Genomic DNA, 139,306 nt, shown 5'->3' on the forward strand with positions numbered 1-139,306 from the left:
AAAAGAGTCAAATTTACCCCTTTACTATGCATAAGGGGCAATATATTTTCCATGATAATGTGTAGATATTGAACCCATTCCCTTCTGACTTGCAGTTCGAATGCTTTTCATCTGTAATGGACCTTAGTTTTTTGCTCTTTTCGCCTTTGATAACAGCTGTAGTTGAGCTGGAAAAGATATTGGTGCTTTGGCACTTCTACCCAGCTTCTGGTGACAATAGGTGCTTGTTTCTTTCATCTTTTGTTATTCTTTCTTTTTGTCTTTGCCGTTTTAACTATGGTTTTGTATGCTTCTTTACACCAGTGGCATCAAAATACAAATCATTCAATGATATGCATGCTTTCCCAGCGAACTTTGGCTTAGAAGGAGAGGCTCTGAGCTACGTTTCTTTGTTGATTTTGTTTCTAAAACTCATGTGAGGCGACATGGATATCGTAAGGTATGGCGGTAAAGCTCTTTTGAGATTTAGTTGGTGGTATCTATTAGGATAGTTATAAACCAACTAACTTGGTCTTTGCTCTTAGCACACTGTAAACAGAACGACAAGTGTTTGTACCTTGGAATTGATGATTGTAAACTAATGCATGTACAATGGGAAATTCTGTATAAGCCTACCTGATACATGATACATGAGTTGACTGATGTTTGCTAATAAGTAAATTTCTTGGGATTTTTCTTTTGCAGTCATTGTTCGGTGATGTATTTTACCACCAACCATTTCGAATGAACCAAATGCACTCCAAGTACTTCTAGTTTTCTCACAATTCAAACAAATAAAAAAAATTGGTTTACATACTTTACTTCTAAAGTTGTAAGTCTGTCGATTGATCTTTTGGTTTGCATATATAATCTGTGGAAGCCCAAGGAGGGTCTTGCATTTTCTGAAAGGGTCTGCTAAGAATCGCCCTTGTGCATGCCAGTGTCTCCTTCAAAATTGTTGATATTGAAAAGTCCGTCTTTGTTATACCAGCTAACTTAATGATATTTCCTATCTGGTTTATTAGATTATGTTCATTATCATGCAATGAGGATGATCTGCTTTGCACACGTGCTTCTCCTTCTCCCTTGCCGCTATTGTCCAGTGGATTTGGGGCATATCTGAGTTCCCTTAACAAATTGAATGCAAACGATGGTTCATTCAAGCTCTTAGGATATATCTCAGGTCCGGATGTTTACATTGTGAAGGTATATAGGTCAAATTGATGGATAAGAGATGTTATAAGTTATCATTTCTACACTTTGTTTCCCTAACAATCACTTTGTTCCAAAATTTACGTCAATTTTTCATAGATCTAGATATTTGTTACATCAATCTTCTTGGAGCCTTCCTATCTTTAGGAGATGGTGACATCCAGATGTATATTAAATTCTTTATTTCAGAATTCAGACCAAGTACTTTTTGAAATGATATGATTCTTTGTTGTTTCTCTCTGATTTCTTGAAATTCCCAATAGAAATCTATCGCATACATCTGTAATGCTTGTTAATAAGTTTGTGATGGAGAATGAGTCAAACAATTGTAGCTGGCAGATCAATAGTAGATGCCTCATTTAGGTAGTCTCTTGATCTGATGACAGTTCGCATGTGATGCATGAGAGAAGGAAACCACTTACCTGGAGCTGTTCTTTGCGCAGAAGCCTGATATATGATGGATCATTTTGATAGTGATTACGTAGCTGATAATCTCAACCAGGTCTTAAATCAAAGGTATCGTAGAGGCAAGAAATATATTTTGAGAACTTCTCTAGGTGCAAAACTCAGAGCAAGGCATTGCAAAGGTCAATTTTTTTGTCGGGAGATTCAGAAAAATCTTCATTAACCAAGGACATTCTGGATGAAGACTGCATCTTGTTGGATAACGTCAAACAGACTGAAAAGTTTTGTTCTGGCCTGCTACCTTTTAGTCCAAAACCGACTCCTCTGCCACCAGATACTTTGCTCGGGCCCTGGTTTCAAGATGCTAATCTTTGCATCGCTGAAAATGGTATCAAAACTTCTGTTAAGCATGAAGTTGTTACTACAGTTTTGGAAAAAGAGGACTGCTTGTTCCCAAATCCTGCAAAGTTTGGCCTCAATTTTTATGCTCTTTCTAGAGAGAATATGGCCAGTATAGGGGGACCTGATCCATGGGATGTTTGTAATTCAGGTCCTTCTGAATACCACAAGCTATGCTGCCTGCTAGGGTCGATGGGAACTCGCATAAATAGATTAATGCTGGGAGTCAGAGGTAAAACGGATGAGTTTATAAGGAATAGTAGAGGAAGTCATTCAGCTCCTCCATTATACCAAAGCAAGAAGTTCTTTGCCACGAGCGAGTCTTCAAGAACGGCAGCAGGAAAAGGAAATAACAATATTAAGACTATCCGCTCTACCCTCAACTCTCTGCCCAATCATATTATGCAAGTTGTTAAGCTCCCGTCTTCAGTTGTTCAGGCCATGGAGTGCTATGAACGCAACTTTCTTTGGGGAACAACTCCCATAAAGAAAAGGCTTCATCTGGTTTGTTGGTCCACTGTCACAAACCCTAAGGACCAAGGGGGTTTAGGCATCCAGGACCTTAGAACAAAAAATAATGCTCTTCTTGCATCTACTGCCTGGCGACTCCACAACTCACAAAAAAAATTGTGGGCCATGATCTTGCGGAATAAATACTCTCGCTACTTACCTAATTCAACTGCTGCCTTACGAACTTGGAAAACTTTGCAGCGAGGTTGGAAATATTGCGAATCTGGGATTCTTTGGAGACCTAGTACAGTCACCACATCCACTTCTGGAACCAGCCCTGTATTAAGCCTGGCTTGGCTCTCCGTACACTCATCCGAGGTCCGCTTCTTCGCCATGAACTGGCCAATACAATTAGCCAATATCGATCGGGCAATAGTTGGAATTTCTCAACTCTATCCTTTGACCTGCCTCACCATGTCCTTAGGCTACTTTAGTCGGTCTACTTTCCTCAATATACTACTGCCTCTGATCGATTCTCTTGGGGCCTAACATCTTCTGGCAAGTTTACTGTGCGTTCTTGCTATAACCCTCTCGCTCAGACCTCAGTCAACTCATACCACTCAGCCCTCAACTCTTGCTTATGCTTGGATTTTGAAGTTGTCATTACCTCCTAAAATCAGGCATTTTCTCTGGTTATTACACCATGGGCGACTGCCAACCTCTTGCTGCCTTCACCACATCTCTTGCATCCCCTTGCCAGTCTGTCAGCTTTGTAATTCAGTTGATGTGGAATATATAACCCACCTTTTTCTTACATGCTCTAAGATTGCTTCTTTCTGGGAAGAACTGGGCATTCTGCCTCAAATTTTGTCCTAAGCTGACCCTCAGTGATCCTTACTCTTGGCTGGAATCTTTCCTTTCCTCACATAGCAAGAGTTACATTGGGATGACCCCTAGATCGATTTTTCTAGCCTTCTGCCTATGGTATATTTGGACCCAACGAAACAAATATATCTTTGAGGGCAAGCATTTCATGCCTCCCCCCCCCCCCCCCCCCCCGTCTCTCACCTTGCCATTGAGTATTGGTTTTTGGCAGGAAAAACGCAGCACTCGACTGTAAAATCTCCTTTATACGTTAAATGGAATCCTCCAGCCAGTAACCATTTTATGTTAAATATTGATGGTGCTTTTATACCTGCTTCTTTTGCTTTAGGTGGTATAGGAGGGGTGTTTAGAAATCATTATGGTGATTGGATCTTGGGTTTTTCAGGCCTTTTGGTCACTGCGGATGCCTTAGACACCGAATTACATGCTTTACACAAGGGCTTACAATTAGCATTGGATCATTATCTTTTGCCTCTGGAAATAAATGTGGATGCTCAGCTGCTAGTCGATCTGTTATACACTGATTTTACTAACATTTCACCTCTTTTGCTCGACTGCAGGTGCCTCCGAATGATCCTACTGTCCGCCATGTGTACAGAGAGCAGAACAAACTAGCGGATAGCCTAGCAGTTTTAGCAGCACAGGAAGCACCCCTGCTGTTTTGACTACCACGTTTTCGAGCCCTCGTCCATCAACTTTGGTTGATTTGTGTGCAGACAAGTAAGGAGAAGAGTTCCTTAGAAGACTGAACACAAATTCAGCTCTTTCAGCCCACTCTTCATCTATGTATATACATGGAAGTACCACTACACCTTCTAGTGCTCCAGTGATGTATGTAAATATTGTTGTTCCTGCTAGTTCAGTGGCAGTGCCACAAGTCTCTGTAGATAATTTTTGACATAATAATATATTTCCTTGTTCAGCCAAAAAAAAATATATGAAGAATCTCATGATGTGCCACTCACGCCAGGTAATTCGTCCTTGAGTGCTCGTCTGTTTTAATAATCAATGATGATAGAAAATCTGTTCAACTAATTAAATGTTCTTGTCCATCGTGCAGAAACTAGAGCTGTACATATATGAAAGCTTCAAACAGATCTAGAAAAGCACATTGAAAAAAAAGTGGCACCAACAGAAACAGGGTGGAAATTCATTAGAAAAGACCAGCTTATAATGTTGATTATTCAAAGACATATCCCTCTTTTACATTCTCAAGGACTAAAAATCATAAATTACAACAGTTTTTTATCGGTACATTCTCAGGAGAAGAATCGCTGTTTAGTTCTTCAACACCTCCATGTTCATTTACAATGCCAGAAATCACTATAAGAAACTCTGTCCATCATATATTTATAGGCATCTGGTGGAACAGTATGATACAACTCAATGCTCCTGTATTCCATCAGATGTTTTTCTGCCCCTAATCCAGTCTTCTCAGAAGATACTCAACTTGAACATCCTTTGTCAATGGCATGATCCAGTCCCCATACAATTCAGCAACTAGGGATGGTTTGATTTTGTACACGGGATCTCCTACATGTTCGGGTCCATTGTTCAGTTCCTGTCCATAAGTTTTCGTTTTCATTTCTACTCTATTTTTTATAGCCTCTTCAACTGTAGGGTAGGTTAGTAAATCCATCAAACCGTCTCGGTCCTGCGGAATGATAGCCATCACAAAATATCAATTATAAGTGCTCTTGCCTATCTTTAACACGAATTCACAAAGCACAGAAATTAAGCAATAAAATTGGACTTATCAGGAAATGGATTACCTGTGCTTTTATAGCAGCCTTATAGACATCTGGTGAAGCTCGAAATTTTGCTTCGGCAACAAATTTTCCGTAATGAATTCTCTTTGACAAGGCCTGCGTATAATTTGAATGTCAATTTCAGCATATTAGATATGTCGCTACATGACAGCTCCTAAATTCACTAGCGTTGATGTAATTTGAATGTCAGTTTCAGACTAATGAAGGCAAAAGCAGTCTAGAGGGCACAAATCAGAGAAACAAAAATTTCCAAAATCATTTAATTAGCTGTTATCCTTCCCAACAATAGATCGTACGAAATCCTATACATATCTAATTACCTCAGTTATCATATAATACCAGCTGATACTCCTGCACAGTAGGCACGCTGTTCGTCAATGATTCTTCTTGTTCAAATTAATTTTCTCCCCAGCTCAAACATTTTGCAGTGTTCGGTCTGGACCAGCTTTCGTGCACCTCAACTAATTTCATGGAATACCTACCATCTCCCACCACTAGTATCTGCCTGAGCTTTGATGCATAGAGTCACCCATATAGATACTAGTGGGATGCAAGAAGCAAATGAAATAGTCAAGGTACGCACATACTGGCCATGAGGACAGGGCAAACGTATATCTAGGCTTCTAAGTTCAAACTATGTAAATGCACAGATTTCTCAGAGAAAATAGCTGTGGCAGTTCACTAGTAACAAGAATTGTCGAATAAAATAGGAACTCAAGTGAAACACAGTGTCAAGGGGAGGAAAGATAAGCTGGTCCTCAGGAAAACTATAATCAAATGTGACATGATTTTGAGAAGTTGTTACAAAGGGATGGATTAGATTCTTCTTAAGGTATCACCACAGACACACATTTTCAAAGCCTTGAGTTCATTTTCTTCACAAAATGGTTCCCAGTGTCGTAATGATGTTGGCAGTCCAGAGAGAAGATTCGACAGAGCCTTAAAAGGCAACTTCAAGGAGCCAACTAACAAATAACAAGAGTTGTGTTAATGTTTTTGTTCTAAAGAAAGGACTTGAAAAGGCAAAATTTTTGACACTGCGTAAGGGACAGCATGGAATTGCAAATCTATAATATGCCAATAAGAAGAGCTACGAAAAAGCAATATAAGTTCTAGTGCCTAATCTCAAGCTAATTCTGGACAGATAGAACTTAAAGAAACAAATACCTGCAAGCAAATGGTATCACATACTGCTGTAGATCCAGAATTACCATCATTGCCTTCCTTCACTAATCTTGGGAGAAGTTTCTTGAAGTACATTTCCCATATTGTGACATTGATATTTATTGAATCAGCAGCTGAGTGCAGAACCTTTACAGATAAATTAAAAGGTTTACTCATGAGTGGATGACCTAAATAAGACTGGATATTTTGATAAATTATAGGGAAATACTACACAACTCATCATCCTATGACTGAAGCAGAAAATCCAAGCTCAATGTATACATCCTTTCAATGGACAGGACCCAACACCAAACTTACATAGAGGACAGATAAATCATTCATTTCTTGGTCTGTACACTTTGGACACAGTTAGGGAAGAAATTTCCCTAGCTTATCGCAGCATATATTTAGCATCCAGCGCATCATTCTAGAAAATCAATGTCTGATGATTATGATTACAATATCGAAAATAGAGACGTGTATATGAGTTATTAAATTTCTTAGGTTATTCAGGGTCTAAATGGATTATCAAGGTATTGACCAATGCATGTTAATATTCAAAACGAGAGCAAATCACAATGCAATCGATATTTCACCTTTGGATACTGCATGGGTGGCAACATTGGCTCAGGTAATGTTTTTGGGAAGAACGGGTGCTCATCAGGGCTTGTATATCTTCCAACCTGTAAAGCTATCCATCAGAAAAATATGCAAAGAAAAGATATATTTTATCCACACAAGCTTAGGATGAAAGTACCTTCGCATGAAGCTTTTCAGTTTCTTTGACAATATACTCAACCAAAGAGCCATGGAACCCGTCCATCACAAAAACATTAGGATCATATGTCTCCGCATTGAAACAGTACTGAGCTCTCTCCACAAGGCTGAATATTATGCTATCTTCTTGTCGAATTAAAGAGTTCCTTATACCATCGAGAGTGTAACTTTCTGTCTCATCTATTCTCTTCATTTCCCTAGGAAAAGAGCAAGACACATCAGAATACATGTTTTCCGAGTTGTAATTACGGCACTAAAGTATTTTAATATGAAGTTAGGTAATGCCCATCTTGTCCATCTCTTTAATATGAAGGTAAGTAATGCCTCCACACTGCAAATAGACACCTTTTAAAGATGTGCAAGACACAGTATGGTAGTCTCACTACACCTACTATTTAGTCTCTTTGTCCCAATTTATGAGACACCCCTTCTTTTCCTTTTCAATTTGTCTTAAAAAGAATGACATATGTCCGTACTTTTAAAACAATTTACTTTTAAACTTCTCAGCTTAGTAGATGATTTTTAGTAACATAAATATCTATGGAAATGTTACATATGCCAAAAGTTTCAACAATCTTTCTTTCTTAAATTTCATACAGAGTCCAACACCATCATATAATTGAGAATGAGGGAATAATACACTTTTTGTCACATTAGATTCCAACTCTATTTCTTGGACATTCCATAATTCAAAAGAACTTAGGGATCAGAAAGTTGAACTCCATTTAGATGTCCAATAAATTTAAGTTCCCCAACATGTGCACAAAGGACCCCAAAACTTAGACATACAAGTTTAGACTATGTCTACAGAGTACCATGTACCTTCCAAATTAACACACACAATAAAAAAGGAAGATTAGGTGAAGGGTAAACTGGATTCAAAAGTTTGACCTTTTTTTCTTGCATTGCTAATTGTTAATGCCATTCAATTTAATAGGAACTGACACACAGACACAAGAATAACAGTGCAACTCTAACTTAAATTGGGGAAAAGGAAGTCAAAGTCCCAATTCAGTAGCATTAAAGTATTATCCTGATCCAACATAGCCATACAACATAGTTTTTTTTAGAGCAAAGATAGTCTCACAGTAACTTCGTAAAAAAAAAAAAAACAGAACTCAAAACTGGAAAATCCAGCAAAAAATCAAAAGCCATTAACTAAAAATAAAAAATTCATTGTGCCATTAACCCAAACGCATGCAGAGCCTTATAAAGATTGAATTTTTCAAGAAACATAGTCCTTCATAAAAAAAATTTAAATTTGAAGAGTAAAGATTGTATCTTTTTTACCCAAGAGAAGCTGAAAAGGCTTGAATGGGTCGAATGCCATGCTTAATGGTACCTGAATTTGATAAGTGAAACTTAAGAAACTTTTGATGGGGTAAAAGGGTATTGTTTCTTTTATAGTTCGTAATAAGAGGGGTTGTTATGGGAGTAGATGAAAGTCTTAACAATTGAGCTTCCATTAGAAACAGAGAAAGAGAAGAAGAAGAAGAAGAAGAAATGGAGAATCTTTGGGTGCGTAACAAAAATGCATTTGAATAGATGGGTTTTGGAGTTAGGTGAGTTTTCTCCGCCCCGTGTAGTCCACTTGGTGGGTGGGGTGTTAGGTATCTGATGCGATATCCTCCTACTACCTAGTCTTTCTCTATATATATATATTTGAATTTTAATTTTACAAATAAAATATATTTTTTTAAAAGAATATTTGATAAAATATTATATTTGTCTTTAATTTATGTGATTAATTTCATTTGTCAGTTGTCATCTACGATAAATAATTGATCTCTAAATTATTAAAGCATTTTATTAAAGGCCAAATAAGTATTCTAAAATTATATTATTTACTATTAAATATAAAAGTATGTCCTTTTTTTTTTCTGGAGAACTTACTAATTAAAAGTGAATCATATAAATAAAAATAGAAAGAAATAGAAAGAGTAATGAGGATTCTGTGTATTAAGAAATTAACTAATTTTATATCTATTCATTTTTATTTAATGTTTTCTTGAGTTAATTTCTCAATAAATAATGAATATGTTAGATTTCAAAAATTAAAATATATTTAGATGACTATTTAAATTTTTGAGTTTATTTTCGGAGCTATTTTTTTTCACCAATTAATCTGAAATTTTAAAAATAAATTATTAAAGCTCTAACTTTCGAGATTAATTTTTTTTTCTCCATATATTATTTTTAATTTGTTTGTTAAAATTTCTTTTTGAAAATAAGCTTTTATAGAATAAGGAATGGAGAGTTAAAATATATATATTATTAAAACTAATTAATTAGTCTATTAAAAATATATTAGGAAGAATATAATAATTTATTCATTAATTTTATTAAATGATAAAGTATTGTGAATCAACTATTTGTAGAAGAGAATGTCATATAAATAGGAATGGATGGACTACTATATTATTCTTTGATTTTATAAATTTAATGTTTTGACTTTATAAAATTTAAAGTTTTTGAAAAATGTGTGAGATGATAAATAATACTTTCTTCGATTCATTTTATATGTTATCTCTTTCTATAAATAGTTAGTCCATAATATTTATCATTTCATAAAATCAATGTATAAATTTTACGATATTGTTTCTTTTTTATTCTTGTGAGTTATTATTCTTGAAAATATATATTTGACCAACTTAGAAAAGTTAAGTAAATCATTGATGTTTATTGGTTAAATGAATTTATATTCATTAATTGAAAGCTTGAGTTCCAGAAAAAGTAAATAAGGGTAGAAAGATAAAATTACATTATTTTTTAGTGCAAGTGTAAAGTAAAAAGATGACATATAAAATGGGACAAAAAGAGTATTTAATAACAAAGATAAAATAGATAGAAATAATAAATTATCTCTTAATTTTATAAATTAAACAACTATTTTTCATATAATTAACAACTATTAATGAGCAAAAAATAATAATTAATAGGTATTTGTGTGACTATTTGAACCATTAAATTTGTCACTTATACTATGTAATAAACTGGAACAGAGGAGTAATATTTCACTACGTTGAGTCATTAAGTTTGTCACTTATACTATATTTCTAATTTGCTTAACAAGTTGAAATTTTAAAAAATTATTTCCGATCTTAGATGGAAGAATTAGAAAACATAAATTGAAAAATCTTTTGATTTCTGAGATCAAAATTTTAATTATATAGATATTTTTATGAAAAATTTCTGATTATTGAGATCAGAATCTTAATGATATATATTGCTTTTATGAAGAATTTTTTATTATTGAGATCAGAATTTCAATTATATAGATTATTTTTATAAAAAAAAAACTTCTGATTACTGAGATCAAAATTTTAATTAGATAGATTTCTTTCATAAAGAACTTTTAATTATTGAGATCAGAATTTTAACTATAAAGATATTGCTTTTATGAAAAAATTTTATTATTAAGATAATTTTTTTAATTATATAGATTCCTTTTATGAAGATCAACTTGCAACCTTTGGGAGTGGTGCTTTTGGTTCTCAGTGCGCGTATTCTTTTTTTTTTTTTTTTTTGTAATCTAATCAAAATTAGTAATAAATAACCTCACCTTTTTTTATTTTTCAGAAAAAGAAGTGAAGACTTATTTAAATAAATAAAAAGGATTCTTTTTATGTTTTCCCCCTCTGAAAATAATGTGACGCTTTTTATATATAAATAAAATAAAAAGATGTTAATGCAAACTTTTCAGTTGGCAATTCGTAATTGGCCAATCCAATCTTTAAATAGGTCAATGGTGGGTTTCTCAGTGGAAAAGACTTTAAAAATAAAAAATAAAAAAATTGAACATTTTGAATTCAAATATTTCCAAAGGAAATTTCAATGGCTCAATTAATAGACCACTTAATAAAATTCTTAACAAAAATTAAAAAAAATAAAGGGACTACATATATTTTTACTTTATCGGTGAGGCAGTCGATTTCTCATTTGGCATCTGCCCCAAATTTGATAGTGTATAAAAATAATGTAAAATGTAGTGTATTAATAATGTTTATATTAGTTATAATGATTTTTTTATGTAACATTTGATTTGATGTACTAAAAATATTATGCATTACATAATTTTTTTAGTTTACAGAAAATGATGTAAAACAAGTTTTTGAGGGCAATAGTACTTTTAATAATATTAATACATGTATTAGTGATCATTGCATTAATAATGCATAAAAATAAATGATATTAATAATATACTTTTTAATACACGATAGAGTTGTATTATTAATACAGACATCAATTATGAATATATTAAAAAGATATACCAAACAAAATATTAAAAATATATTAAATTAGTACAATATTGTTTTTTTAGTATACTTTATCACAAGAACCCTTAATTTTTTCCAATTTGATATAGATATTCAAAAGCTGGCATAGTCAAATTTAACTTTTGTCCAGTTTGTACGTTGTAGCCTAATATTCAAATGCTGACATTAAATTGAGATATTTAAATCTTTTTAGTCAAAGTTAGTAGCCTATAAATATATTTCATTTTCCTCCTAAAATGTATACATATCTTATTCTAATATATGTTACACGTGAAGTTGATGATAAATGTTAATTTAATTAAATGAGTTCTTTTTTTTTAATTATTTTTTTCTAGGAAATTTTCTTTTATAAACTAGTAGATGATAAATATTTTATATTTTAAAATTTTTACTACGATTTATTTATTTATATATTCTTTTGGCTTTGAAATGTATGGTTCTTTTTATATGATAGGATTATTATATCAACAATTTTTTTAAATGTTAGAATATATACTTTTAAAAATTAGAGAAGTTTGTAATTGACAATTAGATTTAAAAAAAATGTAAGCTCAGACCTTAATTGATTATGAATTAGGTGATATGCAAAGTTTTGAACTAATTTGAAAAATTATTTAAATTTGTAAGCATTAATACATAAAGTTTTCGTCTATTAATCCAGTATATCTTGGCTAAACTTGTAACGAGGTTATATCATATTTCTATTATTATTTAATTTCTCACTTTTTTCTTAGATATTTTTGTCTCTTTCTAATATCGTCTCTTTTTAAGAGTCAAGTGATATGAATTTCGATCAAAATAAAATTAATTATATTTTCTGCTCATATATTGATAAATGATACATGAGTAAAATTGTAATTTATAATTATTTTCATATAACTTTTGAATATTTAAATTTTAATTTTAAAATATCAAATTAATTAATCTTATTTAATTTTGAAAAATAGACAAATTGACTTTCGAGAGGTATCACTACTTCATACTCTCTCTGTCCCTAATTACTTGTCCACTTTTCCTTTAATAGTTATCTCTAATTACTTGTTCATTTTGATAAATTAAAAAATATATAATTTTTTTAACCTATTATATCTTCAATTAGATAACTAATTACTTTGAAAAAAATGTAGAACTTTTCATCCATTTCATAATTAGTAAGGTCAAAATGATAAATTTTGTGTCATTAACTATTTTTTAATAGATGTGTTAATTTAAAAATGAACAAGTAATTAAAAACATAAGGATAAGGAGTAATAAATTGCTAATAATTGAATAAAGAAAAAAAAAAGCTATCCCAAAAATTTGATCTTGTAATAAATTTTTTTGTAGTAGATAACCTTTTAAGTTTTACTTGTCCATTTCCACTTATATTTCTTGGTTCTTTTATATATTTAGTTTCTTTTCTTTTCATTATTTTATTCTTAATAACGGAAAGTTTAGGAAAACAAATATTTCATACTATCCTAATGAAAGAAACAAACCTACTAGGCTACTACTATTGGAATCACATACAAAAATATTGTGTTTTAAAATGATTTTTTTTATATTTTTATCTTTAAAGAAGATATAATAATAAAAAAAATATGTTTATGTAACTCTAATTTTATCATCAAAATTATATAATAAAGTTTCATGAATATTTTTAATTATCTTTTATGCATAAACATGAAAATTTTTATCATCTTTGTTTGAAAAAAATATGTATTTTTTTTAAACAAAATAACTAATTCACATTGCGTAGCTCAAATATATTTTTTAGTTGTGTATAACTAAACAAACTTTTTTGGATATACAAATGACTGTATACATTATATTTACATGACAGAGATAATTTACATATTATGAGAATGTTGGTTAAATAAGATTGCTACTCGGATAGTTTAGTAATAATCCTTGTAGACACGTTAAGATAATTGTACTCAAGCTTCTAATTGTACGTGCTAAATATGCTTTTAACATTCAATGATCACTAGAAAAATCATGTTATTTTTTTTTCCGAGGAATTTTCATAAATAAACATTGTAATAAATTTAATTATGATTCATAATTATAGTTTGCATATTTATGAATTATAATCATAATTTAAATTATTTTATTTATATAATTTACAAATAAATTTGTTAATTTAATTATTTTTTGTATAAATTTAAAATAACAAATTTATACAAACACAATAATCAGAACTTTAAACTGTTATACAAATCATATTATATAAATTTTGAATTATATAAAGTAACTTTAATAAGAGTCATAGTATTATTACATGATTACGGAATAACTTGTTCGTGATAAGTTTCTCCTTAGATATTTATCGCAAATAAAACCTTATCCCCGACAGTTTCTGATGAACATTCGTTTAGAGTTGAGCTAAAATCTTTACTCATTCGACTATTTTTCTTCAAAAATTGCCATTTGTAAGATGCAGATGCCAACACCAATCCGAGCTCCTACATGGGTTTCAAGGCGAAGATACTTCGAGCAGAAACTATGGGACTTAGATAAATGCAGAGACATTAACCAGCTGAAGCAAATGCAGGCATTGGTATACAAATCCAATCTTGAACAAGACCCTTTCATTGCTCCAAAGTTAATTGCTGCTTTCTCTAATTGTAGACAAATGGGTTCTGTTTTGAAGATTTTTGATCAAGTGCGTGACCCTAATGTGCATTTGTATAATGCGTTGATAAGAGCTCATATCTACAACTTTCAACCATCTCAAGCTTTTGATACTTTCTTTGATATGCAGTCTTCTGGTATTTTTCCTGATAATTTTACCTTTTCGTTTCTTCTAAAGGGTTGTTCGGGGAAGTGTTGGTTGAGTGTTGTGAGTATGATTCATACCCATGTTGTGAAATGGGGTTTCGAGGATGATATATATGTGCCCAATTCGTTGATTGATGCTTATTCCAAGTGTGGGTTAGTTGGTGTACGAATTGCAGGTCAGTTGTTTTGGGGAATGAAGGAGAGAGATGTTGTTTCTTGGAATTCCATGATTAGTGCGTTGCTCAAAGTGGGGGATTTGAGTGAAGCGCGGAAGCTGTTCGATGAAATGCCTCAAAGAGATAGGGTTAGTTGGAATACTATGTTAGATGGATATACCAAGGCTGAGCAAATGAGTGTGGCATTTGAGTTGTTTAAAACTATGCCACAGAGGGATGTCGTCTCTTGGTCCACCATGGTCTCGGGTTATTGCAAAGCTGGGGATTTGGAGATGGCTCGGATGTTATTTGATAAGATGCCTTCCAAGAATTTGGTTTCTTGGACAATAATGATATCAGGGTATGCTGAAAAGGGTCTTATAAATGAGGCAATTCTGTTGTTCATGCAAATGGAGGAGACAGGTTTGAGACTTGATGTTGCGGCTTTTGTTAGCATTCTAGCTGCCTGTGCAGAGTCGGGAATGCTTAGTTTGGGTAAAAAAGTGCATGATTCCGTTGAAAGGAGTATGTACAAGTGTAATACTTTGGTTTGTAATGCGTTGATTGATATGTATGCCAAGTGTGGATGTTTGCATAAGGCTTATAAAGTCTTTAACGGGCTGAAAAAAAGAGACTTGGTATCTTGGAATGCTATGATACATGGGTTGGCTATGCATGGACGTGGAAAGAAGGCACTTGAGCTCTTCATTAGGATGAAGCAAGAAGGATTTGTGCCTGATAAAGTGACATTAGTTGGTATATTGTGTGCGTGCAATCATACTGGTTTGGTGGACGAGGGAATACTTTTTTTCTATTCCATGGAGAAAGATTATGGGGTAAAACCTGAAGTAGAACATTATGGCTGTCTTATTGATCTTTTAGGCCGTGGTGGCTATGTTAGAGAAGCTTTTGAACTTGCACGAAAGATGCCGCTTGAACCTAACATTAAAATTTGGGGCTCCCTTTTAGGGGCTTGCAGGATGCATAAAGATGTTGAACTTGCAGATGACGTGCGTAGCCTCCTAGTTAAATTAGAGCCTAAAAATGCTGGAAAACTTTCTGCATTGTCGAACATTTATGCTTCAGCAGGAGACTGGGATAATGTTGCCAACATAAGGTTGATGATGAAGAACATTGGCAGGCCAAATCAATCTGGTGGTAGCTTGTTACTATTGAATGATGAATACCGTGAATTCACCGTGATGGATAAATCTCACGTCAAATCAGACAAGATTTATCAGATGATTGACAGATTAGGTCAGCATCTTAAATTGCTTTCTCCTGTTCCAGCAGGTCTTTGCGATGAATGATAAGTTTCATGAACTGAGATATGTCTCTTACATCAGACCAGATATAATAGATTTATGCAGTTAATCAACACTTTCTTGTAAATAGTATTCCCAGATAAGTTAACTATTATGTAATGATACAAAGCTGCAATGATAAGTATGATTCCTGGGATCAATTTCTCTCGAAGCAGCAATGACACTTGAAATAAAGGCGAAATTTGTTGTACGTCCTTCTCTCCTACTACACATTCCTGCTCAAATCAAGACACTAGTGAAGAACACTTCTCATGGTCCATGTTTGTACATATCCATAACTCAGAGGAACATGCATTTTACATAATGATAAGTTGGAAACAAGCAACTGTTATATCTCTAAGTTATTTAGGCCTCAACTTCTTAAAGTGCCTCTCTATCATCTCAAAGTAGTGGTAAAGTACACTCTACCTTCTCCAGAACCAATGTAGAGCGATTTTACTGGGTACGTCGTTGTTGTTGTTTTACCTTCTTGATAGTTAAATCTGTTGGATGTCTTCTCTACGTTCTAGATGTGCAATACCAGGGAAAATTTACAGTGGTGAAAAGGATTAAATTTCCTATTGAAGCAGTGACAATTATGGTTGACATATATGGTTCAGAAATGGAACACGATACACTTCCCCAGCATTAATCCTCTCATTTAACTATTTTCTCATAGAAACTATGCTATTAGCTCCTGGCTAAAATAGACTTTAGAACTGAGCGCCTACCAAATGGAGATTGGAGCTTTTTCTTTGAGCAGACTTTCCAGTACCAGGTGTATATGGTCGGGTTGGTTCGGCTTTTTCAAATATCAAATCAAGTCATTTGTATCGGATTTTTAAATCTATAAGCCAAAACAAATCAATAAAAATCAGGTTTTTCAACCTCGGGTTGTTTCAGATTTTTTCGAAGTTTTCGAGTTTTTCTGCTTAAGTATTCATACAAATATATAATTTACTTGTACTTGAAACAAATATTTTTTCAGTACTATCAAAATACAATTATCTAAGATGTTCTTAAGAATATAACACAAACAATGATGTGACCAATGACACTAAAATATCCAAATATAGTCGGGTTTGTTTTTCCAACACGGAATCAAGTTAAATCAACCACTACTCGAATTTTTTTCTCGATTTGACTCAATTTACGGTTTGATTTGATTTTCGGTTTGATTTTGTCAGTACGAGGAGTGTTGGGCTCTGGGAATAAATTTTTGGGCTCAAGGGCCCTAAAATTCAATGCTGATTTTGCAAATATTCCCTCTTAGGTCACCATTTAGATTTAGTACATAATCTTAAACATGTGCAAGTGTAGCCGTTGAGTAATTATCCTTTCGAACAACGTTACATTAGATCTACTTTTTGCTTATGTATTACTTAACCTTTCAGATAAAATATTAGACTTTTATCGTCTAATGCTTACACAATTTTATAATGAATCTGCTCATCGATCATGATTTTAATTTTTGAAACCTATATTATATCAAAGAAAAAACATAATATCTTGTCTTTTAAGTTTTCCTTTTAGAATGAAAATGTTAAAAGAGAAAACAAGAGTATGTAAAAGGAAACTATCAAAACAAGATTAAGCATAGCCTCATAGGTGGGGTGGTGGGTGTGTGAGCATGTTACTCATTGATTACTCAAAAGTGAAAATATAAATTAATTGAAAGAGTTTGATCAATTAGTAGTTGGTTCATTATTCATTCTTCTTAGGTTTCTACAGTTTGTTGGCCCATCACTATCTGAAAATGACTTCCCTCATCTTCCCCCATTTATCCTAACAAAACAAAAATTCAAGATCAATAAATATTTCTTTTTTCGTGGTCTAAAAACGTATCGTTGATATTTTTGTGACATGAAATCATATCTAGCAAAAAGAAAAGAGTATAACATAAACTGAAATACACGGAGTATTAGACACCAACAACTTTTCATTTAATGACAGTTGGCCATGTATATAATTATAGAGTAAATTCCCCCCAACAACTGTTTAATGAGGGGACCTTTGTCATTAGCAAATATTTTAGTTTAACATTTTTTGCTTCTTTTTTTTTTTTTTTTTTTTAATATAGGGATAAAGTTGGAAGTGGCTTGTGATCTTTAAGAATTAATTATTGATTTCATGTGCAAATTATTACCAAAAAGAGACTTGATTTAGCATAAAAGTTGGAATTTTGTGTTTGGCAAAGTAGAATCATATGTCAAACAAGCAGACATGGATCATGTTAACATACAGACAAATATATGAAGTTTCACTTGTTTTATATGTTGGAGTGAATATACATTACATTACATCACAATAATTGATAGGAGATCTGTATGAGAACTTAGTTAAATTATGGAGTAAAAGACAATGCATTTCAACAAACTCCGTTAAGGCCCTTTGGCTCAAAGACATTTGAATTATGTGATTGACGTTGGTTCAGAATTTAAAATTTATGAATTTTCAACACGTAGTAGAGTTTATCAAGTTTCTAGTTTATCACTAGATCAAAACAACACACTTTGTTTATGAATTTCTAACTCGTGTATATTTACTAGATTTCTCATTTATTATATACTCCATTACACATACATATTTTTAACAAAAAGAAGTTATATTCTAAACCTTCACCTTAGGTGTGGGTTCAGATTCATATCATCATTAAATAATACTTTTTTGATAAAAATGACGAGAAGATTTGATATATATATTTTTAAATAGATGGTCATAAAATTTAATAAATATCTAAATTACGTGAAAATTTAAATGACTTAGCGTTTCTATTCATCTACTTGTTTTTCACTTACCAAGTGGCTTACTATTATTTTCTGGATGAACTAATTTAAATGGACAAAATAGACTTAAAGTTTCAACACAAGAAAAACTTTTGAAATCTTTAAAATGTTTGAATAATCAGCAAAAATGTAATTTTAATGGAGAAAAACGAAACAAACTACGTGTAGGGACCGTATTATACCATAAATAAATCAACTTTACCAATTTTCTAAAAATATAAAATCCTAATTAACAGCGTGGACTTTTTCTTTGCTTACTTTTAAGTTCCAACTAAAATTTATTTTTTATTACAACTTTTTTCTCTATGCTATTTTAACAAACTAAAATAATACCATGCTGAAAATGATATATATTCTCCACTAATGGACCATCTATAATATTTAATTCATCGTTGGTAGGTTAATTTATCCATTAGATCGCCTTTATATATATATATATATATATATATATATATATATATATATATATATATATATATGAATGTACGGTGGCGTAGTTAAAATTTTTATTAGGGATGTCCAGAAATTATACACAGATATATTTTTTTTGGCTGAATGAGTGCATAGAAATTTTAAAAATTAAACTACGTAATATAAAAGAATTTTTTTTGAAAAAAATATATGTTATATACATGAAAAATTTGAACAAAAAGAGGAAAAAGATGAAAGGCGCTTAATTTGAAAAATTTAACTACATAATATCCATGAATTTTTGAATGCTTACGTAATATACATGAAAAAATTTGAAAAAAAAAAAGAGAAAATAATTTGAACTAAAATTTTTAAAAATTAAACTATCCAATATACAAGCTCTTTTTTTTTTTTTGAAAAAAAAAAGTATGTTAATACATGAAAAGTTTGAAAAAAAAGGAAAAAGATGAAGCTAGCGTTTGACCATAGATTTCCAAATATTCTTGGCAAATATTATTTGAGTGAAAATTTGGGTGGAATTTCACCATGTGTTTGGCCATAAAATTTGGGAAATATATTTCACCTTTTTAGAAAAATATGATTTATACACACAAGTTTTAAAAACTATCAAAACTAACTAAAAGTTTGTATTACAAGTCAATTGAATGTTAGTTACAACAATAACAAATAATGTCCATGACACTGAAGTAATGTGGTAATTTGGAGTGAGTGCAACAAGAATTATTCCATACGTCGTGAAGTAGATAAAGTACATGACTTTGTCACCTAAAGCCAATTTTTAATAATTTTCATCAACAATCATATCATTATTTAATATTCACTAAATATTTCATCACTATTTTGGTGTTCATGTAAAAAATGATGTAATACAACGCAAGCAAATACTAGAGAGAGTGTTTTTGTAAAAGATAAAAGATTGGGGTAAAATTTTAATTTTTAAAATATCCCAAATAATGATATTTGGCCCAAATACTAGAAAAAACTAGTATTTGGAAATTTGGGATATTTGCCAAAAATATTTGCCAAATAATGACAAATTGTATGGACAAACATTATTTGCCAAATTTTTCCCAAATATTATTTGGAAAATTTATGGCCAAACGGGCCCGAAAGGTGTCCTAGAAATTTTAAAAATCTAACTACTTAATATACATGAAAGTTTTTGAAAAAAAAAACGTTACATACATGAAAAATTTTGGAAAAAAAAAAAGAGGCTTAAAGTTGTTGTTAGCAGATTTGAAATCACAAACTCGTAAAAGTTTGGCTCTTTTAAGACACCTTAAACCATTAAGCTACAACACCTTATTATGTTAAGCGTGTCCAAAATACATTATTTAACCATTTTATATAATATTTTACTTGTATATACGATATAATTTTCCAACGAAGAGTGTCCAACGTAACTACCCCATGAACGTATTATTTTAACTTTTTCAAAGAAGCAGAGAGAAATTATAATTTTACTTAAATTTTGATTTAAATTTTTTATATTTATAATTAACTTAATATAACTAATTAAAATATCTGTTATTTTCAAAAGTTAATAAACTCAGAATTTCGTATTTTTTTCCCAGATAACCTTACGTGAGAAATTACTCATATGTTTTGGTGAAAAAGACGTATATTATCATAATGAATTTTAAATCATTTTATTCACTTGGTATTTGACTAAGTTTATTAAAATTCACAACTACTTCGTCCATTCAATTTATATCTCTGTCAAGTTTAATAAATAGATAAATTAATTTACGCAACAATAATTAAAGTAAGCAAATACTCCTCAACACTAGAATGGTAAAGAAAGCAGCATACCAACATATAAATATGACACAAGCACAAACAAAAATAGAATTGAGTCAAATATATTAAAAACTAAATTAGTATTATTTTATTAAATATAAAATAGTTTTTGCAGTATGTAGCACTTGTGCTCAACAGAATGAGTTTGAGAAATATGAGGTCTTATATTTAAAATTCTAACAGAATTTTTTTTTTCTCTATTCTAATTATGATGAATAATAAATATCAAATTTAATCTGAATATGTATAAATGGACTAGAATATCAAGATTATTCTTTTAAAAAATGAGACAAGGAGTGCATTTTTAAAATTTGAATTGGTCAAGATTTTGTTCAATTTTTAGTAAATTTTTGGAAAAAATATTATTAATTGAGATGAGACTCACGCTTAGGAATTGAGAATGCAGATTGCGCAAAAATTATGTATTTATTGTAATTTGAAAAATTTTGTGAGATAATAAGATATTCTTAAAGTTAAGATGTTTTTTTTGAAAATTGAGATAAATAATTTAAATTATAATAACGTAATTATCGTTATTTAGAGATAAAAATAAATATAAATATTTTCAATCCACTCTCTAGGTAAGTATTAGTTAAAATTTTAACAATTGCGGTCATAAAAGTTATATCTAGTATTAGCTAGCGTTTGGTCATAAATTTTCAAATATTCTTGGTAAATATTATTTGGGTGAAATTTCACCATCTGTTTGACCATAGTATTTGAGAAATATATTTCACTTTTCTAAAAAAATATGATTTATATCCATAATAGTGTCCATGACATTAAAGCAATGTGATAATTTTGAGTGAGTGCAACAAGCATCATTTCGTAGATCGTGAAGTAGACAAAACACATGACTTTATTATCTTGAGCCGATTATTCATCATTTTCATCAATAATCATATTATCATTTCACATTCACTGAATATTTCATCACAACTTTGAAATTAATGCAAAAAATTATGTAATATTATGTAACAATGTTTTTTAAAATTTGGGGTGAACTTTCAATTTTTAAAAGATCTCAAATACTGAGATTTGACCCAAATACTAAAAAAAATTAGCATTTAAAAATTTGAGATATTTACCAAAAATATTTGTTAAATAATGATAAAGTATATGGACAAACATTATTTGCCAAATTTTTTCCTAAATATTATTGGGGAAATCTACGACCAGACCGAACGGGCCCTAAGATAGGAGATTAGAGTTGAGATATTCTCTCACGCGCCAGAATAGGAGAGGTCAGCTAAACATTATCTTTCTAGTGAATGTTGACGTACATTTTGTACTTTCCCGTCAGAGAAAACACCATTCCTGCGCGTGATTATTAATTTTAGATACGATTTTTGTATTGTTTTCTTTTCGTTATCTAATTATTTATTTATTTTTGAATTAACATAATTATTGAAAAAAATAATAATTGACACAATAAATTTATTATTTATTTCTATTTATTATATAGTAGATAAATTAAATTTTTTTTAATTTTTTTATATTTTTCAAAATAATAAATTAAAAATATGATTATTAAAAAATTCTTTTTTCTTAATTTATTAAAATAAATAAATAATTAAAAACAACTAAAAATGAACAAAGTAATTTTAAGACAAAGGAAGAATAGAAAATGAGGTCACCAATTAGGAAGCTGTTGAGCATTTTAATACCCTCTCCCATTCTTCTAAACTTACAAACACCATCCTACTATTTTTTTTAAAGTTAGATTATCTAGCCATGTGACATATAAATCTATTTTTATTCCAGAAAAATAAATAAAATTACGTGAATCGAATCATGAAGGTATGCTTGACATCTGGTTAAAATCACTCGAGAAAAGTAAATCATAACAATAATAACATATTCAATATAATTTGATTGACAGAATTTAGGAAAACTAGAATACACATAAATAAAAGATAGATATGTTATTTTAAATAAATCCTCACATAAAATGTGATTTATATAACTATCGTCTCTCTACAATAATAGTTGTTAATTATCATCTCTGCTAACTTTTAAAATTGTCATTGTTTCGTTCTTAGAATCAAATTATAAAAACTTTGACTAACATTTTATATTATATTTGTTTATTACATCGATATGCAAAAAATTACAATTTATACAATATCAGTCAATTTGATAGAGATAATTTTACCATACCACCTTATTAAATATACATCATTTAAATATTAAAAATGAATATTACAATATAGTACTTATTAATTGTATAAATTGAACAAATATTATTATATTTTACAAAATAATAAATGGTAGACAAGTAAATAGGAAGGAAGGGTGTAGTTAATTTACTTTTATGTTGCATCAAATCATTTTAAATGATAATTATAGTTATGAGTACTGGTTTATTAATTAGTTGAAAAATAAAAGCAAATTACTTGAGATAAAAATAAATAAATAAAAAGTAGTTGTCAATAATAATAAAATTAAATTATGTGGTACCCAATAAGCAGGAGAGAAGGAAGAGAGAATCTAGAAAATGTGCTACAAATACCTATGTCTTTCAGTTCCTCAAAAGCCCAGAAAAATAAAATCTGTCAAATATTTTTATTTTATTCAATTAGATACTACTTTGTTGTTATATAACTATCAAAAGATAGCCAATTGGGTAAAAGAAATGATTGAAAGTATAAGAGAATAACAAAGAGACCACATGTTGACATTTTTGAAGTCATTGCTTTTTCCAAAGACTTCATTTTTTTTCTCTCTCTACACTAAGAGAGAGAAATAGAGAGATCTTAATCTTATCTGGGATCTCTCTAGCTTCTTTTGATTGATCACACCACAAGGTACTTTTTTTTTAAATTTTTTTTTAAAATTATATGGTTGAATTCTTGATTGTGGATATGATGTTTTTGTTTTTAAGGTTTTGTTAAGTGACAAAACAAAGGTTGTTGCTTTTCTTGTTTTGGGTTTGTGTGGTTTTATTATAAGGGAATTCTTATGCTTGTTTGTTCTTCTCAGACTCAAGATTGAATTTCAAGTTGTTAAGAGGAGGAGAGATATAAGAGATTTTTTTTTTTTTTTGAGGTAATTTATTAATTTCACTTTACTAATTTATTTTATGCTGTTTACTTGTTTTTCAAGTTTGTGTCTCTGTTTTGTTTTTGATCTTTATGTTTTGATTACTTGAAGGAAGATAATTGGAAATTGGACCAGAGGTTTTTTTACGGATATTTCATAGTACCTTTGTTGGGTAAAGTTGAAAGAAGGGATTTTTATTTTATTTTTCATGAAAAAATAAGGAATTAATTCATAGATTGCATTACATTAAATTCCAAAATTTGACTTGAAAATTGAGTAATTTTATTGTTATTTACTGTATTTTTTAGGTTGCTAAAGTAGAATAACTATAGACATTTGTTTAGAAGGTAATCATCTTGTTGCATTAGGTAGAAACAAGAGCAATATAATGCCAACAAAATCGACGAATTTGCTCACTTCTCTGTTTAGCCTTCCCATTTTTTTTTTGAACATGAGACGTTTGAAAACTATGATATACTTGTTAAGCCATCAAATGAAAGCAGGATTTGATATGTAGATGTTTGTTATAACTTCTGTGAATATTGAACCTCACTGGCAATTTGACAGGGCGTATCGTGCCTGGCCTCCATTACGATTGTATATTTGTATGTCCAAAAATGTTGTATTTGGTGTGCAAAGAGAATAAGAGATAGCAGTTACGCATGAATGCATTGGATTGGTATGCTTGAACTTGTTTTGTAAGACGAAAAAAGTTATGCCTGTGGCTCAAAAGTAGAAGTACAATGCAAGGTCAACGGAAGCACTTCCAGTGATCTGAAGACATATGTTTTAATATTGGAATTTCCTTTTCATTGGCATAGCCAGAAGATTTCTTAGCATCGTGGATCTTACTAGAATTTTCAAGCGATTACTCTGGCTTGTTGAGCTGAAGTAGAGTGGATTGACTGTCTTTTTTACTGAGCTTGCAACTGTTATAGTCCCTCTAAAAAATTTGCAAGATTGTAATAGTCTGATTTAGAGTCTGTTAAGTCTTATTCGTGGTGTTTGATCTTTTTGCTGTCTGGTTTGCAGTTTCTTAGTCTTTTTTTCTCTCTGTTTTATTGTTTTACTGGCTTAATCATTTCTACCCCTTGTATGATTGCAGGAATGGGTACTAAAGTACAATGTAAGACGTACTTGCCAGGATTTTGCTCCATGAGTGATCTAAATAACAACGGAACTAATACCCCATGGCTCTTAGATCATGAAAATAAATCAAGGAAAAGAAGTCAGTGCACTGATTCAATTTTGTCGTCCCAACCAATTGATGGATATTCGGGATGTGACAAGGAAAAAGTGAGGCAGACAATTTTGGGGCAGGAAACAATTTTTAGGCATCAGGTATAGTGACTTTTAACTATTTCCCACTCAAATAGTTGCATTTCTATGGAGGGCTAATATAAAGAGATCGTAGTTTTAACATTTATGTGCTTTTGCTGTGGTTTACACGTACAGATCCAAGAACTCCACCGGCTTTATAGAAGACAAAGAGATCTCATGAATGAACATCAAAGGAAAGAAATGCTGAACAGTCAAATGAAGATATTCCAGTCTAGTCCCTCATTGTCTCATTTTCCTTCATTGGATTCTATAGCTGGCCAGCTATCAACGAAAGATGCTTCCAAGTACAAATCATCCTTTGATTTTATGGAGAACGATAGTAGGTCCATTCATTTCTCCCCTCAAATCACAAACAATTCAAGGGAATGTGAACCTCACCAGCCTGGTAGCAGTTTGTTCCAGAGAAAAATGTTCAACTCTAGATATGTAGTTGAAGAGTGCACGAATAACGAAGAAGAACAAACTACTATGAAACAATTGGGATTAGCCGGCATTCAAGGGAACCCTGTTGAGGGAATTTATCCGATCCCCCGAAGAAGAGACGTGAAGACACCTAGAGCTTTAGAATTTCATTCTGATGCTGATCTCGACAGAACCAATTCCTCAAAAAGGACTGATGAATTGGCTGACTTGAATAAACCTTTACCACTTGAAGAAGATCCTCCTTTGGTTCCGGATATCAATATAAGCAACATTCCTTGCCTCGAGGATGGCAGCTCTGATGGGGTGAAGTTCTCTCCTAAGTCACTCAAGGAAAGGATTGGTGGAATTTGCCTCAACCACCCGCCTTGCAGGAATGAAGAAGAGCAGTTAACTTTTAAATTTAATGCTGGTAAGAATGTTTTCATGATGTAAACCTGTCTTGTTACTTTTAAACTGTATCGGTAGGCAGTTACTTTTCATATGTTTCATTAGAATGGAGGATAAGCCGATAAGGAAGAACTTTTAGCTAGTATCCGATGCCACTTCCAAATCGACTTTCTTGACTTAGAGTGGATTCCCATATGTCGTGTCCTTTCTATATAGGGATATTAAGGGAAGACTAAATATATGTCAGCAACCTTTCTGGTGCACCACTTTAGTTCTAGTTGTAACTTTTTATTGCTGAGTATTTGTTAAATGAGTTGCAGTACAAATGTTTAGATGGACTAACAGAAGTAGGAGCGGAAAAGGCCACCGTTATAGTCACAGAAAGATCTCTTGTTGTGTACCACCTCTTCATTTGATATACTGCATCCCGGTTTTCTTTCATGTGTAGACAGCCATTGAGGATAATGCATATTATTCTAGTAAGCAGGTCTCTATTATTGAAAAACTCTCAATTTTGCACAATACTCTCTACTGTTGTTTGGACCTACCTCCTTATTTATTCTTTCCAATTTTCATATTTTCCACTTTTATAAAGTAGAGGTCATGATGCAACAATTACACATGCCTTGCATGCTGTATTTTATATTAATGTTTTGCTACTAACTCTCGTTTTGATCTCATCTTCTGTTACAGAGCAAAAGCAACTAGATAACAGATCTTCTGGAAGACTTGAAACTGCTGAAAATTTACCTAAAGCCTTTCAGTCATCACAAGGTCATGAAATTTTCAAGCACTCTCTCATTAAGGAAACCAAGAATGAGCACCAGAAGAAAAGGACAATTTTTGGCGTTGAAATTCATGCAGAAAATCAAATACAATCTGCCGGCTTTTCCCATGTGCAAACGTCTACTCATAAATCTCAACCACCTCCTCAGAGTTATACTGAACTTCTACGAAACGTTGAGGTCTATCAAGGCAATATGCATATGGGAAGTGATGTCAGATCACATTCAAGTTCAAAGAATGTACTTCCAGACCAAAATGTACTTTGTAAAAGATCTCAGCCAAGTGCTAAAGATTGGACAAAAACTTTCAATTGTGTGAATGACATGGATTGTAAATCTGCTGGATTAAAGAATGCGAGAGATACTTCCGGTGTATCTCAAACTGAAGTGGCTGGAAAAACACATGTATCTGGAGATTCTCAAAGGAAGCAGGAAAACCCCAGGGAAACGTTGCCTTGGTTAGTCGGGAAATCACGGGAAAGTGTAGAGCAGACCAAAGGGAAGGGAAGTTGTTATCACTTAAATCTGGACTCCTTGCAGAATTACTCCCAGCAGTTTTTCAGAAGAGAAGACACAGCAGTCAACTCCTCTCAATTTATAGATCAGAGACGGGGAACCTTGTCATCGATATCCACCAAAGATTCTGAGTGCCAGAAAGTTGAAGTTAGTGACAGCACTAAAATAAGGACAATTTTTGGTGTTCCAATTTTCAGTGCCTCCAAGGACTTGCATGCAGCCCGTTCTCTCGCAAAGGCCACTTTTCCTGATATTGACGGTGTTACTGCTACAATCATTTCACGGGATGAGACTGTTTGTACAAAGAAGGTGAAAGCTAAGGATTTTGTTCAAGACAAAGGACTCAATTTTTGCACTTCTGGTTTAAGGTATCAGATTGATTTGAACTTGTCTTTAGATGAAGAAGAGGCACCCTCCGCTTCCCCTCTTCCTCAGGCTGTGGTGAGGATTGCAACCACTGAGATAGACTTAGAGGCTCCAGCAGTTCTTGAATCTGAAGAAGAATGTGGGAATTCTAAAATTACATTAGAAGAATCTGATAAGTTGAGTGAAGAAGCCATGAGGGTTGCTGCAGAGTCTATAATTTCCATCTCAGCATCTAGTCTTGTTAATGGAGATACGAATGATGTGTTGCAAACTGAACCTAGTGACTGCCTCAAATGGTTTGCTGATTTGGTCTCCTCCCACTCTAGTGGCCAAGAATGCATTACTAGAAAGATCAGCTCAGGTACAGTGTCCGAGTTTGATGAGGAATCCATTCCCGATGGCTTTGATCATTTCGAGTTTATGACACTCAAGCTGGAAGATTTGAAGGAAGAAGAGTATTCCTATAAAATGCCGACAATGGAGAGCCATGATGACGAAGAAACGGGGGCCACTACCTTACCCAAACGGCCTCGAAGAGGGCAAGCAAGAAGGGGCAGGCAACGGAGAGATTTCCAGAGGGACGTTCTTCCTGGTCTTATTTCCCTGTCGAGGTATGAGGTGAACAAGGATATTCTGGCATTTGAAGAGCTGTTTAAAGCTAGTGGATCCTCTTGGCAGTCTAGCTTATCACATAGGAAAACCGGTAAGAGTGGCAGGGGAAGGCGTCGTTTAACAAATGCTGATCCTTCCCCAACAATTCCTGCTGATTGCACACCTCCGGTAAACCAGCCTTGTTCTAGTGAGCTGGGGCTCGAGGAAAAAAGTCTAACCGGGTGGGGAAAGAGAACGAGACGCTTGCCAAGGCAGAGATATCTAAACCATAATCTTACTCTTCCTCTGAAGCAATGTTGATATGTAGGTTGTACTCACATCACGAGTTTGAACCTTGCTGCAGACGGAAAAAAAGACTTGGTAGAGGGGCGAGTCTATTATCCATCGGGGGTATAAGAGCACCAAGGTTTCTTGCAGCTTCTCTCTTAAGGGATCTCATGACCATTAGAGCTTATTTTGTACATTTCTGTGTAAAACTTAAAATGTCACACACACTCATTCGATACACTATTGTAAGAGTTTATTAATAATGCTATATTATTTTTCTACCTTAATAGAAATCAATCTAATTGGAAATGAAATGGCTGGTGTATTCATCCATGGAGTAAATTTACGACAAAAAGTATAACGAAATGAATATATTTGAATTGAAAATATAACATGAGATGGTATTCTCAAGTTATTCCTTTTCCGTTGTGAAAACGACTCAAATGGTCCCTATTTGTATTAATAATTTCTTAAACCTTCTCATCTGTCACCTCCTAAATAATTTAATCAGATATTTCTTTGAGACTATTATAAGTAACACACATGTGCTAATTGATTATATTACTGTTTTCTTTTGTCTTAAATGTTCTCTGCATGTTGAATACTATTACGTTTAAATTAATGATTTATTTAATATAGAAGATACTGTCTATATTTCGAGCATGAACGAAACTATCAACCTTGTCTACATCTTATAATTGCGTTTAAATCAATAACTTATTTAATATAGAAATAATTTATTTAAAGTTGAGTAAACTATATTTTCTTGCAAACTTGAAATTCTAATTTCATTTTTCTTTTTCTAAAAATAGGTCAACCTTCAAAATAAAATTTGCAAAACAAAAAAGAGGTCCTACCGGGAGTCGAACCCAGGTCGCTGGATTCAAAGTCCAGAGTGCTAACCACTACACCATAGAACCCTATTTGCTTACTTATTTCATTTTAACATTTTTTAAATGATTCTCAAAACCACGTGTTGGGGTTTGGGGAGACCGAATCACGAGGATCTCGCAGTTAATAATAAGGCACACATTTCTAGTGACCCTCACCTCTTCTCTTCGTCTCCAAAGTCCACTCTCTGATCACTCATCAGCTCCCGGAGATTAACGAAATCGGAAAACCAATCCAACTATTTTTTTTGATTTCCGATAGAAAAAAATGTCTCAGAGCCTTAATCCGAATCCAACTTACGACGTGATAATCTTAGGGGCTTCTGGTTTTACTGGGAAGTACGTCATTAGAGAAGCTCTCAAATTCCTCAATGTTCCCTCTTCCCCCTTGAAGAACTTAGCCATTGCTGGCCGTAACAATTCTAAGCTTTCCCAGGCTCTTCAATGGGCTTCCCGTCGAAACCCACCACCCGAAATTCCCATTCTCACTGCCGATACCACTGACCCATCTTCCCTCCGTGAACTTGCTTCACAGACTAAGATCATTCTTAACTGTGTCGGACCGTTTCGGATTTATGGTGAGCCTGTTGTTGAGGCCTGTGCTGATTCTGGATGCGATTACTTGGATATTTCTGGGGAGCCTGAGTTTATGGAGAGGATGGAGGTGAAGTATCATGATAAGGCTGTAGAAAATGGATCTTTGCTTGTTTCGGCATGTGGGTTTGATTCTATTCCTGCTGAATTGGGGTTGATGTTCAATTCGAGACAGTGGCTGCCGCCGGCTGTTCCTAACAGTGTTGAGGCCTACCTTAGTCTAGAATCGGATAAGAGAATTGTTGGAAACTTGGGGACGTATGAGTCAGCGGTGCTTGGTGTGGCTAATGTGGACAAATTACAGGAGCTGCGACGGAGCAGACCAAAGAGCCCTCGTCCTGTGGTAAGGCTTCATTTCATGTTGATACTGATGATCTTGGTCTCAATTCCATTACCCAACCATCCAATGTGAAGAGGTTTATAGTTCTGGTAATCCAGTTACACCTCGCAGGCACTCTCTGTTTTGCCACCCTTAAATTGCCGTCGTGGTAACATCTTAGTTTACTTAATGATAAGGAACTCCCAACAGAAGAATTGTTGTTCTACGACGTAGCATAACTCATATACTCATTTCAATCCATTGTGCATTAAAACATCATATTTCTTAATGAATTTGGATTGAATTGGATATAGCCAAAGACTATCAGAAACTTCTTTGAAAGCCATTAGACAGCTCATTTAGGATAAATTGACAAATATAACTCGACCCTCTCCTTCGTGTGCAGCCAAATGTTGAGGTTATGTAAACTTTAGGGGGGACTACGAGACACGCAAGCTGACCCATACAACATGGTTATCAACATAATATTAAAGCCTTACACAAATCATGGGAAAAAAAATATAACTTAATATTTCTGTTACTTGTAAATTTGTATCTGGCTTCTCTAGTTGAGGAGAAAATTTTGCATAAATTCAAATGGTCTACTACATAGCGATATCAGAAGAAATTGAAGTTGATAAAGTGGGAGTGTGCTTCTCAAGCAATATATTCTCCTCTGATTGAATAAGTTCTTGTGTCATGGGATATGGATAAATATATTCTGAACCAATTTGTGAGTGATATTAAAATGTGATTATATTAAAATGTGATTACTGCTGTGAGAACCTCCAGTTTTATGGTTCACCCTTTTCTTCCTCTATGAAGGCATTCACATATAAATATGTACACTCAGTTTCATGAATCCACCAGTCTACTTGCTACGGCCAACAACTATTTGATGCAGTCTGGTCCTGTGGTGTGTTAATTATGTGGCAGGGAATGATGCTAAATGAGAAGTGATTTTGTCTTTGAAAAGATTGCATCAGTATTGAGAAAGAGTAATTGATTTTTTTTGTTCTCTTGTTTCACTGGAAGAATACTGTAGGTTAAGAAGCAATTAATCGTTACAACTTAGAAATCAATTAATCAGTATGTCTTTGAAGGTGTAAACTGCAATCAAAGTTCATCATTTTAAGGTTGTTTTCCAGAATGTCGCCATCATTATAAAAAAGTATTTTACATGTGGAACTTTGAGAACCAGTTAACTCTTTCCCTAAAATGTGTGTCCTAGTCAATATGTGATGATGCTGATGAGTATATTGTAGAAATTCATAACCTTATGATGGATAAATCGAATCGGTGGATGACAGGGATCAACGCTTTTATTACATGCATACTTTTAATAGAGATTCGTTGTTAGAGATGTGCTAATTTGATACCTGCGACATTTGCTAGATTACTCATTGCACAAAGCCATACTATGTACCATGCTGCTGTGGTACAGTAATTTTCAGTGTTTCCTCTGTAAAATTACACATTATATCTGTGTAACATATTCACTCACTCTCTAATATTTTCCTGTTTGTTTTAGATTCCTGGTCCTCGTCCTCCTAAAGGTCCTTTGATGGACCACCTAAAGGAAGTTGGTGTTTGGGCCGTAAAGTTACCATCAGCAGATGCAATTGTGGTCCGAAGAACACTTTCATGTTTGGCTGAAAATCCTCATGGTTTACCTGGTGTTAATGAAAGCAGTGAACAAGTTGAGAGGAGGGAGGCATTTTGGTCAAGCATAAAGCCAGCTCACTTTGGTGTGAAGATAGCATCAAAATCTCCATTAGGAGTTGTTCGTTTCATTATAGTCGGGCTGTTCATTGGTCTCTTTGGTAAAATTGGTTTAGGGAGGTGGCTGCTATTGAAATTCCCTTCATTGTTCAGTCTTGGATGGTTCAGGAAAAAAGGTCCAACTGAAGATGAAGTGGCAAGTGCTACTTTTAAGATGTGGTTTGTTGGACACGGGTATAGCGATGGCAGTCTTGCATCACAAGGAAACAGGAAGCCTGATACAGAGATAATTACAAGAGTAATGGGACCTGAGATTGGTTATTTAACAACTCCAATCATTCTTGTCCAGTGTGCTCTCATTTTGCTCAAGGAACGAAACAATCTTCCAAAGGGAGGTGTTTTCCCACCTGGGATTGTGTTTGGCCCAACCGACCTCCAAGACAGGCTTCAACACAATGGGATATCTTTTGACGTTATTTCAAAGAAAACAATCTAACTAAATGGAAGTGTTCCCTTCTATTCACAGAGGAAATTTTGATTTTCTTCTGAAGGGAGAAAGATACTAGTTACTTATGCTTTCATTGTACGTTTTTCTGAATGTTTATATGCTTGTTTAATAACTTAAGGTGCTTCCTCAACATTTTTCTTTCCGTATTTAGATTACTGGATAAGCTCTACTTTGTTTAACAATTTGTTAGGTCTGTTAACTCCTGTGGATCTCTGATATCAGGAGCTTCCACTTTACACCTATAACCTTGCTATAATTTAGTGCATTTGATTCTTATTGTGCTTGAACTTCTTCGTGTGTTGTTGGCCTGCAATGTTTTGACTTTAACAGCATACTGCATACATACAGATTGCAGTTACAATTATTTTTACAAGCAAAGGATCAAGAGAAATGGTGTAGATACATCATTTTTGTTCTGCTGTTAATGTTTCGATGAATTTCCTCAGCCTCTTCTCTGAGCTCCCTCCGATTGCCTTAGCCTTCCAAGCTTGTTCCCTCACTTTCATAGCATTTACCTTCATATTAACATCTCCCATTAAGTTTTTCACCATCTCTGCAATCTCCCCACCATTCACTAGATTTTCCTCACCCCAACCCCATTCTTCTACCCACCTCCCCAATCCTGCCTTCTCTACAACTTCTGCATTCAACTTTTGATCACCATGCTGTGGCCATGCCATCATTGGCACTCCTGACCAAGCTGCATTCATCACTGAATCCCATTCGCACTGGTTCACGAAAAGTCCAATGGCTGGATGGTCCATAATAGCTGCCTCATAGTCCCCTGGTTTCATTATTTTCCCTTTCTTTTCCATCTCTACCAGGACTGTGTTCCCAAACAACTCTAGAAGCTCTTCTTTTAGCACCCATAGAAACTTATGTCCGCATATCTCTAGTCCTTTTCCTATTTCTCTTAGTTGTTGTGCAGAAATCGGCTCTCTAGTTCCAAAGTTAACATATACAACTGATTCAGCAGGTTGTTCATCTAACCATGAACACTGATTGTCTTCTCCTAGATTGTAATTTCCCACAGGACCAACAGGAAAAACAAGTGGAAGAGAACTGATTACTCTTCCATCATCGAGGGAAGCAATTGTTTCTGGTTCAAGCCAGTCAAAGGTGTTCAGAAAGACGCCGGTCACTTGAGGAAGAGCTCGAGCATTTGGCAGCAAGTAGTCTTTCAATACATAGTTTGATGGTGAATCGTCCAACCATGCACGAGGGATGCTTGATTTTGGAACTGATCCTATGCCTGGAATCTCAAGATTGCCCGAACAGTACTTAAATGCATCAGGATCTTCAGATAACAGTAGAGGAAGGTAGGCTACAGTAGAGTAAAATTTAGCTGATGTAGTGGAGATATTGTAAAGAGGAATGTTGAGATTATTAGCTATTTGTGAAAGACTAGATGCAAGAATAAAGTCTGAGACAATAGCAGAAACTGGTTCATCTAAAGAAGACACCAGAGGGTCGAGCTGGTGAAGCGAGTTACTAATAGCATCAATTTGCATGATGAATGGATCATTGATTGAAGAAGTAGAGGTATTCAAAGGAAGGATTTGAAAATCTATTCGATTGATCTGTGGGTGATTGGCGAAAAAGTTGTTGATCAAGATGGACTTTGTGGTAGATATATCAAGTAGCATAGTGATGAAGGTGATTCTACATCTGTGTGAAGCTAACATGGAAGCTAATCGAAAAAATGGAACCATTTGTCCCACTCCCAGACCACTTGGGAGAAATAATATGTGAACTGGCTTTGCATAGTTGACAATAGAATCAGACATCTCCATGGCTGAATTGAAGAATGATTTCTGCTGATTACTTAGATGCTTTTTTTAAAAGATTGAGAGTAGGTATTTGATCGCTTTCATATGCTTGTTTGCTAGTTTTGAGGAACAGTAAAGGAATCAACTTTGGCATCTGAAACTTGTAGTATATAATATTATACATGGTGATTGGCATTATGCGCAGCCAAAATTTACAACTGTTTAGCTTCAAATTAACTGGAAAAAAAATTGTATAACCCAAACACCTTGTTTGATATTACAAAATCATTTCATAATTTCTTTGAGCTTTTCTTAAAGTTGATTTTACGAACTTCAAATCAATTTGTAGCTACTTAGTTAATCATCTATTAATTATTTTTTTCACAACAAAATTTCAAATTTGAATATCAACAATAAAGTTTAACTTTCTTCTTGAACTCCTCATAATTTGAGAATAAATAATTTCTAACCATAATGATGGAGTCCGAAATTTCACTCTATTTTTCCATTTTTTATTTTTTATTAAAACTTTGAAAAATTTTATTTTGTGAAAGATATAAATATTATATGACAGACAGTACTTATATTACATCCTTTCAACTTTTGCCACGTGGAATTTGGATCCCACTGCTTAAAGCTACGTTTCTTTCTCTTTCTCCTTCTTCTCTCTTTTCTTTTTTCATTTCTTCATAAAATTTTACTTATTTTCCTTCAACGAACTTGGATACTTAATATTTTTTAATGATTTGATTTTTCAAATGTTAAAATTAAGTCAAATTAATTAAGTCGGTTTTTTATTACTTTATTTTTTTATATTTCTTTTTTGCTATTTATTTTTTGTGGACTTCTCGAAAATATATAATAATATAAAAATATGATAAGGTATATATAGGATTCTCCGGAAAAAAATTATGTATAATCGAAGAATTTTTAATCATTATTAGGAAATATGATAAATTATTTTCAACGATTTTACTATTTTCTTACAAAAATTAAAGATTTAATGTTGATATATTAAAAATGTCTTGTCAATATTTAATAATATACGAGTTATTTTGAAACATGAAAAGACACTTTCAGCATTATCAAAATAAAATACAAATTAATTACGACGTAAATGTGAAAAAAATAATTACTATAAGAGAAACACGTGAATACTAACAAAAGAGAAAAAAAATTATAATAAGTTTTTTAATTTAAAGAAAGTTATACATATAAACAAAATAATTACAAACCATTTATTAATAAAATAATAAAATGAAAAAGGTATCCTAATAAATCAACGTATGAACTAAATAATCAAACACATAAACTATTTCTTATTCAAAAATTACTTAATTACACTATATTCAATTTCTTTAATCTTACTAAAAAAAAAAACTATTTTCCTTAAATCAATAATATAAAAATAAAATAGTTAAACATTATTTTTTTAAAATATGTAAACCTACAAAGAGTTGGGAATCAAAATAAGCCACAAAAATATAAAAGTAACTAAAATAAGCCACTATTTTAGTGAGTAACTAAAATAAGCTTAGTGGAAGAAAAAGTTCCACTATATCTAATTTTCTAAACGTTTTCCGTTACTGTCATAACATTTATTTTTAATATATAACGGAACTTTTTCTTCCACTTTATAAAGTGAAACTTTTTATTCCACTTTATAAAGTGAAAGAAAATCTTCCACTTTATAAAAAGTTACCTTTTCATCTTCAGCTTCACCTTCTTTCCTTTTTCTTTTCGTGGCTTCCAAAAAAAAAATTCACTTTGAAGATGGTCATCTGCATAAAAAACTCACTTAAATAAATAAGTGTTAGACATAACGATAATCATTTGCATCAAAAGTAGGCGAGACATGAAAATTTGAGGATGTCCCAACATTTTCCGTCATTTCAAAGTGTAAGGACTAATCAAAATAATTATTTAGTCCATAACTTGGAGCAATATCCCTATTTTGCTGAGGTAAACCGCTACAAAATATATAATAATAAGAATAATAAATAATATAAATTAATAAATAATTGACTAAATCAACAAACAATAATTGAAATATAATAATTGAGCATTAACGATTGATAGTTTTGTTTAAATCAAATCATATCGGCCGGTAAGAGTATTTTGATAATGAGTCATTTTAGGAAAATCAGTAAATTGAGTTATCGGGAATCCATCAATGCTATTATGATTTTCTAATTAGGGATGAACATCGACTGATAAAGGAGAACGTTGTTGACTAATCTTAGGCTCCTTCCTAACATAGATTCCAAGTATTGTTGACTTGATTTGATCTATATAGTAATTTGGAACCCTTGAAAAATCGGTCAACGATTCGTCATTATATATAATTCACTCTCCAAAATTTACTTGTCCTTGTGATAAAAATGAAGTAGGGTATTTTCCGGCTATAATCAAATTATAATCGTACTGTTTATACCCATTCATTTATAAATTGATGAAATAAATTTATGATATCGGACATTTATTGGATATTTTGCATTGTGTTTGTGAGGACAATTATAATAAATGGTATTTCCGTCATGTATAATTTCGTCATCCCAATAAATTGAAACTTTAACTTTAGGTGTAGAAGATATTTTTTTTAGATTGAAATGAACAAATATAGAAGATTTATGTTGTAGGTGCTATCGACTATGTATAAACGTCCTTAAATAGATTTTTCAGAATAAAATAATAAAAATATATAATGAAATATTATTTTCCGCTTTAATGACATATCAAATCAATATAATTTATATGACAACACTGAAAAAACTTCTTCAAGACGTGAAAAATATTCTTCTTATAAAGTGTAATAAAAAGTTACACTTTATAAAGTGGAATAAAAAGTTTCACTTTATAAAATGGAATAAAAAGTTCCATTTTATAAAGTGAAAGTTCCATTTTATAAAGTGGAAGAAAAAACTCCACTTTATAACGTGTAATAAAAAGTTCCGTTATATATTAAAAATAAACGTTATGAAACTAACGGAAAACGTTTAAATTATTGGATATAGTAAAACTTTTTCTTTCACTAAGCTTATTTTAGTTACTTACTAAAATAGTGACTTATTTTGATTACTTTTATATTTTTGTGGTTTATTTTGATTTCCAACTCACCTACAAATGAGGAAAAGAATATAGAGAAATTAAAGATCCTACATTGTACACTTGTCAGCCAAAAAATCCTCATATAACTAATAAAAGGTGAGCCTCTCACAAAATAAAATTTTACGTAAAACTGTACTCATTCAACTGTAAAGTCAAAATCATATATTAATAGATGGCCAGCGGACGCCTGGTTTCTAAAGTTAGAATTTAGAATTTATGTGCAATAAATTTTAAGATAAGATAGTTATTGATTGTGATAAAGAATTTATACTCTCTTTATTTAATAATGAGGATATACTAATAATATTTATTTATTTTGTGAAATTAATGAGTAATTTTATATTTAATTTTTAATTTATTTTTATCATTAATTATAATTAATTTTTTTATTATGTTTTTCAAAATATCATATTTATTATATTTAGAAGATGATATATTAAAATTATCCTAGTTTTTCATTTAAGGAAATAACTAAACAGGAAATACATAATTTTTTGGCATAATACATAAATGTACCATTTAACTTGAAGTTAAATTACATTTATGTCCTTTAACTTTGGATATGCATAAATGTACACTTGAATTTGTATAAAATTGAACAAATAGACACACATGTCACATATGTCATCCTATATGTCCTTTTTTTTCCTACGTGTATTGTTTCATGTAGGATTCATATGTTTATTTATTTAAAAGTTGGATAGTTAAAGTATCTGTTTGTACATTATGAAAGTTAAAGGTCAAAGTTAAAATTTAAAACCAAATTTAAAATTTAATATATGTTTTAGGGATAATGTCCAAGTACCCTCTCAGCCTATACCCGAAATCTCACAGACACACTTATACTATACTAAGGTCCTATTACTCCCTGAACTTATTTTATTAATAGTTTTTTTACCCTTTTTCGACTTACGTGACACTATCTTGTGGGCTCAATGATTGTTGATTTTTTTTTAAACTAGTGTCACGTAGGCTAAAAAGGGGTAGATAATTACTTATAAAATAAGTTCAAAGGGTGATACGACTTTAGTATAGTATAAGTGTGTTTCTGGGATTTCGGGCATAGGTCGAGAGGTACTTGTGCATTATCCCTATGTTTTATGCCAAATTTCTTTTATACATTTGGCAGTCCCGATGACAAAGCTGGTCTATGCAAGCTGTAATAGGTGAAAATAGGGGAGCCTGCTGCTTCCAATTTTGGTTTTTTAAAATAGTAAAGAATTAAAGATAATATTTTATTGATATAATAACTCTGTAGTTATAATATAATTCTGTTTGATATGAAAATTGTAGAGTGTATTTCGCTTGTGGATATATAAATATGATAATTATATACAAATATTTATTTATTTATTTTTTATAAATCGTGAATAAATAGATAGGCTAAATATACATAAATTTTAGATATATATAACAAGAATTAAATTATATAAATTGTAAATTTAAACTATCAGAAATCGAATTATGTAAACTTTGAATTTTATACAATCAGTGGAAAAATTTCACGAAATTGTAGTCAAGGATCAAAAGTAATCGAAACTATAGTGATATTATGAAATATACTCTATATGTTTGTCATTTCACTAATTTTCTCATTTATGGTAGATAGTTAAGAAATAAATTATTTATATATGAATTAATATAATGTTTGATTGATAATTTAGAAACCACAAAATTAATACATGTACATGTTATAAGAAAATTAATTTATTATTTTATGCGGTATAAAAAATATAATAACTAATATCTGCATAAAATGACATATGAACTCATCCACAACTAATCTCAATATTATTAATACTCGCATAATTTCAATCAGCTACTAAACAACTCTGTGTAAATCCTCCCGCCTAGTTTTTTTTAAAAAAATTAGACTCACATAATCTTTTCATACATTTATTTATTCACTAATTAAACATCTCATTATTAGTATTATTTTTAAAGAAAGGGTACGTGAAGAGGCTGTATTGTGTGCTAAAGAGATGTTCGTACATGCAGAGAAATTGTTCTTATAGAGTACAATATCAAATTAAAAAAATATCATAAGATATGAATAAATCTAAATAAATAGTAAGAAAACATTCTAAATAATATTTTCCTATAAGAAAAGAAAAAGAAAAATATATATAATTTTGTAATTTTTTTAAAGTGTTCATATTGCTTAAAAAAATTTCAAAAGGTTTTTTTTAAGAAGTGAATTTAGTAAAATCATCTTTTTATTTATAATTTTTAAGCATTAAGTAAAATAAGTGATCAACAAATACAGAGAGAATATTTAATTGGTAAGAGCTCACAATTATCTAATCTCCAAAATCCCAACTAGGAAATATTTGAGTTTTTCTTATCCAAATTTGGCTATATTTATATCACACCCACTTCTCTTTTTTCCAAATACATCTGTCCTATTTTTTTTAGTAACAAATGTAAATATTATCATTATTATAATCAAATCACCTAACCCTATTGTTGCCTCTAGTTAAATGAATATGGGATGGGGTCATTTTCTTTCAGTACTAAGGGAGAATTGGCTCAAAAATGGAATGGGTCAAGACGATATTGAGCGTTAATTGACTGATTCTATATTCAATGCTAGATTTTTGTTGGATCAGAACTTTTAAGAACTTTTTGAACCTAGCGAAAAGAACTCTAAGCCTTCACGTAAATTGGGAAGTGGGAGGATTTTAATATTTAGATATTTGTAAAATTAGTGATATTAATTGACATTAAAATATTTAAGCGAGATACCTTTTTTATTAACAAAATTTTGAACGTTTTCTCAATATTTAATAATTATTTTGATTATGATTAAGATATTTATTAAATTATTTCAATATATACCTATAAAAAAATATATAGGACAAATTCGCGCGCATGACCCCTCCAGTCAAGAATAAGGGCCTTACAATCACTAGCCAATATGCTTTTCGCTTACCTTGACCCTTTAGATTTTTCAAGAAGTAGACACGGGCAGAGAAATTCCTAGCTAGATTCTTCGTCTCAGTGCTCTCTCGGCGGCCAGCTCGTCAAAGTACCAAACTACTCTACCTATTATGCACTTAAAAATATATATAAAAAAAGTGTAATGGAGATGAACGAAACCTTTTTATCCCTATTTAAAGCCCCAAGCTGAGCTTCCCAAAAAACAATCACTAAAAGAAGTGCTAAACTTTTGAAAAGGCTTGCTCTTCCTCAATTTCTCATTTACTAAGGTGCTTCTTCTTCCCTTCTCTATCTCTTATGTGTTTCGATTTATATAATATATGTTAAATTTTGAGAGTTAAACTTTTTTATTTTTATCTTGCACTTAGACTGCGCATACCAACTTTAACAATTTCGAAAAGTAATTTAAGAACATACAAATAAATCATGAATATAAATTTTCTTGTTTTACTCTTGAATCTGAACTATGTTAAATAAATTAAAATGAACTCGATTCATTTTATAGATCAAATTCATTTAGACAGTGAAATGAAATATGGTCATACTCCAATATGGCAGATAAAAATTAAGAAATATTCCATAAATTCTATGAATTGTTTGATAATGTTATTGTTTTTATGTGAAATATAAGAAAAGAATAGACAGTTAATCAACAAGATATACAACAAGTCTAGTGAATCTGTGCTCAACTTTTATACAGAACTTCTTATGTATTTCTCTCTGTCTCCAACCTGAAAGAGAGAATGAAGCATTGTCAAACATTTTTCCTTCTGGATTATAGCCAGAAAAACGACCTTCAGACTAAAAATAATGTCACATAAATTATGAAAAAAAATAATAATATATATTTGGATTTTAGGATCTATGTTTTAAAATTTAGCTAGGTGGGAAGAAGCTAATTAAGTAAATGGTATAGATCAATTATCGCCTATAATTATTATTATCATTTTGGATTAGGAGCATTATAATGTGGTGCCATAATTTAAGCATTTGCTTTAAAGTATTTTGTATAGGGAAAATTGTTAGTTGGTGCGTGTTCACATTTACAGCTAAATACAATGCCTAAGTTGGGATTAGGGTCATTATTCCCACTATAATAACTGAAGAAATTATAATAATGTATCAAGAATATCATAGATGTTTCTCTATCTCTTAATTGGAACTAGTTTATGTCTTTTCCTCTTCTTTTTATTACACTCCCAAGTGGAGTTTTGTGCCCTAATCTTGTCTAAGAACATTTTAAAACTTGCCTTCTTATGTTTAAGTATAGTATGTGACCATTTTTCCTCCCAACAAAATGACTATATGTAAAATAGATATTTTATAAATAGTTATGTAATATATAAATATCAAGTAACTATTATATAATTGTGTGTATTTGATGTATTATATAAAATTTATACCATCGCAATAGTACATCTTTCTCAACAAATACTTTGGATTGACTTTTGACTTATGACTTATAAGCGAAAAGTCACAAGTGAGGATTTCTAACTTGTGACTTTTCGATTATTTTAACTTTATCCAAACACTTCAAAATTGCTTAAAAGACTATTTTGACTTAAAAACACCTAAATAAGTTAATCTAAATAGACAGTAATAGTCAGAGTCAGGTAGTTTTCCTATGAAATCATCGAGTAGTATGCAGTTTATACGTCCTTTAATATCTTAATTTTTTGAAATTTGTTTTTTATAATTTACTTTCTTAAATCATTTCTAGACGGAAGAATAAAATAGAAAAAATATAACAAGATGTTAATTATTTGTCTTGTAAATTTGAAACGTATAAATACGTATTCCAATGGTATTCTACGTGGAAGAATTTCAGAATAATGTAACTGACAAACGGTAATCCAAATTAAATGATTTCTAAACCAAAATGGTCTATCAGAAGAAGCAGTACTGTTGTTGCAATAAAACAATTAGAGCTACAAAATAAGATCTTTCTATTAGGAGAGTCGATTGCTTTGGGAATTAAGATCTCTCGACCATTCGCGAAATAAATTTAGAAAATACTTTTTTCCAGATATCTTAATTATATGAATAAAATAACTTTTTTCTTTATTATAAAAAAGAAAAGTAAGATAAGCAGCCTATAAAATAAAATAAAATAAAGAGAACCTCTTTAGGTCTAACCGTAAGAGGTAGATGGGTAACAGATTAAAATTATGTATGTATTAGTAAAATGTGGCTTAATTATAAATAAATTTATATATTATTATTTTATATAAATTTTAGTTATTCTATCTGTTATTTTGTATATAATAATATATAGATTCCATCGTAACTTATAAATATATTTATATGAGTTTTTTTAGTCATTATATTAATTTTATACTTAAATATAATTATTTTATAGTTACCCATCAACATCACTTAAGTTATATAAAAAAAGGATATATTATGAAAAATTATTTTCTGTCAAACGATGTAACAATTATGTGATTTGGTCATTTACCTTAAATGCACTGCAAATCTGCAATACAGGAGGAGGAGCATTGATATTGAAGTTTGGCGGGAAAGAAAAGAATCACGTGAGGTGTACGTGGAATTTTTCTCTCCGTTAAAAGTAACTGACGGAATCTGGGTCATAAGTGCATCATTTTGCCAAAAGATGTGGACCATTGTTACTGCATACAAAAGAAATAGGACCATTCTGCCAAAAATATTAGACTATCCAACATATTTTACAATTTCCAATCGGGCCATCTCACAAAAGCCCAGCCCGAACCCAAGCCCAACTTACGATATGATAATTTTAGGTGCTTCAGGTTTTACAGGCAAACACGTAATTGGAGAGGCTCTCAAATTCCTTAACCTTCCTTCTTCACCATTGAAGAACTTCGCCATTGCAGGCCGTAATACTTCGAAACTTTCACAGGCTTTGCAATGGGCCTCCGGTCCAAACCCGCCACCCGAAATTCCGATCCTCACCGCCGACACCACCGACTCGGCTTCACTTCGTCACCTCGCTTCCCGGACTAAGATCATCCTCAACTGTGTCGGACCATTTCGTCTTTATGGAGAACCGGTTGTTGAGGCATGTGTTGATTCCGGGTGCGATTACTTGGATATATGTGGAGAACCGGAGTTTATGGAGAGGATGGAGGTGAAGCACCATGATAAGGCTGTGGAGAATGGATCGTTAGTTGTTTCGGCTTGTGGATTTGATTCTATTCCTGCTGAATTAGGCTGGATGTTCAATTCGAGACAGTGGATGCCGCCGGCAATATTTAGTACGGTTGAGGCCTACATTAGTCTAGAATCAGACAAGAGAATTGTTGGAAATTTGGGGACGTACGAGTCAGCGGTGCTTAGTGTGGCAAACGCAGACATATTGCAGGAATTGAGACGCTCCAGACCCAAGAAGCCTCGTCCTGAGGTAAGTTCCTATCACCTTCTCTCTATTGCTCATTACTTTCTATTTTATGGCTCTACGGTAAAATGGAAATATTTATTTTGATACTAGTATATGATTTATATACTCGTGAGTCGTGTCTATCAATGCTGTATGAAAATATAGTCAAACTTTTAACTTAGTTAGATTGGAAAGAATTCGAATATCCGACAACTACATACGAAGTGAAATCTCACTCCCACAAGTGAGAGGTTAGAGTGTATGCAGATCTAACCACTACCTTAGAGAGTTTGTTTCCGGATGACCCAGCTCAATTGCAACAATTTCAGGTTCAAAGAAGTAGAAAACAATGACAAAACATAACAACTAATAAGAGAGATAATATAAAGCCTGAAGAAAAATTACAAACAACAAGAAGATAGTGCAGTAGCCAAAACCTAGTAAACAAATGATGATAGATATTGGAAGGCTCAGTTCAATCACATATGTTAAATGCTTGCGTAACTATTTTAGCTTCACTACTTTTTTCTTTTACTGGTGAAATGTTGTATGTTAACAAGCAATTGGTCTTTAAAGCTTAGAGGTCGATTAGTCATTATGTTTTTGAAGGTGCAACTTTTAGTCAATGTCCACAGTGAATTATGTTAAAGCCATTTTCTCATTTTGTAGAATGTTTACACTTTTACAATCTTACATTTGGACTTTGAGAACTCACTGTTGACATCGATGAGTATATGGTAGGGATTCATGAATAAACCTTGTGATGGATATCATGAATGCATGTATCATAGGGACGCATAAACCGTATGGTTGATTTCTGGTGGAATGAATGAGTAAATGATGGGGATTTATCATACCAAATGATAGAGATTCATTTTTAGATAGACTCTTTACACTTGATTACCTGCAATATGTGCTAGCTTTTACATTCCTCAAAGCCATACATATGTAGCATGCAGGTGTGGGGACAAGCGGACGGACAGCATTCATGTTTTCTTGAATAACACATCGATCTGTGAAACATAGTATTTTCTTGTTTGTTTCAGATTCCTGGTACTTTTCCTAAAGGTCCATTGGTAAATCACCTAAAGAGAGTTGGGCTTTGGGCGGTAAAGTTGCCATCAGCAGATGCAACTGTGGTACGGAGAACACTTTCATGTTTGGCTGAAGATTCTCATGGTTTACCTGGTGTTAATGAAAGCACCGAACAGATTGAGAGGAGAGAGGCATATTGGTCTGCAATAAAGCCAGCTCACTTTGGTATGAAGATAGCTTCGAAATCTCTGTTAGGTGTTGTTCGTTTCATTACAGTTGGCAAGTTCATTGCTCTATTTGGTAAAAGCGATATAGGGAGGTGGCTGCTCTTGAACTTCCCTTCAGTGTTCAGTCTTGGATTTTTCAGGAAAAAAGGTCCAACTGAGGATGAAGTGGCAAGTGCTTCCTTTAAGATGTGGTTTGTCGGACAGGGTTTTAGTGATGGCAGCCTTGCTTCACAAAGAAACAGGAAACCTGATATGGAGATAATTACAAGAGTAATGGGACCTGAGATTGGTTATTCGACAACTCCAATCATTCTAGTCCAGTGTGCCCTAATGTTGCTCAAGGAACGAGGCAATCTTCCAAAAGGCGGTGTTTTCCCTCCTGGGATTGTGTTTGGCCCGACTGACCTCCAAGATAGGCTTCAAGAGAATGGAATATCTTTTGATGTTATTTCAAAGAAAATTGTCTAACGAAATCATAGTTCCCTGCTGTTAGTCGTATGAAATGGTTGTTTGACATTATATAATTAGGTCTGTCAAGTCCTGTGTATCTTGATTTCTTGCTAAAGTAGCGAAGGCAAGCCTCAATGCCTCAATCCTCCAAAATTTCAACCCTCTCCAATAGACAGATTTTGAATTTTAAGTTTGTGTTTTGGATTCTAAGAGGGGTGACATTGGCCGATTCAGATTGGAATAGATAAGAAATTAACGGGAGCTTTAACATCACATGCAAGAAATGTGACAAAATATAATATGGAAGTTAAAGAGATGTAGTTTAGATGTGCTCCTCCAAACTTCCATACCCATAGATGAAGAGGCTATCACATAACCTGAAGTAAATCGTAAAAGCTTCATGCAATATAAAAGTGGAATTGGAGACATTGAAACTGAAGATAAATTTGATTTGATTTTTCGATTCGAAAAAAACAAAAATCGAATAACAAAGTTCACTGCTGTTTTGATTTATTTTTATTTTTTTATCTTTAATTTGGTTCGGTTTTACGTCGATTAGATTTTTAGGTTTGAAATTTTTATGTTGGGTATTTGGATGTGAAAATTACTTCTTTTTGTTTTAAAGAAAAGGACCTGTGATAATTACATTGAAAAGTTACTAAACTAAACAACTTTACTTTACCTATTCCAATATTTCCCATACTCTTTTATTAAAATTCAAAAATTCCTTTTTTATACCCAATGATACTTAACTGACTTTTTACGTTGGAACTCAAAACTAGACCTTTCTCATTCCTCAAATTTTAGCCCAAATTCCCCCCCCCCCCCTAAAATTTTAGGTTAACAATTAAAAATAAATTTGAATTTCTAAAAAGTTTTATCCCTATTCATTCAGATTAGAGTCCGAAACAGGTTTATCATCTTCTGCATTATGATTTCTTTCTTTTTTTTCCCTTCCTATCTAATAAATCTGTAGTTTTTTTCCAGAATATAAAGCTTCGAAGAATTGGATTCTAAATCGTCACATGACCCTATAGTCATGAAAAATTCAAGTTCTAGCAAGAGAACTTCTGCAAAGAACAAACATGCATCAATTTCGAAAGACCCAAAAACCCCAAAGAAAAGAAGTGGAAAGGAGGCACACGATTATTCGATCAACACTGCCAACGGTATGTACATTTATACCCCTATCCATCCGAATTTTCGTATTTTTTTCTTTAGTTTGGTTATTTCTTTTTCTCATTTAAGTATCGTTTATTTTAATTTTTCATTGCACTCATGGAACACTGATTTTTGTGATACTTTTATGACTAGCACATAAATATTAACGTATCGTAGATATTTTTCACTATTACCAAAATTTTCCTTTTTTATATTAATCCGGATACTTAATATTGAAGAACGATACTTAAATATTTTGTGATAAAAAATGTTTATTTCAACTTTTCATTTAAATAATTTTTGTGTTGCACATGAATTTAATGTATCTTATATACCTTTTTAAGTATCAGTTTGATCTGTTTATATAACGACTAATCAAATTTGTGTATTTCTGTACCTGTTATGTGTTGCACATGAAAATTAATGTATCTAAAATAGATGATTAAGTTTAATATTTTGTTGTTATTTAGTATCAAAGTGCATGAACATTAATGTTTTTAATATTATTGTTCAAGTATCATATTGACATGTAGGTTTTATTTAGTATCACTATTCATGAACATTAATGTATCTAAAAGTGAACAGAACTCATTAATGTGATGTTGTGTACCATTCTTCTTGTTATTTAGTATCAACTAAAGCAAAACATTATTATATGTCGGTAATAGTATATAAATTGTTTATATCTGTTAGAGATTGATAAAAATTATTTATTTAATCGCAGAATATGATTTATGTAATTAAACATATTCCTAGGAACGCTCTAAAGTTTGATCCAACCTACAACACCAATTATACTGAACATTTAGTATCATCAATGAAGGATCAAGTATTAAATTATTCAAAGAGACCATATTTGCCCTATACCTAAATATCCCCAGGCGCAACTATCAAGGTCAGATTACAAAGTGTTAATATTTGTTAAAGATTGAGCAGGGAAATTTAGATAACGAAATTCACATTCGTCATGCTAAAGGGAATGTGTTGAAATTTAATAATCGTGAGCTTGCTATTATTACTGGTTTGAAATGTAAAGGTAATGTCAAGGATTTTACTTATCCGGTTTCAAAAACCAGTAGGTTAGTGCAAAGTCATTCTCCTAATATCCTCAATTATATCGTTCGGAGTATGTTTCCTTTTATGATTCCCCAATTTTGGAGTTGTCACACCACTAACAAACCCAACAATAGCTTGTACCTTACTTAATACCCTATTCCTCAATGGACATGTATGTCCATTGAGATACTTTAATAGTGAACATGTATGTCGTTGACATACTTTAATAGTGAACATACATGTCCATTGAGGAATAGGGTATTATGTAAGGTACAAGTTACTGTTGGGTTTGGTAAATCACCTAAAGAAAGTTGGGCTTTGAGCTGTAAAGTTGCCATCAGCAGATGCAACTGTGGTACGGAGAACACAATCATGTTTGGCTGAAGATTCTCGTGGTTTACCTGGTGTTAGTGAAAGCACCGAACGGATTGAGAGGAGGGAGGCATTTTGGTCTACAATAAAGCCAGCTCGCTTTGGTATGAATATAACTTCGAATTCTCTGTTAGGTGTTGTTCGTTTCATTACATTTGGCAAGTTCATTGCTCTTTTTGGTAAAACTCGTATAGGGAGGTGGCTGCTCTTGAACTTCCCTTCAGTGTTCAATCTTGGATTTTTCAGGAAAAAGGGTCCTACTGAGGATGAAGTGGCAAGTGCTACCTTTAAGAAGTGGTTTGTTGGACAGGGGTTTAGTGATGGCAGCCTTGTGTCACAAGGAAACAGGAAACTTGATATGGAGATAATTACAAGAGTAATAGGACCTGAAATTGCTTATTTGACAACTCCAATCATTCTAGTCCAGAGTGCCCTTATTTTTGCTCAAGGAACGAGACAATCTTCCAAAAGGAGGTGTTTTCCCTCGTGGGATTGTGTTTGGCCCGACAGACCTCCAAGACAGGCTTCAAGAGAATGCAATATCTTTTGATGTTATTCCAAAGAAAACTGTCTACCGAAATGGTAGTTCCCTGCAGTTCCAGTCATATTGAAAATCTTTTGATGTTATTTAGCTTTCCAGGCTAACTCTAGAATCCTTGGCCAGCCGTTATTCTTCTTCTTCTTTAATGTTCTTAGCTGACTGGATCAGCTTTATTTTGTTTGAAATTTGTTAGGTTTGTCGAGTCCTGTGTATCTTGATTTCTGGCTGACCGGAGCAAAAGTTGGAGATAAAGCTCTACTTTGTAGTATAGATCTCAAGTAGCATGCCAATAAAGTTGATTCTAGATCTCTATGAAGCTAACATGGAATCTAGTTGAATAAATGGAACATTTCTCCCACTCCTACACCACTTGGGAGAAATAATATGTGAACTGGCTTTGCAGAGTTGATAATTGAATCAGACATCCTGATGAGTGATGACTGGTGCAAATCGATGAGCTGATGCTTTGTAAAGATTAAAGGCATGGTTCCAATTACGTTGCTGACATCTGCTGTGTCAAATTCAGAAGAAAAGATAAAAGGAATAGTTTTGTACAATTAGGTATTTAGACACTTGCATATGCTTGTTTGGTTGAGGAACAGTCGAGGAATTAATTTTAGTATCTGTATCATATCACAAAACTGATGTATTGAGTAATATAAGTTTTGATTATCTTGATTGGACTTGGCAGCCAATCTTATTAACTGTTAAGTTACTTCTTGTAAGAAGAGGAAAAACCCATTAGGTGAGATTAAACATTCCAAACTTTGAGCTTGAGCATTTCAATTAATTGTCCAACAACTTTTTCTGATGTACCACCAATTTCCCAAGCCCGTTTGGCCTCTTCGCCCACCTTCTGAGCCATGGACCTCAACTTGTGATCTTGCATTAGCTCTTCAATCTTCTCCTCAATCTCTTCCGACTTCACCAATCTCTCGCCCAGCCAACCCCAATGTTTTGGCCACAACCCCAACCCTGCCTTCTCCACCACCTCTGCGTTAAACCTTTGGTCCCCGTTAAGTGTCCATGCAAGCATTGGTACTCCTCTCTGAGCTGCTTCCATCGTTGAATTCCAACCACAGTGGCTAAAGAATCCTCCTATTGCATGATGTGTTAAAATTTCTTCCTGTTTCACCCACTCTTTAACAACTATCCCCTGTTTCTTCTCTTCAATTTTTTCAAGGAGTGAATGTCCTACCAATTCTTTCAGCTCTGTTTCCTCTGCTTTATCAACTTTGACGGACTTCAATACCCAAAGGAACTTTTGCTTGCTCTTTAACAATCCCTCTCCTATTTCTTTTATTTGGTCCTTTGACATAGCTGTTCTACTTCCAAAGCTAACATATACAACTGATTTGGCAGGTTGTTCATCTAACCAAGAAAGGGAAGAGCATTTTCCAGGGTCTTCGTAATGCTTGAAAGGTCCAATTGGCAGAAACTGAGGAAGAGTAATAGAGGTCTTGCCACTGTTGAGGGGTTCAATTGTCTCAGCCTCAAACCAATGGAACGTATTGGAAACAACACCTTTAACTCTGGAGATAGCTCGAGCGTTTGAGATCATTTGAGTTGTGAAGAGATTCTGTGGGTTGAAAATAGGAGGAGGGATGTTCGATATTGAAAATGAGGGTAGACCATGAAGCTTCAAGTTCACGCAACTGCTTTCAAGAGTCAAATGAGGTAGGTGGGTAATAAGAGAAAAAAATCTAGCAGAAGTTGTACTTAAGATGTAGTATGATATAGACAATGATGGATGATCAGCAAGCTGATCAACGCACGTTGCAGCAGCAATGTCAAGAAAAAGAGCGGAGATGGGTGGAGATAATGAAGATAGAAGAGGAGGAAGAAGATGAACAGAGCGAATGATAGCTTCAAACTGGAGAAAGAAGGGATCACCATGAGGATTGGACGATTGGAGGGGAACGACTTGAAAATCAAGGCGTTGAATGTGTGGATGCGCAGAAAAGAAGCTATTCAAATGTTTAGATTCAGCGGCAGAGACAGTAGGCTGGGCAGTGAGTAAAGTGACCTTACAATTACGAGAAGCTAACATGGCAGCAAGGCGAAGGAATGGCATCAAATGCCCCATTCCAGCACTTGGAAGTAGAGCGATATGAGGTTCCATCTTTCAAAATCTATCTACTGAACTTTGTTTAGTCTCGTTTAAGAACGGCGTTGATATAGTTTCTAAATTCCTGAAAATCTATCTGTTTGTTTGGAGAAAACTGGTCTCTTTACTTATTTGTTCTACATTCTACCTAACACAATTAACAACTACTGGTCATCTGGTCCAAGATTTGTGCGAGTTAGGTTTCATTTAAGTTGTCAACTATCAGTAGTAGTTGTTAGGTTTCATTTAAGTTACGTCAATTATCAGTAGTAGTTGTTTGGTTTCATTTAAGTTGTCAACTACCAGTGGTATTTATTTGAAAACTGCTGCTACATATGGTAACGTTGGATGATGAATGCACATATTTTTTCATACGCTTACTAAAAATGATATGTTGATTACATATCTTTTTTACAAATTTATGTAAATGCTAACTCAAATATTTACGTATAACATGCAATTAAATTAGGAAAACAGGAGTTATGATCAATATGGAATAGAGTGTCCACTATAAACGCGGCAATACTCATAATTTAAAGGTAACAAAATAATCGAATGAATACAAACACATTTCTATTTGTCATGTTTACTTTATTATATTGGACTTGGCACTCCTTTAAAAATAATCAATAAAATGGAGTAAGTTTTATCATATTCATATCACTCCGAATTATTACTCGTGTTAGGAAATGAATTGAGAATAAATACAAAGGTTAAATTGGTGTAAAATAATAAGTTATTAGTTGATTTTCAAACTGAACAAACAAATAGTTATCTATTTTCTTATTGGGAAAAATTACGCGGTTAAGTAAACATCATAGACTATTAACATTATACAATAATTATATGAGCTGATTTTGAGTTTGTATAATTCGTCATATTTGTATATGTATAATTCGGGAAAATATACAAACATATGTATAATATACAATTATCTAATCGATATATACATACAATTCACCTCTCTCACACCCTCTCGCTCTCCTCTCTCCTCCCTCTCTCCTCATTCTCTCAATCTCGCTTGCCATATATACAAATACATATGTATATAATTTAACCATATACATATACAATTATCTCTCTCCCACTTTTTGCCTTCTCTCAGCCCCTGCCGAAAACATGTAGCTACAAATTGTAATTATCATACTATAGTTGCTATAGAAAATAATTCGGCTGTATGCGAAAGTTTTCCCTTAGTCTAGTGGACGAAAGGGTTTAGTAATATACTAACAAGTTTCTCATGTTTTATCGCATCTAAATAAAGAAGAAGGATGTCCGAAATGTAGTTGGGCTTAAGATGGGATTGACCCAAATTGAACGCGGTCTTGACGGCGTCGTTCCGTTTTTCCTTGTCCAGTCCATTTCAATCCTCGGCTGAATTTCCATTTCCGCCTCCGAGTAGCAGTGAGGTAAGTGATAGAAGAATCACATGCAATGAGCGCCTGCAAAACCCTAGTTCGCTCTTCAATTTCCTTTTTTCAGTTTCAAACGCGAAACAGCTACCAGAGAAGTTTCTCTTCTCACATTTCATCGAATTTTTCTTTTTTCCGGCCGCTGCCTCTACTCTCTCGTAATCCAGGTACCTATTTTGTAATGTTTGCTTAATGATACAAGCAGGTAATTCAAAGTTTATACGCTTCTGTATTAACCTTGTTCTCTATCTCTATCGTGTCTCGTTTTGAAATTTGTGAGTAGCATTCAGAATCGAACCGTGTAGAGATCCTTCAAGACGATATGGCAGCACTCAAGGAGCAATTTCACTGGAAACGTCAGAGGAAATGGCAGTTCCCCGTGTTGCCGTTGAAAGTTCGGAGGAAAAATCCAAAGACACAGTAGAGGAGTTACTGTACAACAAAGATGATGTCTCAAAGCTGATGAAAATGGAACGCAGGCTTGATACCGAAGGCCTGGGTCATCAGGAGCGTTGGTTTCCATATTTGGATAAAGTTAAGGCGGGAAGTATGTATTTGAGTAGTTCGGAGATATTGGAAGCAGTGACCCCGTATATAATGGATTCGAGGAAAGAGAGGTTTCGCCATGCGGTAAAGAATCGGACATATTCAGTATGTTTGGTAGTTGAAGGTTTGAGTGATTTTGGCAATGTGTCAGCTACATTTCGCTCAGCTGATGCACTGGGCATTCAATCAGTCCATGTTGTAGCTTGTGATAGCTCAAAAAGGTGCTCAGCACTTTTAGGTGAAAATATCTTTTTGTTTCTCACCATGCTCATTGCTTGATATTGATTGATAATTGTCAGATTTAGTAGTATCTGTTTGTGTTACAAATCTACTTTTAACAAATACATGATGTACAATAATATGTTTGAGGCAACACGCTTGACTTAATCCAATAATTTCCCTTCATTTGGCAAGTTGAAAAAGGAGAATGTTTGATCCGGCTCACGGATATAATCAACGGGAGAAAAAAAGCATTTTGTGGTTTACTTAATCGTCATGTTGATTAAAGGTTTAGTGCAAAGATTTCCAGTTTTGGTTTACTGGCTTAACTACAAAAGAGAACCTGTCAGAGCTCCAACATTTTTGGTTGATTTTTTAGTTTTGCAGGAAGAGAATAGTATTTCTAGGCTAATTAGCTTTGTTGAGCATTGTTTGTGCAAGTGCCTTCATAGTTACTATCTGCCTACAGGTACAGGGAGAATCGACATGTCAGCATGGGAGCTGAGAAATGGTTGGATATCGAACTATGGGATTCTGTTCATGAGTGCTTCACAGTTTTGAAATCACGTGGTTATCGCATTGCGACAACACATCTTGGAATGGACACGGTATAGTGATGCTCTTTTTTTTCTGATACTGCATTGCCGGTGTGAAAATTGGTATGCTCATTTTTGTGTTTCTTTTTTAATTGCTTTCTCTAGATGTTTATTTAATGTTGTCTTTCTGTTGTAGGTTTCTGTGTATGATATGGACTGGTCATGCCCAACTGCAATTGTTGTGGGAAATGAACTTAGGTAGGTAATATATTCTCTACTGACCTGGTTCAAGAATAGTTATTCAGCTTTGACCCGATTCCTACCTACTGGCAGGGAACACTATATTTTGTCACATGTACGCTGTAATCATTAGAATATTCGGCCAGTCTTATGTTTAGATTTTTAAATCAGTTTCTTTCTTGTTTTCTTGGTTCTTTATTTTTATGATTTTCTCTGTGCCGAAGATCTTATTCTATTTCCTTGTTAAAGCAGAGATAATAGGAATTTTGCTTCTTTGCAAGTTTTTTTTGCATGGATGGACTATGATTTATTTTTCTGAGATGGACCACAACCAGATAAGATATTGTTGTTTGTAGGGGAATAAGTGACGAGGCTCTTGAATCATCAGACTTGCACTGCAGTATTCCAATGAAAGGCATGGTAGACTCGTTCAATGTTTCTGTTGCTGCTGGCCTTCTTATGCACCATGCCGTCTGTGACAGAACTTCTCGCTTGGTGCGTTCTCTGTTGTACTGCTGCACATTCACTTAGTTCTTATTTCATACTATTTCTGTCCCTTTCTAATTTTCTTCTCCTCTGATGGAGGGGAACATGGATCATAAGATTGCAGTACATCCAATGTAAAGGAGAAACTATAGGATATATGCGCTAGGATTACTTCTTATTTTGTGTGATGATACACGCATTGCTCTGTTTTCTCTATTGTCATAACAATTGAGTTCCCACACTTTTCCTATGGTGTTAAATCTTTTGAACCTGTTCCAAATTTGGTTGTTGACATCAACCTATTGTACTTAGGAAAATTCTGAACTTTGGTGGTGTGCCTTCTGTGGTCAATGAAGGGCACTGCGTAGTTGATCTTAGTTGCTTAAAATCTCTTTCCTGTACAAGCATCTAGCCATCTTCAATTCATGATCTCAAAGATTCAACTCACACGGTTGGTTTTCTCTGTTCTATTAAAAGGGATGCCATGGGGATCTAACTCGTGAGGAAAGCCGAATCTTGCTAGCAGAGTTTTCTTTGCGCCACAATGATAATGCAATTAGAATTGCTCAAGAATATGCAGAAAGAAAGATAGCTGAGCTTAAATCAAAGCTTTGAGTAAGCAATCAAACTAGTTTACAAGGAAGATGTGCCTATTTGCAAAGCACCAGGTACTTTCCAGCAAAAATAAATACTTGCAATCTTTTTCTTCTTTATTTTCAAATATGACTATTTTTGGTTTGTTGTGTTTAGATTTTGAATGACTTGATTTTCCCTTTTTATTATTCGTCAGGTCCTCCATGTATATGCCCAGACATTTCAACAACTGAAAAGCTGAGTGTTTGGGTTTCGTTCTGGTGCAGCTTATGTATAGTAAAATTTCACTCCTGTTCTTTGTTTTTCTTACATTGAACAGCCATATTTAGTTATCAATGGCTTCACGGTTTATTGTATTTGTTAATTTCATAGAGAATCGCTCATGTTTAGGGGTTAATGTGTGTGAACTATATCACCATTTTTGAAAGACTTAATAACATATTTGTTGCCTATTTTCTTTTTTTCGAAAATACTTTAGCTAACCTCTCGAATAAAATAAGCTAAACGATTGGTGAAGGAAAAAAAAAAAAAGCAAATCTTGGCTAAGGCAATTAAGAAAAGATAACTAACTCATTTTTGTTAGGAAACGGAATGCCTCTCTGAACAACATTCAAACCAGCCGTGTCTCCAGGGCTCCGTGGAACTAACGGTGATAGCATCCGCCTTGAAACAGCGGAACCCAGTGGGTACAGCTATCTCGGTTTGCAGAGCGATACCCACGGCAAGAAAAGAATGAAAATACGAGAACATAAATATAACATTTTTCAGAAGATTCCCTTTGTTTATAAAACATAAAATTCCTATAGTTATTGGGGACCCTGACAAGTAAAAAAGAAGAATTATCCATACAAAAAGGGAAAAAAAGAAAACAGGTTTTCTATGTTTTACCAACACAGGTTTTACCGTTGATCACATGGAACTCAAATATAATACAATGATCAGGGTTAAAAGCAGAAAAAAGAGAAATCCTACTCAATCAAATTTGAAGTATCAGTTGTTTGTATGGTTGTTTTTGTGTGTTGCAAATTCAAATCCTCCCCGGGCTTCTTCAGTTCATGGGACCGGATGAACTCTTCAATTTTAGCCTTCAACTCGGTGTCGGGAATCAACATGTCCGCAGTCAGATGAGACCGGTTAAATGGATCCGTCTGTAAACCAGTACAAACACGTGAAAAATTGCAATGTTTCTCATAAGTGGAAAGAAAGACACCAAGAAACAGAGGCTTACACTATCACTAAGAAGGTGCCGTTGAATGACAGGCCGGTCAACTGTTATCCTCGAAGAAGGAAGAATGACAGGATCCTTCATTAAAGTATACTGCAAATCGAACAAAGATAGGTCAAAATACAGATGCTATCTATCTCTTGTGAATTTAGGAGCTACTTGATTCGACTTTTGAGTTAAAAAGGCAATACTTACTTGGATTGGATCAAGGAATTCATCGGGAATGTCTCCAAGAGCAGCCTCAGCATCCATTGCTTCTGAAGCTGCAATCTTGGCCTTTGCACCAAGGTCGATGAACTCTTGTATGATCCTCATATCTTCACCGATTCTTCTAAGGACATCAGCTGCAGCACTAAATATCTGGTGCAAATCCAACTTGTTACACCAAGCTCAATCAGAGAAATGAATTTAAGGAAGCAATTAACTTGGAGAGTAAGAACCTGATCACTGTACGATCGGCCATCTCTTATAATTGCAGCTGGAAAGATTTTCTCCTTATCTCCTCTCGCTAAATGCACATATATTTTCACAATCTTCACATGCATTACAAAAGAAAATGTAAGACTTCTGCATAAGTATCTTCCTCTTGATTCTAGGAAGGATAATATGGAGAACACACTAACTAAAAAGAAAATGCTTGCGACTTCATGGAACAGAGAATTACCAAGACAAAGTGAAAACTTGAGACAAAAGAGCTAAATAATAAGGAAATGCATTTTTGTTTTTGTCAGAAAGAAAAGAACCACCGGACAGAGCTTTGACAATATTCAGAGCAGAGACCCCATCAACAATCATACTAGATTTTGTTAAAAACAATAATACTACAGGAAATACAACGGCTCAAACAACACTGTGAGCAAATGATATTTGGTGCTAAAATATGCAACAAATTACTTGCTTTAGATTCTTGAACAGATAACTGATGAGCCGTGAAATTACAGCTCATTTGGCATCAGATGCATAGACTATAGGTGTCCTCACTCCTCAATGCACATGATTAGCTACCATTTTTATGTTTGTTTTGTTTGATATCAGGGAAATGAGCCTAAGATGCCAAAAAGGAGCAAAAGATTGCAAAAAGGAGCAGAACACGGAAAAACCCTAATATGCAGCCTGTGGAACCAGACTGCAGGTACACATACAAATGAAATACTCCCCCCGTTTCAAAAAGATTGACCTCCTTTCTTTTCCTTTTTAGTCTATTTCAAAAAGAATGACCTCTTTCTTTTTTTGTAACATTTTAATTTCACCTTTCCACATGGCATGAAGAATAAAGTGCAATTTTATACAATTGACATAACTTTAATCTAGGACCACAAGATTCAAAAGTTTCTTTTATATTCTTAAACTCCCTGCCAAGTCAAACCGAGTCTTTCTTTGTGAAATGAAGGGAGTATAATAAATGCTTGACAAATGCAGCAACCCAAATCCGACTCGAAAATAAGTTGAGATTAGGAAAATAAATTGATGTCTTGAGCTTTAGAAAGGAAAGTCAACCTGTCTCTTATGGTGCAGTTAATTTCGCTAATTGGGTCGAAAGGATTTAGTGAAAATATTCAAATCACCATTTTGCATATTTAAGCATTAAAATGAGTTCAAATGAAGACCAGTGTCATCAACGCGCTTAAGCCCGAAGCGAGGCTCAAGACGTGTTGAGCGTTTCGCCTTGCTTTATGTGCGCTTCAGTGTTGTCATCAAGGTTCTAAGACAAACTTTTCCTTGATAATGAGTCTCTTATGAAGAATTGACACAAAGCAATTGATACTTCACTTCATAACGAAAGAAATTCAACTTCATTGGTCACATATTTGTCATAATGTTTATAATTACTCCATTCGTTTGAAAAAGAATAACATCCTTTCCTTTTTAATCTGTTTCAAAAACCTCTTTCCTTTTTTGGCAACATTTTAATTTCAACTTTCCATGTGGCATTTTAAATCCACAAGATTGAAGAGCAATTTAATACATTTTACATAACTTTAATTTAGGAGAACAAGATTCAAAAATCTTATTTTATTTTCTAAAACTCCGTGCCAAATCAGACCATGTCACTCTTTCTGTTTCTGAAATAGAGGGAGTTTAGTTTTGGACTATATGTTTGTATTTTTTTCTCCCTTCGCGTCTTCTCTAATTAAAGCCCACGCTATATTTGCGCTTTGCACTTAAAATCCACACGGACCTTAGAGTTTTTTTGCGCTTTCGCCCTTGATAACACTGATAAAGACAAAATTGCACTACTCCCTTTTTGGAAACACAAGCGTAGCCCCCTTTAACTATTGAATCAAATCCATATGTCAAACTTTTAATGTTCAAGTTATTTCCCCGTTTCCCTCGAGGAATTTAGACTTTGATTCGAGCATTACAATGAACAAGTATTTTGTCTTATTCTCTGTGAAAATTATGCAATGCATGTTATGGGTAGTGGCAAGGTCAGCATACACTATACCATCCCCGACCCCACTTAGTGAGATTCCACTAGGTATGTTGTTGTATGCAATACATGTCATTTTTAATACACCAAACCAAAGACAACATCAGAAATAATTACAACAATGCAAGCAATACTAATGCATCATATTTAGCATTTTTTTATAATGCTACCAAACGACACGTTAATGGTATGATTGGGTGTATCAACAACAACACCTATATTTTTGTTAGGCATAATACATAAATGTGCCCTTTAACTTTGCTTCATTTTACATTTATGTCCTCCAACTTTGGGTATGCACAAATACACATAGTTTAAAATTGAACAAGTAGACACATGAGTCCTATGTGGCATGATACATGTAGGAAATCACATAGGACTCAAATTGATATGTAGGATGCCGCGTGGTACGTGTGTTTTTTAAGTGCCCATTTTTGCACTTCCAAAGTTGGAGGGTATAAATGTGAAATGAATCCAAATTAAAGGGCATATTTATGTATTATGCCATTTTATTAATTGGATAATGACCCCGCCTCTCTACCCTTTCCACTAAAATACCAAACTTTTGTCTAGAGCAGGGTTCAAACTCTTCCAAACAGCTGACAATTGAAATTTAATATATGCTGGGAAGACCCAAAAGGAAATATGTCTGATTAAAATCAGAACAAAATAATTCAATTAATCTCAAACTCATTTTGACATCCCACAAATCAAGTGATCCTCTTTCCGTATCCAGTCTGATAAATTTTTTGTTGAAGTTAATATATCATGTTTCAAGCAAACTCAACATAATCTATTCACACTTTCTACGCTTAGTAATTGTGCAATTAAAAGTAGGTTCCCTCTATTGGGATGTGGGGATATTAAAAACAAGGACTGTTGGAGATGAGGCAATGAGGCCAATTTAGGTTAAAAGAAGAAGCAATCTAGCGAAGGACAGAGAAGTAGAACTAAGGGACATTTAATGTCATCTGGTCTTAGTTATCTGCCACAGGCAATATCAACATACATAAATAACTTCATTCACCTGTTTCAGCAACTCTTTCGGGCGGAATTCATACTTTTCAGGATCTTTCAAGCTAAGAGATTTTCTTTGTGGGCCCACCAGCTGTAGTAAGAAGTAATTTAACATGCTAGCAACTCTTTCCACCTGGAAAACCAATTTGAGAAAAATTAAGGGAAACGATTAAAACTCACAAGTTCAGACCATAATATTATAGAACAACAGTTGATATTGAATAGTGAACATACCATCTCAGGAAGAAGAAAAGGGACAGTAATTTGTTCTGAAGTAAATGCTAACAGGCTCACATCTTCATTTGCCAGCTTCATATCAATTCGAATTATCTAAAACAACCAGCATATTTCAAAAAAACTCTGAACATATTACATAACTTCAGTAAATATAAACACTTTATGATATAAAACTGACATTCTCTTGTGAATGGAACAGACGGGTTCTCTCCTGCCTTTCTTGAGCTGGTCTTTGCTCCCATTCCGCTGTGTTAGACATTTCAGCTTCCAGCTCTTTTAGTTCAAGAATTTTATTAAGACTTTCATCGAGAAGATAAATGCTATCATTAATTAAGAAGTTCAAGAAATTCAAATAAACACCCTTCTCCTCCTCCTTGGCAATCTGCAATATTGAAGTTACAGATGGAGTGTTATTGGAGAGTAGTTCAAGCATTGTGTTATAAAATGTTCAGAGCAAAATATCACCCAAAATGATAAAAACTCCAACCTGTCTCCATGCATTCCGGTGACTTGGAACTTGCCAAAGATATTCAAGTAGTTCAGCAATGTTGTGGCGGATATTAAATTTATCATAGAACTGCAGACACAGAGATGTTTCATTTAAAAAGCACACAGTGGAAATCTCTACCATCAAGTAGGATTCATTAGAAAAAATAATGCATGATTAGGCTTGTGTACTACTAATACTTTGTTAGGTACACTCTTCTTAAGAAAATTTTAAAGACACGGACCAGCATTGAACCTCTTAATGGTGAAACAAGTATCACCATATAACCAAGAAAACCCGAAACCTCAGACTTTCCCACCAAAAAATAGGAAAAAGAAAATCTGATGACATAACCCGGCATTCAGACCTCTTCATGCTGAAATAACACCAGAGAACCAATAAAAGTATTTGAGACCTCTGGAAAAAGAGTACTGTTCAACAGCCATACTTCAAAAGATATACCTTCTTTAACTTCGAAGTTCAAAATTCCTTCAAAAAAGCCCTTTTGAGGAATCATTGATAAGACTATCTACTAAGAACTGCGTTTGGTAAGCCCTTCTTTTACTAAAATTATAGGCTGATAAGTTGGTAAGCATATGTGAAGACTCATGGAGAAGCACACCTACAACATAGTTTCTTGGAGGATATCTACTTTGCAATAGACTCTTCCTAAAATGTCACACTAGTTGTTCTATGAAAAATATCTTATAAATTTTTATGAGAGGAAAATATTGATTACTTTTCAGAGACAACAGGGGGGAATTGGATTATTGGTTACACTAAAAATTGCGCTCATACTACCGCCAACTTGGCAGAACTTCTAGCAATCTTCTATGGGCTACAAATAGCAGGGGAGAAAAATCTCCAAGCTTTGGAGATCAACACTGACTCAGAAGAAGCTATTACCATGATAACTAATGGCCATTTAACATATAATAAAATGATATTTGGATGCAGGTTACATATGCAGCAGTGGGGGGCACCAGTTCTCAGAAATGTATGCAGGGAGCAGAAAAGGGTAGCCTATGTGCTGGCAAGAAATGCATTTTTTGAACCAAGGTTTTTGGCAGTTCCTCCAGTGTATGACACTTCAGGAACTACTTCAGCTAGAATATTTCTGTTTGTAATATTTACAATTATGGCAAGCTGTTGGCTCCACTATCATCAAATTATGCATCCCCGAACTAATCATGTTGCCAGTTATAACTTAATTCACATATCATGCATCCTTCTACATAAAGTTTAGGCTCTGACACATTACTGACAACCCTTGAGAACAAGTACATATATTTTGACACTCCAGCAGATCTGAAGAATCTCCACTTTGAGAAGGTAATGATGAGCAGGGGGACGATCAGAAAGCAAAAAACTAGCATCAGATATCACTTCTTCCTGAGCAGGGGGACTTTATAGGAAAAGTTTCACTTCTCAAAACACATATCATCTGATAAAGCACAAAAGCATTACCTGTGTGTGAGAACCTGTAAATTCAATGTCAACATAAAGCTTCAAAAGATTTTTCACAAGGTACTCCAGAGAGAGTCGATGCCCCTCAAACAAAGTAGACGTTGCAGTAGAGCCGCTGTATAAAAAGTTCACTTAGAGAGGCAACAGCAACTAGATCCCCAGCACACACAGACACAAATAATAGTAGACATAATTTTGAAAAATGCAATATCGCAAATGATCATATTTGAATCACCTTCTGCGGGGCATCCAACAGTTCAGGACTTCAACCATCTTCGCTCTAAGGTAAGGGTTTCTGATATATTCTGGACTTGCCATGAACATGATAATGAAATTCATGAAGTCATCCTGTCAAGCAACGCAAAAAGATGATTGCATATGAAAAAGGAACACATAAAGAACAAGAATATGAATGGACATAAAAAGATCACGACTAAACCTACCAGCAAGACACCATCCAAAGCTCTGGGAATTCGAGAAGCAAAAATTAGCAGCTCCATGGCATCTTCAACGAAGTGCTCAGGCATAGATGCAAACTCCATAGGGCAAGGGCAAGGTAAAGGCATCTTAAAACCACCAACAAGCCCGACCAACCAAACAACCATCAACCTGTAGAAGGATAATGCACGCTGTAGAAGCCCTCCATCCTGAAAACAAGGCAATTTAGCTTTGTACACTAACAACTAAAAGTAGGGGAATGCAAAATATAACTTACATCTACTCAAACCTAGGATGCTGTTGGTTTGCAAATTTTATATTTTACACCGAAAAAATCATGTATGCACAGAAAAAATAAAGACAACCCCTATGAGTTGACACCCACATTAAGGATCTAGTTTGCTTGAAAACAGCAAAGTGTAGCATTAAGAACAATCTAATAAAAGCAGCTATAAAAAGAGAATCCCTTCACATACTCAAGATTGCATAATCCTAAGAACTAGAAAAGGAGAAGTTTATATACCCTCAATATTTGGGCTTCATAGCATAATTTCTCCTGTGAATACGATTCAAGATCTTTTTCCAAGCGAGATATTTCCTGCTGCAACTGTGGCGAGGGTGTTTGTTCTAGCATGGTTTTCATGGTAGACAAATTATCTTCGGATCTTGAAATGTCCTAAAGTTGATAATTAAATAGTTAGTTTGATACAAACACCTTGACCATAACACATTAACCTTTCATCCACTGTTACATATGGTTCAAGACATCCTTCTTTCACCAAGTAAAATTTAGTATTTCCTTTCTTCATATCCCAATTCCTCACCTGAACAAGATGCTTAAAATCTGAAAATGCTTTTAGGAGGCCCAGGTTGAGCACCCGTGCAGTCATGAAGAAGCATTCACATATGAAGGGGTATTTAGCTTTCTCACTACTACTTGATATTGGGTTGTTATATTGGAGAATTGAAGGTCCACCAGAATCATTCCCAGAGCTTGTGGCTTCCTGAGATGCCAACAACCGATTTTCTCCATCGCTGCCTTCTTTAGCGACGTCAACTTTCCCAGGATTATTTTGATTTATCCAATCAGAGACTTCTTCTGATGATGCATGCATAGCAGTCAACCCCCTGGTATGAATAATAGGAAATGTTAAGCAACAAACACACATGCATCGATAATAGGAGGGATAAGGGGAAGAAGAAAAATTCACCTCAGTTCCAGACGGGTGCTAGAGAACACATATTGGGGATCAATCTTGTCCCGTTTTGTCAAATTGGCATCTAAGAAAGGTTCACAGAGCCGAAGCATAACGGCACTGAGATTGACAAACATTCCTGAACTAGCACAAGATAATGGATCAACCTGCAAAGCATAATATATTGAAGTTATGGTAGAGTACTAAACAAAATTACAATCCGCACATATCAGGGTGAGAAGGTACAAGTGCAAATGAAGTATCTAACGCAGAGCCAACAGATGCACACTTTACAGGTCTGTTTCACCTGCTACAGCTCCATAGCTTGATCTGGAGAAATCTTACCTGCAACTGTGCCCTTGAGGAATTTTTGTTTATAACTGCTGCAAGATATCCAAGGACATTTTCACGAATGGTTGAATTTTTCAGAAGAGACATAAGGACTTCTGCCAAGCCATCATACAAGTTATTCATAACAGTTTTGATTGTTGTGAAAGAAGACAAGAGATCAGCAGGACGACGTGTAGCCGATTCCGAGAAACACTGCTGGCTGTTGTCCAAAGACAAGTGAAACAATCTATCAGTCCTTTGTTAAAATAGAACTCCTCAGCAGAGAATACGTCAATCAAAAGAACTTAGACTATCTTCGTTCACCAAGGGCATAAATGGTCAACCCCCCACCTATCTGTTGGGTTAGAGAATGAGAGATATGCATATGCTAAGTCATCCGATACCAAAGAGAACCATAAGTTATTAGCTTGATGTCTGTTGATGATGTCTGAAGAATCAATATTTTCAAGGTAAGAAGCTAGGAAATATTTCTTCTATGCTCTTTGTACTTGAGAGAATGAACTTCAAACGTAAAATAGTAACGACTTGCTCTTTCACAAAGTAGAATGAAGAAAAAGCATGATAACAAAGATTGAACAAGTATGAAAGGCTGTCTTGTCTATTCTCTAATTGATATTAGAATGGCATATAACTTCTCTTCAATGTAATACACTTAAGGAAACAACATATAGTTCATAATTAAAGAGACGAGAGATAAATTTTAACCCACCCAACATCCGGCTGACTCTTGAAGATTGCATGATCAGGTAAAGCACTGACATGAAAGAAAGGACCCAAAATGCTTGTCATCTCGATAACTCTTCCATTCATATAAACACTATTTGGAATCCACCAAGGATGATTCACCAGACACTTGGCACCTACTGGATACTTAACCAAAAATAATAAAGCTCTAAGAGGCTGCTGAAAATTACCCAAAGCTGAAACCTTTAGCACGGTCCCTCTCAAATCCTCATACAACTGCTTCAGTATTGGGTCCATACTATCAAAATCCGCATCCTTTAATAACTCATCCAAAAACCCAGGTGGACTCGACACTCCTCCACTACCACTACTCCCACCAAACACATCTACAGAACTTGAAACCTCAGAAAACAACAAAGGAAGCAACGGAGATACATTTGCTGGTGCCGTATCCCAATTGGGAAACATATCAGGATTTCCTAAATGTATCCTACAGTATGATACAGCAAGTCTCTTTACTTGCTTAACCACCAATTCCATCTCAGACCTAACATTCTTATCCTTCATCGACGCAATTTTTTTCCCTTCTTCATGAGCCCGACGGTAACAGTTGACCAAATACTGAAAAGGTGGTTCCGCGGACACAAAATTACCAGAAAGCCGATCGATTAAAACCCTCTCCATCAAATCCCTAGACAACCTTAATCCTTTGCCCTCGCTCAAAATCTCGGCCGCCGTCATCTCTAAATACACAACGCGTGTATCATTTTCCATTGAATCAACTAGAGATACAAGTAAAATTTTCCGAAGAATTATATCCTCGATCTCCGCCGGCGTCCTCTGTGGTTTAGAAGTCGCCATGATTTCAACAACAATACAATAAATTAAACAAGAAAAATTGATGATATAGGAGAAGAAAGAGAGAAATTAACCAACTAAAATCATTGTTAAAATAAGTGTAACCGACTGCATAAGTGTATATACAAATAAACAAAAAAATTAACAGATGAAATTGGAAAAAGATTGAAGGGAGGGGTATCAGAGGTTTCCGACTCTACAGGTAAACCCTAATTACGGTGTCGTTTCTGGTGCCATTGTTTCGGTAGAATTATATATCCACGAGTAAACCAGTACATCTCGGATAGAGATAAGAGCGTAAGATTCTATTTGTATTGGATTAAAAAAAATATCTTTTAAAAAGTATTTTTGAAAATATTTAAATTTATTTTTAAAAAAATTGATTTGAATAAAAGTGTTGAAGTTAAAAAAAAATTATTAATATGTTTGTCAAATAAGTAATGGCAAACACCTTTTTCAATTAAAATGTCTGAAATACCCTTAAAAGTTGTTAACATAATAAAGTTAATTAATTTAATAATAATAATAATATATAATAATAAATACTAATAAAAAACATAAAATAAATAATAATAAAAATAATTAAATAGAAATAATAATAATAAATGATAATAATAATAATAATAATAAAGATAATGTATAATATAATAATAAATAAATAATAAAAAATAATAATATATAAAATATTAATAATAATAATATAATAATAATAATCTATAATATAATAATTATAATAATAATAGTATAAAATAATATATAATTTATAATAATAAAAAAAAAGGAAGAAAATAATAAAGTATTAAAAATATTAATAATACTTATAATAATAATAATAATAAAAATAAAAAAAATTAAGGGTAAAAAGAATGATATACACGGTCAACATAAAATGACTATACACCGGCTAGTGTTGTAACGACAACGTTAAAAAAATTATAATCATCGTTGGAGTTGGATTTGTTGGTGCTACTCTTGCTCATACTCTTGGCAAATTTTATTTTCAATTTCACTGTTTGTTGTTAACTTAACATTTTTCCATATTTTTATTAGCAAGTGTTTAAAAGTTAAATCTTAACAACCATGCTTGCTCTAATGACAACCAACAACTGCTTCAATGCCAATTACCGAAATTATTGTTGTTATATTAGGCTCAAAATCAACACATTTGATGACGAGTCGCCTGGAAAGCAAAAAAAAATGATAGCAAATAAAAAGGAAAGAGAAGAATGGAAGAAAGCTAGAAAAGGGTATGGCTTTGACCATAGTTTAGTGAGATTTCTAAGCAAGATTTGGTGGTCTCACGGCGGTTGATCTCTCGCAAGAGCTTTTAACGATAATGAATGAGGAACATAAGGGTTAGGGTAAAGTATGGCGATGAAAACTGAAAAACAAAGAGATGGTAAAACATTGTGAGAGGAATGCAGAGATGGTACTTTGCTGAAAGAAACAAAGTGGGATTCACTTATCTTTCCTTTTCATTTTATGCTATTTACACGCTTAGAAATTTTGTATTTGCTACATCAACCTTTAAAGTGATATTTAGTTCACTTGTAAGTTATTTAAGGGGTATTTAAGTACACCTAAAATTACAATATTAAAGTAAATTTTGGGGACAAATTAAAGAAAAATTTTATGTACTTTCCCAAAAAAAAATATTACTTTTAAAAAAGGAATTTCTATTGTTGTTAAAAATGTTAGGTCACATTTTTTGTTCCATTTATTTTTAAAAATATTACTTTTATTTGCTTATTTATATATGAAAAAGGAAGATATAATTATATATACTATCTATTTTATCATATGAAGAAAAAGATAAAAATATATTTTATTTTTTAACATTAAGTATTATCTATGCATTCTATATAATTCTCATTTTTAGTTATTTACTATATCAAAAAAAAGATAAATTATTTTATTATTATTACATTATATATTACTTATTATTCTAAAACATTTATCAAATCATTCATTCTTTTAAGTTCATTATAACCTACAAATTACAATATAGTAGAATATCTTTTGCAACTAGTGAAAGCAAAATGAACAAGAAAGTTCTAATATCCTAATATATATAGGATTCACACATTCAGATACTAATTACCTAGCTAATAAAGTTAAATTTCTTAATTATATAAGTTGCTTATTGATTTATCAAAGAAAAGTTGAAATTCATGTTAATTTTTTTTTGACACAAATATCTTTATTATCATCATAAAGAGTTTGTGAGAGCGTATCAATCAAAAGGATTGACAAATTTTAAGGTTAGCAAGCTGTAAGGATTGAGGTGTACATAAATAAACCTTCACATTGTAATGAAAAATAAAAATAAAAGAAGTTTTAAGTCATAGCTCTAGTTCACGTGATATACGGTTTTAAGGCTCAATATGCATAGTCCAAAACAAGCAAAATTCTTGCCGGCTTCGGCCCAAAATGAATAATACCTTGAACTTGGGATTCTGGGCTAGATGACACGTTACATGAATCTCATATTGAAATAGACAAATCTCATAATAAAATAAGAGAGTAAAATGAAAGAGTTTTGTAAATTGGTACTCGTTCTTTTGGAGCTTGATTTGGTGCAAGTGTAAGTTTGGTGACACCTAGTTGATCCATCATAACTGCGAACTTTACAACAACAAGATTTGATTCTGAGGTGAAAATGGGTGGCAAAATCCAATGAGATTCATTACAAAGACGGGGAAAATCATATAAAATTTATTTGAGCAAATAATTCCCGGGCCCTTCATATCAGATATTAAAGTTCAATGAATCAATGTCATTGTACACAAATCTGGCTTATTGTCGAAAAATATGCCAAACGAGGATATAGTATCAAAGGTATTATCACTATTCAAGATGATCATGTGGTCTGATTGACAAGAACATTGCAGCATACTTGCGAAGACGATGATCATTATCCCCATTTTCGATCACATGTATAGTGGGACGGCTAGTCCTCATCATGTAACGTCGCCAAGCTAACTGTATATTCACAGCAGCCCAGGTTCTCCAATTGGATGAATAATACCTTGCTGTTCTCTTCAGCCTCTCGTTTGCAAATTTGTATCTGAAGTGATCCGTGATAAATCGAAGGTGGTTTGCATCTAAGCCAAATGCTTCTGTAGATTCAATGCAAGTGAAGGTTGCGGAAGAAGCTGGAAGTCTGTCAATAAAGGGACGGCGTAAGCACCAGGAAAGAAGTTCATCTCCAAAGAAGCCTCCAGGCTCAAGTATGCTTGTGGCAATCACTCCTTTACTGAGGTTTTGGCTACTTTTTACACGTCCACGAACAATGAACACAACCCTGTGCACTGGATCTCCTTCTCTTATGATCTGTTTAGACAGAATAAAAAAAGGCAAGAGATTGTCATAGTTGCAGGCAGTTATAGTATCACTCTACAGAGTGTGCGAATTGGTAGTACCTTCTCATCTTTAGAGAACACAAGTGGCTTAACGCGATCACAAATGTTATCTAGAATCAGATCATCCAAACTTTCGAACAGAGGAACCTGAAGTGATGAAATCCAGACATCAATATATTTCCACTAGTTATATTTACCAATTTTGTGTTCTTAAAAGGGAAGTAAGAATTGGCTTTGTATTGTACCTTCTTAATAAGATCAAGGCAAAGAAAGCGTTTGATGTCCCTTCGTAGTCCTTCTGGCAGGTCTTTTACAAGTTCCATCTCATCTTCGCCACCCATCATAGCCCATCTCTGGTGTTCAAAGTGGCGAACTCTTTGTCTTAATTGTGATGGTAATTGTCTCCTCCTCATCCACCATTCCATATCCCTACATCTTAATTGCATTTTTCGCTTCTTTGCCATGACCGCGTGTAAAAACACCTTGAAACAGAAACAAAATCAGCTTCTAGGAATCATGTTACTTTTTAGAAGAAAAAAAACAGTACAACTTAATTGCTTACCTGAATGTTACCAATCAGCAAAGTGAAGAGCATCAATCCACTAAGCACAAGGCATATACTGAAAATAACTTCCAGCCAGTGACTTGTTGGTTCTAAGTCATTGCCAAATGTGCTACAGTCAAACACCAAAAGTTGTAAGTGAAGTAATACTTAACAAGTAGTCTTTAAAGCAAAAGTCATCAAGACAGTTTATTTCCTAATTCATATCCTTTCCTCTGGCCAAACACTTCGAATGGAATTAAAGATTTTCATGTTACACACCACAACAACATACCCAGTGTAGTGTGGGTTCTAGGGAGGGCAGAGTGTACGCAGACCTTACCCCTACCTAAGAGGAAGACAGTTTGTTTCTGATCTCGTTGATGCATTATACAAGTTATTCAAGTCATACTGTTAGTATGTACTATAAAGAAGGAAGTTATTTACCTAAGGGTCATCAATCCCCAAAAGATGGGGTAAAGAATCTTAACAGTGACGGATCTGCTAGAAACAACAGGAAGTGCCCATTGGTATATCCCATATGGAAATGGTCCATTGACATCCAAACACATTGGCTTCCTGGTCACTGTTGTTGAGTTCCCAGCACATGGATTTCCCACAGTTCCTGTTGGCAACAGAAACTGATAACACACCTCCTCTGAGCAAGACAAAGATAGATTACACGAAGGGTTGCGCTCACACTGCTGCCTTAGACATGAAGCCACTCTTTGTATTGCAAGAACATACCAGCATCCCCCAGCAACCTTCAAATAATAACTTTTACTCCATCAGGTTAAGTTAACTTACAACAGAGCGTAATTCTCTATATAGTATGCAGGGCAAAACTTACATGAGAAGCAATAAAATAAGCAATGAGATTAAGTCCAAATCCCCACCAGATGGTACCAAAAATATATCCTGTAACCTTTTGCATCCTTCTCATTAAGCTTATACAGTGATAAACTTTGGGAAGGAACTGGAACAAGAACATTAATAAAAGGATCGTCATTATAAGCTTTATCTGCTCTTCTCTTATTAGTTTTGGAACCACCAGCCAGAATACAGCCTGCAGAGGAAAATAAATAAAAATTGAGCAAATAAATAACAAATATAATTATATCCACTGTAATCTCATAAAGTCGAGTAGAGAAATGAAGACAAAAGACATACATTTATGGGTTAAAAGGTGTAAACTTTCGATTTTTGTTTATTTTTGAAAAATTAGAAAAATGTTGGATGAAACCATAGCATAGTAGTACTAATCCGTGACCTTCAGGTTCTTAAGAAGTTCTTGTCTATGACCACTTTTAACAATCAAACCATATCTCTATACAGTAATAATACCCAACAACTTTTTTACCACCTACATATTTTATATTCCTATATTGCAGGAGTATTATAATATTCTAAAAACCTTCCTACCATGACCTTCTAATATCCACCCTTCTATTTTATTCTCTTCTACGGCGATCAATTACTATTTTATTTCGATAAAAAGTGAATAATTTTTGTGAAAAAAGATCTAATCAAGTGGTTATCTATGTATTTGTAACCTGTGGAACGGGAAGGATGACAAAAGCATCGAACCAAAATCCTTTAAGGGACCTAACATAGTGAGAAGCAATCGCACGCGCATCCCACACGAGTTTCCCACAACCAACCACCAGCGATTCTCTCGACACGTAAGCCAAACGAAACTGCAACCACAAATGGAAGAGGTGCACGGCGTCGACGCTAGTCCGAATCACGGTGACGATAGCCGCCAGGCTGCCGTCCATGTACAAACACGGCGATCCACCGCGGCCGATGGATAAGGCGTAAAAGAATAGAGGATCAACGGCTAAAGCCATGCCACGTGCCAATAAAATCATTCGGTTCCATCTCTGCACGCGCTTGCTTCGAGGGTCTAATACACGCCCGAACGGCCCCGATGTGTGCCGGCTGCGACTGGACCGGGATTTTCCGGTTTTTGAATCCGTCCGGTTTTGAATTGGAACTAGAGAAGAACCGGCTGAAGCTTCCCACTCCGGTTGGTTAGCTCCATCGCAACTGGTGGAGTGGAAAACAGGGACGCCAACTTGAGTACATGCATAACATTCAATGGAATTTGAGATTGGATTGATGTCGTCATCGTTGTCGTCGCTGTTATCAGGTTGAACTGATCTTCGTCGGAATATGCCAAACCACCTGATTATACAATTCATGTAGGAAAAAATCCAAGTTAGCTCAGTTCAAATGGTTACGTGTAGCTAGTGAAAAAAGAATAAGTACATCGCGTTCATCGAAAAATTATATACTAAACTAATATTGAAAAAAATTATAGTACTAGTAGTTATTTAAATTCCTGGCTCCGCTACTGATCTACTCACTTTGAGAGGAAGAAGCGGACGTCTTGGTGAGAAGACATGATGTTGAGAGGAGGGCGGAACCATGGGAAAGAAAGAAGGACTGACTATAGGCAAAAAATTGAGTAATTGATAATATACTCAATTTAAGAGGAAGAAATCAAACAAGAGAATTATGTAGAAGCATGAAGAATGAGGCAAGATATATGCATGTGGGAGAAGAAGTGAAGGTTTTTGGATAGGAGGGAAAGTGGGGGCAAATGTATGTACTACTAATTTCGAAATAAAATTATAAACTAGGACTCATAAAATATTTTTACTAATTTCATTTGCGAGTAAATAAATATAGGTGCAATAATTTTGAAATGGTACGTCTGTGGAATGAGCACATGTAGAGATTGGCATGTTGCTGTAAGGACGAACAACCTCTTACGGAAACGTCATGGTTGTGGGGTCTTGTTCCAGTGCGGCCTAGGGTCCCGTTAATTTTGTTTCTATGACTCTATTTTCTTGTTTTGTAACTTTCCATGTGTACACTGAGCAAATCAACAAAGAATCAGCCAACTCTTTTATTTTTGTACATATTGTCATAAATTGTTCACAGGGGCTAGCTGGTTTGATTAGCTTGTATACTACAATTCAGAGTGAAAACTAGCTCTAGTTTTACATGTTAAGAGTATGATAAAATTATTTCTGTGTAATATTTTTACTGTAGTGAATAAGTAAGAATAAACAGAAAGTGTAAATCGCCAAAGGAAGCGACAAAGGAAAGCCGTGTAAGGAATGGAGCAAAGAAGAGTTTACTATAAAAAGAAAGAAAAAAGTGAGTGAAGGAAAAATCATGACGTTGAAGTTTGGCACTCAGATTTTGGGCATTTGGCCAATCGAACAAATTGGCGCACACAAAGCTAAAGCGGTGTACCAGCAAGATTTTTTCATCGCGCATACCACACACTTGTCCCTGGCCACAAAAATCCTTTTCTCTTTGGTCTCATTTTATACGTGAAAATTCTGATCAAACATAAAATTTATGAATGAAAGAAATGTATTGAAATTTATGGTAAAAATAAGATATATATTTCATTTATTTTATCATTTTACATCATAATTTATATAACTTACTTTTCTTTTTTGTTAATATTAAAATAAAGATACATTTTTTATATTAAATATAATTTAACTTTAAAATATCTATTTTATACTTATTAAAACGATTTATAGTCACACAAACATCTATTACTTATTTTAGATCACAACTTTTAGAAAAAAATCTTAAATTTTGTGTCAAGTCAAACTAAATCATATAAAATGAGTAAAGTAAGACCGAGGGAGTATCATTTAGCAAATATTTTTAGGGATGTATAAACATAATTAACTATATTTAAGAACTACTATTATTTTATGTAGTTATTTAAATATTAAGGATAGAAATAAAAAGTATAATAAAATTCTCTTAATTTTCTAAATCGACAAATAAAATTGAATATTTATTTTGACATACAATCCAGTAATATGTAATGGAGGAAATTTACATGACTGTAAATTATCTTATTAAGAATAAAATATGAAATTCAAAGTCAAAATTTATAACAAAATATCTTAAATAGGAAAATTAAAGTCAAACGAGCAATTTTTTTAATGAACTAAAAAAGTGTCAGCAAATCAGCATAAAGAGAGTATATATTTTGGAAAAACATAGAAATATTTCCATTTTAGACAATTAAAAAGTAACTTAATAATATAGTATTTGTCCCAAATCTACCCTTGTTGCCTCAATTATTAGTGCGTTATGAAACGTTTAAGAGTGAAATAATTTAGATTTTTAGACTAATATTTTCATGATTAATGATATTAAATGTTCTTTTTAAGGTCCAGAACCTATTTGTTTATGATATATATATCGTATATAGCTTCAAACTGAATATCATATTTATCTTTAAAAAATTTATTTAATAAGTACAAATTATAAATTTCTTTGTAATTCTAACGTTATAAAATCTATAAATCTTCCTATTTAAAAAAAAAACTACAGATATATGGAGTGCGAGAGTACTAACCGTACATTTTGCATTTCATCAAACGAAGAAATATCAATAATCATTATTAAGTTAAAATTCATAATATTTTATAGCTTTTGATTTATAATATCTCCACTTTTCGTACTCATATACACTTTTTGGCATTTTAAAAGCGCAATTATGCACTTAATTGCCCAATGAATAAAAACAGTATCAAACATATAAAACTGCAAACATGCTTTATATACTCCATCCGTTCAATAATAATTGTCTAATATACTAAAAATAATTATTCAATATTATTTGTTCAATTTGTAAAAATAAAGAGATAATTTGTCTTTTGTGTCTATTTTATCTTTGCTATTGAATATTACTTATTTAATATTTAGGGATAATGCCCAAGTACCCCCTCAATCTATGCCCGAAATCTCAGAGACACACTTATACTATACTAAAGTCCTATTACCCCCTTAACTTATTTTATTAATAATTTTTTACTCCTTTTTAGCTTACGTGACACTATCTTGTGGGCCCAACGATGGTTGACTTTTTTTTCGAACTAGTGCCACGTAGGCTAAAAAGGGGTAGAAAATTACATATAAAATAAGTTCAGGGGGTAATAGGACCTTAGTATAGTATAAGTGTATCTCTGAGAATTCGGGCATAGGTTGAGGGAGTACTTAGATATTTTCCCTAATATCTAACACATTTTTCAAAGCATTTAATTTAAAAAAGACAAAGGACAATATAATGATATTACCTCTGTTGTTTATTGTTTCTTAAGAGGTGTCTCAAGTCAATAGTGAACAACTATTATCTGATAAAAGACATATCTTTTTGTTTCACGCTTCCTCCTTTTAGTTGATCATCTTATTAAAAATAATTGTCTCATATTAACTGTCCACCTTATTAAATCAAGAAAACATTAATAAAATTTTTCCTATATTACCCTTGCAATTAATTCTCTTTGAAAATATTCACATTTATTTATAAGATTCTCAATAAATTTTTAAAGGTCAATTAGTATAAAATTATCTTCTCATTTATAATTTTTTAATACTTATATATATAAAAAGGAAAAGTGATCTACTAATATCAAGAGAATAAAATCGCAGTCTGTAACACTTTATTTTAAAATGTAAAATGTAGATCGTAAACGAGTAATGTTATGATTTCCTAGAAAAAGTTCAAAAATCAATTAATTATATATAGAGTACAGAAATAAGTGCAAGACGTACGGATAACCAATGATCTTACGCATGCAACTATATATATAATACCTACCTCAATCAACCTGACACCGATTTTTTTTTATTATGACTATAAATCATTTTATTAAAAATAAATAAATTTATTTTATAAATATGTTATATTATTATTTAAAAGAATTCAAAACTGCGATGACCCAATGAAGTAATTGAGTAACTAGGGTCTCGAGTAGCTAATATTGTAAAGAATATACGTTGTCTTTCAAAAAAAAAAAATATTAGAATAACCAAAGATCCAATTACATTTTTATTTTTATTTTTAAGTGAGAAATTCCAGTTGAAATGTTTATATAAATGAACATAACAAAACCAGTTTATGAAGCTTTTAAGTCGTCTCATAAAAAAAAATTCATAACAGAATATGACTAGCAAAAATAGGAATATGCTTATGAATATTCACTACAGAACTTACTGTTTAAAATAATTTTAGAAGTCTTATTTTGTATCATTATATGTAATTACGACTTATAATAATCATACTCAATCCGGTGTTGATCACAGTAATAAGTAATTACTTGGGAAGCAAATTAGTTAAGCCAAATCATATAATTAAAGATTTAAGGGACCAAAACACACTTACACTATCTGGCTTTATTGAGTTTATCTCAAAGAGCAAAGAGCATAAGTTTCCTACTTAAACTATTTATCATTGATGTAGCCGTTAATAAGTTACGCGAATTTTTATTATTATTATTATTTGTAAATCGATTCACAAGTTTAACTGATTAAATTAGATCCAATAAGTTATTGGAGTGCCATTTGATTATAAGCTCAATTGAGTTAAATATTTACAGTATGACACTAATTCATCCACAAACATAATTCAGATTTCAGAGAATATTTTTTATTTTTTGTATGATTATTTGAATGATCATCTGATAAATCAAATCAGCATATATACACATGCCACAATCTTTACAATTACACACTAATAAGGTATCAATGATCTTTGCTCATTCTAATCTTAAAAAATAAAACCCTAGGGATCTGTGACAAGGTTTCTTTGTAGGGTTTAATATATATTCATGGATAATTGCAGGTCTTATATACTTCCTATAATAAAAACTAAGCTTCATTTAGCTATTTTCTGGGTTGAAATATGGCAGAATATATATATATATATATATATATATATATATAAATATATGTATTATGGTTGCGAATAAATTCAAACAAATAGAAGAAAGGAAGAGAATGTTTTGAATTAAACCTGGAGTTTAAGAGAAAATGAGCCATGCATATAGCTCTACTTCATGCAGACCAATTGATCGAAGGTGCTCCAAGTCCGAAAAAGGACTAATTAACGTGCTTGGACTAGCAGAAAAAGATAATGGACGGAATATTGGAATTGCATAAGTTCCGGTCTTGATGGAATATATATTGAGAGAGGAAGTAGTAGTATCGTGTGGGAGAGAACTAATTAATTAAGGGAAGGACCAGAGTACAAGGGTATAAATACGTATATTTGGTAATATATATATATATATATATAACACATGATTGAGTTGAAAATCAATGAAGTGTGTGGTTATCATGAGTAGATTGAACATCAAGAACAATAATTATTCATGAAAGTATATAATAATATAGCTATTCATGAAACAACAATAAGGAACATTAATTTCCATATATGTATATAGTTTGGTGTTTGTGAGGTGTGTGGAAGCTTCCTCCCCTTAGCATTAGTCACCCTCATACACTCCAAACAAAAACTAATTTACACACAATCCATGCATTGAACAAACAACACCCTAGCTATATTCCATGTACTATATACTACTATTTTATGTATTGCTAAATAGTCAATGAGTAATCATAAATCTACTTATACACATTCGATTATATATATTTTCAAGTTCAAGGTTAACTATATATAGATCATTTTGAAGTTATATAGATCAATTGAGTAGCATTTTAAGTGACCTGATAATATATAAATTCGTTTTATGGATATGTAAAATTTTATACATGTCTCTAATTACTTGTCCACTGTTATTTTATAGCTGTTCCTATTTACTTGTCCATTTTGACAAATTAAGGAACGAACTTTTTGAAAATTTTAAATTTTAATTCATCTACTTCATAATTAATTGGGGTAAAATGATAAACTCACTATATCAATAATTATTGAGAAAAGGATTAAAAATATCCCTGTACTATTTGAAATGATTTAAAAATATCCCTTATCCATTTATTGGGTTAAAAATACCCCTCAGTTGGTAACCTTTTTGGTTCAATATTACTCTTCAAACTATCAACCTTATATTTTTTTTAATTATTATATTTAACAATTATTACATGGCGTCTTTCTATTGAATAAAGTTAAATTCCAACTCATCAAATTTTTTCCTACCCACCCCACCCATATTGACGTTTCCTTGACCCAAACCCGATTAAAAGATCCATCACAAATAAAAAAAGATATCATAAGAAAACGTTCTGCCCCAGCTGGCATAGTGATGGATTTTTAAAAACCAAAACCTTAAGCTCCTAACTGTGATGGAGAAGGGAAGATACTTTTTTATTTGTGTTGGATCTTTTAATCTGGTTTGGGTCAAGAAATGTCAATATGGGTCGGGTGGGTAATGGGTAGGAGTAAATTTGATGGGTCAAATTTAATTTGATTTAATAGAAAGATGTCACGTTATAATTATTAAATATAATAATTAAAAAATATAAGGTTGTTAGTTTTTAGGGTAATTTTGGACCAAAAATATTGACCGAGGAGTATTTTTAAACTTTTTTGAATAGTATACCTATATTTTTGACCCTTTTCTGATAATTATTTTCTTAATAAGTATATCAATTCAAAAGTATACAAGCAATTAAGCAATTAAGAACGAGTAAAACTTAGGTGGTCCAACAGGACGTAACGAGGGATTCATGGAAGGTGATTTATAGGGCCACCGGGACGGAATAAGTGGGGACGTAACACCGGTCTGTATCATCCCACTAAGCTTATGTGACGGGACGGGGTGGCTTAATACGATATTCTTTTAATTTGTATATATATTTATTTTCAAATTAAACTCATTATTTTATGGATTTATATATATATATATATATATATATATATATATATATATATATATATATATATATATTCATGATTATTTTGTTAAAAAAGGAAATATATATATCTTCGAACATATAATTAATAATAAAGAGTGTATAACTTTTTGTTCACTCCTCCCAATTCTTAAAATAATTTTAATATGTAAAGTGAAAGGAAGTAAACAATTAGCAACATTTACACAATGTACTTTGAATAAATGAATTTTTTATGTTTACATTAATTAATAATCACGAGTATCATGATGCTCACAAGGTAAACATTAATTTTTGAGAATCATAATTGTGTTGTTTATAAAGCAATGTTTAGTAATCAAATCACATATTTAATCAGAAAATATTTGTCCGTTTCACTTAGTAGTTAATAATATTATTGTTCCCTTCACGTGATGATTCCTTTTATATAGTTTTTTCTTACTTATTCTTTTGCTTGTATTATATTAGTTCTCTCTTGATTTGATTTTATAGGAGTGCTTAGATCAGAAACTATCAAAAAATATATACTATATATACTCCATATCCTTAATTTGGATCACACTAAAAGTAGCTAAATCACTAGGTCCTCTTGGTGTAACACTTAATTGAAGTGATATATGTATATATATTCTTTAATTTGAGCAACAAAACAAATACTCTCTCCGTTCTATTTTATGCATAAAATTAATACTCCCTCCGTTCGGTATTGTTTGTCATGGTTTCTATTTTTAGAGTCAAACTATAAAAACTTTGACTAACATTTTAAGATGTATTCTTTAATCATATTAATATGCATAAAATTGTAATTTATAGTACTTTTTATATAGTTTTAGAATATCTATTTTTTTTTGTTTAAAATATCGAATTAACGTGATCTAATTTACTTTTGAAAGTTAGTCAAATTGACTTTCGATAAGCGCAACATGACATATAATTCTGGACGGAGAGAGTACTTGTTATTTCATAAAATTAATGCATAAATTATCTTATCTTTTTCCCCTTTTTTTACCCTTGTGAGTTATTAGTAGGGGCAGAGCCACCTTATACTAAGGGGGTTCATCTGAACCTCCATTCGATGAAAAATTATATTATTCAAACATGATTTTAAAATAAATTTTTTATGTATATATGGTAGATGTCGAACCTACTTCAGCTACTTCATGTTTATTTCTATAAATTTTGAACCCCTTATTGAAAATTATAGCTCCATCATCGGTTATTAGCCTTAAAAATATACATATCAACTTTAAAAAATTAAAGAAATGATTCATGTTCATTGGTTAAATTAATTTATATTAATTGATTAAATACTTAGTTTCAAAAAAACTAAACAAGGATAAAAGGGTAAAAAAATGACATATAAAATGGATCAAAGAAAGTACTAAACTAATAATTGACAAACTATATATATCCTAAATCTTATTGGAAATGAGACGTTTTACCAACAAATGGCCTACTAAATCCTACAACATTTCAATTTTCAAATATGCACAGTAAATTCATCTCACCTCAATATGTTTAGGCCCATCTTTACCCCTTAGCATGTCCACAAGAGTCAACACCTCAAATCCTAACTAAGCCAAATATCTACACATTTTCTAGATCTTCATGTACCTGAACATTCTCAACTTGATCAATTTTGTCCTTCATCTAACGTTGTCGCGAATAACTTCATTACTAATCTTATATGTCCTCACGTTCATCTCAACATTCTCATTTAACTGATCAATTTTCATTCCATAAATTATATATAATTCGTCTAATCACCGCGCTATATTCACCCATTATTTAATTACTGAGAGTTCTTATTCTCTTTTTTTCTTCGCCCCGCTCCGAGTATACAATTTTTGGTAAATTAACCTCTTCATAAAATATTAAAACTTCATAGGTTCATAGTGTAAGCAAATACTAAAGATCAAGAATTTAAGAAGCAAAAACTAAAGGCCCTTCAAAATAAAAGTATTTGTGTGAATGATTTAAAATAATACAAATATAACACACATCCTAACTAATTTAACAATTAATAATTCAGTCGAATCTGTAAAAAAATCACACAAATAAGGATATATATAAAAGATAATGTATTTCAATAATTACAATCTAAATGATTGCTTTTGATCAATAATTGATTTAAGAGGGGCCTATATAGCTCTCTGATTAAGTCACTGAACCAGCAAGACCATTGATTCGATAAAGCATGTTTTTTTTCATAATTTGTCGTTGAGCTCTGTCATTATTTTTTTGATATAATCCCATTACAATCTATCTAGCCTAACTCCTATGATATTTTTAACGCGAAACATAATTATATAAAAAATAACATAATAAATTCATCGAATTTGAGTTCTTCTTTCCTTTCTATGTAATTATATAATAGTATAGTCAGTGTTTAAATCTCAAACATGATGTTGTTAAATCTTGTTACATATATATAAAATTCTGACTCCGTCATTATCGAGAATAGAGTACATATCTAAATACTTTTTCAGAGACAACCATTCAATTAATCCTAATTGTCCCATTGATAAATGATATAACATGTGTTCCTGTTTCACCAAAATAATGAACTTATTCAACTTTCCAGACTGGGGAAAAAAGCTCTCTTTTTTTTGTTTTTTGTTTTAAAAAAAGCCCAAGAACATGCAATTTGTTAAGAAAAAAACGATAAAGGAAGTAGACAGAATAATTTTGGAGGAGAATAATTGTGAGAGCTATATTTACTTGATCCTCAAAGATATTGCATGTGAGCTGTTCACTAGTAGTACTAGTTGGGTCAATTTTAGTTATAAAAAAACAAAGATGGACGTATCTACACGTAGTTCAAAGAAATCAGACCACAAAAATTATTTTGTACTACTCCATATTATAAATCCATATACATTTATTCTATTACACGAGTTATGACATTTGACATACCATATACGAAGAGACATATATTACTCCGATGAAGAAAATAATGTAAATGAAGAAGTCATTGGAGAAAATTCCGATGAAAAAAAGAGAAATTGAATAGCGAGTGGGATGAGAACTGTTAAATTTGACAAGATTCAAAAGTGGATTAATGAGAAGATATGGTAGTCAGGAGGATAATTCTTCATTGGTAGAAAAGTCTAGATAGCAACTTTTGTAGGTGAAATTTAGGTGAACCATAAATTGATTTCACAAGGTAAATATTGATATTTTGACATATTGTGATGTCATGGATGACATCAATAGGAAGAATTCACTCCTATAAATAGGTAGCTCCTAATTCATTTGTAACACACCTCTGACTTGCCTTAACATCTCCTAAGGCATTTGTTCTCCTTTCTCTCTTGTAGTATTTCACTTGTACTCTTTTGGAGTGAAATAAATATTGATTGGTTGTGTGCGAGGAGTAGGCAAAAGAAAACAAAAATTTACCGAACCTCGTTAATTCTTGATGTTCCTTTTGTTGTTGTCTCATTTACTGTTTATTAGCTACATTTAGATATAGCAGTTGTGATTTCATCACTCTCTATATATTCGGCTTCCGCAACAAGAACATCGATGGCTAGGGTTTCCACGAAAGAAAAGTGTGAAATTTGTTAAAGTCGTATATATTTTGTAAAGAAATTATTTATTATTATATGATCATGAAAATGAAATAACTCTTCGTTAGTTATTATGGTTTTTATTTCATTTCAAAATATGAAAACTTTTTAGGATTCAGTAAATATTAACTAACATAAGTTATTATGTGTTCAGACTAATATATATATATATATATTTTCATTAACATCTTTATGTCAGATTTATTTTTATTGACAAGCAATATATCTTTAACAAATAGTCCGATAGGCACGAGAATAGTCAAAACACGCATAGCTCGAACACCATCAATCATTTAAGAGAAAACAAAAAACATTGCTTATCTTTTTTATTATAAAGAAAAATCGTTTGATAAATATATTACATAGGAAATGATGGGTGGCTGAATAAGAGAATATGGTAAGTCAATTTCGTATACCGTACAGCTTCATTGGTACAACTAAAGTACTATCATTTTTATTTTATTTTTGTTAACATAATTTTTTTTTTTTATGATATATATTATACTCCAAATGGAACTAACTATTGCTTTCAATAAGTAGACACGTCATCTTACTTTCGTGTCATTCCAAAACTTTGTGATTCTTTGAACTTAACTCAATTCAATATCAATTTTGCTTTTTCAATGTGAGTTTGTTCATATTGTCAATTCTCACCTAAAATATCAACAAGGAAAATTATGGTAAGCTTAATGATAAAGTTCATAAAATTTTCTTTGGTGTCACTTGCGTTATTAGAAATTAGAAGGAATCGAAAAGTTCCCATCAAAATAGAAAAGAAAAAAATTGGAAACAAACTATTAAAGGAGAATATATAACATGTTAAAAACAACCTTATTTGAGAAGAGTCATTTCATTTTTCAAAATTTCCTCTTTCTCTTCTCTTCTGATATTGCTTTAACATATTTGTTTTGATAGCCCATTAAACATATCAGTACATGACAGGCCCTAGGGAAAATTACGCAACAAAGCAAATTTATACTATTTAATTATTCATCATAGCTATAGTTTTCTATAATTATCACTCGCGACTAACATTATACATTAATTATGTGGACTGACTTCGTCACATTTTTATATGTATAATTTGCCAGAATTTAGAGATACATATGTGTAATATACAATTATTTAACCTATATATATAAAAAATCACCACTCTCCCACTCTCTAACCTCTCTCGCTCACCTCTCTCAATATCGCTCGCCTCTCTCCTTCCTCTCCCAATCTCGCTTGCCATTTATACAAATGCATATGTATAATATACAATTCACCTCTCTCCCACTCTGCCCTTTCTCTCTCAATCTCTCCTCCCTCTCTTGAACTCTCTCGCCTATCTCCTCCCTCTCCCAATATTTATTGCCATATATACAAATTCATATGTATAATATACAATTATCTAACTAATTTACATATACAATTTATCTTTTTCCCACTCTTTTCTCCCTCTCTCTCTCCTCTCTCCTCTCTCTCACAGTATCACCTCTTTCCTCCATGTAACATGTAGCTACAAATTATAATTATCAAACTATAGCTATAAAGAGTAATTAATTATTTTTAAGTGGCTATATGTGAAAGTTTCCCTTTCCTTATTTTATTTTGCGAACTTCTGGTTACATAGCCCATTGATCCGGAGAAAAAAAGATCTTGGCCCACAATGTAGTATTGTTGGCCCATTTATGTTACTGAAACTCTGGCCTACTTACATGGGCCCATATGATGCATCATGTTCCATCATACTCGTGCTATTTGTCTGAATTTTTAGTGTTTTTTTCATTGTTTAAAATAATTGAATTATTCAAAGTTCAATATAAATTTTGAGAATTTTTTTACATACTTGTGCTTTCTTTTAATGGATTTTTATATTCTCTAGAAGATAAATTGTACTACTTATAAAATATGATTTTCTTCGTTTAAAAAAGAATTACCTTATTTTCTTTTGAGCCTGTTTCAAGAAGAATGATCTCTTTCCTTTTTTGACAATACTTAAATTTTAACTTTTCACGTGACATGTTTAAAACTACAAGATTAAAAGACATTTTGGTACATTTGACATAACTTTAATTTAGAATCACAAGATTAAAAATTTTTTTTTTTTTCTTAAACTCTGTTTCAAGTCAAACTAGCTTATCCTTTTAGAAACAGAGGAAATGTGTTATTAAAATAATTTGGGCAATTTAAATTTGGAAATTTTCATCTAAATAAAAGATATAAAATATGAGATTAGTAACGACGGGTAAAAATAACTGATAAAATAAAGTTAAGAAATTTTGCCCAAAATTTAATAAACGAGGTGAATCATATTTTTACGTGCTAAGTAATGACTTATGCCTCATGACTCATGAGACTGTTTCGGAACTAAACCGTACGACGTCGTCGGTAGCTCTTTTCCCAGACAGAGAAAGAAAAATAAAATAACAGAAGATAAGTTTGTATATTTGTAAACGTGGGCTGGAGCCATAGGGCTTCAAAAGGGTGAAGGAGATAGATAGAAGAAAGTGATAGGGTGGAACTCGCTGCTATCGAAAATCGGTAAATCTTGTTGCTCAAAGTTGTTAAGTGTTTTGCTTGTTTCAATCGTTTAATTTTCGCTATTCGTTTGTTTTAGATCGATTTCTCGTTTGTGAGCTCTCCTTGCTTTGGATTTTTCTGATGAGATTGCTGTATTACACACCCTACACATACTGCTGCAGCTTAACATGATAACCGATTTATATTGATTGTGAGTCCTATTGTTATTGTTCTTTCATTTCTTGGACTGGATCTGGTACTTTCCGTCTTTGCCCTCTCTGCCACTGAAATTTGTTGTTTTGGTTATCGTTGCGTTTAATTTGGAATCAATTAATTTCGGATATGCTGTTGTGGCATACTCTTCTCTTATATTGCTACTGGGTTAAAAATGAAGTTGCTTCTATGAGTGGAAAACGGGAGTAATTTATGTCACAGTGGTTAATGAAGTAGGAGGAGAACAATGACGTTGCTGGTTCAAATCTCAGTAGTGATATAACACTAAGGGGTTGTTTGGTTGCTGGTTTAAGAGTTATGCACGTATTAATTATGTAGGTATTAGTTATGAGTGAATCTATTTATTATATTATGCAGGTATTAGTTATGCTAAGAATAATTGTTCATGTATTAGTTATGGATCCATGTTCTATCCTACATAAAATAATGCATATTCGCTCATAACTTATACATATATTAGTTTTGCGTGTTTCCTAATTGTCAACCAAACATCGAATTAATTTTGTACATGTATAACTTATTTTTATCTATCTATCAAATTTTGTACGAGTTGTACGAAAATTAATATGTGGATAACTTGTTTAGATAACCTGTAAGTGCTATTAGTCTTGGTAGAAAGAGTTGTCCGGTATAGGTGCTAGACTGCTAGGGGGAGTTAGTAGGTATCCTGTGGGATTAGTTGAGGTATGCACTAGCTGAACCAAACTCCACTGTTATAAAAGAAATGCTAGAACTATTTGAACTCGATAGCCAAGTTGACAAGAAGTCTATTTCTCTCTGGGAGGCACTATGTGTATTGCTTTCCTTTTATAATCATATCAAAAAACTATGCCTCTATCCCAAACTAGTTTAGGATAAGTTAAATGTATCCTTTATATCCATTCTAGTCCCGTCGGGATTCAGTATTTATAGGAATCACTATATTAGGATGGTTATCAACCTACTGCAATTATTCTCCTTTATCCGGAGTTGAGACCAGATATACCATTTGAAGCCAACATAGACAGCTTTTAAAAAAAACTTATTACAGCATGTGACAGAAAATTAGCTTCCATCTTCTGTTAGGATCTTATTGCTACATATTCTGTATTTCTTTAATTAGTGTGTGATACTGGGTACCATAATAGATGAGAAGAAGATGGATGTTTGTGTGGCATAAATATGACTCTTTGTGCTCCCTTTGCTCTCTTCTTTTGGCTCCAATATTTGTGGCTTCTACCCTTAGGGGTGGCCCTGTGGTTTGGGCTTGGGGCTTCCATGTTGAAGGTCTCAAGTTCGAAACCCCTTGCTAGCGAAAGTAAATAAAAAATTGTGGCTTCTCCTTGTAATTTTTGTTTATGGGTTTGACTTGACAGGAAGAGTTTTTGGAAATCTTGGAACATTACACTCCTTAGCGTCAATTTTAGACCACCACATTATGTGGAATTTTGCATCCAATTGTGTAGCTGGGAATATTGGGCTAAAGAATGAGATTCTGAGGCGTACTCAGCATTCAGCAGATGGCTCAGACGATGAAACCTCTTCAAGAACCAGCAGGGAGGAGGGACTTGAGTGTCCAATATGCTGGGAATCTTTCAACATTGTTGAGAACGTACCCTATGTTCTATGGTGTGGCCATACACTTTGTAAAAACTGCATACTAGGACTACAATGGGCTGTTGTGAAGTTCCCTACTTTGCCGCTTCAGCTTCCACTGTTTATAGCTTGTCCCTGGTGCAATGTGTTATCCCTTCGTTTGGTTTATAGAGGGTACCTTAAGTTTCCTCGTAAGAACTTCTTTCTTCTCTGGATGCTTGAGAGTATGAATGGTGACAGAACAAAGTCTCATAACTCATCTTGTGGGGATCATCAACAGACAGCCTGGTCATCGTCTACAAAATTCTTAGGAAGTACAGCAAGCCAGTCTAACCGACAGAGGGGACAGTATGTCCATCACCCCGAATCATCAGGCTCGAACCATGATCACAATCACATTAGTGGTACTCTTGCTATTGAGAGACTTCACTCTTCTCTGCGCAAGTCTCTCATTTTCTTTGTTCATTTGACAGCCAAGTTCCCTCTGGTGGTTATATTTCTCCTGATCATCATGTATGCTATACCTGCCAGCGCAGCTGTCTTGGCCTTGTACATGCTCATCACCGTTGTGTTTGCTCTCCCATCTTTTCTAATTCTGTACTTTGCATATCCCAGTTTGGATTGGCTAGTTCGAGAAATCATCACCTGATCATGTTGTAACAAAAACGTTTGTGTTGCAAAAGCAGCAAATCAGTTGTGTGCATCTTAATTGAATGCATAATTTGATGACATTTCTGGCATCAGTGCTCTTTGTAAATTCTTTCATGGTGTGAGAGGGTGAACATGTTTCATGTCATTTTAGCCAAGAATCATCTCATATCGTGGTATTTGGGTATGCCATTTAGCAATTGTCTGGTTGTAATTTGTTTTCTACAGTAGCAACCATTCTCCAACGTTAGAATCAAATTGGTTCAAGTCATTGTTAATACAATTAGTTTTTTTGATAAGGAGACTAGCTGTTCTGTTTTTCCACAGTATCTGTATCATCATTTGGGAACTACTGTCTTAAAGATTTTGTGCCTGTTCTTTTGTATGTATACTCAAATGGATGCCGAGTTGTTTTTCTCACTTATGTATCTCATCTTTGTTTGTATGACAACACAAATTGCGTGATCCTTTCATTCCCTTGATTTCTACTCCTTATATATAAGATTTAAAATGCTATAACCTTCGTAGCAGTTGAAATTAAATGAGGAAGTGAGAATGCCGTAAATGTGTGTGATAGATTTGTTTTGTTTATTGATTTGATGTGAACATTATATCATTTAGAATCTCAGATGATCTTCATTACGTTGATTCTCAGAATATCAAAGTTTCTTTGGAAATAGCCGATTTGTTGATTTAACCCATAGAAATTTAGTCGATCCATCCATCCATTTGACACCGTGACTATAGGGTGCTATTTGGAGCAGTTCATTATTATTTTAAGTTTGAACTCGAGAACAACAAATGTTTCTATGTATAAGAACCAATGAAAAGAATTATAATTATTTCAACATGGGACTTGATTGCTGTTGAATGGGAGTAGTACAGCACAGAGGCTGGCGATTAATTTCAACAATTTCCTGCTCCTAGTTAAGTAGATAGTAGATATATAATGTTGTCTTTGCCAAAGATTTAGGGGGTATAACTCTAATTGAGATTTGCTCATTGTGGGTCTAAGAGTTGAAAAAACAAAGGCTATATGTGTGCTCTATGAAGGAAATTAATCATCTGTTTTTTTTAGGTAAGCTAGTAAATAAGAAAATATGAATAAGATTCTTTGCTCTATAAGAGGTTTCGAATTTGAACACTTTAAATATCGTGAATATTAAGTTATTAGGAAGAATTAATTGGAGGGTTTCCTTTAGTGTCCTCTAAGTAACATAAATTTAATTTATCAATAAGCAAATTTATGGAGACATAAAAAAAGATGATAATATGATTAATATTTGGCTAAGCTTATAAGTTGATTAGATTTACTTATAAATATTCCTTTAATTTACTTACACGGTTTGATAAACACTCAAAGTGCTTATAAATAAAAAATAATCAGAACTTATAAATTAGTCATTTATAATTATTTTTCGGTATTTAAAACTTATTATCTATTTACGATCAGCTAATCGAATTCATGGGCCTGTGAGTTGAACCATCCTTATGATGTTGAAGTGGCCCTTTGAGGTGTACATTTTCCCCACATTGCTTTTGTCAAGTCAAGAGGTTGAAAAATACATGTGATTAGAGATCTCAACTCTGAAACCAAAGCTTTAATATATAAGAAGAATCCAAGGAGTCTCAACCTCCCCACCCCACCCCACCCTAGCTTTGGTGGAGACGAGACGAACTATAATAATTTTAAATTTGAAATACAATAAATTATATTTTCTATAATCGAGAATTTATAAGTTCAAAATTCTTAACTCCAAAAGATTGAAATAATAATCCAATTGTTAAAAATTTCCAAGAAGATGCCCTGCCATCCCATGGTCCTGTTTTTTCTTTTCATTAGTCATTGTATAACAACTTAGCATAAGATTTTCAAATTTCGGTGTTATGATATTGAACAATAACATTATTATATATAAATTCGTACCCTACAGCAATAAATTATATTTTAATGTTATGATTTATTTGGGGAAAAAAGTCTAAAATATATTCGAATTTTGACAAAAATTATTGTAACGATATCAAATTTTGAAAATGGCTTTTTACAGTATAGTATATTTTAAAGGTATATATGTGTTCACCTGAACATTATAAATATTACATAATTATAAAAAGTAAGTGTCCATATGGGCATATATATATATATATATATATTAAATGGTCCATGAATAAAAGATCTTCCATAAAATTTGATATGATAAAAACAATTTCGATCAAAATTGAAATATTTTTCAAACCTTTTTTCCGTTTATCTATGAAACTATAGTTTCGATCATTCCTTTAAAGTTTTCTTTGCCCACGACTTATATATAACATTTAGATAAAGTTTCATACTTGGATTATAAAATGAGAGATTTTCTTTTTATTTTTCCTGAAAATTGTTATGCTTCGAATCAGAATAATTAGTTAATCACATGTAGTCATTTTTAATAAAACACGGTGTGACTTTGTTTTAGATCTACATTAACAAATCTGACAATTAATTAAACATTGAATCAAAATCTTTGGCATCCATTACGGGACAAAAATCATATATAACTTACATTGTTATAAAATACATTATGATATTATAATTTACTTTTTCGATTTTTTAAAAATTTAGCTAGTGTTTGATCACGGATTTTCAAATATTTTTGGCAAATTGGTGAAAATTTGGGTGAAATTTCATCATATGTTTGGCCATAGTATTTGGAAAATATGTTTCACTTTTTTAGAAAAATATGATTTATATTCATAAGTTTTAAAAATATCAAAACTAACTATAAGTTTGTATTACAAGTTAATTGGATCTTTGTTCATGAAACTAGAGCAATGTGGTAATTTTGAGTGAGTACAACAAGCATCATTTCATACATCGTGAAGTAGACAAAACACATGACTTTGTTATCTTGAGCCGATTATTCATCACTTTCATCAATAATCATATTATCATTTCACACTGAATATTTTATCACTACTTTGAAATTAATGTAAAAAATTATGTAATACAATTAAGCAATAATTATAGAGAGTCTTTTTATAAAATATAAAAGTGTTGGGTAAATTTTTAATTTTTAAAAAATCTCATATAATGAGATTTGACCCAAATAATTAAAAAAATTAATTAAAAGATTGAGATATTTACAAATAATAATAAAATATATAAACAAATATTATTTATCAATTTTTTTAAAATATCATCTAAAATATCTATGACCAAATGAACCTTAATATGAATTATTCCAACGGCAAGAGAATCGTTCACTGGATTGACTTTGGATATATGTGCAGAGAAAGGGGTGGTTGGTTAAATTTGGCACACCAATCAATATGACTTTATTTTATTTTCAAAAAAGGGGACATTGCAATAATAATCTTAGTAATACTTTACTTTGTGAATACAAAGATTTCGTGTTTAACAAATTTCACTAGTCAAATATATACAACGCTTACTATGTACATATTAAATATATCAGTCACATGAGACGCAAAATAAATTATTTTTTTTAACTTAAAGGCAGGCTAAAAATTATTTTTCATATATTAAATCTAAATATTTTTAATGAAAATTTTAATTTCACGTTTAACTTTAATAATATTATTAAAATAAACGTTTACTTTGTTGGTACGTGACTATTTGTTAGAGATATGCTTTGCCAGATACTAATAAATAAGAATCGTCACAAAAACATAGGGTCCTTATCCTAACAGTTCAACTAGTAGAAGTGTAGAACAAACAAAATAAACCAAGCGAATGGGAATCTTAATTGTGAAAAAATTGAAAGAAGGTATATTTTAAGCCAGATATTTTCTTGCTTATTTTTATATATTTATTATATTAAAAATAGATATAATACATAAACATCACTTTTGACTTAGAGTCAGCTGATAACTATGACATTTAATTGTGGTTGTGCACAAGTAGATACTTAAATTTGTATAAAATTGAATAAATGAATACCTTTGTCTTACATGACACCCTATATGGCAATTTTATTTCTTACATGACATCCTACATGTACTATGCCATATAGGATATGTGTGTCTATTTGTTCAATTTTATACAACTTTAAGTGTCTACTTATGCAAACTTAAAGTTGGAGAGCACAGTTGTCCGTTGAAATCAAGCTGAGGGTCATTCATATTTATGTATTATGTCTTAGAAATAATTTTTTCATTTTTACTTGTCAACTTTAATAGGCATAATTCATAAACGTGAACCTTAACTTGACGTTAGTTGACAACAATGGCTCTTAACTTTAAATGTGCATATGTAAATACTTAAACTTGTATAAAGTTGAACAAATTGACACATTCATCCTACATGGTAACCTTTAAGAAAATTTTGTGTCCTACTTGGTATCCTACGTGTATCATGCCATGTAGGACACGTGTCTACTTGTTCACTTTTATGCAAATTTAAGTGCTTACTTGTGCACATCAAAAATTAACGGTCATAGTCGCAAACTGGCGTCAATTTAAAAATTATATTTATGTATTATGCCACTTTAATATATCAAGAGAAAATTATAAGGTGACTAAACACTTAACTTATTTACTATTTTTTAAAGAGTATGCAAAATTTAGACAATTAAAAATGAGCGAAAAACTATAAGATTTTTTTCTAAATAATAATGATATTGTTTGAGTTAATTTGTTTGAATTTCGACTATTTAATCAGCTACCTATTATCTTACACTGTAATGTTATGATGTTAATGAATTATCTTAACGTGAAAAATCATATACCAAAACTAATCACGTTTAATAGATTGAACTTTACTTAATCTTCTATGCCGTGATGGTCTGCCAACTGCCAAGTTCTTAGTAGTCATAAGTCAAACATATGTACTCTTATTACCCTCTTATAGACTATAGGATAAAGAAGAAATTCTTACTCATTTCATTGATCTAATTATAGTAAATAATCAAAATAGGCATAATACATAAATATATTTTTTTAACTTGATTTTAAATTATATTTATATCTTTCAATTTTGAGTGTGTAAAAATACACGCTTAAACTTGTATAAAATTGAATAATAGACATGCATGTCCTACATGGCATTCCACATGTCACTTTTATCCTACATGATGTACTACTTGCATTGTGGCTTGTAGAATTTATGTGTTTGCTTCTTTAATTTTACACAAATTTAAGTATCTACTTATACATGTCTAAAGTTGGAGGACATAAGCGTAAAATAAGTCAAAATTAAAGAAAATATTTATGTATTATGTCATTAAAATAATATGAGTTTAAATCGTGATATTATAAAATTTTGCCATAGTTCAAGATCAGTTTAACTTATAAATTGGACAAAGTTGGATAGTTTTAACTCATGTCATATATTTATATTACAAAATTATTTATATATATAACAAATTATTTATAAATAATTCAGTAATTTTGTAATTTTTTTTATATATAATCCAAACTCAAATTTTAATTCAATTGGACTTCCTTGTATGGATGGCAAGTAGGTTAAACAGAAACAAAACTCAAATTCCATTAATAGAATATTACGTGGAATATTGAGGAGAGGACTTCGCTTTATTTTCCCATTTTCGGGCGGATCATGATTTCAACGTTTTTCGTTTTTGGCCCTTGACACTAAACAAACAGGCCCTAACACGCTTTCTGTAACAAAAACCCACTGCCTCTTTTTGAGAAGAAAATTCCAGAAGAAAAGTTTAGACGTCGCTTGCACGATCGCTGTTGCTGTTGCTGAGTAGATTACACAGGTGATATTTTCTTTCATCTTCGATCCATTTGTTATTTGTTTAATACTATTCTGTTACTTCGCTTCGAGATTAAGCTTCCGTTTTCGCTTTGTTCTTCCATTATTATAGCCAATTTTAGTAAGAGACCTGTTTTTTTTTTTAGTTTTTGTGAATTTTATTTTGGATTCGAGAATTCGGATTGGGATTATGTGTTTTCTGTAGCTCCATTCAATAATTTTTGTTTAGCTGGAGGTTGGTTTTCACAAGAGGTAGCTTATTTTTGAAATTTGGTATTCTTATTTTAAAAAAAAATTGAATTGGATTATATAGCATGTTGAATTGATCAATGTTTGATACTGTAAGTCTGTAACTGCAGGGATTTTTTGATATTTTGGATTGATGGACAAAATTAGGAATACTCTGTTTCTGTTGTAAATATCAATCAATCATTAGTAGTAGAGGTGTTTTCTGTTTTCCTTTTTTTTATGAATTTATATACTAAATCGAATTTTTTCGGGATCTTTGGTTATGATTATAGCCCAGTGTTAGGGACCTTTGGTTGGCAGCGTGTGTTCTGTAATTAGGTAGTACAGTAATTCTTGCTGGACAGACAAGCTTGGTGGAATGTGTTTGTCTTCTCAATGTTTTTCGTTAGATATGGATTACACCTAATACTGCTTGCTGGCTTCTTGGGGCCTCTCCTCCGTTCTCATATTGTTTATGTTTGTGATGAACTATATTTGGAACTTGGAAAGCCCTATATTCAGGTTTTATCTTTTTCATTTATTTCTCTCCTTCCTAGCTGAATAAAGCAAGAAATTGTGACTTATTTTTCAATATGTATTGACTGATGGCTCATAAATTACCTTTTTTAACAATCATGTAGCAGTTGCTGACTCAAGTTTATCACAGTTTTTGGTTGTGTACGTTTTTGGGGACATAATAATGTATTTTAGAAGCATAGGATCTCAAAGGAGCATTAAGTAATGTATACTGTATAGTCATTGTTCTTATTGACCTCCTATTCTGAATTATCCAAGTAATAGTGTGAGTGGACATGATTTTGGAATTCAATGCTTTGCATGTTAGAAACAACTTTTTCTTCTCTTAATTGGGGGTTTAACTTTTGTGTAGTCCATGCTTCATTTTACTGCTGATCTAATAAATATTAATCTTCATATTAACATATATATGTTCATGATGCCAGGGTTTTGGAATTTGAATCTTGATGGCTGAGGATAACACAGATGAACTTGCCAGTCCAGCAGCAAGTGTGAAGAATGACTCTATGGCTGAGGATAACACCGATGAATTAATGAGTCCAGTAGCTAGTGTGAAGAATGACTCCATGGCCGAGGATAACACTGATGAACTAGTGAATCCAGTAACTAGTGTGGAAAGTGACTCTGCTGGAAGTAAACCAGATAGAATCAGCACAAGAAAATCAGGTTCTCTGAGTAATGCTCACAAGGTTCTTCCCTTCTATCGCAACTCCTCCTCTACATCTAATAATGGAGGTAATACAAGAAGGCAATCCACTGGGAAGTTGCATTCTCCTGACAGTGGACAAGATGTTCTTCCTCATTATCTGCGAGCTTCCACTGGTTCTTGCCATGACTTTTGTAAATATGGCAAGAAGCATTCCTCTGAACCAAAGCCATGGCATTCTCTATCAAAAAGAAAGAACAAACTTCCCGCTGATGAGCAGAGTCCTGCACAGGCCTTGGTGGGAGAGGCTAAAAAGGGGACTTCGGTCAAGCAGAAGCCTTCCACTCCTCCAGGGAGTGTGCTGGGAGAGAAAAAGAAGGTAACTGGAGTTGACCAAAAACCTTCCACTTCTCCAGGGAGTATGCTGGGAGAGTCAAAGAAAAGGATTGTGGTCAAGCAAAACACTTTCACTACTTCAGGGAGTAGCCAGGGAGAGGCAAAGAAGGGGATGTTGGTCAAGAAAAAGCCTCCCACTCCTCCAAGGAGTATGCTGGAAGAGGAAAAGAAGGTGGATGTGATAAATCAAAAGCCTTCAGCACCTCAGGAGAGTATACTTGAAGATGACAAGAAGGTGGCTATGGTTGAGCAAAAGCCTTCTTCTCCTCCAGGTAGCATACAGGGAGGGGTGGATGAGGTGACTGTGGTTGATCAAAATTCTTCAGCTTCTCTGGAGAGTATGCTAGGAGAGGGAGAAATAATGACTGCAGTTGAGCAAAAGCTTTCTACTCCTTCAGGGAGTGCGCTGGTAGCGGGAGAGAAAGTGACTCTGGTCAATCAAAAATCATCCGCTCCTCCAGGGAGTATGCTAGGACAGGGAAATAAGTTGAATGTGGTCGATCAAAGACCTCCTTCCAAGGTTCATTCTCTTGAACCTTCAGAAATGATAAAGAAAAAGGCAACGCTGCCACCAAAGAGTGTTCACTCTCTGAAATTGGATTCCTCAAGTTACAAGATGCCAGAGACAGAGAAGAAAATGAAACCTGTTTTGGTAAAGCATTCTCCTCCTGAGCAGACAAAGCTCAAAATGGTAAAATCTTCATCTAAGATCTTGGGAGGTGTAGATGCAGGGTTCAGAAAAGTCGGCGCTGTTAATTCTAGAAAACAAAAAATTGTGTCTAAAGTATCTGGGGAGAAGTCTTTGAAGATCCCAACTCATTCATGTTCTCCAAAATCTTCCTCTGTTAAACCTTTGATCTTGAGGGCAAGAAACAGTATAAGCCTTAAACTGCTGTCTCCGCTGAAGGACCAGAACAAGATGTGGAGAGATGGAACGAACAAACCAAAGTCTGCCTCCCAGTCACAATCACATTTGTTGTCTACTGAAGTGGATAAAAAAGTTGCTAAGTCTGCAGGCAGTGCATCAGGTAAATACACATCTAGCAGCAAAAAGTTGTTACACATAGCAGAGGCAGAAACTGATGGGAAAAATCAGAAAAAGACATTGAGGAAAGGCAAGACAGCTGTTTCTAATGATCAAAATCCTTCAGTGGTGAAACTGAAATTCAGGAGGGGTAAGGTAATTGATCTCCAGCCAGAAACCAGCAGCCCTAGGAGGCTGACATTTAGATTGGGACGACATATGGGTGAAAGCCAGGACAGTAATATAAGAAAGAGAAATTTTAGAAAGAAAGGAGTTGATGATGACGGAAGTAATACTATCCCTAACTCCAGAAAAATTGTTTTGAGGCATCAGGATGTGCAGGAAAAGAAAGATGTGCAGGGTTTGTTGAATAATGTGATTGAAGAGACGGCGAGTAAGCTTGTTGAAACCAGGAAAAGCAAGGTTAAAGCTTTGGTGGGAGCTTTTGAGACAGTTATTTCCCTCCAAGATAAACCTTCTACAGTAACAGTTTCTTGATTAACAACCATAAATTTCTAACACATAGGAGCAATTGCAAATATAGTGGATGATATAACTTTTCTGACCTGGTTTAAGTATGTTTGTCGTGTTTCTCATTCTGACTCATCGTCTTAACGATTTCTTGATGGCTTTCTGGTTCTGTTCTCTTGATTGAATAAATTCAGTTTCATCTGGATGCACCTACTTGGAATTGAGAGATTAAGTCGCGTAAGATTGTGAACTTTTTATCACTTATGGAGGCTGTGATTGTTGTGTTAGATCTTAGATCAGTAGGTGTTTGCGTAATTTCTATGTTGAGCTGGTTGCTCAGTGAACATATATTGCTGTTGGAATCATTTTAGGTGGGATTTGTTCATACTTTCTGTCGAATAAGCGCATTGAAGAAGACGGACCGTGTTAAAACACTATGCAAAAAGTGTTTCGTCCGTCGTACTGGTTTGTCATTGTGCTTGTATACTGTTTGGCGTGTTTCCTATAAGCTGTTGTGGAAAAGGAATCTGTCTCTTGACTGCAAAATTTACTGTTGTTTCTCATCCTGCCATATACAATAAATGTTTATGTGCATCTTTTATTTAGGTAACTTTGAACTGGTTTAGGTCCCTCCTTTGATAATATCCACCAATCAATCATACATCTAGCTAAAGTTGAGTCACTCCTTGAACTTTATTGTAAAGTTATTTTTTGAGTTTTCCAATTTGTCATTTGATGCAAGGATGAAGGTGTGATTCCAAGAATCACTTTTCTGCTGAACGAACAAACATAAACTCAAGTTAAAATAGTCCAATTCATTCATCTTTGTCTATCTTTTTTTTTTCCTAAGAAAAGAAAAATTATTCTTATCCACGTTTCCGTTGTCGATTGGCCATTGGATGAAAGTGTTACTATCATACTACTAATTTTCTCGTCCAATGGAGATAGATTCAATATAGTCCCTAAAAGGACATCCAATAATATTGGAACAATACATAAAAATAGTTTCAATATTCAAATGTAGAAAAATATATATCTCTAATTTAAACGCATATAACAAATTATTCATTGTTTACAAAAAAAAATTTCTTCAATTTATAAAGAGTCGATTTAATTTACAAATAATAATATTGAAATTATCGTTATTTCTGAAAATACTTGGTGGGCGAAATAGTATCTATCGAATTGGGCCGTACACGTGCTGTTGACAAGCCCAAGCCCTCTGGGTAAATAAACCGGGTCCCAAAATATCATTTGATTAGTTTCAACTGGACAATTTGGGAATGACGCCTCACTCGGCGTCAGCTCAAACGGCTCAGTCAATTTCTTTGTCCTAAGTCCATTGAACCCACCACCACCACTGATCACTTTCTCTCCACCGATAACTTGCTCTTTCTCCGGCCAACTTCTCCGATCTCTACTCCGGCGACTACAGCTTGTACGTTCTCCTTTTATATCTTACTTTCATTCTCTCTCACTTACTCACTCATACACAAACCCTAATTCCGATTTTAAATCTTAGGGTAGGATAAGGAATGTGACTTGTATTGCTATGGAGTTGTCTGATTCTGCTGCACGAAGATACCTCAGCTCCAATTTTGATAATCTTATGTGTTTTTGACTAGATTTTTTTTTCTGCATCTTAGGTGATAATGCAATTTTTTTGGTATAAAAGACCAACATTTTCACGAAATAAGGAAAAATATTAGCGTTATCTCCTAATTTCAGTTTTTTAATATTTAGTTAGTTGGAATAGAAGTCATAAATGCAATATCTTTTACTAAATTGTTCCAATAATTCTAAAGATTATACTTTTCTTGAACAGTATTAATCTTTATTCATTCTCTACAAAATCTTGATGTGATAGGTATGATCTTGATTTGTTTTTTTTTTTAACTTGACACTGAATGTAGAACGAGTCAGGTGTCTTTGTTTGGTATGTGATTCTTGACGAACTTATTTTCAACTCTTCGGTCTATTGAACTGTGGATTATATTTTCTCCGAGGGATTTATTCCACCAAAAGGGGATAAGAACTTTCTTCCGCTTATAAATGTCCAAACTCTTTATGTGCGCATGAAGTGCAAAAATAACCTACAGCTGAGCTCTTCTTACTAGTCACAATTCCGTTTTGTTCTTAGAGTTGTCGACCCCTATTCTTTACTGGAAACTGTTATCCAGATGAAACATATCGTTCGACTCTACATGTGATGTTGTTTAATTCTTCGAAACATTTGATGACCCTATTCTTATTTGGAACTAGAACTGGTAAGGCCAGCCATAAGTACGTTCCATCTGCTTCTAGGACCTGTAATATCATCATTCAATGGTTACCAACCAAAAACTTCTGAGTTCCGAGCTTGTACCAAATTTAGATTTCTATCCTTTAGGGCCGAAATCTCTTTGAAGTTGTTTCAGAACTAAATTATTTTAATTGTTCCAAATTCTTTATTTCTCTCATGTCATGGGCCATCTGTTGAGTACCACTAATTTTTTTTTTGATGAAGCAAGGTATTTCATTAAAAAGCATCAAGCAGATGCTGAATTACAGAATAGATAAAAGGGCTCACAGAGAGCATAAGCAAAAGTTGTTTGCTCCTTTTCAATCTTCAAACTAGTACTAGAGAGCTAACAAAGTCAAGAAATTGTTCAGTGCTAAATACAGGGGTTAAATTAACCCAACTGAGTACCTCTAAGTTCTGGGAGCAGTATATACGTTATATTCGCCTCATGTATTTTTCCCTTGTGCTAAAGGTTACTGATTTTACATCTTGGGGAATTTTTGTTTTCTGGTAGTTCTGCATTTTGTTCATTAATTCTGTAACCTATAATACAACATGGCCTGGGAAAGTGCATTCTTATCTTTATATTCTGCAAAAGCATTGATGGGTAAATTATTTTGTTGATAAGTATTAATAGGTTGATGATTTAATTAACAAAATATGATCTGGTCTTTAATTAGCAAATAATGATGTAGTAAAAGTAAACTTATCAAGTGGCTATCAATGTGCTTTTGAAAAATCCTGTTATTCCTATATTCGACATACTAGCATTATTGATTAATGTATAGGGTTATTGACCAGAGTCATATTTCATTGTTTATGCCACCAAATAGCCATTATCTAGATCATTTCCTACATTTCTTACAACCAATTGAAGTATCTTGGTATTTGATGTCATCTTTGTGAACTTTTTAGAAATATATGACCTAACTTTTGTTGTCATTTCAATCATGATGATTGCAGTTGTAAACAATGATCATTACTAAACAATATCGCTGCATACACTCAGCTAGTTGTTTGTGTACAAAAGGGCATCTTAGCGAAGAAGTTATATTTCTGGTTTTTCAGCGACTAAATTGGAATCCTAAGTCGGTGGCAACTCTATCCTGTGTTTGCAAATGGTTTGATGATCTTGCAAAGAGAGTGCTCTGGAAGGAGTTTTGTAAGACGAGAGCTCCAAAAATGATGCTTGATTTACAGTCCAGTGGGAGTCACAGTGTTGATGGGAACTGGAGGGCTCTTGGAAAGCTTCTTATTTACTGTTCTGGATGTACTAAAGGTGGCTTATTCAACAGCATCCATGTTCCAGGACACTTTGTTTACAGGACTAGGTTCTCTAGGACCTCTGGGAAGAGCTTTCTGTTACCACAATGCAGGACGGATGTATTGTATGTTTCTGATCCTTGCGAGCATCTTGACCAAGGAGAAGAGGGGGATATTGGATTTTTTCGGGGAATATTTAAATCCTTTGCTACCTCCAAAGTTCGTAAAATGTTAATTAAGAGGGAGGCTCAGCTCCATCCAACAGAAGTGTGCCCTTACTGTAAGGCAAAACTGTGGAGCATGCTGCAAGCAAAAATGGTACCAGAAAGTGCCAGCTGTAGATTGGGTGCTTATGAAGATGCAATTGAGTATTATGTGTGCCTTAATGGGCATGTGCTTGGGATATGTACCCTCTTGCCCTTGTCTGATTCTGAGGAAGCTTCAGATCACAGTGATGCATGAATGCAGGTATCATTGTCAAAATCACACATTTGTTGCTTGACGTAGAATATATTGGCTATTTGTATTTTAGTGATGGCATGTTGCCTTTTTATGGCGGCAGCTATATTCAAACTTTTATCTATTGATTCATGTTATCCCATTTTCTGGTTTTTTTGTGTATCAGAGGGGAAAAAGATGATAAAAGTCGTTGGATTGTTCTATAACGGACAAGCAAGAAATAGTTCATTAAGTGGAAGATCTCTTTTGGTGGACCGGACCATGGACATGGAACTGTATTTATGCAAGCTTGCCACTTTCCAAGCTTATCTGACCCGATAGTAGTTCACTGCAAACCTTTGACATATCGTTGTTATCTCAGTTGTAACAAACACAAGAATTTGTTTGTATATTTTATGGCCTCAAATGTGCATCTAATCTAAGTGACATGTTAGAATCTGCAACATTTCGAGAGTTGTTTGTTGTGAGAAGCAGTTAAGAGTTACCCCATGTAAAGTTTGAAAAAAAAAATATTGAATGCAATTCTGATGAAGCGAGTCATTTGCCATTTTCTCCCACCTTAATTCATGTGACAGTAAATTGTTTTGCCTTTAAAGTTTTTAATTTGGTTAAAGATGTAAAAATCAGTGGAGGAACAGAAGTGAGATTTGGGAGAATATTCTATGTTAAGAATCCTAATTGTCATTTTTCAGTTGTTACAACCTACAATGAGATAAACATGCAATTTAACTTAATGAATTTACCTAAGATATATTAGATATTCTCTACGACGATAAATTAATGATAATCACATTACGGTCCTGCGATAAAATAATCTCGAAATAAGCTAATATCTCAAATCAAATTGAACCTGAGATAAATTTATTGTTTATCCTTCTTCGTCCACTGTTGCATTAGTGGGTTTGGGCCGGATCTTAAATAAGGCCCATTCTGCTAGCAGATATTTGTACTAAAAGTTGTCGTTATCTTTACTTTTCTTCCTCAATTCGAAATTTTTACTTGACTGTAGCATGAATTCCCATCCGTGTCTCCATTAGTGTGCTGAAGAAGTCAAGTCTCTCTCAATCTACATATTCTACTCTGCCTTCTAAAGTTCAGGTAATTTTTCATTTCTTCGAGCTCTTGACGAAACTCGAAGGAGAAGTACTGTTGAAGGTTGAATGGTTCTTGCGGATAACAAATATTACATGCATATTTGTCCTATTCCCATTATCAATTCTTTAATTTGCTCAAATTGAACGGTAAAGATTGGAACTTTGATTGATGATGGTGTTCAAACTCTATTGAATTTCTTCGGGCGGTGGCTCCAAGTTCTAGTGTTGATTTAGGTGAGAAATTCTTTGTCTTATGAGGTTGTTGTACCTTGTGGAGCGAGTATGGTACACGTGATAAAGAACTTTCCTACTTTAGCAGTTTCTTTAGATAATAATCGATTGTTCTGTTCAAGAGCTCTTTATAGTGGAAAAGGTTTTACTAGTTCTAGATTGGTTAATGCTTTTGAGCGATGCAGTTTGTTTGGAATTGAACAGATTAAGTTGTCAACTGTTTTATTTAACATCAAGGAAGTGAATAACCTGTGTGACATAGCTCTGAATGTCGCTTGTGAGATAGAACCTATGTGTGGTGAAGAGACTGAGGGTTCTGATATTGAAAAAGATAATTCAGCCAAAGATCAATATAGCCTAGAATTGTTTGGTAAGGACTGTTTGATGGATTCGTTTACTGAAAGATATGATACAAACCAACCTTCAAGTTCTCTTGAAGAAACTAAAAGTTCAGTTGACAACGGGATTCTATACCTAGAAGAAATGGATGAGAAGGTATTGTCAGAAAGGATCTTGAAGCTCAGCAGGCTAAATAAACATAAAAGTGCATTGGTGATATACAAGTCGATGATTTTTTCAGGTCTTAAACCTGATTTACATGCATGTAATTCCCTTCTTTCAAGTCTCTTGAGGAATGGAATGCTTGATAATGCATTAAAAGTATTCAACTCCATGAAGGCTAGTGGGCTGACAACCGGCCACACTTATAGCTTAATTCTGAAGGCAGTTGCTGATGCTCGGGGTTATGACAGAGCAATAAACATGTTCCGTGAATTGATAAGCAGTAGAAATCTTAGAGAACAAATTGATATTATTGTATACAACACAATGATATCCATCTTTGCAAAAGCAAACAACTGGGATCAGGCACAGAAGATTTGGAAAATTTTGCAGTATGATGGTCAAGTTGGAACAACAGTCACTTACCGTCTGTTAATTTGCACATTTGTTCGTTGTGGTCAGTATGAACTAGCTATTGATGCATATAGTGAGATGATTCATAATGGGTTGAGCCCAGAGAGTGATACGATGCATGCTATTATTGGAGCATACAGTAGGGAGGGTAAGTATGACTCTGCATTGAATATCTTGCAATGTATGTTGGACAGTGAGCTTAAGCCAAATGCGAGAGCATGCAACATAGTGATCAACTCACTTGGAAAAGCTGGCAAAGTCAAGCTTGCATTTGAGATTTATGATCTGATGAAATCATTAGGTCATGCACCTGATGTATACACATGGAATTCCTTGCTTAATGCCTTAAACAGGGCAAATCGATATTGTGATGCAATTCAGCTCTTTGAGAGAGTAAGAAATATCCGAAGTGTTATTTTGAATGAGCATATATACAATACTGTTTTGACATCATGCCACAGACTTGGGTTGTGGGAGAAAGCTGTACAGGTACTCTGGCACATGGAGGCTTCTGAACTCCCAGTTTCAACTGCATCCTATAATCAAGTCATTGGAGCTTGCGAGGTAGCAAGAAGACCCAAAGTTGCATTACAAGTGTATTACCGCATGGTTCGCCAAAACCGTTCTCCTGACATATTTACTCTATTGTCATTGATGAGGGTATGCATTTGGGGTTCTCTCTATAATGAAGCTGTGGAAATACTAAAAGTAAGTCCTGACATTCGTTCTTCTACCGTAACTATTGCCTTCTTTAAGTTCCCTGCCATATTGCAAATAAATCAGAGGATAAATATGCTACAACTGTGGATTTGATTGTTCATTTTATTGTTGGTAAGTTCTGATTTAAGAGTGAACTCGCTGATTGATCTTATGCTTGTATGGGAATGTTCAATTTGCAATATCAAAAACTCAAACCCGTGGGAAAAAAAAATCTAGACTGGAATGTTGATTATTAACTTGGCTTTGTTTCTATTACCACTATTTATTTGAGCCAAACTCCCCCGGCACCATCCCAACACAGAAAATTCCTGTTTCTCTCTTCTTCTTTTTTTCAAAAAATATGATAAAATTGCTTTGACATTGGAGGTAAGTAATTAGGGAGGAGGGAATCATTCAGACATCAATCATTATCCAGGACTAAAGTCACTTCAACTTTTATACTTAATGTGTTGCAGTTTTCTGAACCAAATGGATCACTTTACAATGCTGCTATACAAGGGATGTGTTTAACAGGAAGGCTTGATTTGGCTAAGAAGCTGTACACAGAAATGCGTGAGAGAAGCCTTCAACCTGATGGCAAGACACGGGCTATGATGTTGCAAAACTTACCAAAAGATTCCAGGAGAAATAGAAAACGTAATTTGCAGAACTAAAATTATTTGGAAGAAAACAGTGTGCTTTACATTGAGATGAATAAGATATAATAATATTACTAATTAAGGTTCCTGTTATGATAAAAATTGTCATGTGAAGGTTAACCTGAAGGACAATTAGAGTCAATGGGTGCACATGTGCTTGTAGCTGAGTTGATGGCAAAATATAAGTACTGTGTTGATAGTCACGTACAAGAGTAAGAAGACTCACTGAGGTGCAGCTACTCTAATGAACAGGTTTACATTTAAGTATTTTATTCCTTACTTCGAATTAACTTGACATTTGAATTACTCCTAGTCTTCTACTTCTTATCGTTTCAGTTTTTTCAGTATATATGAAATTATGCTAATCACAGCCTGGACAGTGATTAACCAGTGGAGGACAGGACCCAGTTGGGTTTGCGGAGTCACATGGCAAAGCATTCAGATTCAACAATTATATAGCATGACCATTGGTCTTTGCCCTCCATGCAAGCACACCGAAAGCCGCCATTAAGCTTTGAGGAAACACACGTCTTCAAGCATAACATACATCCATAGAAAACATTTTTACGTAAAAACTTTGCACTCTGATGTAATAATAAATCATTCTATAGTGCCATTTTGTTTGAATTAATTTCTATCTACTTATTTGCACAGAAAATCTCATGAAAACAGAGATTTTTCATTTCTTAGTGCTGCATTTAAATGCTTGTATTGCAACTTTAGGTCTCCTTTATATCTTACATATCACACTGAACTAAAGAAGTTAATTAGATTCGAAGATGAGATCGAAGTTGTTGTTTATATTCTGAGATGTGCTACCAATACTTGATGGATGAGTATCTAATCCCCATATTCCTTCCCCTAAGTCGACCTTCATTCTTATATATGATTAAAAAAAAACATGGGTGAATAACCGTTAACTTTCTATAGACTAATAAGCTATTTATTATACGAAAACAGAACTCCACACTGTTCAACTGTGTAGGTATTTGCTATTCAAAGCCGTGAAATATGTATATCCATAATCTAGATACAAGAGCTACTACTAGTTCGATGCTCGAAATCATAGTATGTGTCTAAACAAGATGTTGAGGTGTAGTCTCATAGTTTCTGAGAGAAAGCTTCTTGGTTCTCAGCTGGAGAATCTGAACCAGACTCTTGTCTTTTAAACACTAGCTTCTGCTGAGGAAGTTGTCCATTCGAAAATGCGCTGACCTCCGTGTCTACTAAAATAGTATCCTCATCCTTGAATTCTCCTCTTAATATTCCTTTGGCCAATTCGTTCTCAACATTCTGCTGGATCACCCGCTTCACTGGCCGTGCTCCATAGTTGGGGTCATAACCAAGACTTCCAAGCAATTGAATAGCAGCTTCACTCACTTGAATCTTCATTTTACGATCAGCTAATCTCTGCTGCACTCTTTCAAGCTGCAACAACAAAAAATAGCTCAAACTCAGAGACATACATTTATATCCAGACACAGCATCAACTTCCAGCATTGACATTACCAAGAAGTATATGCAAACGCAAACAAACATGTGTATTTGAGATTGGAAAAGGTATGTTACCTGTAATCGCACAATGCTACTGATCTGGTCACGATCAAGAGGCTGGAATACTATATATTCATCAACCCGGTTCATGAACTCAGGGCGGAAAACTGCACGTGCAGCATCCATCACCCTTTGCTTTATTGTTTGATAAGTCGCTTCCTTCGATGAATCATCATCATTATCATCTGTATTTAGGATATATTGTGAACCAACATTTGATGTCATGATGATGACAGTATTGGTGAAACTCACTGTGCGTCCTTGCGAGTCGGTCACCCTACCATCATCTAAGATTTGCAGGAACACATTAAATACATCCGAATGGGCCTTCTCAATTTCATCAAACAATATAACTGCATAAGGTCTTCGGCGAACAATCTCTGTCAACTGCCCCCCTTCTTCATACCCGACATAACCAGGGGGAGCTCCTATCAATCTTGAAACTGCATGCTTCTCCATGTATTCACTCATATCGATGCGCACAAGTGCCTCTTCAGTATTGAACAAATAGTTAGCAAGGGCCTTAGCTAACTCCGTCTTTCCAACTCCAGTGGGACCCATGAACATAAAGCTTGCAATAGGACGATGAGGATCTGAAAGTCCAGCACGCGAGCGCTGGATTGCCTCTGCTACTGCTCTTACTGCTGGATCTTGACCAACAACACGTTTGTGCAACTCTTCCTCTAAATGCAACAGCTTTTCCCTCTCCGACTGTTGTAGCTTAGAAACAGGAATCCCAGTCCACTTACTAACAATCTCTGCAACATCATTCCCAGTTACTTCTTCTCTGAGCATCGATTTTCCAGACTTCATATAATCACTCAGTTCTTTTTCTGAAGCTTCAAGTTGACGCTGCAAGGTGTTTAGACTCCCATACTTAAGTTCAGCAGCACGATTAAGATCATATTCCCGCTCTGCTTGCTGGATCTCAAGATTTACCCGGTCGATCTGTATTTAGGAAGAAAGTTAATCAAGCTCCACTGCAATCTAATTCATTTACATACGAATTTCTCCTTAGCTAATTCAATTAACAGCTCAGAATATAAATGCACTTCCACTCAAGAGTAGTTATTAACAAAAGAAACAACAGTTATGAACAAACTTCAGCTGCGTACCTCTTCCTTAATGGACTGCAAGCGAGTCATCACACTCTTTTCATGCTCCCACTGCTCAGTCAGCTCAGCTTGCCTCTCCTTCAGAAGAGACAATTCAGTCTCAAGACGGTTTAACCGGTCTTTCGATGCTTTATCTGTATCATTAGTTAGAGATAGCCTCTCCATCTCCAACTTCAAAACTGCACGATTGATCTCGTCAAGGGCTGTAGGTTTTGAGGTGATCTCCATTTTCAGTTTTGCAGCAGCTTCATCAACTAGGTCAATAGCTGCAATTTGAAAACCAGCACTTTTAGCATAGACTATAAGTTCAATAAGAACTCGTCTATTATACTCCACATATTGTGCAGGTCAAGTGCATGAGCACTTGGTGTATGCTTACTGGACCAAGGGAAACAACAATGTGGTGATGAAAGACTGAACGGTATGCTTTGATATGATCCAGAAAATGTGGCTACATCACCGCTCAAGTTGTTCCTTTCTATAGTATTTTGAGAAGGTCACGCTCAAATGTCGAAGTGATGATTAGTAGTTTGATAGGATTAAAAATCCACCAGCAGGACTAAGGTTAGGCCAAACAAATGCAAAATTGTTTCCTAAATTTTAAATCAAAATTACACAAGCAGGACCACTATAGTCGCCCAATTGAGTACTAGAACTTTCACCTTGTTGATAAGAGTTCGGTTCCCTTCTGGTAATCCCTCCCCCGCCAGCTCTATTTGTAATAAATTAAAATAAAAACTAGACAATAAAGTTATATCACCATGAACTATACAGTTGCTCTACAGTGAACAGCTTTTCAGTTTCTCACCTTTGTCAGGTAGAAAACGTCCACTAATATAACGGTCCGAAAGAATAGCTGCGTCGACAAGCGCAGTGTCTGAAATGCGAACCCCGTGATGCAGCTCATATCTTTCACGTAATCCGCGAAGTATGGAGACAGTGTCTTCAACTGTAGGCTGGTCAACATAAACTTGCTGGAAACGACGCTCCAGGGCAGGATCTTTCTCAATATATTTACGGTATTCATCCAAGGTGGTCGCACCAATACATCGTAGTTCTCCTCGACCAAGCATCGGCTTCAATAGATTCCCAGCATCCATTGCACCATTAGTAGCACCTGATGAAAACAAATGATTTTGTTTTTTCACAAACCAAACCAGAAAAAAATATATCCAAACTTGGATGAACCCAAATAATGGTACGGAATACAACTTCTGGTGTAGGATGAAATCATAATGATCCCAGTATGTAGCAGACGTATAGGCCAATAACATGGTTAATTATAGGTCCATGCTCAAGTGAAAGGGCAACAAGTATTAATTTTTAATCACCGGCATTCCAACGTATAAAACAGCATTTTAACATCTGGTGATGTTCCCTAAGAACATACCTGCACCAACAACAGTATGTATCTCATCAATAAAAAGGATGATCTGTCCTTCAGATTCTGTCACTTCCTTAAGCACTGCCTTCAATCTGTCTTCAAATTCACCACGATATTTTGCACCAGCTATGAGCGCACCCATATCAAGAGATATCAACTGCACAGAGGACGCAAACATGTTAATTGATAAAATACTTTCTTTCATAAGTCAGGTGAATGCAACAGAAATTCCCTTCATCACTAACCCTTCGATTCATCAAAGCCTGAGGTACATCTCCTTGCACAATTCTCTGAGCAAGCCTATCAAACAGGAAGAGAAGAATATAAGTTATACGCAATGGATAAGTATTTTTTGAAAAAATATAACAAATTGAGACCAATGGAACATGTTCCAAATGAAACATACAAATAAAAATTTAAAATCACATGCTCCAACTCCCGCTCTACTGCTCAATAAGAAGAATTTACTTACCCTTCAGAGATTGCAGTTTTCCCAACTCCAGGCTCACCAATTAACACTGGGTTATTCTTTGTTCTCCTTGAGAGGATTTGTATGCATCTACGTATCTCATCATCTCTTCCTATAACTGGGTCAAGCTTCCCCGCTCTAGCCATAGCAGTCAGGTCTTTTCCATATTTTTCTAGTGATTCATACTTCCCTTCAGGATCTGCAAGAATGATAAACAAGATATTTGAGAAATGGAAAAGGCTAACAGGATATATTGCAGACGAGCATGTGTTGGGAAAGTAAGGTTGTTGTTAACAAATAATCTAATGGTGTATACCAGTCAAACTACGTATAAAACATTAAGGACTACACTAGGAAGAAGCTCCCTGTATCACATGAAAGGGAGGAGATCCAAGTGTAATGAACATAATATAGTCCATAAAGGGGCAACTACGTCTTAATTCTTGCACTTATTGACAAGACCCACATATGCAAGTAGTCCACCAATTATAGAAAGAACTAATTACCTTGATCAATAACATTTTGGCGTCCCCTTATGGATTCAATGGCAGTTTTCAGTGTCTTCAGGGAAATCTGGAAATCATTAAACAGTTGCTTCCCAAATCGTTTATCTTGAATGAAGCCAAGCACCAAATGCTCAACTGACACAAAGGAATCACCATACTCTTTCTTGTACTCCCTGGCTCTCTGCATCAGACCTTCCAACTCTCGGCCTAACATAGAACCTGCTGTCTCACCAATAACCTGGAAAGATGTGTAACCAAGAAGATGATTCAGCAATCTATAGTACATGAGAGGACAATGTATTTAGCAGCTTGTTGTTTGATTGTTATTAGAAGTGATCTAAAGAGAGAGGAAGTAATATCATAAAAGAACTAATTTGAGTGACTCAGCATCACTGGTGGTTGGAAGCTTCCTATAATATGTGTGCTCTCTTAAAGAACAATGTACAAGAATCAGTTGACGAAACTACCATGGAATCGAAACGTAAGTGCATAGCACTGACTAAGTTTCCATACGTTCTGCATACATCAACTATACGAGCTGAGTCAAGCTCCGCTATAGACGAGAAAGAGCCAAATTCTAGCTTGCTTGGAGATATGGTGTTCAGATATAGTTGATATCAAGCTGGATTATAAGCTCATCTATAGCCAGGGGCAAGCTCCTTTTGTTGAATTATTTAGCTGAATCACATCCTAAATAGAAATAATTATTTTTCCATCCAATCAATTATGTTGGTTATATAGAACCCTGAAAGTGGAGTGTAAATACCCTTTTATAGTTCTGGAGAAAAACACATATGATGTTTTGTTAACACTAAATGAGCCAGGATAAGCTCCCTGAGCTCATGTCTTTTCAAAGTTGAGCTACAAAGTGTGCTCGACACAGCTAGGATGTGAACTTCCTATGCAAAAACATGATTGTTTTTAGCTCTAAAAGTGGATATGTACGTTAACCTATTGACTTCTTGAATTTTTAACTACCAACTATTTTCTTGTTGGTTAAACTCCAGTGGAATATGATACACAATACAAAACAACACAAGAGACCTCTTGGTAAATCATGCAGAAGAAATAGTCCATAAACTTAAGTTATATGCAGAACATACAACTCATCATCATAATAATTAAGTAACACTGACAACTCTTTACAACAATAAAGTGCCCTGTACCTGAGAACAAATTGAAGTGCATGCACATATTCAGATAAATTCTTGAGAAATGAACATTTTACAAGAAAAACCTAGCATGCTTGAAAATGGTCATGTGTGGACTAAATGGTTCATTAGATCCTTTTAAGATAAAATGACTGTCACTAACATGAAAACAGCAGAGCTGATCAAAGCAGAATGTTGTGCTAAACTCCAATGGATTGCAAATGAAGAAGAAGCAAAAATAAAATATTGGCCATAATTCGATTTTGATCCTGAAAACACCGATTTGATAATTGAACATCAAATCATATCTAAGCAGGAGTAAGAAAAGAACCAATGATGCACAAATGAACATGGCATATAATTAGCAGAAGACTTTATGTTGATCTGAAGCATACCTTTGGTTGTTGTCTAATAAACTTATCAGTAGCCTCTAAAAGGCGGGTATTATCTACACCCGTCTTGGAGAATATGCGACGAGCCAGCCCATTCTTTTGCTCCAACAGTGCCTTCATCAAGTGCTCAGTCTCTACTATTTGATGCTTGTTCTCTTTAGCTATTTCTGGCGATGCAACAATTGCTTGCCATGCCATTTCTGTAAAATCTTGCTGAGTGATCTGCCATTACAAAACCAATTAATTGGATCGAGTGAAATATATCAGTCAAAACGGTTATATAAATCATCCATAACCACCTCACTCTACTTGGACTGAAATATATCAGTCAGAACGATTATATAAATCATCCATATCCATTCCACTCTACTTAGATATATTTCATTCCAAGTTGTATAATTTTCCCCTTAAGGTAATTAAGGGTTCTCCCTCCATGGGTAAATAGTTGAGTCTCAACTAACTGGTATTGCTATCTCAACACTTTGCTTACAGATCATTGATTCCAAGAGATATTAGGGAACGACTCTATATGCCTAACCATTCGATCACATTTGCCAAACAAGTATCTCACTCTGCAAGCAAATAGACATGCCATAACACCCAAACGGAAAAATGTGCAAGCACAAAGAATTCAATGCATTTTGATTGATTCATTCAATGAGAGTGTGACTTATCAACTGCTTGAGTACCACTTCAAATCTTCCTATTATGGATATCAATCAAGTGACTAATTGGCACCACTTCCCTCAATAAATTGATTAGATAAAGTGGCACTCAATTCAGAACCAATAAATTGATCTGATAAAGCGGTGAGCATCTAAATACCATTTTGCACACTTCCACTATAGAAAGCAATTGCATTTACAATAAAGTAAAATCCATAAGTAAATGAATAAGTAGTATTACCCTTCCATTTGAAGCATCACAACGTACGGTAAGCCTTGAGCCCTGAGAAAGTTTCTCAGTTTTCCTACTGAAGAACACATCCTTCCTCTTCAGTTTCAACGAACTACACTTGCCAAGAACTCGCGATTTGCCTGAGAAGTTCAGGTACGGCGCTGAATGGGATGAAAATAAAGCAACTCTGTTTGAAGAATTGGAAGAAGAAGAAGGAACGCAAAACTGTACGCCGGAAAATGACGTCACGGTAGACATACCGGTGAACCAAATGTACTATTCTGTTATCTCAACGTTATTGAAGAAGGAAGAAAAACGACAAAGTTTCAGCGGATAGGAGAGAGTGTTTTGCCGGAAAAGTTTGGGGTTTGCGTGAGAATATAAGGAACCGGTGGACTCTTCTCGTAACTTCCCGAACGTGAGAGCGCGTGTGAAAATTTTTACTATGATATCTTTCATTTTTTAACGTGTATTTTATATATTTTTTTTATGCAAATTAATATATATTTTTCATCAGAGTCGCCCAAACTTTTGCTTCTATATTTCTTATATATATATATATAAAAAAAATTATATTCACCTAACAAAGCTTACAGATCCCAACACAGTGTTCGTAATTCAAAAAATTATAATCATCATAATAAAAGGAGTAATGAATTTCTTTTCTGATGGCAAAGATATTTAAAAGAGACAAGTGTCATTACTGAAAATTTAAAAATCAAATTGGTTAAATATGTACTATATTTATTCTTGAATTGGTTCAAATAATTAAAAATTAAGTAAATTGAATACAGAAAAAATGAATTGCACAATCAAAATATAGTGCACAAAGAAAAGAATCTACAGCTAATTGGATGGCAGATGAAAAAATGACTCTCGCATCACAAAAATATACCGCGCGTGAGAGTCAGGATCATACACGTGGCACATTTGAATGGGTTACTATGGACCCCACAACTGACATGTAGACTGTTCTAGTCTAGTCTAGTCTAGTCTATCATTTTATTTTAAATTTTATTAATTATGAAAGAAACGTGTGACAATTTTTTGTATCTATATATTATACATTGATCACCATAAGAAGATATTCAAGATTAAATTATGAATTCAGCCAACGAGTTCATTCGTATTTTGTACAGACAACAGAGTCCTACAGAAAAGAAATGGTATACTTGACAGCAACACAAATTTTCAATCAATGCAGAATGGACTTTGAATCCATCAAGCACTAAAAAAGAAAGCAGCAAATACAAAAGAAAATGACGAGACCAGACCATACACGATCTTGAGAATACAAGGAAGGAATGCCAACAACTCATGTTTGTTTGTTACTACTTCATCAACTTCAGTATTGTTAACAACCACCACCAGTCTTTATCTGAAAGTAGAGGGTCCAAAACATCAGTTTACAGACCTTGATATCTGTCGATGACGAAAAGCAACTACCTACCTTGCATATAGCCATCCCCCTGTTGGAACTGAATATCATAGTATAACGCAGAGGCACTTATTCTGCTTCATGTCATCTGACGCTTTTTTCTCTGTTTCACCAGTAGCAAAATTCAAACAACAAACATTTTGTTCAGAGACAGCGACACAACTAAAAAGAACGTAAAACACAGAATGGAAATCAAACATCCTAAAGGCAGTAAATACTGTTTTATATGGCGTTGATATGTTTAGTAAATCTAAGCTGACCTTTCTCCTGAGCTGGTGGTTGAACAACCACATGCATGGTCGTGACTCCTCCGGGAATATCACATAGCGGGCTTCTGCATTCAGCCACTGTTCTGTTGTTTTCCAATATTCTTCCAGCGCTGATTAACTTAACATCTTTTACTGTCCGCGGACCATTATCCTTCTCTATTACATAAGATATATGTCTCAGAAAACATGACTTGAAAACTTGTAACAAGATTGAACCCAATACTTAACAAAAGACTATAGAAAGAAAATTAATAGCAGAAAATATTTGATAACAGAGAGAAAGTGCACAACATTCAGGTAAATTATCTGAAAATATGAAAAAAGAATTTCAAGAAAAGAGCTCATGTTTCTAATTGACATAATACATATATTGGACCCTAAACTTGGCTTTAAATTTTAATTTTGACTTCCAACTTTCATAATGCACAAACAAGCACTTTAACTATTCAACTTTTAAATAAATAAACACATGAGTCGTACATAACACAATACACGTAAGACACCACGTAGGACAAAAAATGACATGTAAGATGACATGTAGGACATATGTGTCTATTTATTCAACTTTATACAAGTTTAAGTGTCTATTTGTGCACATCCAAAGTTGAAGGGCGTAAATGATATTTGAAGCCAAGTTAAAGAGCAGATTTATGTATAATGCCTTTCTAATTCAATATATTTTTGTTTGCATCGCAGCTAATTCTTTCAGAGTCATCTCGAATGCTGAGAAAACATGATTTACTCGATACCTGCTCCGGTGAACTGTGCAAACCTTAAAGTTCAGTCAAGGAATTTGACATACTTAGCAACACGTGAATGAAATAGGACATTCTGAAAGACATGCACGAACTTACTGCCATTGAACTAGGTGCATTGAAAATATCGGTTTTTATTACAGGGACCTAATCAAACGACTTTTCATTAGATGTTGGTTTTATTATATGGACTAACACATCATTCTTTTAGGCTTCTCAATTTTCCTTTCTAAAATACATGCTTAAAATTAGAAGTCCTATCAGAAAAAAGTGAATATCCAATATTTGCATAACAAACAATGCATCAGCACATCTAAAAGTTGAAAGGTTTGATTAGCCAGAGCTTCATGTCATCTAAACACTATCAGAGTCTACTTTGTCGACTTTCTTAACCAATATCCCTTTAGAGGAAGACGCCTAAAACAATCTCAAGCGAAAGTCCACCACTATTTGATTGAAGCAGCAAAGCGCCTCAACTATCTGAATAACAATGTGCCAATTTTTTTTATCATTCAGAATCCCTACAAATTGTATACATATTACTTTTCGGTAGAGAACTTAAGTGAAGGAACTATCCACAGAGCTATATTATCTAACAAAAGTAACAACTACAGATCATAGACTATGATAAGCTCCAAAATATTAGAGCCTTAACAACCATGATTACGGTTCTTAAAGCAATCAAGCCACCAACAGAAATCTAGGGTAATTGAAAATCTCACACACAATTTATCAGCTATTCAAGAACTAAACTAACCTCTGGGCCACTGAGCAAGGATGTTCTCCTTTAAGGTTGCTACGCTTGTAGCCGCAGAAAAACTCTTGGGCCCAATATCTGTTCCATCAATCAATCTAAACTTAATCTCCAGTTGATCTTGAGCTGCAGACATCCTTGTTCTAACTTACAAAACAAACCCAACACAAGGATCTTTTACTAGGATCTTCCTGTAACCTGTTCAGCCTTAATTAACACAATCACTGAAGCTCCCAAGACCAAAGAATTTAGTCTTTGGTTCTTGACACTTTATGGATCTCATCAAATTCCCAAATCCCAGCCTTAAATCTTCATAAAAAACAAAATATGAATTCATAATATTAACACCGACAAAATATACATAAACCCACACAAAATCAGGTAAATAATTACACTTTCTTGAATTAGATTAGATTATCAAGAAAAGATAGTCAAACTACAATTTAAACAACCCAAAAGAAAGAAATTCAAGAATCTTGAGTTAAAATTAACCAAGAAATCACAAATTTTAACAACCCAAAGTCAAGAAAACATTAAAATAAGTACTCAAACTGCAGACAAGAATCATCAAGTTACAATTCTACAAAAGAATGGATCTTTAAAACAAAACAAAAAAATTATCATCAAATGCTTACTGTTAAGAGAAACTGATCTGGAAACTGTCCACTGTTTACCGAACAAAGTAATTACATATGATATTCCTCAAGACAGATAGAGCTACAAAACTAGTATAGGGAAGAAGAAAAGGAAAGGGTAGGTAATACGTGTAATGCATTAACAATAAAATAATATTAATAATTTTTATATTAAAAGAAGAAGAAAAAAAGAAGATGAAGAAAAATCAAATTCGGCAATTTTCGGAGTTTTCAAAGTCTTGTTTTGCTCTCTCTACGTCTTCGCTTTGGTCAATAAAGTTAACTCTCTTCGGCTTCTCCTCCTCACTATATGGAATTATCGATTTTTTTTCTCCTCTCCTCACTTTTTTTTTTTATAAATTTGGATTATTTGCGATAATTTAAAATTTGAACATATATATATATATATAGTATTTACGTAAAAAAAAATTATGTTTTAAGGGCAAATAAAGTATTTGAGAAAAAAGTTATCTACACAGGATAACTAAACACATGACATGTATATGCTGACTTGATATAAACACTCGATGCGAATAAATTTTTTTCTAAAGATTTGAATAAGCCTTCGCCAATATTATTGTTCTATTTTAAGTACTTTATGCATTTTAAAGGAAAGTTATTATGTGTACTTAATTATATATGAAAGGATATGGTCTTAAATAAATTAGTAATAAGAAGTTTGGATGTTACAATTCAAAATCAACTATTCAAAATTTATAAAAGTTCAAATACTACTTGATAGATTAGTCAGGTATGTCAATGTCAATAAAAATACATGTCATAATTACTGAAGATTTTAGGCAATATTAATTTTGGTTATTTGGTTAGAAAGTAACTTATTTTAAAATTATTTATTTTAGAATAAATTACTTCGGTATGTGTATAAGATAAGATAACTTTAATTATCACTAAAAAAAATAATGAGAGAAAATAAATTAAAAATGATCTAATATGTCCAATCATTTACAAGATAAAATTATCTTATATTTTATTTTAAAATTATTATATCTTATATCTCACGCGAAACAATTTTTTTTTTTTCTGTCGCCCTTCTTTCCCTCCTAAATTATTTAAAATATATAAAAAGATTTGTATGATTTGAGCTGGAGACTCATTCTTTTTTAAGACCTTTTTTCTTCTTCTTTTTTGACATAGGAATATTTATTTGTTGCTACTTTTTGTCCCTTTGAGTGCATTTAAAGGGATTCGTTAGTTTTTTTTAATATTGAAAGTTACGAAACAGGCTGGTATGATACACTTGTTTACTCAGCAAGATTTTGTTTTAACAATTTGTACTTTGACTTCACAGTTGTACTTATAAAATAGAAATTTGAATAAAATGACTTGAGAAAGATCAAACATCAAGACAACAAAAATCACGTTAATAAAAAGCAAAAACTGGAGAAATTTTTGGTAAAAATGAATCTGCACATATCATTGAATCATACAAAACAAGTAGCAAATGTAATAATCTACGGGTTTATCCAACTATGTGATGCAAGTTTCATAGCCTACAACAGTCTAATATGATTGAATGAAGTAATGACAACAAAATTAACAAGGAAAAATGATCTCTGCAGCTAACAGGGCGCAGCGCCTAGCTTTTCTTCTCGCAAATTCACCAATTTGTATGACTGATGATGGCAATGATGAGCATTTCCTGGGATGCACTATCATTGCCTCTTAAGCTATAGTATAATAGAGAGTATAAGAGGCCAAAAATATTGTCCTTTGTCCAATCAATAGAATTATGTGACCAACTTCTATTTTACATATTGAAAGAATGAATCTTATGCCCATGCTTCTCTTTTAAAGTATCAAATGTGGAAACCTGAACATATCCGGGCAATTGTCAGAATCTCCTTCTCATCAATGGGAGTTGTTGAACTTCCCTAGAACCAATAAAAAGTTTGCAAAGCCTGTGGGCTTCCAAAATTCTCCTGTGTTTTTTCCTTGATGGAAAATCTGTAGACTACTCCAGTATGTGGCAATTACTGATAAAATCATTGGAGCTGTTAACGAACTTGGTCCAAAAAGGACGGAGATGCTCAAACCCTATCTCGAGCCAAGGTTTGGACTGCCCATTGTAATGAATCACGGCAGCCTTCTTCACATTGTCGATATTGGTCTTACTCTGATATCCCAAGCCAAGCATGTGCCACGAGGCGTCAATGGGGTGAACATGACCCTTGAATGCAATCAAAGCAGGAGGTAATGTCCCAAGCTTCCACATTGTCAAGTTCGACTTCAGATTCTACAATGATAAGCGAGTTTAAAAATGTCAAAGTCAGAATCTAAAAATGCTAAATTTGTCACACAATCCTCCTAGACTAACATGTCAAAAAAAAAAGAAAGCTAAAAATGAATAATAAGGTGGACGGACAGCTAAGAGACAAACACAAACAGGAATGACAGAAAAATCACAACACTGGCAAGATCCAAAATGCAAACACACAGCTGCTAGAATTTAGATAAACCAACTGTTTCCCCAAATAATCACAAAGCATAAGATTGAGTACCTCTTTAAGCCATGCATGATAGGTATTTGTAATATTCGTTTTCCTCCATGCCCGTAAATCGAAGATATTCATCCCATAAGCCCATGCACAGTTTTCCGGATTCAAATTCTTTGCTATTAGTGGATGAGAAAAGTTGAAGTAATTTCTGAATCGCTTAGACATCACCCACTCATCTTCACCTTTACAAGTCTCAACTGCTCCATTGACCTTACCACTAAGGTCGATGTCCCACAATGGAGATAAATCTCTCTGAATTACAATATCATCGTCTAAGAAAACCACTTTGTCAAGGTTTGGGAAGAGCTGCAAATAAAGACAACACAGAAATCTCAGTTTGCTATTTGAAATGTGCATATCTACGTAAATGCACGACCAGAGAGTGAATCACATACAAGTATCAACAACAACAATAACATACCCAGTGTAATCCCACAAGTAGGCTCCAGGATTACATACAAGTATCGAAGAGGGAAATATTACAAAGTGAAATCTATACTAAAACCTAAATCCTAGCAAGTAGAAGAAAGGAAAAGCAAAAATTATTGCTGCGTTGAACTCATCGAAAAGAAAGGAGCGCCTGGAGATGCAAATTTGGAGCTAAATTATCAGAACAAGAAGAAAAGCATAAACCAAAGTCTGATTATAACTGTACTTCACCCTCCATAAAGTTCTTTAAAATATCCGTGGTGTCCGGGCCAACTTGCACGCAACTCGACTATGGGATACCTACTTCATTCTCCATACAGTAATTTGAGAACTAAATTTTTGGATCTGGGGTACCAAGGTCTCATTATACTGTTTCAATGTGGGAAAGATGATATTGAAACTTTGACTAGCCGCTGTGGTGCAAGACAGTATATAGAAGAGTCTGTTATTCCATCTTACGGACATGCATGCATAGTGTTAATGATCTCTGGAGAACAAAAATCTTACAGTTTAGCAAAATGAAGAAATAATGTCTGCATAAACATTACTCCTCCTATAGGGTCTGCTTATGTGTCTTCAGAACACTTTCAACAAGGAGTCGCAAATGTTGGATAAGATTGGCTAAACTTCGTCGCATGAAAGTTTTGATTAACTTAGCTTAGGTTCAGATAAATAATGCAAATAATGTTCATGAACCAGGATGTATGCATCTGAATCTATCCAAAACTCCTCACTCGCATGCTTAAACCTACCGTTGACTCTATTTTATATATTGGAAACTTTTTCTCGCAGAGTATTATTTCAATGTCCAGCTGTCTGTAAAGGAGGACGGGAAATCCAAAAGTCATGGGAATTCAACCCTCCAAAATTTTGCTTCAAAGAAACAGAAGACGGTTTACAAGATACGAGCACGTGGTACCTCTGGCAAATATATGCGAAGATGATTCAGCAAAGAGATATACTTTGGACTTCTAGCCTGCAACTTTGATGCAAAAGATCGCGGAGTTGTATCACTGAGATTGGCACCTGTAACATGATTTCCATGGTAGTATTTACGAATAACATTATGGCTCTCGACTGCTTCAAGCACGGGAACATTTTCTCTAGTCAACCAGTCAAACTGATGAACACCTTTAACCTCCACAAGAGCTGGAGTGACAGGATTCAGAGCAAACCATGAGTGCATGCCTGCATACGTTTTCTTGTCGGTGATGACATGGAAAACAATCTTTTCAGGCTTCAGAGTTGACTGCACAGCAGAATTGACCACAACTGAGGCAGCCAGGATGTTGTCAGTGGCCACTACAAAGTGTTGCAATGAATTGTCAGATAGCAGAGGGAGTAGCTCTGGTGAAGGCAACTGTCTGCGTGCATGAGCATTTGTGGAGTACTCATCAGTCAACCGCAGCGAAAGACAATGAATGCCTTTGGGAATTGCACTTGCAGCAAAGTGTTTATTTGTCAGCTCTGCAAACTTTGATTCCCTAATCTCTCTTTCAGATTTCTCCATCTGCAAAATAGCAAATTCAACATGAAGTTCAGCTGAGGACAATATCTTTCTGTGTCTGTGTGCAAATAAAACCAATGTGGGGGTCAGTAAGTAACTCAAAAACCCTGGGCAAATGGTAGAAAGTCCAAGGGAAAGGCAAGAACAAATAAGGCTAATAGACATGCAATAATAAAAAGGCTAGAAAAGAATGACATGCACATACCATTCCCTTTAAAACCAAAGCAAATTCTTTTGCACTGTACTTGTTGTTTTTCATTTCAGCAACAAGTTGACTAAAGGACTCTGGGAGCTTCAGGCCATCAGGCACTTCTTCAGTGTTCACTTGATTGAGGATCTTAACAAAATCCTTGACCAGCTTCTGCCAAAACAGCAATAGACAAACAACGGCATAGACTTGGGTTAGAAAAGGAATTCCATGTAAAAGTTTACACAAGATTGGAGAGAAATGACAATAAGAGAATGTAGAATGAAGCTTACTTACCCCTGTATCATCAGTTCGTCCTAAAAGTGATGGTCCTAATCGTCTACCTAAACAATCTGAAACCGAGGAGAAGAAAATGAAATTAAAGTTAAGCAAAAAAAAAAAGGATAATAATGATGAAAGGTATCCCTCATATCCAACAACATTCTAAAGTAAAATGGGTGACAAAAGGTAATGCCAACTAGAAGCATCACAACCAGGACCAACACCACCGGACCAAACAAGCTTCTTGGCATATTGATACTTCAAAAGAATTTCCATCCATAAAGCAAAAAAGGGTCCCACCAAGGAAGCTTCCTTTTCATCCCACGGAATTTTAAAAAAAAGCATTTGAAGGCATCCAAAAACAACTAAGAGATGTGATCGGTGCACGTGATTCCCAAAGAACTAAAGATAGCTTAATGCAACACCCATAAGAAATGAACAACATCAACTGGACTCAAGTATGTCAATTGGGAGTTTGTTGCATACTTAAGATAAGTGGTAGAGTAAGCAGCAAACATGAGAAGCAGTTACTAAATACCATTCATGCACATCTCCAGAAACAACACTATGCAACCCCCCACCTCCACAAAAGCAATGCACTCAGACATCTATATTTTGAATTTAATCACATTTGATTCCTAAAGTGGAAGACAAACGCATTAACAATTTCTTAATTTGAATGGTGGAGCAGCATAGAGTAAAAAAATTTTAAAAAGTAAAGTATACCCAAAAAAAACAAATCATAAACCATTTACCACTCTATTGCTTGTTTCCTTTTTTGTGTTTGTCATCAAATTCAAATCCTTGGGACAAGTTATTGAAAGACAAATAAGTTTAAGCCTTAACTTTCCCGTAATTCCACACAATCCTAAGATACAAAAACGCCTCCAATGGCATTTCTAGCTACAGTGGAAAACAATAATTTCCAATTCAACTCAAACAACATTTTAGAAATTCTGAAAACAAACTAGCAACATTGCCACATCAAATATGCATAGATTCACATCAGGATCTAGGAAGATTAATCAAATGAAAAATCCGATAGAAGAAAACTTACCAATGGAAGAGCACTTGTTGACACCTTCAAGGGTAACAACAGCAGTGAGAATGAATACAAAGGGCAAAAAGAAAGCTAGAATAAGTATGGTATGAAAAACATTTCGGTAGGAAAAGTGGCGAGCTGCGACTTTGATCTTCATCAAATCACCATATCCTCCATTGCTACTGCTCGATATCGTTACACTTCTCATACTAGGTGAGAAGTGCAGCTGCATCTTCCTCCACCGAATCCCAATCCCAATTCCAATCCACCACAACTCTATATGACAACACACCGCCGACTACGACGCCACAATGTCCTGCTGGATTAATATTATTACTATTCTCTTCAGAAATTTTTGAACAATCCAAATATATTCTACTTCTCACCATCAGATCCAACAACAATACAATCAAATGATACAGAAACTGGTCCCTTCCGAGACCAATGCATTTGTATATCAAATCAAAATCCCCCAAACCCCAAAACAAACAATAATATAAACAACATCCACAAACACAATGAAGATTTTCGAAAATCAAATTTGAATCCAACAGAAATATATTCAGAGGATTTGCTATTTTCTTCCTAAGATCGGAAGATTGAATGTAGAGAGAGAAAAAAAAGCTTTCACTAGTACGTGTTTTTTTTTTTTTTTTGGTTTTTGTTTTTTTCTACTTTGAAATTTGATTATTGGTATAATTAATATTACTCCAAATTTTCAGCTAAAATTAATGACTCGAATTAATATTGGTAATTGCGTGTATATTTTGAGTCAAAACCGTGTGGGCATTAGAGAATATGTTGAGCTGTCTTAATAGAATAGAAGCTAAATTTATATACTTGTACTAACATTAAGGGATTATAATTACTTGTCTCTTTTTGGTATAAATATGAAAGTATTTTTATGTTGATGATTAAAAAAAAAAAAAAGAGTACTTGAGTATAATAAATATTAATAGATAATTATTTATTTATTTGAAAAAAAAAATTCCACCTGGTGTTATCCAATGCTGGTGCATTTCAATTAAATTCGTATGTAAATTGTTTTGATTTTGTTAAATCACGTATTGATGGGTGGTCTGGTATTATCCAATGCTGGTGCATTTCAATTAAATTCGTATGTAAATTGTTTTGATTTTGTTAAATCACATATTGATGGGTGGTCTGGTATTATCCAATGCTGGTGCATTTCAAGTAAATTCGTATGTAAGTTATTTTGATTTTGTTAAATCACATGATACTTAATTAAATTCATATTTTATTTTTAGGAATAACATTTTTTGTTATTTTTATTTGTCTAATATTATTTTTTTTATTTGTCTCATTTTATTAGTTATTTTTGACAAATAAAGAAAAATAAATTATTTTACCTATTATATTCTTAATTTATTTAAAGAGTTAATGTATTTTTTTAAAAAAAAGAGAACATCTTTAATGATAATATTGATTTCGTGATTCTATCAATTAATATGGATAACATGATAAATTCACTATGTTAATTATCCCCTCGTTAATACTCTCTCCATCCGGAGTTTTTTGTCGTGTTGCGCTTTTTAAAAGTCAATTTAACTATTTTCAAAGTTAAATTAGATCAAATTAATTTAATATTTTAAAGAAAAAATTAGATATTCTAGAATTATTTGAAAATTGCTATAAATTACAATTTTTGCATATCAATATGATGAAAAAATATGTCTTAAAATGTTAGTCAAAATTTTTATAGTTTGACTCTAAAAATAGAAATCATGATAAACAATACCGTACGAAGGGACTATGAGAAAAGGCTCATAAATATCTTTATTCCACCATTTGGTTTAATTTTAACCTGTTTTTTTGGCTCGAGAATATCCTTAATTTATTGAAAATGAATCAAAAATACTCTCTTACACCTTTTGATCTAAATATACTCTCAATCTTTATTTTTGGTTCAAAAACACCCCTTCTTCTATATCTTAATTTAAAAATATCATCAATCTAAATTTAATTTAATTGAATTTTTTTACTAATTAATTAATTTTTATATTTATTCTAAAAGACAAATTTTATTTATTCAAAATCAAATTTTTGTTTCTTCTAACATAATGACTACTAGTAATACTTGGGGACATTACCATAATTAGAAGCGAGCATAATAAGATGTAACAAATTATGAGATGCATTATTATTATTGTATTATTTCTAACTTGTTTTTTGCTAAATATAATTAATATGTTTAAGAGTATTTTTAGATCAAAATATGAAATAAAGTTATTTATGAATCTTTTTTCGTAGATGAGAGATATTTAGGAGCCTTTTTTCTTTTATGAATCGATATGTCAAGTCAAAAGTTTACAAATAAATAAGAATAGAGTAAATATTTTCACCTTTATTTATTTGCGAGATAAGTGTTAAAAATACACCTAAAATATACATTTATTTTTAATTTTAAATTATTAAAAGTGTGAGTTTCCTGCATAGATTATCACTTTTTAGTTTGAAAAATACGTTTTTCTTTTCTAAATCACTTTTATCATGGTGTGTGCTATCATTCTCTCTTTATTTAGAAAAATTATCACATCATATAGACAAAACATTCAACCTTGACAAGAATTAAATAAATCATTAATATTTTAGAAAGTAAAAATAAACATATTTCTATTATAAACTAATATAAAATATTTTTCTTACCATAATCCATCACTTCCTATCACCTCCCCCGATCATTTTTTTTAGTTTTTTTTTTATTTTCTTTACCCAACCAAATATTAATTAAGATATTATTTTATTTCTAAAAAATTAATTCTGCCCACCGTACCTAACCTCACATTTTGTACTTTAATCTGGATCCATACTAATTATTCCATCACCATTTACGTTGATAATTGCAAAGATTTACTAAATATTAGTTATTAAAGTCCGTATAAAGTATTATATAGCAAGTAAATTTTGCTTCCTCTTGTTTTGTTTAGACAGTTGTGCTGGGGCCTACTAACTTTTCCATTAGCAGTACTCTTTTTAGTACTTATAAGAGTACTTAGGACTCGTTTTAGTTGATTAATAAAAAGTGAGATATTCAAATAGATTAAAGTGTTATATTTTAATTAATTTAATTTTGAATATTTCATCAAATTTATGTTATCTTAATCCCCTTCTCAAACAAAATAATAAATTACTCCCTCAATTTCAAAAAGAATACTCAATTTTCTTGTTAGTTTGTTTTTGAATTTTTTTCTTTAACATTTTAATTTTAACTTTTAATGTGACATGTTTTAAGTCACAAGATTATACGGATATTTTAATATTTGACATAACTTTAATTTAAAACTATAAAATTAAAATTTTTATTTATTTCTTAAACTCCAGTATAAATTAAATTAATAGTTACAGTTTGATTTATTTGTCTTCCAAGCAAACTATTTGTCAGTCCTTCTCTCCCTCATATTCTAGCCACTCTCCCTCTTTCGCTCGCTTCCTTCGCTCGCCTCTATCCTTTTATACAATAAAATTGTATAAATTATTTTTTTAATTGTATAAAGCGAGAGAAAATTATATATACACATGCAAATACATATATACTTCCCTGCCCAAGTCTCTTTTGTCTTCCTCTCTTTCTCATTTTATTCAAATTCAAATGATATATAATTTATCTCTTTCTCTTTTTATACAATTCGATCAATTGTATATTCCCTGCTCAAGTGTCTTTTGCCTTTCTCCCTTTCTAGTTTCATACAAATTCAAACTGTATATAATTGTCCTATACTCTTATAATTATACAATTCGTTTTATATACTTCGTTTTATACAATTTTCTGACCAAGTCTCTTTCTCTTTCTCGTTTTATACAATTCGCTTCAATTGCATATGTTTTATGAATTATACATTTCTATATAAGCTATTGAGTGCAATTATGTAAACTTTACTATAATATACAAATATAAATTTTTATTTACTATATGTGAAAGTTATTTTTTTTTAATTGAGATAATAATTAATTTTAACGTAATTTAATTTGCAAACTAAACAAATCCTTAAGATATTGCATGATTACTCTGAGATGGCCACATGCATACTTTTTCGCTTTTTTCATGTGGATCTGAAAATATATACCCAGAGAAAATGATTGGACCATATTCTACATCGAGTATGTGCCAATTTTTATTCCTTTTATTTTAAAAAATATTTACTTTCTAATTGACGTAAAAACTAAAAAGAGATTTTTTTCCTAAGTATATTATTACTCCTCTGTCGTTAATTATTATTATTTGTTTATAGTTAGTAATAACTATTTGTCTATTTTACAAATTAAGAAAAAATACCTTTTTTATTTATTATACTTCTAATTTATTATTTTGACAAAGATAGAAATTATTGAAAATTTTAAAACTAAAATTTGCATGCAGAAACATGACGAAAAATAAAAATAAAAATTCATTAGGTAGTATAAGAGCAAGTTTCTTCTAAAATAGTTAAGTAATTAAACAGTAAAAATTCAATCCAAGAGTTTAAAACGCTAAATTTACATCTAACCTCGAAATAATCTTGTTCCATGGTTGATGAGATTAGTCGAAGTTTCAGCTTCCAATACAGAAGAGCATTACGATTTTTTTTTCAATGGGAATAGTCTTTCCGCATAAGTATAAATGCCTTTGTCAACGCAATTCTTCACGCTAAATAACGAAGTTTTCAAATATTTCCAGGTATTTTTTCTAACATCATGACAATAACAGGATCGAGATCTAGCCAAATCGTCTAATCTGATCAAGAAAATTAAAATTTCACCATCACAACAACCGTAGATTTGATAAGTACCAACATTCTTCATGTTTGAAGGAAAGCGAATGATATGTCTCAGCCATTTCCCTTTTTGCGGGTCTCCTAAAACTCGCAAATTCACAAACTCAGACGAACCGCTCCACCATAGCGCTAATTTATCCTCCACTTCTATCATCTCGTAATAATTACAAGTCCAGTATAATGCACCACTCCACAACGGAATAAATTTGAAATTTTCGATTTTAAGATCGAATGCAATTAGGAATTTACTCCCCGGATTCAATATATAGATAACTTCAGAAACACAGAGTTTCTTTGCTCGTGATTTTATAATCCACTCGATTAATCTCTCTCCAAGATTTATCTATTCCTATAGTGAAAACCCAATTTATCGTGCACTCATGTCATCAAAACCTTAATACTTTTTTTCTTCTGATTCATAACCAAGTGTATATGAACAATCACCACGTAAAAGATAAGATTCACCTCTCAAATTGCGAAGATAATGTAATTTCTTCACTCGGGGAAGAACTATCACTTGTCCTGTACCGGGATTGAAAATTCTAACGGATTCGAATTTTTCAACCCAAAAGCAGAATAAGCCATTATGGTACGATAATTTATCGTACGGAAAATCAAAATTACATCTAGATAATTTTCTTCCCTCTATGCTATAAAATCCATCCAATTCTTGTACAAAAAATCTGACTTGAGCAAGGCCAATATCTTTAGAGCGTTGTTCGTGAATATCCATAAAATACGATTCAGATATCAAAGAATTAAAATTTTTCGAAACACACTTAAAACGCATTAAAGACTTAACTGGAAGTCTTGAAAATAGATCAATTGTGATATCATCAGAAAAGATTGTAGGGTTTGATGGACTAGCTTTCATCTTCTTCTTATTCGCCGTCATGCCGGATAAATCTTAATGTTGGTATTTTTTATTTTCGTAAAAAGAACTATTTATATGATAAAAAAAACAGGAAAATTTGATACCAACAAGGAAAAAATAAAGTAGAAACCTACTCGTACTAAAAAACAAAAAGAAAAATTGAGTTATGTTTTAATAAATAATGGGAAAATTTAATTTTATAAATAACAGACATAATAAGGTTTATAACTATTGTTAGTGTGCTCGATAGTTATACTTCTAATTGATATGGAATATTTCGCTGATAAACATACAAATAAAATATATATATATATATATATATATATATATATATATATAAATTTTATATTTATACATCTATAAATTCTTCAAAACTCTTTTGTATATTTCAATTCCTAATATATAAACAAGAAATTTGATGTAAAGGGAAAGTAAAGGAAACTAGAAGAAACCTATTCGTACTAGGGGAAAAAAATCTTGAATTTCTTTTAAAATAAAACATGAATGCACTCGTTATCAAACAAATGACTACTATACAAATTATATTGTCGTATAAGCTTTTATCATTAAAAATAATATATATTTTCAATTAGGTCTAATTTATTAAAATTGTTAAATTATTTGATTTGGCATAAATAGATATTTTTTTTTACTAGGGGAGTCTAAATTAATTTATTTAGGAATTCATAAGTTAATATAAATAAAATAAATAAAAAATTTAATATAAATAAAGAGACTTAAAAAAAAGGTAGTAAAATTGTCTAAACCTGTGATCCACGTAACTCCGCTATTTTTATCCAACTAGCATAGATACATGCGGGACCTGCTAACGATATCTTCAATCCAAACATTAAATTTTACATAAATTTGGTGTTAATATTAAATTTGATGTAATCAACTCCAATCACTGCATCAAATTTTATATCATTTTTTTTATTTCTTCATTATTATTTCTTATTTTATTTATATTTTTTATGTCATAAAAAAATTCTTTCTAAAATAATCATCATATATAACTCATATTATTTTATTTTGTAATCGTTTAATATAAAATTATTTTGTATCGTATATTTTTAAATAATATAAGTTGCTAGAAATTTTATACATTATACATAAGGATGGATGATACAAATAAAAGTGAAATCATTAATGAAATACAATTAAATAAGCATTGCATAAATGAAAAAAGTATTTTAAATTCCATATAAATATTCAACTTTCAAAATCACTACGGTACTTCCCATAAATGTCCTATTGCAGTTTATATAATTTGGAGTAGAATTAAAATAAATTTAATTTTTTAAAAAGTCATATATAAAAAAATTAATTTATAAAAAAAGCTAAATTTTATATCTAAAATTAATATTACAAAAATATTACATAAAAACAATTAAATATACAAGAGATTTAATTAAAACATGCATGTATAAAATATATAATTAAAAATTTATATAATAAAATAATATTATAATATTCAAAAAGGTTATTTGTGTGATGAATAGTATTACGTCAAATTTCACAACACCAAATTTAGAGTGAAAATTGATATGACTTGAACTTAAAATATTAAATTTTATACTGAATATAAAATTTAGTGTTAAATTGGAGATAATAATCTAATAGAAAACAATTGGACCAAACATACCATATTCTATATCGAGTATGTGCCAATATGTGTTCCTTTTATTTTCACAAACTTTACACTCCTATTTACTTTCTAATTAAGCAAAAAATTAAAAAGAGATTTCTACTGCTATTTTTCTTCTTGTTGTATTAGCATGTATACTATTCTTTTTGTTCATTATTATTTGTGATAATTTTTATTTTTAGAGTTAAGTTATAAAAAATTTGACTAATATTGTAAGATATATTTTTCATCATATCAATATGCAAAAGATTGCATTTATAGTACTTTTTATATAGTTTTTAAATATCGAAATTTTTTGTTTAAAATATTAAATTAATATAATCTATTTAACTTTGAAAATTAGTCAAATTGACTTTCAAAAAAATGCAATATGACAAATAAAAGTGGACGGAGGAAATAGTTCTTTTATTTTAATTTGTTAAACATATTTAGACTTGACATATCATTTAAATTTTTTAAAATTTTGTAATTTTAACTTAAAGATATGTTAAATTTATTAAAATAATTTTTTGATATTGTAGTTTTAAATTATAAACATTTTAAAATTTAAAAATCAATAATTATTTTGAAAGAAACTATTTTAAACAAATTAAAATTATAAATAAATCAAATAAATTAAAACAACGGTTTTATCGTTTGGAGGAGAATGAATCGTGCAAGGCACTATCAGCATTGATATATGATGACTTCTTTTTAGTGATTCAATTTTGGTGTCGGTGCGAATGCTCATGTCAATAATGCAATTTAAGCGTCAGGGGTAAATTGGACCTTTTATGTACTATTTCAATCAGAAAAAATTTTGTAGGAAAAATTAGTAGTTTAGTTGGCTGATTGTTTTTTGATGGAAAATATTATTTTTTACATTTTTTTATATGTTATTTCTTTTTATGTATAGTTAAATTACAATATTTTTCATTTTATAAAATTTATGCATAAATTACCATATTTTGCATATTATATCCTTGGTAGAGTAGTTATTTACTTTGAAAATGTATTCATCATTTATTATAAAGTTAACTTAAGAAAACAATAAATAAGGATAACAGACTAAAGCTACATTATTTCTAAATACAAGTGTAAAGTAAAAAAGTGACATATAAAAACGGACGAAGGGAGTAATAGTTCAGTTGGTTGACCAACTTGAACTTCTACTATATGAGTTATTTGGCTAAAAAATCTTAATTATTCAGTTCATTGACTAATCCGACCTTCTTTTTTGTTGATGAGGTTTCATTTTTCATATTGTCATCCTTACTCTCAACTTCTTCACTTTTAAGAAAAAAGAAACTTTTTAGCAATGTATATATAGTTTTATTTTATTTATAGATAAAATTGTTTTTATAATCTACTTTTGTTAATATATTTTTAGTTACTTTATAGTTTTCAATGTTTAGATATATTATTTTAAATTATTTTCTGTTCAGGAAGTTACAATTTCTTATAACGCTATCGTGTTTCAGATTTACTTTGTAAATATTTTATTTTGTATTCGATTTGACTATATCCTTTAATTTTATAAATATAACATAATGAACATTGTTACTTTAGGGGTATTCATGGTTCAATTTGGATCATTATTAGTCAAAATCAAAATCAAACCAACGTAAATCAATTTTTAAATTTCTAATACCAAACCAAATTAGATAAAAAAAATAATCATCGGTTTGATTTAGTTAGAATTTTTTTTTTGTTTTTTTCAATTCAAAAGTAATAAATTTCTTGAGGACATATGCGTCTCAATAGGCAAAAAACACTCCGTATATGAATAATTCACAAATAAGCTATTACACAAGCAAAGTGATTCATTCAATATACCAAGTTTTAGCAACTAAAAAAATTCATACTCAATAACATAAAATTGGTTCAATATTCGTGAGATCTCAACATCTTATCAATAGATTTTTCAATAAAATTACACTTTAAAATATTGAGAAATTACTTTTAAAAAAACAATCAATATTTCATAGTCAAAACTAATCCATTTTCATTTTCTTTAGCTTGAGTTTTAAAATAATCAACATCCTATCAAAGTGTGTTCTTTAAAGTAATGAATATTGAGGGATTTAGATTTAAGGTTTTAATAATTGGGCTAAAGTTTAGTGTTGTTGGGCTTTAGAATATAGTAAAATTAAAAACTTAAATTAATTAAAATCTATCAAAATATTTACATTTATTTATAAATAATTGTAAATTTATATATTTAACTTTTTGGTTCGATTTGATTATTCTTGCGGTTAATTTTTAGTAAAACCAAACCAAATAATATTGTTTTTTAAATATTCAAAACCTAACCCAACTAAATCAAACTAAATATCGGATTTCTTAACGATTTGGTTCGAATTGTGGTTCGATTTAGTTAACCATAACCATGAAAAACCCTAGTTGTTATTTCAATAAAAATATTTTATACTCATGTAAATTTTACGATCTTTTAAAACATTTCTATTCATTTAATACTTTTAAAGTTTAGCTTATCACTTATAAGTGAAAATACATTTAATTTCTTTTTCAATCACTTTTGTAAGAAAACAGAAAAACCAAAAGATTAAAAAAAACAAACCAAAAAACAGTCTAAAGCCGATATAAAAAAACTCTACTTCATGTGATTTAAGTTGATTTTTAGATTCAATAAATTGACATAATTGATTTAAATTTTTTTAATGAAAAACCAAATCAAACAGAGCTATATATTTGTTGGTTAAGCTTGTTAAATTATATATTTTAAAGAACTCGATTTTAATAAAAAGACACATAAAGCACATACAACCGTACAAATCCTAAAATTTGCAAAGAATTTGTGGCAAGAACATACTGAAACATCACAAGAATTAAAATAGATAATCCATTATATGCAGAATAAGACCAAGTAGTAAAGTAAAAATATTACTTCCAACTTTAAATTTGTGAGTTCAAGTCCTGAAAAAAGAGATATAGAAAAATGTAATAAGAAAAATAAAAAAAGAAATTCATAAAGTGAATATAATTTAAACAGTAAAATTTGAATTGATTAATCTAAGTCCAACCTCTTTTCAGGAGAAGTAATGCTTGATCTAATAAGTTAAAGCTTCAATGCAGCTATCAGGTTAGAGTGTACACAGACCTTACTCTTATCGTATCTTATAGATAAATAAATATATAAAAGCTTGGACTTCCTGTTGCTCGCCAACAGGCATCACAATTAGTTTTCAGCCTTCTCTTGCCATAGTGACTCAAGCTATGTGAATTCTTGAAGTTAAATGGTGATTTCAATCTCAGCACATGAACCAGTTGTGATTGACCGATAGTATAAAATGAATCCACCTTGCAATTATATATCGAGCTGGTATGAGGAGGCACTGCAGAAATATAATTACAATAGCTAAACTCGAGGAGATTATAAACACCACCGGAGACTTAAGAGGGCTAGCTTTGGTCCTATTGTTGCATATTTCTCAGATGTTACCCTCACCCTGCAGCTCTCGTTTAGCTCTGTTTGCAAAGAAAGTAAAAGAAATCACCTACTTGTCACCCAATGACACTTTGAGCTGGCGCCTTTATCAGTCCGACTTCATTCATCAAAAGTCTCACGTTCTCTGCATCTTTCCATCTTCCAACTGCAGAATAGATCTTTCCCAACAGTATATAGTTTCCTGTGTTCTCCGGCTCCAGCTTAAACAGCCACCTTGCAGACAATTCTCCCAGTTCCACATTTTCATGTATCACACAGGCACCAAGTAGTGCACCCCAGATGGCATGACTTGGTTCAAAAGTCATAGTTTGAATAAGTTCATATGCCTCCTCAAGTCGGCCAGCTCGACCAAGAAGATCAACCATACAGGTATAATGATCTGTTCTAAGACTACCAGAGTGATTTCTAAGCATAAAATTGAACAAACAAAGACCGTCATCCACCAAACCAGCATGTCCACAAGCATGCAAAACCGAGGTGAAAGTGACTTCGTTAGGTTTGACCCCAGATTGCACCATCTCATTAAACAATGACAAAGAAGTTTCGCCATGCCCATGCATCCCATAACCAGCAATTAACGTACTCCATAAGATTATGTCCTTTTCTTTCTTGGGTATCCCACTAAAAACCTTGTGACTATTATCTAAATTTCCACATTTCGAGTATATATCAACTAAAGCAGTAGCTACCTCAGTTCTTGTAACAAATCCAGATCTTACAAGATAGCTGTGCATGCTCAACGCTTGCCTTAGATCAGCTTCAATGGCAAATGCAGGAAGTACACTTTTCAGGGTTGCATCATTAGGTTTGACAGCCTCTGACAACATGAATTTGAAAAGCTCTATGGCTTCTCTCGCAAGCTCATTATGAAGGCACCCAGACAAAATTGCATTCCACGGGACAGTCCTCTTCTTGCTAGTCTTTGTAAACACCTGATAGCCTAGTCTAAAACAATTGCATTTAGCATACATGTCAATAAGGCCAGTTTCTACATTAACATCAGCCTGAAGGTCCTGCCTGATAGCCCAGCCATGCAGGCATTTACCAAGCCTCAAATGTGGCAAACTGGCACATGCAGCAAGAAGGGATGCTAGAGTTACCGCATTCGGTCTTACACCTTCAAGCTGCATCCTCTGAGAAAACCATAGTGCATTTTTTAAGTCACCATCTGAAATGAAACCGTGGATCATTGTAGTCCAAGTAACCACATCTCTATCGATCATCTTCTCAAAAACCAACCTTGCTTCATCCATTCTTCCACACTTGACATACATATCAACGACAGCATTCCGAACTGACAAATTGTCCCAAAAACCTACTTGTTCAACCAGTGAGTGAACCTCTCTGCCAATTTCAAAGTCCTTTAGACACCCACACGCAGGCAACACGGAAAGCACAGTAGCACAATCAGCGTCAACACCAGCATCTTCCATTCTCCTGTAAATCATTAGGGCCTCCTTCGGACTATCATTTCGGCAATACCCACTGATCATAGTGTTCCAGGTCACAACAGTTCTTACCTGCATTGCATCAAAGACCCTCCTAGCACCCTCTTTATCTCCACAACTCAAATACATAGACAAAAGTGAATTTCCCACAAAAGTATCCCACATATGCCCACTTAGAACAGTCAACCCATGAATAACAACACCCTGCTGGAGTAAGAACAAATCACTGCACGCCCTAATCACATAAGGAAATGTATGCCTATCAGGCTTGTGTTTATCCGATCGCAGCATTTCCCCGAAGAGTTTGAGGGCAATGTTAGGGAACCCCTTCTGAGTGTACATTCTTATCATGGACCTGTATGACAGCAAAGTTCGTTGAGGCAATTCATCGAACATTTTTGGAGCATAGGAAGTGTGACCACAGAGTGCATATGCTGCTGTCAGGAGAGAACGCAAATGAGTCGAGTTGATGGATTGTAGGAGCCCGAGTGTAATGGTATGAGCATGGACTCCCTTGGTGGTTCTTAAAGATTTGATTTTGGCGCAGTGTTCTAAGAGAGACTTGCATTGCTCTGCTGCTGTAGCTGTTGTTTCAACGACTCGTTTTAGGTGCGTCAATTTCTTGGACAATGGCAAAGATGGGCCATTCATGAATTACAACATAAGCCAAATTTGCGCAACAAGCAAAGCAATTCACCTCTATTCTTGTTTTTGGTCTTAACTCTGTGGTTATGGAAGGTCAGCTTGTTGGTTAAACTAGATGGCTATTTGCAAAACAAACATAATGCTCCTATTAATACCAAAAGGGGATTTTTGGCTCATCGAAAATTAATTCAACCAACTTTTTTAAACATAAATGGCACAGATTAGGATCTTACACAGAAAATTTATAGCCAAAGTTAATATAAATTGATCATCGATTAGTAAATTTGGTTTACTTCTGGATCAATCATCTCTTGATTGACTCCCTTCTAGAAACTTCAAGATATATATTAACTTTTTTGACTATCTGGGGCTTCTTCCATATAAATTCTTTAACAAGAGATGGAAATAAAATGTACTCTAGCTTTGGGGACAACAAATTTGCTGAGAAGTATGATTTATTCCACAAGTTCAAATGACACTACACTCTCCAAGAAATAGCCACCTGTTAATTTATGTTGAATAAAATGTGACAGACATCTTTCAACTCTTCAACAATCATTCATTTAAGACCACTGAATAAGGGTCCATTACACCCAAAAGATCTCCCATCCATAACCACAATGACAGAAGAAAACATCTAAATTTAGTACTTCAAAACAGGTGAACTCTCCCTATCAAACTTAACAATACTCATCTAGACAATCATTACTAACAATTACAAACAATTCGAAATAACGGCAGAAGCCTAACTTCCACCTAATTGTTAATGCTCAACAGGACCTGTAGGAGAGCAAAGTTCAAATCTTGATCTTGTTGGGAACCTATTCAATTGTCCACTATTTTGACACCCTTTTTCCTGTTGATATAATCAGCAGCTCTAGCTTCCATCTTCACAGGCATTGGTGCTGAGAACACGGAACTCTCATTTTCGTGCTCATTATCATTCTCATCTCTCACATTCCTTTCATAATACCCATCCTTTCTTGAAATGTAATTTGGATCCATTTCATTATCACTACTTCCACTATACCCTCCATCTTCTTCCCCATCACCTTCACACCCCTTGGATGCCATGCCAAGCTTTTCAACTCTTTTGCTAAGGTTTTTTATCAGCTCTTTCTCAGTATCAAAAGTTTCTTGCTCATTAACATTCCCCATTGAAGCAGGCTCCATGGTACCATGGAAAGATTGGTAAGCATCTCCATTATCTGCAAAGGTCACTGATTTCCTTTGATTGGGTTTAACAACACCATGACTCCTGGCAAAACCACCACCCCTAGTTCGTAAAACGCCAGATTTTCTATTATCAGAGAACCTAGGGCTTTGCTGATCTTCCTCCTCCTCCTCTTCATCTTCAGATTCCTTCACTGATGCAACGAATTTGTCAACGGCTCCGTTAAAGTTTGTGTCAAATTCTACTTTACGGTCACCGGAAAAGACCCTAGCTTTGTTTCCACCTCTCACATTCTTAACTACTCTACTTGAGAATATGGAAACCCCATTAATCACCTTCATAAATCGAGTCAGTTCGTTGCTTATTGACCTTCTACCATCTCTGATTAACGGATCATCGCCCTACAAAAAAAAAAGAACCCCTTTTTCAACATTTCCCCAATACGCTAGGGTTATTATAACAAGCGTATAATTGCAATTAGAGTTCAATTACCTCAATACAATCAAGTCTAACGAGTAAATCCGTCGCTCTGCGAGTAACAGCTCGAATATCAATGTGTATTTTACCAGAAACTGACGATTTGAGAACATAGAGAGTTGTTTTGATGGAAGCCAACTGCTTCAGCTGTCGAAGTGTTCTCGATCTACGAGCAAGGAAGGCTCTGAAATGGGTCTGAATAGTACGCGCTGCAGCATCGCGTAACGTTTGACGAGAACGAGAAGAAACAGAAGAAGTAGAGGAGCTCCGGCTGAGAGAAGATTCTAAGGCAGCGATCCGACGGAGAAGAGATGTAACAATTCGTTGGGTTTGTTGGTCTGTTACTTTGTTGGCTTGATGATTCAATTCTTGAAAATGATGATGATTTTGGTGAACGGTTTCACATTGGCATTGGATATGAGAAGGCGGCGGCGATGGTGGTGGTGGGACCAGATGGGAAGTACAGAAATGAGGCTGTGGAGAGGGGTAGTGGGTATAAGGGGGAGTAGAGTGTGGATTTAGGGGTGGAGGGTATGATGAGGGGGTGGGGTGACAAGAGTAGCAGTAACAGATGGTGGTGGTAGGGGGTGGGGTATGGGTGGTGGCGGCCGCCGTAGGGTAGGGGTGGTAGTGATGGTGAGATGCCATTTTCCGAAAGGTGGTATCTTTGGAGAAAAACTTTTTTCAAGACCTGTTTGGCTCAACTTTTTGATTATGTTAGAGAGACGTTGTTGACAACTTCATCCAATCTATTTTTACCATACTCTTCCAACTTGAGTCTAATTTTAACATTTATTTTGTTTGATTTTAATTTGACACAATTTTTTTTTATAATTTTCAACCAAGGATACATAAATATCATTTAATTATATCGTATTAAAAGTAAATTACATCATGTATTTTTTAACGGATTAAAATTGAAATTAAGACAAACAAACGATAGATATGAAATATTCTTTTCTCAAGCACGTGCGAAGGAACAGTGAGCGCACCAAGTTGGCTCTTATCTCTAGTCTGCTGTTAACTGAAAATTGAATATTTAAATCGTTTTGATTTGTAGAGTTCGTATCTATGGGAAATAATAATATGCATGTACATTTCAATATAAACTTCAAAAACCATTATAAATCTAGTGTAATTTTCAGTTTCCATGGATGGAGTTTAGTGTTAGAATAAAGTGTACACAGATCTTACTCCTATTTTGAAAAGACCGAGAGGGGCTTTTTAGATAGAAGCTTGAGTGATACCAAGGATGAAAAAGTAGAAACAACAGCAAGAAAATAGGTAAGTCATTAAGCAAATTACCAAAGGCCAGATGCTACTTCTACATAATCATCTCAACATGTTTCTTATCAACTCTAGACATAAACAAGAATTACTTTCTTTCATATAGCACAAATTATCCACAAGAGTTGAACTGATTAAGACATTCAATGCAATGAACAAAAAAGTTACCAGTAATGTTTGTAGTTTGTATGCCTCATTTCTCATTGTGGTTTTGGCAGGAAAATGTTTAACTATTCCAAGACTGAAAACACTATTTTTACAATGATGAAACTCTAGCATGAAAAAGAATCAAAAAATTATCTGATTCTTAAACCTCTAGAGCAGAAACTGAGAATGAATTATCTCAACTCGACATCATCAACGCGTCACCACTTTCAACCCACCAAAGCTTGAGCTCAACATCTTTTTCCTCTCCATCCATAGCAATAACAGGATTATTCAGATCAAAAAAAGATTTATGATTATCAGCAACATCATCCAATTTTTTCACCATAGTCTCTTTAGTTTTGCTTTCAGTGAATCCAGTGTAATGAGCCCTCTTGTGACCTCCCAAAGATTGGCCTGATGGGAAAACTTTGGAGCAAATTGGGCATTTGTGAACCTTGCTTTTGATAGGATCAGGACTTGTCCTGATTTCTCCAAGTTGAGAATTGCCCATGTTCAGCCCTGCATTCTTGACTGAACAAGAATTCAGAAAAGCAAGATCCTGCATTACAACTGATGAGCTTGGATCATTCTCAAACTGCATTTCAGTAGAATAGCACACCTTTGTGATCTCAGTGTTGATCAACATCAACCTGTCTGAAAACTCAGCAATTTCGTAGTTCTTTTCGTAACCATCAACACAGCCAGAATCAGAAAAGACAGTATGAGACAAATGCTTTACAGTAAAAGCATCAGCGGAAATCCCCTTAGCACAGTGTAATGATTCACTTTCAAGAATGACATTTTCATTTGTAGAATTCTCTGAAATCGAAATGTATTCATCCCAGTCCGTAACACCCGATGACAGCATCATCAAACACCTAGCAGCTTCTTCCATTTCATCAACTTCACTAATTGCAGAAGAGGATTCATTCAAACCGGAAAAAGAAGAACTTGCGTCCATCTTATACTTTATCTTTGATCTCTTCTTCCGAATAGGGCAAACAGTATCGAAATCAGACAAACTCTGTTTTGATTCAGAATCTTGATTATCAACCCTTAATCTTTTCGAGTGAACTTTCATGTGACCAAAAAGGGCCCTCATTGAAACGAACCCTTTTCCACATTTCTCACAAATATGACATTTTTCCATCCCTTTCTTCGAATGAGTTCGCAAATGACCTGCCAGAGCTTTCATGGAGGGGAATTCTTTGCCACATTCTTTACAGATGTTTGTTGTTTCCAAAGAACAAATCTTTAAATCAGAAACCCTCCAAGATTTTCTTGGATTCTCTCTTAAACTGTAACCAACTGAGTCACCATCATCACCAATGCTGATATTATTTTCCTTTTCTTGATTCATGCTTCCATCAGATTGCCCTGAAATGCTCAAATCTTCATGGGTATTTGCAGCTTCTTCTTCTTCTTGAGAACCCATTTTGCCATCAGCTTCTTCTTTCTGATTCTTTGCAGCTGAAATCAATGCTAAATGACCCCTCATGTGACCTCCCAATGACTTTCCACTATCACAACTCTTGTCACAAAATTTGCATATAAACTTGTGTCCTTGTGGTTCTTCCATTTGGGGTTCGCAAAAAGAATCTTACTTGAAGAGGAAAATCAGTAGGAAATGCTGAAAGAATAATGGCGCACTAAAACGAAAGCTCAAAAGTTTTGCAAAATTAAGAAATCAGTAATGGGAACTGTGTATTCCGACTCGAACTCTAACAAAATGGAGAAGATGGGTTTGTTAGGAGTTCGTTTCTTGGGTTGTATATATACACTCAGAAACTAACCAATTGGAGAGTGAGCAGAAACAGAGTTCTTTAATTCTTGAGGAGAAAGCCATACATGCAATTAAAGATTTGTCACCTTTATTAAAATCAAACAAATAAAGGGCAAATAGAACAATAAAAAAATTCAAAGTCTAGAGTGCTTTGAATTGGTTGAGATCGTAACTTTGATTATTAGATCAATTGGTTGGCTAGTTTCACCTTTATTAGTTAGGTTCGATTGACGATCTATCAATTAATTTGGAGTAGAATTAATGGTAATAGTGTTGTGTATTGCAATTGCAACTTAGTCTTACTTATTATCATACTCCCCCTATGTCATATTCCATGTGATCGTAAACTTATTTCTTTTAAATCGGTTAAACTTTCCAAAGCTCACATGGGTAGAGTCAACTCTAATTTATAATCGATGATGAAAATTGAGAAATTATACAAGTCAACTTGACAAGTGACAACCTAAAGAAGTTTAACAAGGATTCTGACTAATATCCATAGTAGTATTCAAGATTTTTAAGAAAGAGTACTTGTATATTTCCACGAGAAACAAATCCAAGATTTTAAGGTAGTGAAGGCAGAGTATTTGTGCATCTCCTACTGTTTGTGATAGCAGATGAAACATAGTTGTAATCTGAGGCGCATGTCGCATCTAGTTCATCTGAAATCACAGTACATTCGAGGTGGGTGGTTTGAACAAAAATGAGTAACTTGACAATCTATACTAAAGAAGTAAAAGATTGAACTCATTTAGTTTATATTCAAGATCCGGAATATCAACTTGATATACGTTGGGGAACAAATTTCAGGCTCAAAAAAGTTGGTTTATATGACATGACTTGACATATTCTTCAACAATCAAACCCATTACTTAGGCCCATTTGACAACGAATGAGTCATTGGATATTAGCTTAGAGCACCAAAATTAGCCAACTGAGAATCGTGTGATGTAAAGACCTTTTTTGGATTTTATCATAAAGGTATAAGAAAAGACCAGCCCAACAACCGACCTTTTGTTTGAAGCAGACACAAGATCAAAACAACTACTCACTGACGCATGCAAATAAATGATTACAAGACGAATGCCCTTTCAACTTCAACTCTGTAATACTGAATCTTGCATAAGATTCCGAAAGCATCTAATTCATACCAAATTCGGAAGGAAGAAAAAAACTAGTTCAAAACTTAAATACCCTTCATAATCGAACAAATAAATCCTCCGACATGACAAGTAAATGATAAAAACAAGTATCATCAATACAAAAGAAACAGAAAACATCTTACATGTGACTCAAGATAGTGACGATGGTGGTCTTATGACTACAATGGATAAAATGGAAACAGAAATTGAAGTGGTAAAAAAAATAGTAAAGAATCCCAGCTGATGATTGTCTGATAACTAATATCTTTAAGACCAAAACAAGTCACTCGAGCAATGTAAGGCTCTTAAGCGACAGCAGGCATGTCCTTAAGCCAGGCATCGAGAGGCTTACCAATTGAGTAGACGATAAACCCAATCTCTCTTAGCTTTTCAGCATTCACAACATTCCTGCCATCAAAAACAAAAGCGGGTTTTTGCATGTTATCATATATCTTCTGGAAATCAAGGGTCTTGAACTCATCCCACTCTGTGAGAATGCAGACAGCATGGGCATCTTTTGTTGCACCGTAGGCATCCATAGTAACACTGACTTGTTGTTTCACGGAT

At 33.2% G+C, this 139,306-nt stretch overlaps 21 protein-coding genes, 1 long non-coding RNA gene and 1 other non-coding gene across 35 annotated transcripts in view; 10 read left to right on the top strand and 13 right to left on the bottom strand.

The window, feature by feature from the left end:
• Positions 1-4,441: 4,441 nt before the first annotated feature.
• On the bottom strand, positions 4,442-8,665 carry LOC101243843 (chorismate mutase 1, chloroplastic). The gene is made up of 6 exons (XM_004232144.5): positions 8,331-8,665; positions 7,021-7,237; positions 6,860-6,946; positions 6,267-6,410; positions 5,103-5,195; positions 4,442-4,984 (listed from the first exon to the last, which is right to left on the bottom strand). The coding sequence occupies exons 1-6, from the start codon at positions 8,504-8,506 to the stop codon at positions 4,751-4,753; spliced, it is 951 nt and encodes a 316-aa protein (XP_004232192.1). The 5' UTR covers positions 8,507-8,665; the 3' UTR covers positions 4,442-4,750.
• A 4,908-nt stretch (positions 8,666-13,573) lies between these two features.
• LOC101268821 (pentatricopeptide repeat-containing protein At3g29230) lies at positions 13,574-15,747 on the top strand. Its single transcript, XM_004232143.5, has one exon. The coding sequence runs from the start codon at positions 13,734-13,736 to the stop codon at positions 15,540-15,542; it is 1,809 nt and encodes a 602-aa protein (XP_004232191.1). The 5' UTR covers positions 13,574-13,733; the 3' UTR covers positions 15,543-15,747.
• A 7,253-nt stretch (positions 15,748-23,000) lies between these two features.
• LOC101268532 (uncharacterized) lies at positions 23,001-28,586 on the top strand. Of its 3 annotated transcripts, XM_004232142.5 has the most exons (5): positions 23,001-23,361; positions 23,537-23,602; positions 24,702-24,937; positions 25,052-25,769; positions 26,441-28,586. In XM_004232142.5, exons 3-5 carry the CDS (start codon positions 24,704-24,706, stop codon positions 28,324-28,326), a joined length of 2,838 nt encoding a protein of 945 aa, XP_004232190.1. In that variant the 5' UTR covers positions 23,001-23,361; positions 23,537-23,602; positions 24,702-24,703; the 3' UTR covers positions 28,327-28,586. The 3 variants fall into 3 exon arrangements, with proteins under 3 accessions (XP_004232190.1, XP_010316233.1, XP_069150015.1); XM_010317931.4 differs by lacking the exon at positions 23,537-23,602; XM_069293914.1 differs by lacking the exons at positions 23,001-23,361; positions 23,537-23,602 and adding an exon at positions 24,169-24,275.
• Positions 28,587-29,141: 555 nt separating this feature from the next.
• TRNAQ-UUG (transfer RNA glutamine (anticodon UUG)) lies at positions 29,142-29,213 on the bottom strand. The gene has a single exon. It is a non-coding gene; the product is annotated as a tRNA-Gln (tRNA).
• A 65-nt stretch (positions 29,214-29,278) lies between these two features.
• LOC101268241 (probable mitochondrial saccharopine dehydrogenase-like oxidoreductase At5g39410) lies at positions 29,279-32,613 on the top strand. Its single transcript, XM_004232141.5, has 2 exons — positions 29,279-30,120; positions 31,628-32,613. Exons 1-2 carry the CDS (start codon positions 29,452-29,454, stop codon positions 32,312-32,314), a joined length of 1,356 nt encoding a protein of 451 aa, XP_004232189.1. The 5' UTR covers positions 29,279-29,451; the 3' UTR covers positions 32,315-32,613.
• Positions 32,614-32,641: 28 nt separating this feature from the next.
• Positions 32,642-34,119, bottom strand: LOC101265797 (UDP-glycosyltransferase 13-like). Its single transcript, XM_004233623.4, has one exon. The coding sequence runs from the start codon at positions 34,117-34,119 to the stop codon at positions 32,731-32,733; it is 1,389 nt and encodes a 462-aa protein (XP_004233671.1). The 3' UTR covers positions 32,642-32,730.
• Positions 34,120-40,216: 6,097 nt separating this feature from the next.
• Positions 40,217-45,403, top strand: LOC101265506 (probable mitochondrial saccharopine dehydrogenase-like oxidoreductase At5g39410). The gene is made up of 3 exons (XM_010317930.4): positions 40,217-40,412; positions 42,631-43,525; positions 44,548-45,403. Exons 2-3 carry the CDS (start codon positions 42,758-42,760, stop codon positions 45,229-45,231), a joined length of 1,452 nt encoding a protein of 483 aa, XP_010316232.1. The 5' UTR covers positions 40,217-40,412; positions 42,631-42,757; the 3' UTR covers positions 45,232-45,403.
• Positions 45,404-47,769: 2,366 nt separating this feature from the next.
• LOC101265198 (uncharacterized) lies at positions 47,770-48,472 on the top strand. 2 transcript variants are annotated; one of them, XR_011214948.1, is made up of 2 exons: positions 47,770-47,906; positions 48,049-48,472. It is a non-coding gene; the product is annotated as an uncharacterized lncRNA (long non-coding RNA). The 2 variants fall into 2 exon arrangements; XR_011214949.1 differs by having other exon boundaries at positions 47,772-47,906; positions 47,997-48,107.
• Positions 48,473-48,808: 336 nt separating this feature from the next.
• Positions 48,809-50,821, bottom strand: LOC101267953 (UDP-glycosyltransferase 708C1). The gene has a single exon (XM_004232140.5). It carries the CDS (start codon positions 50,463-50,465, stop codon positions 49,095-49,097), a length of 1,371 nt encoding a protein of 456 aa, XP_004232188.2. The 5' UTR covers positions 50,466-50,821; the 3' UTR covers positions 48,809-49,094.
• An 857-nt stretch (positions 50,822-51,678) lies between these two features.
• Positions 51,679-54,935, top strand: LOC101267667 (uncharacterized). The gene is made up of 7 exons (XM_004232139.5): positions 51,679-52,029; positions 52,146-52,629; positions 53,097-53,235; positions 53,360-53,421; positions 53,760-53,898; positions 54,367-54,557; positions 54,680-54,935. Exons 1-6 carry the CDS (start codon positions 51,885-51,887, stop codon positions 54,502-54,504), a joined length of 1,107 nt encoding a protein of 368 aa, XP_004232187.1. The 5' UTR covers positions 51,679-51,884; the 3' UTR covers positions 54,505-54,557; positions 54,680-54,935.
• Positions 54,936-55,243: 308 nt separating this feature from the next.
• On the bottom strand, positions 55,244-65,446 carry LOC101267369 (probable ubiquitin conjugation factor E4). Its single transcript, XM_004232138.5, has 16 exons — positions 64,042-65,446; positions 63,327-63,531; positions 62,997-63,148; positions 62,610-62,913; positions 62,309-62,461; positions 61,791-61,994; positions 61,583-61,695; positions 61,348-61,462; positions 59,881-59,970; positions 59,572-59,775; positions 59,391-59,486; positions 59,167-59,289; positions 56,149-56,241; positions 55,904-56,068; positions 55,712-55,801; positions 55,244-55,631 (listed from the first exon to the last, which is right to left on the bottom strand). The coding sequence occupies exons 1-16, from the start codon at positions 64,875-64,877 to the stop codon at positions 55,452-55,454; spliced, it is 3,123 nt and encodes a 1,040-aa protein (XP_004232186.1). The 5' UTR covers positions 64,878-65,446; the 3' UTR covers positions 55,244-55,451.
• Positions 65,447-67,588: 2,142 nt separating this feature from the next.
• Positions 67,589-76,018, bottom strand: LOC101266887 (cyclic nucleotide-gated ion channel 2). 2 transcript variants are annotated; one of them, XM_004232137.5, is made up of 8 exons: positions 75,619-76,018; positions 70,331-70,964; positions 69,628-69,843; positions 69,225-69,541; positions 68,799-68,910; positions 68,482-68,718; positions 68,297-68,383; positions 67,589-68,207 (listed from the first exon to the last, which is right to left on the bottom strand). In XM_004232137.5, the coding sequence occupies exons 1-8, from the start codon at positions 75,642-75,644 to the stop codon at positions 67,722-67,724; spliced, it is 2,115 nt and encodes a 704-aa protein (XP_004232185.1). In that variant the 5' UTR covers positions 75,645-76,018; the 3' UTR covers positions 67,589-67,721. The 2 variants fall into 2 exon arrangements, with proteins under 2 accessions (XP_004232185.1, XP_004232184.1); XM_004232136.5 differs by lacking the exon at positions 75,619-76,018 and adding an exon at positions 71,147-71,509.
• Positions 76,019-83,358: 7,340 nt separating this feature from the next.
• Positions 83,359-86,289, top strand: LOC101266380 (uncharacterized). 2 transcript variants are annotated; one of them, XM_004232135.5, is made up of 3 exons: positions 83,359-83,554; positions 83,631-83,744; positions 85,123-86,289. In XM_004232135.5, the coding sequence occupies exon 3, from the start codon at positions 85,185-85,187 to the stop codon at positions 85,989-85,991; it is 807 nt and encodes a 268-aa protein (XP_004232183.1). In that variant the 5' UTR covers positions 83,359-83,554; positions 83,631-83,744; positions 85,123-85,184; the 3' UTR covers positions 85,992-86,289. The 2 variants fall into 2 exon arrangements, with proteins under 2 accessions (XP_004232183.1, XP_004232182.1); XM_004232134.5 differs by lacking the exon at positions 83,631-83,744 and having other exon boundaries at positions 83,415-83,554.
• A 5,136-nt stretch (positions 86,290-91,425) lies between these two features.
• LOC101266085 (uncharacterized) lies at positions 91,426-95,557 on the top strand. Of its 4 annotated transcripts, XM_069293915.1 has the most exons (3): positions 91,735-91,961; positions 92,069-92,459; positions 92,900-95,557. In XM_069293915.1, exon 3 carries the CDS (start codon positions 92,921-92,923, stop codon positions 95,036-95,038), a length of 2,118 nt encoding a protein of 705 aa, XP_069150016.1. In that variant the 5' UTR covers positions 91,735-91,961; positions 92,069-92,459; positions 92,900-92,920; the 3' UTR covers positions 95,039-95,557. The 4 variants fall into 4 exon arrangements, with proteins under 4 accessions (XP_004232181.1, XP_010316230.1, XP_069150016.1 ...); XM_004232133.5 differs by lacking the exons at positions 91,735-91,961; positions 92,069-92,459 and adding an exon at positions 91,426-91,713; XM_010317928.4 differs by lacking the exon at positions 92,069-92,459 and having other exon boundaries at positions 91,729-91,961.
• Positions 95,558-96,267: 710 nt separating this feature from the next.
• Positions 96,268-99,577, top strand: LOC101265788 (EID1-like F-box protein 2). 2 transcript variants are annotated; one of them, XM_069293916.1, is made up of 4 exons: positions 96,272-96,449; positions 96,534-96,657; positions 98,256-99,023; positions 99,181-99,577. In XM_069293916.1, exon 3 carries the CDS (start codon positions 98,265-98,267, stop codon positions 99,015-99,017), a length of 753 nt encoding a protein of 250 aa, XP_069150017.1. In that variant the 5' UTR covers positions 96,272-96,449; positions 96,534-96,657; positions 98,256-98,264; the 3' UTR covers positions 99,018-99,023; positions 99,181-99,577. The 2 variants fall into 2 exon arrangements, with proteins under 2 accessions (XP_010316228.1, XP_069150017.1); XM_010317926.4 differs by lacking the exon at positions 96,534-96,657 and having other exon boundaries at positions 96,268-96,449.
• A 383-nt stretch (positions 99,578-99,960) lies between these two features.
• On the top strand, positions 99,961-103,243 carry LOC101265496 (pentatricopeptide repeat-containing protein At3g29290). 4 transcript variants are annotated; one of them, XR_739715.4, is made up of 4 exons: positions 99,961-101,962; positions 102,430-102,610; positions 102,728-102,864; positions 102,949-103,243. XR_739715.4 is itself a non-coding variant. In XM_010317925.4 (3 exons), exons 1-3 carry the CDS (start codon positions 100,391-100,393, stop codon positions 102,730-102,732), a joined length of 1,758 nt encoding a protein of 585 aa, XP_010316227.1. In that variant the 5' UTR covers positions 99,961-100,390; the 3' UTR covers positions 102,733-103,243. The 4 variants fall into 4 exon arrangements, 1 of the variants encoding a protein (XP_010316227.1); XR_739714.4 differs by having other exon boundaries at positions 102,984-103,243; XR_739713.4 differs by having other exon boundaries at positions 102,993-103,243.
• Positions 103,244-103,536: 293 nt separating this feature from the next.
• HSP100/CLPB (heat shock protein) lies at positions 103,537-110,408 on the bottom strand. The gene is made up of 10 exons (NM_001247214.2): positions 110,090-110,408; positions 109,187-109,405; positions 107,641-107,878; positions 107,138-107,333; positions 106,911-106,965; positions 106,672-106,822; positions 106,090-106,398; positions 105,282-105,547; positions 104,182-105,114; positions 103,537-104,040 (listed from the first exon to the last, which is right to left on the bottom strand). The coding sequence occupies exons 1-10, from the start codon at positions 110,336-110,338 to the stop codon at positions 103,714-103,716; spliced, it is 2,943 nt and encodes a 980-aa protein (NP_001234143.2). The 5' UTR covers positions 110,339-110,408; the 3' UTR covers positions 103,537-103,713.
• Positions 110,409-111,147: 739 nt separating this feature from the next.
• On the bottom strand, positions 111,148-114,394 carry LOC101265189 (membrane-anchored ubiquitin-fold protein 2). Its single transcript, XM_004232130.5, has 5 exons — positions 113,932-114,394; positions 113,300-113,605; positions 111,779-111,943; positions 111,531-111,621; positions 111,148-111,458 (listed from the first exon to the last, which is right to left on the bottom strand). Exons 2-4 carry the CDS (start codon positions 113,430-113,432, stop codon positions 111,566-111,568), a joined length of 354 nt encoding a protein of 117 aa, XP_004232178.1. The 5' UTR covers positions 113,433-113,605; positions 113,932-114,394; the 3' UTR covers positions 111,148-111,458; positions 111,531-111,565.
• A 944-nt stretch (positions 114,395-115,338) lies between these two features.
• On the bottom strand, positions 115,339-120,697 carry LOC101264880 (probable galacturonosyltransferase 14). The gene is made up of 6 exons (XM_004232129.5): positions 119,910-120,697; positions 118,868-118,923; positions 118,589-118,744; positions 117,796-118,386; positions 116,451-116,753; positions 115,339-116,185 (listed from the first exon to the last, which is right to left on the bottom strand). Exons 1-6 carry the CDS (start codon positions 120,124-120,126, stop codon positions 115,904-115,906), a joined length of 1,605 nt encoding a protein of 534 aa, XP_004232177.1. The 5' UTR covers positions 120,127-120,697; the 3' UTR covers positions 115,339-115,903.
• Positions 120,698-130,692: 9,995 nt separating this feature from the next.
• On the bottom strand, positions 130,693-132,735 carry LOC101264889 (pentatricopeptide repeat-containing protein At5g39350). The gene has a single exon (XM_004233620.3). The coding sequence runs from the start codon at positions 132,733-132,735 to the stop codon at positions 130,693-130,695; it is 2,043 nt and encodes a 680-aa protein (XP_004233668.1).
• A 480-nt stretch (positions 132,736-133,215) lies between these two features.
• LOC101264580 (BAG family molecular chaperone regulator 8, chloroplastic) lies at positions 133,216-135,218 on the bottom strand. The gene is made up of 2 exons (XM_004232128.5): positions 134,396-135,218; positions 133,216-134,304 (listed from the first exon to the last, which is right to left on the bottom strand). The coding sequence occupies exons 1-2, from the start codon at positions 135,026-135,028 to the stop codon at positions 133,555-133,557; spliced, it is 1,383 nt and encodes a 460-aa protein (XP_004232176.1). The 5' UTR covers positions 135,029-135,218; the 3' UTR covers positions 133,216-133,554.
• Positions 135,219-136,010: 792 nt separating this feature from the next.
• Positions 136,011-137,393, bottom strand: LOC101264589 (zinc finger protein ZAT1-like). Its single transcript, XM_004233619.3, has one exon. It carries the CDS (start codon positions 137,391-137,393, stop codon positions 136,011-136,013), a length of 1,383 nt encoding a protein of 460 aa, XP_004233667.1.
• A 1,379-nt stretch (positions 137,394-138,772) lies between these two features.
• LOC101263958 (UDP-glucose 6-dehydrogenase 2) overlaps positions 138,773-139,306 on the bottom strand; it is a 3,084-nt gene continuing 2,550 nt past the window's right edge. Inside the window, exon 2 of the mRNA XM_004232126.5 lies at positions 138,773-139,306. This exon is cut by the window's right edge and continues 1,206 nt beyond it. Coding sequence (XP_004232174.1) covers positions 139,045-139,306 — 262 coding nt within the window. The 3' untranslated portion in view covers positions 138,773-139,044.

Source organism: Solanum lycopersicum, chromosome 2, assembly GCF_036512215.1.
Source record: "Solanum lycopersicum chromosome 2, SLM_r2.1".
In the NCBI taxonomy this organism is placed as follows: Eukaryota; Viridiplantae; Streptophyta; class Magnoliopsida; order Solanales; family Solanaceae; genus Solanum; species Solanum lycopersicum.

What these genes read in the sequence shown, in the direction of transcription:
- LOC101268241 (XM_004232141.5), top strand. Translation starts at nt 29,452, where the DNA reads ATGTCTCAGAGCCTTAATCCGAATCCAACTTACGACGTGATAATCTTA. An exon ending in CAAAGAGCCCTCGTCCTGTG is followed by an intron (nt 30,121 to 31,627) that starts GTAAGGCTTCAT and finishes TGTTTGTTTTAG; the next exon opens with ATTCCTGGTCCTCGTCCTCC.
- LOC101264580 (XM_004232128.5), bottom strand. Translation starts at nt 135,028, where the DNA reads ATGGCATCTCACCATCACTACCACCCCTACCCTACGGCGGCCGCCACC. An exon ending in TTAGACTTGATTGTATTGAG is followed by an intron (nt 134,305 to 134,395) that starts GTAATTGAACTC and finishes TTTTTTTTGTAG; the next exon opens with GGCGATGATCCGTTAATCAG.
- LOC101264589 (XM_004233619.3), bottom strand. Translation starts at nt 137,393, where the DNA reads ATGGAAGAACCACAAGGACACAAGTTTATATGCAAATTTTGTGACAAG.
- LOC101243843 (XM_004232144.5), bottom strand. Translation starts at nt 8,506, where the DNA reads ATGGAAGCTCAATTGTTAAGACTTTCATCTACTCCCATAACAACCCCT. An exon ending in GCCTTTTCAGCTTCTCTTGG is followed by an intron (nt 7,238 to 8,330) that starts GTAAAAAAGATA and finishes CTCTTTTCCTAG; the next exon opens with GGAAATGAAGAGAATAGATG. An exon ending in AGGCTGCTATAAAAGCACAG is followed by an intron (nt 4,985 to 5,102) that starts GTAATCCATTTC and finishes ATCATTCCGCAG; the next exon opens with GACCGAGACGGTTTGATGGA.
- LOC101264880 (XM_004232129.5), bottom strand. Translation starts at nt 120,126, where the DNA reads ATGCAGCTGCACTTCTCACCTAGTATGAGAAGTGTAACGATATCGAGC. An exon ending in GACGAACTGATGATACAGGG is followed by an intron (nt 118,745 to 118,867) that starts GTAAGTAAGCTT and finishes CTGTTTTGGCAG; the next exon opens with AAGCTGGTCAAGGATTTTGT. An exon ending in ATCATGCATGGCTTAAAGAG is followed by an intron (nt 116,186 to 116,450) that starts GTACTCAATCTT and finishes TTATCATTGTAG; the next exon opens with AATCTGAAGTCGAACTTGAC.
- LOC101266085 (XM_004232133.5), top strand. Translation starts at nt 92,921, where the DNA reads ATGGCTGAGGATAACACAGATGAACTTGCCAGTCCAGCAGCAAGTGTG.
- LOC101264889 (XM_004233620.3), bottom strand. Translation starts at nt 132,735, where the DNA reads ATGAATGGCCCATCTTTGCCATTGTCCAAGAAATTGACGCACCTAAAA.
- LOC101266380 (XM_004232135.5), top strand. Translation starts at nt 85,185, where the DNA reads ATGTGGAATTTTGCATCCAATTGTGTAGCTGGGAATATTGGGCTAAAG.
- LOC101267667 (XM_004232139.5), top strand. Translation starts at nt 51,885, where the DNA reads ATGAGCGCCTGCAAAACCCTAGTTCGCTCTTCAATTTCCTTTTTTCAG. An exon ending in TCTACTCTCTCGTAATCCAG is followed by an intron (nt 52,030 to 52,145) that starts GTACCTATTTTG and finishes ATTTGTGAGTAG; the next exon opens with CATTCAGAATCGAACCGTGT. An exon ending in GTTGTGGGAAATGAACTTAG is followed by an intron (nt 53,422 to 53,759) that starts GTAGGTAATATA and finishes TGTTGTTTGTAG; the next exon opens with GGGAATAAGTGACGAGGCTC.
- LOC101265506 (XM_010317930.4), top strand. Translation starts at nt 42,758, where the DNA reads ATGTGGACCATTGTTACTGCATACAAAAGAAATAGGACCATTCTGCCA. An exon ending in CCAAGAAGCCTCGTCCTGAG is followed by an intron (nt 43,526 to 44,547) that starts GTAAGTTCCTAT and finishes TGTTTGTTTCAG; the next exon opens with ATTCCTGGTACTTTTCCTAA.
- LOC101266887 (XM_004232136.5), bottom strand. Translation starts at nt 71,184, where the DNA reads ATGTCTTCTCACCAAGACGTCCGCTTCTTCCTCTCAAA. An exon ending in GTCCGCTTCTTCCTCTCAAA is followed by an intron (nt 70,965 to 71,146) that starts GTGAGTAGATCA and finishes TTGTATAATCAG; the next exon opens with GTGGTTTGGCATATTCCGAC. An exon ending in TGCTGATTGGTAACATTCAG is followed by an intron (nt 68,719 to 68,798) that starts GTAAGCAATTAA and finishes TTCTGTTTCAAG; the next exon opens with GTGTTTTTACACGCGGTCAT.
- LOC101268532 (XM_069293914.1), top strand. An exon ending in AAACAATTTTTAGGCATCAG is followed by an intron (nt 24,938 to 25,051) that starts GTATAGTGACTT and finishes TTACACGTACAG; the next exon opens with ATCCAAGAACTCCACCGGCT. An exon ending in AACTTTTAAATTTAATGCTG is followed by an intron (nt 25,770 to 26,440) that starts GTAAGAATGTTT and finishes CTTCTGTTACAG; the next exon opens with AGCAAAAGCAACTAGATAAC.
- LOC101265189 (XM_004232130.5), bottom strand. Translation starts at nt 113,432, where the DNA reads ATGTCTGCAGCTCAAGATCAACTGGAGATTAAGTTTAGATTGATTGAT. An exon ending in CCTTGCTCAGTGGCCCAGAG is followed by an intron (nt 111,944 to 113,299) that starts GTTAGTTTAGTT and finishes CTTATGTAATAG; the next exon opens with AGAAGGATAATGGTCCGCGG. An exon ending in ACCACCAGCTCAGGAGAAAG is followed by an intron (nt 111,622 to 111,778) that starts GTCAGCTTAGAT and finishes CTGGTGAAACAG; the next exon opens with AGAAAAAAGCGTCAGATGAC.
- HSP100/CLPB (NM_001247214.2), bottom strand. Translation starts at nt 110,338, where the DNA reads ATGTCTACCGTGACGTCATTTTCCGGCGTACAGTTTTGCGTTCCTTCT. An exon ending in TTATTAGACAACAACCAAAG is followed by an intron (nt 107,879 to 109,186) that starts GTATGCTTCAGA and finishes ACATCTTTCCAG; the next exon opens with GTTATTGGTGAGACAGCAGG. An exon ending in AGGCTTTGATGAATCGAAGG is followed by an intron (nt 106,823 to 106,910) that starts GTTAGTGATGAA and finishes TCCTCTGTGCAG; the next exon opens with TTGATATCTCTTGATATGGG.
- LOC101265788 (XM_010317926.4), top strand. Translation starts at nt 98,265, where the DNA reads ATGATCATTACTAAACAATATCGCTGCATACACTCAGCTAGTTGTTTG.
- LOC101265797 (XM_004233623.4), bottom strand. Translation starts at nt 34,119, where the DNA reads ATGGAGATGTCTGATTCTATTGTCAACTATGCAAAGCCAGTTCACATA.
- LOC101267369 (XM_004232138.5), bottom strand. Translation starts at nt 64,877, where the DNA reads ATGGCGACTTCTAAACCACAGAGGACGCCGGCGGAGATCGAGGATATA. An exon ending in ACCGGAATGCATGGAGACAG is followed by an intron (nt 59,776 to 59,880) that starts GTTGGAGTTTTT and finishes TCAATATTGCAG; the next exon opens with ATTGCCAAGGAGGAGGAGAA. An exon ending in CGAAAGAGTTGCTGAAACAG is followed by an intron (nt 56,242 to 59,166) that starts GTGAATGAAGTT and finishes ATGCATGTGAAG; the next exon opens with ATTGTGAAAATATATGTGCA.
- LOC101267953 (XM_004232140.5), bottom strand. Translation starts at nt 50,465, where the DNA reads ATGGAACCTCATATCGCTCTACTTCCAAGTGCTGGAATGGGGCATTTG.
- LOC101265496 (XM_010317925.4), top strand. Translation starts at nt 100,391, where the DNA reads ATGGTACACGTGATAAAGAACTTTCCTACTTTAGCAGTTTCTTTAGAT. An exon ending in AAGCTGTGGAAATACTAAAA is followed by an intron (nt 101,963 to 102,429) that starts GTAAGTCCTGAC and finishes AATGTGTTGCAG; the next exon opens with TTTTCTGAACCAAATGGATC.
- LOC101268821 (XM_004232143.5), top strand. Translation starts at nt 13,734, where the DNA reads ATGCAGATGCCAACACCAATCCGAGCTCCTACATGGGTTTCAAGGCGA.